The 144,179-nt window shown below is 46.1% G+C and overlaps 1 protein-coding gene across 3 annotated transcripts; it reads right to left on the bottom strand.

Moving 5' to 3' along the window:
* Positions 1-49,837: 49,837 nt before the first annotated feature.
* LOC145363006 (sodium- and chloride-dependent taurine transporter-like) lies at positions 49,838-123,930 on the bottom strand. Of its 3 annotated transcripts, none has more exons than XM_080218625.1 (15): positions 123,720-123,929; positions 123,086-123,152; positions 122,095-122,322; positions 83,597-83,731; positions 81,594-81,828; positions 76,596-76,728; positions 73,685-73,819; positions 71,886-71,989; positions 71,619-71,743; positions 66,547-66,659; positions 62,263-62,400; positions 60,613-60,715; positions 57,071-57,171; positions 55,528-55,698; positions 49,838-54,794 (listed from the first exon to the last, which is right to left on the bottom strand). In XM_080218625.1, the coding sequence occupies exons 3-15, from the start codon at positions 122,318-122,320 to the stop codon at positions 54,642-54,644; spliced, it is 1,872 nt and encodes a 623-aa protein (XP_080074751.1). In that variant the 5' UTR covers positions 122,321-122,322; positions 123,086-123,152; positions 123,720-123,929; the 3' UTR covers positions 49,838-54,641. The 3 variants fall into 3 exon arrangements, with proteins under 3 accessions (XP_080074751.1, XP_080074752.1, XP_080074753.1); XM_080218626.1 differs by having other exon boundaries at positions 123,086-123,149; XM_080218627.1 differs by lacking the exon at positions 123,086-123,152 and having other exon boundaries at positions 123,720-123,930.
* Between the last annotated feature and the right edge of the window lie 20,249 nt (positions 123,931-144,179).

The following is a 144,179-nucleotide window of genomic DNA, read 5'->3' as shown; positions in this document are numbered from 1 at the left end:
CCCCCTTCCACTTTCCCCCTTCCACTTTCCCCCCTTCCACTTTCCCCCCTTCCACTTTCCCCCCTTCCACTTTCCCCTCTTTTTCCTTTCCTCCTCTTTCCCCCACTTCCCCTCTTTCCCCCTCACCCTTTTACCCATTCCCGCTTCCCTTTTCTCCTCTCCATTCCCCACCCCTTCACGTTTTGCTGGACTTTGGGGAAAAATAGATTATCTGGGTCATTATCCTATTGATGTTTGTGGAATCTTTCTGTGCACAATTTGGCTTTTGTGTTTCCTACATCACAACAGTGACTATGCTTTAATTGTTTGGCAAACACATTGGGTCATACCAAGGCCAAGACCTTCAGACCTGCAAATTCTTTATTTTCTTCCTTAACGTATTGGGGGAATCCTGTTAGAATACGGGGAAGGCCACTTTTGCAGATATGCTATTAAGAACAAGAAGCAGTCACACCCCAGCTCTCTAGGAGAGAGCTCACCCAGTAACTGCCCTAGGCTGTGTATTGGATTTGTATCAAAAAGCATTTCCGAATAAGAGGAAGTTTTAAGGTGAGATTGGGATGTGTGGTGGAAAATGAGTGCAGTATTAATAGCTTAAACCATTCTGTAATGTTATCTCAAATGTTGAGAAATTAAAATGTGAAAATGTTGTGGAACTGATTAAGGTCAGTGTATTACAGCAACAACTTGAATTTGTATAGCACCCTTAACATAGTAGAATATCCCAAGGCACTTCCCAGTTGTGTTATCAAACGTGATAGGGCAGCATGGTGGCACAGTGGTTAACCAGGGGATAAATAGGGGGTGGCACAGTGGTTAGCACTGCTGCCTCACAGGGCCAGGACCTGGGTTCGATTCCCAGCTTGGTTTGCTGTCAGTGTGGAGTCTGCACGTTCTCCCCATGTCTGCATAGGTTTCCTCCAGGTTCTCCGGTTTCCCTCCACAGTCCGAAAGACGTGCTCGTTAGGTATATTGGCCACGCTAAATTCTCCCTCAGTGTACCCGAACAGGCACTGGACTGTGGTGACTTGGGAATTTTTACAGTAACTTCATTGAAATATTACTACTCGTCAGACTAATAAATAAATGATTGAGTGCTGAGTTGCATATGATGCAAGGAGAAACAAAAACTCGCAGAAAGGTGGGTTTTAAGGAGTCTATTATGTGAAGATACTGTGCCTTTAAGAAATTATTTTAATTTTTTTTGCACATTTTTTCAAGCAGCTCCTGGCGTTTTGTTTTTGGCACCATTTTGTCTGCAGCCAGCATCCTCTAATTGTTACTGAAGCAATATAATGGACATCATGTTTATTTTTAATCTGGGCTAATGTAGTGCCCTGGGGTTTTATGATACTTTTGGAATTGTTGGCTGGAGCATGATTGACAGGTCAGGTGCTGCTTGGGGACTTTTTTTTCAACAGGAAAGTCCGAAGTTTTGGATTTATTTTTCTCAGTTTTTTCTGTGAGAGAGGTGTTAAAAAGCTGTTAAATCCAGCATCTTGTGAGGCCTTTTGTGCCATCCTATAAAAAGCGTGTGTGTTTGTGAGTGTTGTTAACTTGGAACATCATAGATAGCTGGTTAAAGTTTATAAGATATCATGTTTAATTAGGATTGGTTGTCAAATAGGAGGCAGAGAGTGGGGGTTAATGGGTGCTATTCGGATTGGCGGTTGGTAACTAGTGGAGTGCCCCAGGGGTCGGTGCTGGGGCCTCAGCTATTTACCATTTATATAGATGATCTGGAGGAGGGAACCGAGTGTATGGTGTCGAAATTTGCTGATGACACCAAGATTGGTGGAACGGCAAATTGCGCGGAGGGTGTGGAGAGTCTGCAGAAGGATCGAGATAGGCTGGGCGAATGGGCCAGGAAATGGCAAATGGAATTTAACGTTGGCAAGTGCGAGGTGGTCCACTTTGGTAGGAATAATGGTAGGAAGGACTATTACTTACATGGTGAAAAACTGCAGCATGCGACGGTGCAGAGGGACCTTGGGGTCCTTGTGCATGAGTCGCAAAAACCCAGCCTGCAGGTGCAGCAGGTGGTCAGGAAGGCGAATGGGATGCTGGCCTTCATAGCGAGGGGGATTGAATATAAAAGTAGGGAGGTCTTGCTGCGGCTGTATAGGGCATTGGTGAGGCGGCAGCTGGAGTACTGTGTGCAGTTTTGGTCGCCGTACTTACGCAAGGATATTTTGGCCTTGGAGGGAGTGCAGAGGAGGCTTACTAGGCTGATACCGGAGTTGAGGGGGTTGAGCTATGAGGAGAGACTGAATAAACTAGGCTTGTACTCGTTAGAGTTTAGAAGAATGAGGGGAGATCTCATTGAGATGTATAAGATGATGAATGGGATGGATAGGATAGAGGTGGAGAGGCTCTTCCCGCTCAGAAAAGACAGTAGGACTAGGGGGCACAGCCTCAAGATAAAGGGGGGGCGGTTTAGAACGGAGTTGAGGAGGAACTTCTTCACGCAAAGGGTGGTGAATCTCTGGAATTCTCTGCCCGTTGAGGTGGTGGAGGCTGCCTCGTTCAATATTTTTAAGACGCGGGTTGATGGGTTTTTGATAAGTGAGGGGATTAAGGGTTATGGGGAGAGGGCGGGAATGTGGAACTGAGCCACGACAGATCAGCCATGATCTTATTGAATGGCGGGGCAGGCTCGAAGGGCTAGCTGGCCTACTCCTGCTCCTATTTCTTATGTTCTTATGTTAATTGGTAAAAGTGATGCTAATTTTCTTAGTATATTTTAACTGTGTCCTTAAATAAACTTTGGTTGATTAAAGCTTCCTATTGGGTCATGTGGATTATACTTGGAGTGAAACACCTAATGCCAAATTCAAGTGTAAAAATTAGGGCCTAGAATCATAGAAACCGTACAGTGCAGAAAGAGGCCACCTGGCCCATCGAGTCTGCACCGACCACAACCCCACCCAGCTCTACCCCCATATATTTACCTGCTAATCCCTCTAAACTATGCATCTCAGGACACTAAGGGACAATTTTAGCACGGCCTGTTGACCTAACCCACACATCTTTGGACTGTGGGAAGAAACCAGAGCACCTGGAGGAAACCCATGCAGACATGAGAAGAATGAGCAAACTCCACACAGACAGTGACCCAAACCACGAATCGAACCAGGTCCCTCGGAGCTGTGAAGCAGCGGCGCTAACCACTCTGCTACCGTGTCATCCAGACTATCTTCATTTAACAGAGTCAAGTTTCTGGTTTGGATTGTAACACTTAAAGGAGGAGGGAGTGATAGAATAGTATAGAGGTAGTTTTAATGTGGATTGAGTACACACCGTCGACAGGGTGATGTAAGAGAGTATGTCTAACACGTAGGAATTACTGTAGTGTTTGACAGAGCTGTGTGTCAAAGCGAGCACCGAGAGAGCCCCTATCGGTACTCTACCTATGTGTATAGTTTCTACTCAGTAAATACTTTTGAACTCCCTAAGACTTTGAATACCTTAATAAGACTGATCAAACTATACCCAATACCTTTCAACATAGAGATTTATGGAGAAAATTTCAGAATTTAGGGCCCAGGCAGTTGAAGGCCTAGCCAATTCAACTTGGCGATGCCCATCATTTGGAAGCACACAGTATCTTACAGGTTGTGTTTTGAAATGGAGAGGGATATATTCTTGTTGTATATTTAGGTGCATGATTACTTTAAAAGTCAGTCACAGGATGTCATTGAGGTGTTTCACAGACTCTTGTTTAGTCTCATTTCTACTCTGTACAGGCAACAGCTTCTCAATAAACTTCTTGCTGTTATTTTGAATCCACGTGTGCAAACCACATCTTTTTCTTTTTGTTTAAAGCCCACAATCCCCAACACAAGTAGGACATTACAGAAACAAAATTGGCGATGTGTTGGGATTATGTTTCATCCAGAACATCAAGAAATAATCCTAAATTTGAAACAACCAGCATCGTGGCTCCTCGCACTTTGAATATCAGAAGGCTGGGGAAAACTAACAACAGGATTAAAGATTGAAGTGAAGGAAGACCAGGTAAGAAATAAATAGTGTTTCTTACGGGAAAAAAGTTCCAGGATCTGTGCTTGTGTTGTAGTGTGTAGTGGCAGAGCGGGAGACTAACTACAAAGTTGAAACAGAATGAACCTCGCTACGTGGTTTCAAAAGATGGGGTTTGTCCGAAGAGAAGGGTAAGATTCCAGGCAGTATCTGGCATATTTGAAAAGAAGGGATGCTTTGCTGTATGGCAGGGACCTTTTGAAAAAAAAAACATCAATCAATGGTCTTTAGTTTAAAAAGGGAAGTGCTGGGAAGGCAGTAAAAATATATGCTAAGCAGTCTCAATTCACTAGTGCCTGCAAGAGAAATGGAGGGTGAATTAAGTGCCATGAGTTCTTTCAATAAAGAAAATGAATCATGAACTTCCTGTGTTGAGTGTTTTCAGTACTTTGTACAAGTGTATAAAATTTGCAAACAAGTTGCTTGCACTGGCTTTTCTCAGTACAATAGGAAGTAAAACCTTTAATTTGCTCCAAAGCTTGGTTCATCCAGCAAAGCCAGGAGTCAAAACATACAATAGCTTGACAAAGATCCTTGAAGAGCGTCACCTTCCAAAATCCACTGATCACCATGGAACAGTTCAGGTTCCACTGAAGGAATCGAGGGGAAGTGAAAGCATTGCTTTGTTTGTGGCAACCTTAAAAAGACTGGCACAACATTGAGAGTTTGGTAGGTCATTTGGAAGATACTCTTTGAGATTGTCTAGTTTGTGGTCTCAAAAATGAAGTTATCCAAAGAAGATTGCTTACTGAACATGCTTTGACTTTCAAGACAGCGGTAGAAATCGCAGTGTGGATGGAACTGGCTGCTAAAGAGGCTTCACAATTTGGTGCAGGAATGAAGATCCACATGTTGGAGTTGGAAACTCCACATTAAAAGTCAAAACCGCAATAAGCACGTTACAGCTGTGCCAAAATGAGCCGTCCAGTGAGTGAATGCTGGAGGAAGGATAATCAATGGAAAAATTGTAGCAAAATGGGTCACATTGTTGGGCTAGACCAGCTTGCCTGAGAAAAATATTGAGAAGAAGAATCTGCGCATCTTCAAGAAAATGACCAGGTTGCATTCTACAAAAATAATTTACAACATGGAAGACAATAATTATGCTTGTGAGGAAGAGAATGTCCAGATGTATGATGAAGAGCTCCAGCTGAACACCTTATCCATATAGCGTCAATCATAGATTTGGAGTGATTCCAAAGCTCAGTGGACAACCTGTTAGGATGAAGGTTGATGCTGGTTTTGCTATATCTTTAATTCCTCAGACAACATACCAACAAAAGCTGAAGCATCTTTTTTAAGATGTGATTTTAAGGAAGAGATTATGCTGTTAAAAGGTTACATCATGGTATATGTAGAGTTGAGTGGACAAACAGCAGAGTTGCTTCTCAATGGGCTCCATTGTAATTTTCCAGGTCTATTTGGAAGATCGTATTTGGAGAAGATAAAGCTTAACTGGAGTGCGATCAATAGATTGGTCAATGTCAAAACAGACCTACAGAACCTTCTGGATAAATACGAGAGTGTATTTGAAGAGATATTTGGCTCAATGAAGTGAATTCATGTAAAACTCAAGATAAAGCTGAATATTTAGAGCAAAATGTCTCCAAGCAAGAGCAGAGCTATATGCAATTTGTTCTAAAATCGAAGAAGAATTAGTATGACTTATTAACAATCGTGTGTTAGAGCCAGTTATAATGAACGAATGGGCTACTCCCATCATATTTGTCATGAAATCAGGTGGTTCAGTTCGTATTTGTGGTGTTGTGCGCCACTCAATATCCATTTCCTTTAATTGAGGTGGGCAAAAAATTCAGCTAGAATGATCTTTCACAAGCATATTTATAGATGAATGTAGCTGCTGAGATTGATCATCCACTCGGCGCTTCTGGCTGAAGGTTATTGTGAATGCTTTAGCCTTGTCTTTTGCATTGGTGTGCTGGGCTGCTCCATCATTGAGGATGGGGATATTTGTGAAGCCTCCTCCTCCGGTGACTTGTTTAACTTAATTGGTCCACCTATTCATGATTGGATGTTGCAGGACTGCACAGCTTAGATCTGATCCATGGAACTGCTTAGATCTGTCTTTCATTTGCTGCTTATACCGTTTATAGTTTAAAATAATTTTTTAAAAAATAGCTTCACCAGGTTAGAAGCTCATTTTTAGGAATGCCTGCTGCTGCTCCTTGCATGACCTTCTCCGTGCTGCATTGAATCAGGATTGCTCCCCTGGATTCGTGGTAATGATAGAGTGGGGGATTTGCCAGGCTATGAGATTACAGATTGTGGTTGAGTATAATTCAGCTGCTGTTGATGCCCAGTCTTGAGTTGCTAGATGTGTTTGAAGTCTGTTCCATTTAGCATGGTGGTAGTACCACACAACACATTGGAGAGCATCCTCAATGTGAAGACAGACCTTTGTCTCCACAAGGACTTTAGGTGGTCACTCCTATCGATACTGTCGTGGAAGACAAGTTGGTGAGGATGAGGTCACGTATGCTTTTGCCTTTTATTGATTCCTTCACCACCTGTTGCAGTCCCAGTATAGCAGCTATGTCCTTTCAGACCCAGCCAGCTCGGATGTGAGATGGTGCTACCAAGCCACTCTTGGCGATGGACATTGAGATCCCCCATCCAGAGCACATTCTGCACCCATGCCACCCTCAGTGCTTCCTAAAAGTGGAGTCAACATAGAGGAATACTGATTCATCAGCTGGGGAACTAGGCAATATGTGGTAATCAGCAGGAGGTTTCCTTTCCCATGTTTGACCTGGTGCCATGAGATTTAATGGGATCCAGAATCAATGATGAGGACTTCCAGAGCAACTCCCTCCCGACTGTTTACCACTGTGCTGCCACCTCTGCTGGGTCTGGCCTGGCAATGAGACAGGACATATCCAAGAATGGTGATGGTGATACCTGGGAGATTATCTGCAAGATATGGTTCTGTCTATATGAATATATCAGCTGCTGCTTGACTAGTCTGTGAGAGAGTCACCCATGCTTCAATGGGTAGCTCTCTTTCCCTCACCACTGAGTCAGACATTTGTCTGTTTGAGCCCCACTCCAGAAACGTGAGCACATTCTGAATGCAGTACTCAGGGAGTGTTGCATTGTGGAGGTTCTGTTTTCTGGATGAGAAGTTAAACCACCTGCTCTTCTGGATGGATATAAAAAACACCTCCAAGATACTTCATTGTCCGCAAAGCATTCTGTGAGTCCCTAAGGCTGTGAAAGTTGCTGTAGAAATGGAAGGTTTTCTGTACACTGTGCTTGCATATGAAATTGGTTTCGGTGCGGTCCTCACCTAATATATTGGATACAACCACCTCCTCTTCCCCAATGACCTTTACTGCCCAGAAGGACAAGAGCCCTATCTCCAAGATCCTTTCTGACTGGGACATGCATCACAATGCCTTCATCATCACTGGGCTGATATCTGATGTTTATTTATTAGTCACAAGTAGGCTTATGTTAACATTGCAATGAAGTTCCTATGAAAACCCCCTAGTCGCCACACTCCGATGCCTGTTCGGGTAACTGAGGGAGAATCTAGCATAGACAATCCACCTAATCAGCATGTCTTTGGAATGTGGGAGGAAACTGGATTCCCAGAGGAAACCCACACAGGCACGGGCAGAATATGCAAACTCCGCACTGAAGTGACCTAGTCCTGGAATAGAACCCCGGTCCCTGGCGCTGTAAGGCAGCAGTGCTAACCACTGTGCCGTCCCACTTGAACCACTGTAGTTCTTGACTTCAATGAAAGGGAATCTCATTGGCTGTGAAATTCTTTGCAATATCCCAAAGTTGTAAAAGTGATACATAAATATAAATCTTTCTTTATGTAGCAATTTCCAAGCTATAGGTCCATGGATGATGAAGGAATGGTCAATATATACCAAGTCAAGTTGATTTTGTGTGACTTGAAGGTGAACTGCAATGCGATGCCGTTTCTTTTAATTTTAGAAGGTAATCCTTTTAAAACCATGTCAGTGGATTTATAGCATTTAAATTGTTCAATACTAAAAAATGTGATGAGTATGAGGAACTGTGTGGCTCCTTCCCCTTTGCCCATTCTGTAACTGTAAGGAAGTTCCTCAAGTGAATCAATCTCATTGCTGGAAATCGGAAATAAAAACAGCAGATGCTGGAAACACTTAGCACATCAGCAGAGTCTGCGGAGAGAGAGCAAGAGAGTGAACCCGTCATCAGAACTTCCATATTGTTGTACATTTGCAGCTGGACGTTAAGAGGCAGAGTAAGATTGAGTGAATGGACTAAACTGTAGCTGATGGAGTTCAGTTGCGGAAGTGTGAGGTCATTCACTGTGGATGTAAGAAAGACACAGGAGAAGGTGCTCCTTGTGGTGAGAGACTGGGAGCTGTGGAGGAACGAAGAGATTTGAGTATCTGTGTATGCAAATCACCAAAAACCTGTGGACAGATCTAGAAAATAATCAAAGAGTCCAATGGGGTGTTGGGCTTTACCTCAGTGGGATTCAAATGGGAAATGAAGCGATGATTCAGTTGTACAGAGACTTAGTCAGAGTCCACCTGGAGTAACTGCGTTCAGTTCTGGGCCCCACACCACAGGAAGGAGAGCCTGATCTTGGATGAACAGTTGCCAAAATCTTAATGAGGCTGAAAGGGTTAAATTTGTGAGGACAGGATGCATAGGCCATGTTATAACGGATAATCTGATTTAAAAGTTTAAAATGATCACAAGATTCAATAAAATAGATAGAAAGAAACAGTTCCCTGTCTTAGGCAAGAATGTAAAAATGAGAGTGAAGCTGTTCAGGGGTGATGTCAGGAAACACATCTTTGGGAGAGTGTGTTTCTTCAGAAGGAATTCTTCAAAATCAGCTAATGAAAATATAACAAAACTTACTCCAACTTATAAATCAAAGAAAGGGTTTAATAAAGAAACATCATTACTCCAAACTTGGGGTCTCGCCCTTGGCCACTTTGTGAATCAGCTGGTCAGTTAACTATTACATCACTCTGTAATTGGTTCCATGGCTTATTGGGTCAGCTGACCCTTATATCTTGTTCCCATTGGTCACGTTCCATCCAATACAAATTTGTCACCGGTTGCATTCTAACAGAGTGGAACGCTATGTCCAAAATTGAGAATTTAAAATCTGAGATTTACTTGGTAAGAGGTTACAGAAACAAGGTGGGTAAATGGAGTTTCGTTACATTAAATGGTGGAACAGCTTGATGGCCTGAAGGGCCTCCTGCTGTTCCTCTTTATTTCAGGGGGTCAGATGGTGTCATGGGTCACAACTAACCTTTCACCTCCAGGAAAAATCATCAAACTGGTCACAAAGTTGAGTAAATATATTTCCATATTTCCACAGCTGCTGCCACCATCTGTCCATCCAAACACGGCATTGTGGATAAAATACTGGAATTGTTGGCACTCACAGGTAGCAATCAGATCCTGCTACACCCAGGAGCTTCAGATCTAGTCCTGATTAATTTGATGGCTCAACCCCCATCCCCCCCAACTCTGATGCAATAACAGCTTACATTTATTGAACACAAGGCCTCAAAATAGACAAGAGTTAACTGGTAAATTAACTTACTGATGCCGTATTTCGGCTGTGACTGTTTGTCCCTCATTTTCCCTGAAGACTGTATGTTATGTAATGGTGTAATCTATGTCAAAACCACAGGGAATCTTCCGGAACTTTCCACTGTTAGGATAGTTGCTCAGCTGTTAGTAGTTTTGATGGATGGATCCATTTGGGACACTGGTAACATCCCCATAGGCCACACCACATTTCAAACCACAGCCTGGGTAACACACTGCAGCTGCATCCACTTTCTTACTTGCTGTTTGCAATATAGCAACAAGAGGAGGCCATTCAGCTCTTCAAAACTGTTCTGGCTTTTTAAAGATCTGTCCAATTTAATCCCTCATAGAATCTCTACAGTGCAAAATGAGGCCATTCAGCCCATTGAAACTGAAATGACCACAATCCCACCCAGGCCCTATCCCTGTAACTCCACATATTTATCCTGCTAAACCCCTGACACCCTAGTCAATTTAGTATGGCCAATCAACCGATCCTGCATATCCTTGGAGGAAACTGGAGCACCTGGAGGAAACTCAAGCAGGCATGGAGAGAACGTATAAACTCCACACAAACAGTGACCCAAGGCTGGAATTGAATACTGTGAGGCAGCAGTGCTAACCACTGTGCAACCCTGATTCAGATCAATGTTTTTTTCCTTCTGGTTCACCCCTTAGAGTCATAGTCATAGAGGTTTACAGCATGGAAACAGGCCCTTTGGCCCGACTTGTCCATGTCGCCCTTTTTTAAAACCCCTAAGATAATCCCTAATCCCAATTGCCCGCATTTGGCCCATGTCCCTCCATACCCATTGTACCCATGTAACTATCTAAATGCTTTTTAAAAGACAAAATTGTACCTGCCTCTACTATTACCTCTGGCCGTTTGTTCCAGGCACTCACCACCCTCTATTTGAAAAAGTTTCTCCCCTGGATACTTCCGTATCTCTCCCCTCTCACCTTAAACCTATGCCCTCAAGTTTTAGACTCCACTATCTTTGGGAAAAGATAATGATTATCTGTCTGATCTATGCCCCTCATTATTTTGTAGATCTCTATAAGACCACTTCTCAGCCTCCCACACTCCAGAGAAAAAGGTCCCAATCTATCCGACCTCTCTTTATAACTCAATCCATCAAATCCTGGTAGCATCCTAGTAAATCTTATCTGAACTCTTTCTAGTTTAATAATATCCTTTCTATAATAGGGTGACCAGAATTGCACACAGTATTCCAAGTGCAGACTTACCAATGTCTTGTACAACTTCAATAAGACATTCCAATTCCTGTATTCAGTATTCTGACAGATGAAACCAAGCATGTCGAATGCCTTCTTCACCACTCTGTCCACCTGTGACTCCACTTTTAAGGAGCTATGTACCCCTAGATCTCTTTGTTCTATAATTCTCGCCAATGCCCTATCATTAACTGAGTAATCTTCAAACCTCATGGAATATTAACTCCCCTCCCCCAGCCTTCTCCCCATAGTCATGTAGGTTTTTCTCTTTACGTGTTTCTCCAATTCCTTTTTGAAAGTCATTATTAAATCTGCTTCTACCGCCCTTTCAGGCAGTGTCTTTCAAATCACAAGTCCCAGCAGGGAGAGTGGGATTAATTGGATAGCTCTTTCAAAGAACCAGCACAGGCAGAATAGGCTTTAGCATTTTTTTTTTGAGAGGGCAGAATCTTAAACCCAGAGCCAGGAATTTGCGAGGTCGGGGGGGATGGATGTTGGGAGTGGAAATCTGGAACATTCTCCCAAGGAAATGGGTGTCAATTGCAAATTTTAAAACTAATGGCGTTAATGAGGGTAACCTGATCATTTTGGTGATATTGACTGAGGGATAAATATTGGCTGGAGCATCATAGAGAAACCCCCTGTTCTTTTGTGAAATAATGTCATTTGAAAATGTGAGTGAATTTGAGTGCTTTTACTCAGACCTGGTACATTGGGGTTGGGGAATACCAAAACTTTGATTTCTCCCAGGAGGCCTTGGTTTGTCCCAATGCAGACAACCTTCTCCTCCTCCACGGGGCTGCCTGCCTTGCTTTGCTTTCACCAAGTACTGAGCTTTGCCCTCTATTAACACAATCTGCTATCTTGCCTTTATGCCACTATCAGTACCTTCTTTAGTCCTTAACGCGACTGTTAACATTCCCTTTGCTTTGTTTTGTGTTCTTGACATCATTGTCAATCTCTCTTTAGCTCCAAACTATCCTTGGTCTTCTAATCTATCACATTTTTCCCTCTCTTTAACTCTGAAGAAGAGTCATACAAACTCTTTCTCTCTCTCTCCACAGATACTGCCAGACCTGCTGAGTTTATGTAGCATTTACTGTTACTATACAGGAATGATGTCAGGAAGCACTTCTTCACACAAAGGGGAGTGGAAATCAATGGGATAGGGGTGGGTGGGGGTGCAATTGGGAATTTTAAAACAAAGCTCGATAGATTTTTGTTGGGACAGGTATTATGGAATGTAGAACCAAGGAACTGGAGGGAGTCAAAATACTGATCAGCATCATCTAATTGAATGGTGGAATGGCTTCAAGGGACTGAATGGGGAGGTGCTGGCCGAGTAGTATTATTGCTAGACAATTAATCCAGAAATGTTCTGGGGACCTGGGTTCGAATCCCACCAAGGCAGATGGTGGAATTTGAATTCACTAAAATATATCTGGAATTAAGAATCTACTGATGACCATGAAACCATTGTTGATTGTCGGAAAAACCCATCTGTTCATTAATGTCCTTTAGGGAAGGAAATCTGCTATCCTTACCTGGTCTGACCTACGTGTGACTCCAGAGCCTCAGCAATGTGGTTGACTCTCAACTAGGGATGGGCAATAAATGCTGGCCAGCCAAGTCCCACGAATGAATAAAAAAAAAGGTCTCCTCCTGTTAGAATAGAATCACTGCAGTGCAGAAGGAGGCTATTTGGCTCATCAAGCCTGCACCAACAACCAAGCCCTATCTCCGTAATGCCACATATTTACTCTGCCAATACCCCTGACATTAAGAGGCAATTTAGCTTGGCCAATCAACCTAACCTGCACATTTTTATATTGTGGGAGGAAATTGGAGCACCTGAGGAAACTCATGCAGATGTGGGGAGAAAGTGCAGACTCCACACTGACAGTGACCCAAGGCCTGAATTGAACCCGGGTCCCTGGTGCGGTGAGGCAGCAGTGCTAACCACTGCCACCATGTTGCCTGTTGCTATATTGAAAGTAGCAAAGAAGAAACTGGATGCTGCTGTGATATGTTACTGATATCATGTGCTTTGAAATGTGCTTTGACATGTGGGAGTGTTCGCACTTTCTCAAATGCTTGCACCCCTCAAGACTACAAACATCTGAGCAACTGTCCCAATAGTGGAAAATATTCTGGAAGAGTCTGTGAATTTGTGCCAAACAGTTATAGCTGAAATGTGGCACCAGTAAATTAATTAATGAGTTAATTGTGTCCTTTCTTCCTCCATTTTTCAGGCAGCACATTCCAGATCATAACTCGCTGTGTAAGAAGTGTCATCTGGCCCCTGGTTCTTTTGCTAATTAACTTAAATCAATATCCTTGCATTGTTGATGTTTTTACCAACTCTGGAGTTCCCCCAGTGAATCGATATCCCCTCCAAGGTCACTGAAACCTTCCTGACGTGTGGTGGATTGGTTAAGAGGTGGCAAACAACATGCCACAAAACACCAAGACCTCTAACTTTGATCTCTTGGGGGATTCAAAGTTTTAGCATTCTACAATCCCAATGTGTTGGGGCTGGGTAACGGCACTGAAATTCACCTAAATTTTCAAATGACATTACTTTGAAGAAGAGCGGAGGAGTCACAGTATCATACAGCACAGAGACAGGCCCTTCAACCCACCATGTCTTTGCTGACCATCATATACCAATCTATACTAATCTCATTTACCATCCCTTGGACCACAGCCTGCTATGCCTTGGCAATTTAAATGTTCATCCAGATGCTTCTTAAATGTTGCAGGAGAACCTGCTTCCACTACTCTCACAGGCAGCGTGTTCCATATTTCCACCACCCTCTTGATGAAAAATCTTTTCCTCAGATCCCCTCTAAACCACTTACTTCTCACCTTAAACCTTTGCCCGCTGGTCTTTTACACCTCTGCCAGTGGGAAAAGATCCTTACGATCTACCCCTTGTAAGGTAGTAGGGGTCTCACTACCCCTATGCCTCTCATAATTTTGTATACCTCTATCAGATTCCCCCCTCCCCCAGTCTCCCTTCCTTCTGACAGTGTGGCGACCAGAACTGTACACAATACTCCCATCTGTGGCCTACCTAATGTTTTATAAAATTGTACCAAGACCTCCCTGCTCCTATATTCTGTGCCGCGGCTAATGAAGGCAAACATTCCGTATGCCTTCTTCTCCACATTATCTACTTGTGCTGCCACCTTCAGGGATTTATGACTTGTACACCAGGGTCCCTTTGTTCCTTAATACTCCCAAGGGACCTACTGTTGGATGGGCTTGAACCTTTTGAAACAGCCTTCCATGTGGGACCTTGTCAGAGGCCTTATTGAAGTCCATGTAAACCACATCAATTGTGCCACCCTTATCAATGTATATAGTTACCTTTCCAAGAAACTCAGTTAAATTAGAATCTCCCACCAACAAATAGATTAGCTATCTGCCAGTCATCTGTAGCCAGCGAAGATTTAAGTAGCTCTGTCATATCCTTTCCAATCTCCTCCCTTGTCCCCCATCTGGGATAATCTCATCAGGCCCTGGGGATTTATGGACCTTTAATTCCACACTAAAACATCTATCACCTCTACCCTATTAATCTTAATGTGCTTTTGAACTTCATAGTCCCAATTGAAATCTCCAGCTGCAATGTCTTTCTCCTGAATGCAGACAAAAGATATTCATTGTAAGACCTCATCCAAGTCCTCTGGCTCCTTGTACAAATTGCCGTTTTGGACTCTAAAAGGCCTCACTCTTTCCCTGGTCATCCTCTAGCTCTTAATATACTTATAACATGCCTTGGAGTTTTCCTTAATCTTATCTGCCAGTGCTATTGTATGACTCCTCTTTGCTCTCCTAATTTTTTAAGCATCCCTAACACACTCTATATTCTTGAAGGACCTCCCCCATTTTCAGTACTCTATATCTACCATGGGCTTCCTTTATTTTCCTCTATCAAACCCTTGATATCCTTGACATCCAGTGTTCCCTGGACTTGCTGCCCTTGCCCTTCATTCTTAGAGGAACACATTGGTCCTGAATTCTAACTATTTCACTTTTAAAAGACTCCCACTTTCCAAATGTAGATTTTCCTGCAAGTAGCTGCTCCCAGTCTACATTCGCCAGATGCTGTCTAATGATGTTGAAATCGACCTTCTCCCAATTCAGACACTTGCTTTTTGGTCTATCTTTATCCCTTTGCTTAATGACTTTGAAATTTACAGAGTTACGGTCAACACCCAAAGTGCTCGCCCACTGACACTTTGACCGCTTGCCTGGCTTCATTCCCTAGGATTAGGACTAGCACTGCCCCATCCCGAGTGGGACTTTTCTACGTACTAGCACAAAAGGCTCTCCTGGGTTCACTTTAAAAATTCCACCCCATCTAATTCTTCCACGCTAAAGTGATACCAGTTCATATTGGCAAAGTTGAAATCCAAAGTTAAAGTTTATTTATTAGTCACAAGTAAGGCTTACATTAACACTGCTGAGAAGTTACTGTGAAAATCCCCTAGTTGCCGCAATCTAGCACCTGTTCAGGTCAATGCACCTAACCAGCACGTCTTTCAGAATGTGGGAGGAAACTGGAGCACCTGGAGGAAACCCACGCAGACACGGGCGGAATGTGTAAACTCTACACAGACATTGACCCCAGCCGGGAAGCAAACCCAGGTTCCTGGCGCTGTAAGGCCTTACAATCCTATTCCTCTCACACGTCTTTCATTTGCGTACATTTCTTCTCCTCTATCTCCCTCTAACTGTTGGGAGGTCAATGTGGAGGCTTTTCCGTGAGGATAAGCTGGTGCTGCCAATTGCCTTGGCCAGGGTACAGAGATGGGCCTTGCTGCTTGTAGCGTACCTTTCATCATAGACCAGGAACACAGATCTCAAATGTGGATGCATTGAGCCACTTCCCACTGCCACAGACCATACTGTCACCGCCTGTTCCGCAGGAAATATTGCCAGCTTCTGAATTTGAGATTTCGATGACCAGGGGTGGTCTCTGGCTTCTTTGGCTGAAACACAGTAAAAAGTCTGACAACACCAGGTTTTAGTCCAACCGATTTATTTGATAATACTCACAAGCTTTCGAGGGGACTGCCTCTTCGTCAGGTGAATGGAGAGTTCTGGCCTCAGACAGAGCATATAAAGCACAGACAGTTTAGAGATTACTGATTAAAATGCGAATCCTTGCACCTAACCTGCTGTTCAAGACCTGAAGTGGCTGACAATGTGAGTGGAAGGAGCACTGATCACAGGTTACAGAGATGTGTATTGTCTCCAGACAGTACAGTAAGTGAGGTTTTGCAAACCCAGGCAAGTCACAGGGGTTACAGATAGTGCGACATGAACCCAAGATCCCTGTTGAGACCGTCCTCATGTGTGCGGAACTTGGCTATCAGTCTCTGTTCAGCGACTCTGCGCTGTCGTGTGTCGTGAAGGCCGCCTTGGAGAATGCTTACCCGAAGGTCAGAGGCTGAATGCCCGTGACCACTGAAGTGTTCGCCTGACTGTTCCCTTCCTGTTGGCGAACACTTCAGTGGTCACGGGCATTCAGCCTCTGACCTTCGGGTAAGCATTCTCCAAGGCGGCCTTCACGACACACGACAGCGCAGAGTCGCTGAACAGAGACTGATAGCCAAGTTCCGCACACATGAGGACGGTCTCAACAGGGATCTTGGGTTCATGTCGCACTATCTGTAACCCCCGTGACTTGCCTGGGTTTGCAAAACCTCACTTACTGTATTGTCTGGAGACAATACACATCTCTGTAACCTGTGATCAGTGCTCCTTCCACTCACATTGTCAGCCACTTCAGGTCTTGAACAGCAGGTTAGGTGTAAGGATTCGCATTCTAATCAGTAATCTCTAAACTGTCTGTGCTTTATATGCTCTGTCTGAGGCCAGAACTCTCCATTCACCTGACAAAGAGGCAGTCCCCTCGAAAGCTTGTGAGTATTATCAAATAAATCAGTTGGACTAAAACCTGGTGTTGTCAGACTTTTTACTGTGTTTACGCCAGTCCAACGCCGGAATTCCCACATCATGACTTCTTTGGCTGAGGCAGAAGACAGGACCAGCATCAGTTTAACCAGAGTGAGCTAATCCTGAATAAACTAGGCTTGTACTCGTTAGAGTTTAGAAGAATGAGGGGAGATCTCATTGAGACATATAAGATGATGAATGGGATGGATAGGATAGAGGTGGAGAGGCTCTTCCCGCTCAGAAAGGACAGTAGGACTAGAGGGCACAGCCTCAAGATAAAGGGGGGTGCGGTTTAGAACAGAGTTGAGGAGGAACTTCTTCACTCAAAGGGTGGTGAATCTCTGGAATTCTCTGCCCGTTGAAGTGGTGGAGGCTACCTCGCTAAATATTTTTAAGACGCGGGTTGATGGGTTTTTGATAAGAGAGGGGATTAAGGGTTATGGGGAGAGGGCGGGAATGTGGAACTGAGACACGACAGATCAGCCATGATCTCATTGAATGGTGGGGCAGGCTCGAGGGGCTAGATGGCCGACTGCTGCTCCTATTTCTTATGCTCTTATGTTCTTATAATCCATCTGCTCTTTCTGCGGATCCCGTGTCTTTGACTGCTGAGGGGCTGTAGCAGAATTGTAGTTTTCTGACAGGTCCAGAAGTCTCTGGACAGACTGACATGAACTAGTTCCAACCGAGCCACCCCCGCCCATCTTAGTGCACCCATTGTAATACCAATATGTATAACTGTTCTTCACTTCTGTTTTGTCATCAGTATAGCTCAGGAAATTGGGGGGATGTTGGAGGGGAAAGAATATGTGATCCTCTGCAGACCTGTAATCAGATGACTGTCTGGAACTAATGGTGCGAGAGCACATGAATCTCAGCCAGTCGGGAGCATGGCTGAGAATCCCTGGGCTGGGAGAGAGCAGAGCGAGCTGGGGGTTGCTGGGAGCAGAGCTGTGTTGTTGTATTGCAAACCATTCAGTTGTAAATAGTTCCTTTGGTTGAATAAACTCCCTGTTTTATATTTGCCACATTGAGTCACCTTGAGTTATCGCAAGATGATTATCAGAAGATCCTAAACTGACACTGGGGAGTCAGTAAGTGGGTGAAGGACAGGCATCCCACTCCTGCTCTCTGCCACCCCCTGCCCTCTGTCACCCCCTGCCCTCTGTCACCCCCTGCCCTCTGCCACTCCCTGCCCTCCACCACCCCCCTACCCTCCGCCACCCCATGCTTTCTCCCACTCCCTGCCCTCTCCCACTCCCTGCCCTTCTCCACTCCCTGCCCTTCCCCACTCTCAGCCGTCCACCACTCCCTGCCTTCTGCCACCCCCTGCCTTCCCCCACTCCCTGCCCTTTCCCACTCCCTGCCTTCCGCCACCTCCTGCCTTCCCCCACTCCCTGCCCCCTCTACCCCCACTATCGCAAGGCTGCGATTAGCTGGACTAAAGATAGAATTTTTGTGTAATGCTTGAGTTGCCCAATGTTGCAGGGAATAGTCACCCCTTGGCTGAACCATGAGGGGGAGCTCAAGAATTACCAATAAAACCTTTCGTTTTATTATTCTGGGATTTTTCACTTTGTCTTTATTTTTAATTAGAACCCGTCATTCCAGTATCATCGGGGAGTTCTCATACTGCCTCGTGACTGATATGAAGATGACAGCTTGTTTATTGAACACCGGACGCGATCTAAAGGCCTTATTCTTTTCTTTTCACCTTAACCAACCTCATGATCCGCCCAGTGGCTCATGAGCTGATTAAACATCAGGGACAATTGCTAACCCAGACATCAGGAAAAACAACACACCTAGCAGCCTTTCAAAAAGATAGGAATCACCGATTCACTATACTGTTTAACAAGAAATATAGAAAATAGGAGCATGAGGAGGCCATTTGGCCCTTTGAGTCTGCTCATAAGATATAGGAGCAGAATTAGGCCATTTAACCCATGGAGTCCGCTCCGCCATTCGATCATGGCTGATATGATCCTCATCCCCATTTTCCTCCTTCTCCCCATAACCGTTCATCCCATTAACAATTAAAAATCTGCCTAACCTCTCCTTAAATTTACTCACTGTTCCAGCATCCACTGCACTTTGGGGTAGTGAATTCCACAGATTCACAACCCTTTGGGAGAAGTAGTTTCTCCTCAACTCTGTTTTAAATTTGCGGCCCCTTATCCTAACAGTATGACCTCTTGTCCGAGGATGTGCCACAAGAGGAAGCATCCGCTCCACGTCTTCTTTATCCATATCCTTCCTCATCATTTTATGCCACAATTTGATCTCCGTCATTCTTCTAAATTCTTGAGAGTATCGGCCTAAACTGTTAATCTCTCTTCATAAGACAAACCTCTCATCTCTGGAATCAATCTAATGAGCCTCCTCTGAATTGCCTCCAATGCCACTACATCTTTCCTCAAATAAGGGAACCAAAAGTGCACAGTACACCAGGTGCAGCCTCACCAAAGCCTTGTATAGTTGCAACAATACTTCCCTTTATATTCTATTTTTCTAGCTGTAAATGCCAACATTCCATTTGCTTTCATTAATATCTGCTGTACCTACTTGCTAGTTTTCTGTGACTCATGAATGCAGACACTCAGATCCCTCTGCATCAGAGCACCCTGAAATCTCTCCCCGTTTAGTCAATAAGTTGCCTTTCATAATAATACCATTCATTATGATCATGGCTGATAATCCACATCAAGTTGTCTGATCCTACCTTTCACCCATACCCTTTGATCCCCTTCACCCCAAGAGTGATATCTAACTCCTTGAAAACATATAATGTTTTTGCCTCAACTGCTCTCTGGTAGCGAATTCCACAGGCTCATCAATGTTGGTGATGAAATTTCTCTGCATCTCAGTCCTAAAAGGTCTACCGTCTCTTATCTTCAGACTGTGACCTCTGGTTATGAACTCCTCCACCACTGAGAACATTCTTCTTCATCTACTCTGTCTAGTCCTGTTAGAATTTTACAGGTTTTCATGAGATCTTTTCAACATGAGTGAATATAATCCTAACCAACTCAAACTCCTCATATGCCACTCCAGTCATCTCAGGAAAGCCATCTTTGCACTCTGTCTAGAACAAGAACATCCTTCCTCAAATAAAGAGAGCAAAACTGCAAACATTCCAGGTGCGGCCTCACCAAGGTCCTGTATAATTGCAGCAAAACACTCCTGCTCCTGTACTCAAATCCTCTTGCTATGAAGACCAACATATCATTTGTCTTTACTGCCTGCTGCATCTGCATGCTTACCTTCAGTGACTGGTGTATGAGGACATCTGGGTCTCACTGTGCATTGCCCTCTCTCAATCTATAGCCATTCAGATAATGATCTGCTTTCCTGTTTTTGCTACCAAAGTTGATAATTTCACATTTATCCACATTGAATTGCATCTACCATGCTCAACTTGTCCAAATCACACTGAAGCAACTCTGCACCCTCCTCACGGCTCTCCCTTTGATGCAGCTTCATGCCATCTGCAAATTTGGAGATATTACATTTAGTTCCATCATCTAAATCATTGTAAGGGTAGTGAATATTGCCAATCAGTATTTTATCCATTTCAATATGCTAATCCCAACCCCATTTGCTTTAATCTCTTCTGTGAGACTTTGCCAAAAACCTTCTGAATGTCCAAACAAATAACATCCACTGGCTCCTCCTCATCAACTCTGCTAGTTACATCCTTAAAGAATTCCAGTAGATTTGTTAAGCATGATTTCCCTTTCATAAATCCATGCTGACTAGTCCAATCCTGCCACTGTTGTCCAAGTTTTGCTATTAAATGTTCGATAATGGATTTTAGAATTTTCCCCACAGCTGCATCAGGCTGACTGGACTATAATTCTCTGTTTTCTCTTGATCTCCTGTTTTAAGTATTGGGGTTACATTAGCTACCCTCCAGATAGCAAGAACTGTTTCAGAGTCAATAGAAGATGAGCTCAATGTATCCACTATTTTTAGGGTCACTTTCTTGCCTACTCTGGGATGTAGATTATCAGGTCCTGGGGATTTATAAGCCTTCAATCAAATCAATTACCCCAACACCATTTCTCTACTAATAATGATATCCTTTAGTTCCTCCCTCTCACTAAACCCTGTGTTCTCTGACATTTGTGTTGTCTTATTTGTGTCCTCCTTTGTGAAGACAGAACTAAAATATGTGTTCAGTTGGTCAGCCATTTCTTTGTTCCCCATTATAAAAACCTGCTTCTGACTGTAAGGAGCCTACATTTGTCTTCACCAATCTTTTTCTCTTCACATATCTATGGGAAATTTTACAGTCTGTTTTTATGGTCCTCGCAAGCTCACTCTCATATTCTATTTTCCAAACTTAATCAATCCCTTGGCTCTGCTTTGCTGAATTCTAAATCCTCAGATCTTTTTTTTTGGCCAATTTGTATGCCTCTAACTTGGATCTAACACTATCTCTAATTTTCCTTGTAGGCCATGGTTTGGCCACCTTTTCCATTTTACTCTTGTGTCAGACAGGAATAAACAATTCCTGCAGTTCCCCCACACGCTTCTTGAATATTTGCCGTTATCAATCCACTGTCATCCCTTTAAGTAACGTTTCTCAGTCCGTCATAGCCATCTCGCACCTCATACCATTGTCATTTCCTTCATTGAGATTCAGGACACAAGTCTCACAATCAGCTACGTCACTCTATCTAGATGAAGAATTCTATCATGTTATGGGTGCATAATGTGAATGACTTTACAGCATGGAGACAGGACATCCTATTAATCCCGTCTGGGATGACAGTTACCTCTGCGCTAACAGTTCTGGCCACATTTACCTGTATTCAAATATCAAACTGTTTTCCTTCATTCCAGCTCTGAATTTTGGTGAGTTCTGCTTCAAACACTACAGCTACATTTACATATCACATTTAAATATCACTTCACCGGAGTGTAATCAGCACTGAGATATAATGAGGGGATTTTTGGCTTGATTTTATGCAGTGTCTACCACAAGGAAGTGTGAGGGATGGAGAAGTTTTGGGAGTGAATTCCAGGGCGTTGGGCTGAAGGCACAGCTGGAAGTAGTAGACCGACTCAAACCAGTCTGCTCCAGAGACAGCAGTCAGAGCTAGATGTAGGGCTGGACTGTGTTACAGACTGGGAGAGGAGAGACCATGCAGGGATTGAACACCAGGATGAGAATTTTTAAATGGAAGCATTGCATTGACTGGGAGCCAATTAAATGTAAACACAGGAGCAATGGGTGAATGGGATTTGCAGTCACTTAGGATACAGGCAGCCAATTTCTGGATAGCCCTGTGGAGTCTGGAGAATGGGAAGCTGGCCTGGTGAGCTTTGGAATAGTCATATCTGCTGCCGTGAGCAATTGGGAGTGAATCCCAGAGGCTCACAACTCACTGCGTGAAGAAATTCCTCCTGCCCTCAGTTCAAATTCTTTCACATTTAATCTTCTAACTATGGCCCCTCACTCCTGACCCCTTGACTACTGCAAAAAAAACTGCATTTATCAATTACATCTTGGCCTTAAACAAAATTCCACTATGTATTGTGCTGTAATCTGAAATAAAAACAGAAAATGCAGGAAACATTCTGCAGGTCTGTTGGGCAGCGGGGGGGAGAAACAGTTAATGTTTCAGGTCTGTGACCTCTTGTCAGAAAATGTTGACGTTTTGAAAGGTTTTCAGCAAGCCCAGGATCAGAGAAAGTGGGGGAGGGGAAGAAAAACAGAGAGAATGTCTGTGATAGGGCAGAAAGCAGATCGAGATTAAATGATGAAAGGGATGGTGGTGTGAGGCTAAAGGGAGTGATAATGGGACAAGTTCCCCAGTATTTTGCTTTTGTCACATAATCAATGGTTTGAACAAAAATAAATTTTTCTTCATTGCTTTTTTTAATTCTTTCAGCAGTCCAAAGATGTGCAGGTTAGGGGGATTATCCATGGGAAATGTGTGGGATTATGGGGATAGTGCAGGGGAGGGAGCCTGGGTAAAATGGTCTGTCAGCGAGTCAGCGTAGATTCAATGGGCTGAAGAGCTTCTTCTGCACTGTAGGGATTCTATGATTCTATGATGCGGGTGTCACTGGTGAGATCAACATTTGTGGCCCACCACCTCTTGAACCAAGTATCTTGCTGGGCCATTTCAGAGGACAGTTAAGACTTAATTTAAGGGCCCATCCCTCAGTGCCCTCCATTTCAGAGGGCAGTTGAGAGTCAACCACATTGCTGTGGCTCTGGAATCACACGTAGGCCAGACCAGGTAAGGACGGCAGATTTCCTTACCCAAAGGACCTAAGTGAACCAGATGGGTTTTAAAAAAAAAATCAGTGATCGTTTCATGGTCATCATTCTTGAGACTTTCAATTGCAGATTTAATCATTTAATTTAAATTCTACCAGCTGCTGTGGTGGGATTTGAATGCGTGTCTCCAGGGGGTCTCAATAGCCTGGGTCTCAGAATTACTAACCCAGCGACATTTATGTCTTGTATTTCCTCTCTGTCATCAGCAATCTGGGGAACCTGCATTGTTCCCCATATCCTTCCAACTGTGTGGAACTCAATAGTGCACATGATTCTCCAACTGGATTTATATTTGTGTAATAAGTCCTCAGAGGTGAAAGTCCCTTCTGCATACTTCCTTTATCTACAAGATCCTACCATGCTGTACAGAGTGCTCTCAGTAGGCAGTCTACATCAACCCAACAAAGGAACAGACTCACCTGTTTAAGTATGAGCCTGGAGCTCCCTGATTGGATCATCAATTAGGCAGTTCATATTCAAGCAGGCCAACCTCAATTGCCTGGTTAAAGTCATTATAATTTGCTCATTATTATTTTTCGCTTTTATATTTCACCCCCTCTGAGATCAAACTTGGGATTCTATTAGTTTTATGAAGCTAAGCTGCTACTTTGAATGTTCAGTGAGTGTGTCTCGCTGTCTCTCTCTCTCTCTGCTCTTTCACAACACCTTGCCCGCTTTCAGTGTCAGTGCCGTTGTGAAGTATTTATCAAAATGTGTCACCTTACACTTCCTGACATCAAATTCCATCTGTCTCTTTTGCACACATTACTCCATCTTGAATCTTACTCTGCACTAATTGGCTGCCCTGTTTCTTTCAGTGATGACATGAAGTACTTCACTGGCTGTAAAGCACTTTGAGATGCATGAAAGATGCCATAGGAAGGCAAATCTTGGTTTTCCTGTAATTTGTCCCTACCTCACATCGTGTTCGTACAACAAGTCTTTCACAGTCTCAAGGTGTTGCAAGGCATTTCAGAACTTTTGAAGACTTTTGCTAATGGCAGCAAAGTTCAGCTCCAGTTTGTTGTTGCAAGGTCCCACAATCAAAAATGGGAGGCAATGGATCAATCGTATTATCGCTGGACAGTTAGTCCAGGAACTCAGCTCGTGTTCTGGGCCTCAGGTTTGAATCCCACTACAGCAAATGCTGGAACTTGAAATCAGTAAATAATATCTGCAATTAAGAATCAACTGCTGACCATGAAACCATTGTCAGTCATCAGAAAAATCCATCTGGTTCACTGATGTCCTTTAGGGATGGAAATCTGTCATCTTCACCTGGTCTGACCTACATGTGACTCCAGAGCCACAGCATTGTTGTTGACCCACAACTCCCCTCTAAGGGCAACTAGGGGATTGGCAATAAATGTTGGCCACCCAGCAACACCCACATCTCATGAAAGAATGAGAAAAAAATGGTCAGTCAGCCTGTACTGCTTCACTAATCTTCTCCCGCTGCCCTATTTCACCTGGCCAAACATGTTTGGGTTAAAATCCTGGAAATGCTTAATCAGCACTCTGGGTGTATCTATATCTATATCTGCTGCCCTTGTCTGCCTCGACAGGTTTGGAAGAACTGTAGCAGTTCAAGAAGGCAGCTACCACCTTCCCCAGAGTAATTATAGATGGACAATAAATGTTGGCGGTGCCCATGTCCCATAAAGAAATAAATAAGGAGAATCAACTTCTCCCATGTCCACAGTTCCCAACATAAAGTTTAAAGTTTACTTATTAGTCATAAGTAAGGTTTACATTAACAATGCAATGAAGATACTGTGAAATTCCCCAAATCGCCACACTCCAGTGCCTGTTCGGGTCAATGCACCTAACCAGCACATCAACATTCTGGAAATCTGGTGGGATTGCTGACATTCCATTGCAACATTTTAACGGTTGAGATTCATTCAAAAGCTGCTTGTCCTTATGGAGTGGGAAGAGAGTTGCTGGTGCAGCAATACATATCCAAACAAGGAAACGCACAGCTTATGACAACTGAAAGATTTGCACTTCGATAGGACCTATCACAAGATCAGCATGTCACAAAGCATGTTACAGCAAATTAAGTAATTTCTTGCATAATCATGGTTGTAATGTAGGAAACATGGCACACAGCAAGATTCCTCAGCTGAAATACAGTTCATCACAAACACTGTATATATAGCCTGCATTGCACCTGCCCTAGGAGTGTTTGATGGGTGACAGTGTACAAAGAATGAAGAAAATTAGAGAGAGCTTCACTCTGCATCTAACCCTGTGCTGTACCTGTCCTGGGGGTGTTTGTTGGGGACAGTGTAGAGGGAGCTTTACTCTGTATCTAACCCTGTGCTGTACCTGTCCTGGGAGTGTTTGATGTGGGACAGTGTACAGGGAACTTTACTCTGTATCTAACCCCTTACGGTACCTGTTCTGGGAGTGTTTGATGGGGGACAGTGTAGAGGGAGCTTTACTCTGTATCTAATCCCGTGCTGTACCTGTCCTGGGAGTGTGATGTGAGACAGTGTAGAGGGAGCTTTACTCTGTATTTAACTCCGTGCTGTAGCTGTCCTGGGAGTGTTTGATGTGGGACAGTGTAGAGGGAGTTTTATTCTGTATTTAACCCTGTGCTGTACCTGCCCTGGGAGTGTTTGATGGGGACAGTGTGGAGGGAGCTTTACTCTGTATCAAACCCCATGCTTACCTAGATTCCTCAACCATTGGGAATAATTTCTCCATCTCTACCCTAACTTTCCCATTCATACCTTGAAAACTTCAGTCAAATCACCCCACACCTTTGCAATTGCTGATAGTACAATTTGAGTTTGTATAATGTCTCCTCAAAATGTTATCCTTGGACTTGAGGAATCATTCCCGATAAACCTACAAAACACCCCCTGCATAGGCTTCCTAAGGTGTGGTGCCCAGAATTCCTCCCAATTTTTCCTTGTGTGGTCGAATCAGGGCTTTGTACAGCTGTGGTAGGACTTCTACCCCCTTGTATTCTAGCCCTCGAAATACTTATAAAAACCAGCATTCCATTTGCTTTTCTGGTTCTTCGTCCTGATATGTTAGTAGTATTTGTACCTGGTCCCCTCTGCACTGCTTCTCATTTTTCACCATTTCGAAAGTCCTTTGTTTGAGATTTCTGGACACTAAGTGGATGAGCTCAAATTTGCCTACATTCAAATCTATTTGGCACAGCTTTTCCTTACACTTAATCTATTAATATTTCTTTGCAATATTAAGATTCCATTCACATGGTGCACAGTGCTATCTTTATATTATCAGAACATTTGGATTTGTGGCTTCCTATCCCATCATACAACCTGTTAACAAGTAAGATAAATAGTTGTGGGCTTCACACACATCCCGCGGGACACTACAATCCACATTCTGGAAGTTAAGTATCTACGCATTATACCTTCTCTCTGTTTCTTGCCATTTAACCCAATGCCAACCTGGTCAGTAATTCTCCCTCAATTCCATGGGATTTAACTTTCGTTAACAATCTCTTCTGAGGGACTTTATTAAATGCCTTTTGGAACCTAATACAAATAACGTTTTGGCTACATGACCAGATCGGTTTAGTTGTAACTGTCTCTGTGATCTGGATGATTATCATCCCAACTCTGGAGAGATCCTCAGTGTCTGGGATTTTTATTCTGCTACTTGATCATCTGACGCCTCTGAAGGAGCTCCACCCGGACACTGGAACACAGACCGAGGCCGTAACTTTCCAGCAGGGCAGAGATCTACCCCTGTCACGGGTTTCCTGGTGTTGAGGGGTGCATTCAATGAGAAACTCCCTTGACCATGCGGGAGATACCACTGTCAGCCAATAGTGGGCTGCCTCTGCCCCTAATGACACAGGAGGCGGCGGACTGCAGAAAATCTGGCCCCAAATCTCACTTCTGGAGCAGAGTGGACAGTGGTCTCAGTCTGACAGGCAGATTTACTCCTTTTACTCCCAGATTGATATTCGAAGTCTGCCAAATCCTACACTTGCTTTGGCAATTCCTGTCATCGATACAGAGAGCTTGTGAGAGAGGGAGAGTGTTGCCAAGATAAATTAACTTATTCACTGACACCAACAGCAACTTTGGGCTTGAGTTAAATCATAGAATCATACAATTCCTACAGTGCAGAAGGAAGCCATTCAGCCCATTGAGTCTGCACCAACCACATCCCACCCAGGCCCTATTCCTGTAACCCCACATATTTAACCTTCTAATCCCCCAACACTACGGTCAACTTACATGGCCAATCCAACTAACCCGCACATCTTTGGACTGTGGGAGGAAACTGGAGCACTTGGAGAAAACCCAGATGTGGGGAGAATGTGCAAACTCCGCACAGACAGTGACCCGAGGCTAGAATTGAACCCGGATCCCTGGCACTGTGAGGCAGCAACGCTAACCACTGTGCCACCGTGCCGCTCAAGGTTCAGGTTCCCTGAAGCTTCTGAAGATCAGGACATGGCTATTTTTGCCTCCATCAAAGGATGAAAAAGAAAGGGTAAGGAACATCCACAGACATTCTTCAGTCTTTTAAATTGAATCACCTGTGTAAGAAAATGCAATTGCTTTAGATAGGTCTAAGCTACCCTTCAAAATTTCGACTTGACTCTCTCATTGTTTTTGTGATGATCCGTCGCTCTAACATTAATTCTAGACTAATAATTTCCTGACAACAGATGTTAGGTCAGTGGTCTAAAATGTTATATCTAAGACCTAGCATGTTGGGTAAAATCTTACCAAAAATGGCAGAGTGTTGGTCTGGCACAAAAAACAGTGATTCCCGCCAACAGCACAGGCATGTTTTCGGGATGAATCTTTTGCCTTTTTAGCGATAATTTTATGCCCACCAATTTCACGGCGCTCCAGCAATATATTCTCTCTGACTTCCTCGCCCTGCAAGCACTGGGGAGCTCCATGTAAACGGCTCCCCAGCACTTGTTCCATAACAGTTGCAGGGGATGGCAGGCAAGAAGGTAGCACCGTCCTTTTCAGAGGGGACCCTCACCTGCGATGCTGGATGCAAAGTTGGGACACACTCTACTCTCGCTCCAGGAGACAACCTTACAGCAGGATTATCAGCCCCGCCTGGGACGCAGTGACTTGGTCAGTGCAAGTGCAGAGGACGGTGCAGCAGTGTTGGAAGAAGATGAATGAGCTTCCTTGCTCAGCCAAGTTAATTAAACCACCCCCAGTCTCCCACTGGATCCCTTTGCTCACCAATCGCACCCCCAACCCTTCCTTTCACTCAACCAGCTTGATCCTTGTCAACGCCAGGCACCAGGTTCCCCCTTCCATCCCACAATCACCATGTTTCTCCAGTAGTTGCTATGCTCCTTGCACTCTAGCTCCCATCCAAGTCCCACGCCCACCACACCTCAACATCATTTTAAACGTGAACGCCTCCACGCTCACTCTTCCTCTCTGTGTCATTGCAGGAGAAATTCAATCACAACAGGTGCCAGTGGACACAGCCAGCTGGAGTCATGTCTGAGCTGAGAACCTTTATGCATATTGAGGAGTGAGCCCTCGAGCTGGCAGGGACGGAGGAAGAGCATGCCTGCGCTGCTGGTAAAGCTGTGGCAGCCGAGAAACATTAGAATCCTCAACACATATGCTGTCATTCCTCAAGATTTAAATGAGTGATCAATGTTCCCTCCATATCCTTTGTAATGCATTGATGTCATCTCCCTTGTAGGCTGACCACTGGTACGGGCCGGACCATCCTCATGGCCCCTGAACCAGATTCCAGCAGCGCAGAGGGGTACTTGTCCAATCCCACCATTGAAGAGGTGTCACAGCTGCCACTCGTACCCGGCACAGACACAGTTACTCACACATTGGTGGGTTCATGAAGTAGACAGCTTTTGGGTCACTCGCTGGTGAGCACTTCATGGCTGAGGATCCACAGCAGGCAGAGGCAGGGATGTCCCGGGGAACCAGCACTTGGAGGGAAGGCAGAGCCCAGGACTCCGCTGAGCCCCTTGCCGATGATGTGCCCCTGGACCCCATCATCCCACATCTGATGGAGCTGCAAAGGCAGAATCGTGAGAACCAGGAAGGGATGACAGCAGCCCTCCTCGGAGTACCAGGCCGATTAGTGGAGTGCCATTGCCTTCTGTCTGAGGAGATGGTGACGTCACTGCAGCACACCAAGGCCAACACTGCAAGAGTGGCGTTGGCAGTGGTGACCTTGGCACAGGACTTACGCTGCAGGGTTTCAGCTGCATGGTGTAAGTTTGGTGGGAATCTCACTGCGGGTGTCACTGCCAGAGCATGACGAGGCTTCTGGATTTCACTCCAGCTGCCCCTCCATCCCATGGAGGAGCACAGGGTCCTCTGGGAACCCAAAGGGGAGAGATCAGCAGGAGTACAGCCTAGAGCTCTCCAGCCAGGGGACCCTGGGTTTCACTAGCCTATCTGACACCCTCCCTCCCTGTGTGTGACACACATTCAGCCCATGACACCGAGGAGGGAAGCAGGCAAACATCCATGCTGCCCGAAAGCAGGCCTGGACTCTCAAAGACCCGGCCCCCAGGTGACGCCCAGTATCTCAGGAAAAAGGGGGTGGAAGTCAGCAGGCTGCCTCAACCTTAGCTGTGGATCCTGGAGATACATCTAAGTAGGAGGGATGAGGAAAATTAAGAAATCATAGGCAGTTCGTGGACACAGGTGAATATAGGCATTAGTGTGGATAGGTCACCATTTTGTTTTGAACATTTGGCAATAAATTTCACTTTGATCACCCACAGAGCTCCCTTCATGTCTATTCATGCCACCAAGCTTGGGGGTACCCTGCACTCACCTGATGCCTCATCCTTGTGGAGTATGAGAATAGCAGTGCTTTAACCCTCCCATCCTCTTGCCAGCTCCACTAAGGAAGGGCACTCACTCAGCTGCCATATGGACAGGGTGACATAGGAAGCACTGCCTGCATACCAGCCTTCACAACCCCTTTAAAGCAAAGGGCGGCCCCAAATGAAGGGTATGTAAGCCTGTAAGTGACCCCTGCTGACCCCTCTTACTCAAAATGGCGATTCTGTGACCCCCATTCCTCGCCCCAAGTTAAACTTATTTGTGTCCCCTGAATTCTGTCTGGTGCCTCCTGAGCAGTGTGCATACCATGGAGAGTGCAGGCTGCCTGAGTGCTCACCTCCAAAATCCTCTCAGAGGTGCAGGTGCCATGTTCACACTTATGTAGAGCTGTTGTTAATGGTGCTGGCATTATTGTTTCTTGCGTGCTGTACAGACAATGCATACCATTCATGGAGTACATAGGGGAGAAGGAAATGAGAGAGTGCAGAATGTAGTGTTACAGCCATAACTAGGGTATAGAGAAAGATCAACTTAATTCGAAAGTTTAACAGCAGCAGGGAAGAAGCTGTTTTTGAGTCATTTGGTACACAATCTCAGACTTTTGTATCTTTTTCCCAGTGGAAGAAGGTGGAAGAGAGAATGTCCGGGTGCATGGGATCCTTGATTATGCTGGCTGCTTTCCTGAGGCAGCGGGAAGTGTAGACATTGGCAATGGATAGGAGGTTGATGGACTGGGCTATGTTCATGATCCTTTGTAGTTTCTTGCAGTCTTGGGCAGAGCAGGAGCCATACCAAGCTATGATACAGTCAAAAAGAAGCTTTTCTATGGTGCATCTGTAAATGTTGGTGAGAGTTGTCATGCTGAATTTCCTTTGCCTCCTGAGAAAGAGACAAAATTGGTTATTATAATATTCAATATCTAATATCCAATATCCAGTATCAAATTTCAATTATCCACATCCAATTTCTAAAAAATAATGTTGAATATTTAATATCCAATTTCTAATATTCAATATCTAATACCTAATATCCTTTAACTAATAGCTAATATCCAACGTCCAATATATAAATATGAAATATCCAATATCTAATATCCAACAACTAATAGCCAATATCTGATGTCCAATATCTAATATCCAATATCAAATATCCAATGTCCAATTTCTAATATCCATTAGGCCAATGCCTTCATATCCCTTGATTTTCCCCTCAATTTCCTTACCTTGTGGAGCAATATTTATAATTTTACAATCTGAGCAAACAGCTTCTGAATCAAGAAAACCTTTGGAAGATGATTTGTTGCTTTTAGGATGAACAGATTTGCACACTTTACTGTGGATATTTTCTATTTCATCCTGTTGAAATCCACCTTCATCTGTAGCATCATCTTTTCAAAACAAGGTAGTTAGTGCCAAACTAGAGGAAGTTGCAATGGGATAGGGAAAGAAAGAATCAGCATGTCTGGAGGACATGTGAATGGCAGAATCAGGAAGAACACGTTCTCATGCACTTCTTATTTCTCTCTCCTAGTTTGATTACATTGTTTAGTTTCCCTTTCCTTGTGGTACTTCAAGCACAATTTCTGACTGTTACCCTCTTCCCTTTTATTTATTTTGGTATTAGTATTTATTCAGCTGCTTTCACCTGAACCCAAATAGTCCCAATAATTTATGCATCAGGGTTATTCTATTGAATAGCTAGATATAAAAATAACTGTTGGCAGATTGACTCCTAAATCTGATTTGTGATAAGTTTAATTGCATTGAACAGTTGGGACCCAACTGAGTGACTGTTTTCCAGTCCCTAAACATATAGATTGATGTTTCTATTTCAATGTCACTACTCAAGCAATTATGAAGCTCCCTGGAGTTGTGCAAGTTAATTTCTTGAGACTCTAATGAGTCCAATTAATTATTTCAGTCTGTTAATCAGATCTGTCCTATTCTTCTCCTGGTTGTTTTAGTATTATCATAGAGTATCATTCAATAGATGTCACTTAAATTGGAGAGACTGGCAGAGCTGGGAATGTTCTCCTTAGAACGGAGAAGGTGGAGAGGAGATTTGATAGTGGTGCTGAGGGGTTTTGATGGAATAAATAAAGAGAAACCTGACAGAATTTTCCCTGAATTTTCCAAAGTCCGGCAGCCGGCACCAAAATTGGTGTTTGAGCCATTGACAGCTTTGGAGGTTTTTCCCACCATATCTGTGCTCCTGATTTAGTTAATTATTCATTCATGGGTTTCACACTCTCTTGCTCACACAGTAGTCTCTGACTCGCCAACTCCACTGTGACCTCAGAGCATCTCTGCTCCAACTGCTGTACTTAAAGGATGCCTCTGCACAGTGCTCGCACTCTCTCAGCTCTCAAAGGGAGGAAAAAGGCTGCACCCTCCTTCAAATTTAGTGATGCTTCCTGGAGACACCCAAGATGGATTGGAAAACTACCATAGTCTCCTATGCTCCTGCTCTCCAAACCACCTAACTCACCAATCCAGTATGGGAGGCAGTGGCAGTCCTGGTGAGTACCATGTCCTCTAAAGGAGGACAGCCGCCAAATGGCACAGAGGGTGAATGACTTCTCCTGTTATGCTATTCTCAACTCATCACACATCCACAGGATTCACTCTCATTGCTAGCTCAAGGGACATCACCACTCACTCCCTCATTCACTATGTCCTCACGCCCTCCGTGGCAGCACCTGCACTCCACCCATGCAAGATTTCCTTGCTTGGCTGGCACATTGCGAACATTCTCTCCATCTGTCTCCATGCAAGTTAAGTTATCTCACAGCAAGAGGGAGGCACCACAGACTTGGGGAAGCTTGGCCGAGCTGAAAGTCTTCATGGATTTTGAAAATTGAGCCACCCAGCTGACCGGTGATGATGTGGACCGTTCTTGTGCAGACTGTGTGATCAGTAGTGCTCACCGAGCGAGGATTCTGACCTGCGACATCCATCAGACAGCTATGCTGTGAGCACTGTCTCCTATTTCCTGCCATCCACTAATTATGTTCGTTTTCCCTCTTGGGCACCTCCGGGAAGCAGTTGAGTGGATGTCCATGAGCCAGGTCACCGACTCCAGCTCTGTGGATACCTCGGAAACGGAATCTGCGGACACCAGGATTGAAACTCTGTCACAGTGCTCACCCAGTCCTTTCACCAGTGCAGAAACGCACATCTCAGTGGGACCTAGTTCTAGCTCAGTGTCAGGGTCAAAACCTGGTGAGTGCAGCGCACTGCCTGATTCATGGCGGGGTAGGGGGGGAGTGGCTGCAGGGATGTCTTTGGGTGTCGCTGTGCCAGCACTCAGAGATTTGCCAGAGGCAAGGAACCTGCTGAGATATAGGAGCAGAAGTAGGCCATTTGGCCCATCAAGTCTAATACATCAGTTGAGGCCTAACTAGTGTTTTACAAAGTTTTAACAGAACTTCCTTGATATTTCAGTCAATGTTCAATTTTGTTGTGATTGTTATTATTACAATGTTCCATATAGGCAGACGGTTGTTTCAATTCACTTTACAAATCATTGGTTGCTGATCAGGGAGGGGGGATGTTGAAGGGATGGAAATTGAACCCATGTCTCCAGAGCATTAACCGGGCCTCTGGATTGCTAGTCCATTGACATTACTATTCACTCTCAGAGGGACAGTACTGAGAGGATGCTGCACTGTTGGAGGTGCCATCTTTCAGATGACTTTAAACAGAGTCCCATTCTGCCCTCTTGGGTAGATGTAAAGATTCAACAGCCACTGTTTGAATGAAAAGAGGATTTTCCTCCCAGTATTTTGAACCCATATTTATCCTACAACCAACACCTAAAAACAGATTATCTGATCATTATCACTTTGCCATTTGTGGGATCTTGCTCTGTACAGATTAGCTGCCCTGTTTCCTACATTACAACAGTGACTATGTTTTGAATGTACATCATTAGCTGTAAAATGCGTTGAGATATGCTGCGGTTGTGAAATGTGCGATAGAAATGTTCCATGTTCCTTTCCAATCCAACTTGACACCATTGTTTCTCAACCCCTCAAGGGGCATCTATAGGCTGGCAACAAATGCAGCCTTGTGAGCAGTGCCACATAATAATAATCTTTTAATAAAAAAATGAAATGTAATTCTGCGACATCCAGTTTGTTCAGAACAATAGGCTCGTTCCAGAAAGGTTAAATTTCCCTCTGCTCCCAATATCTGCCCTAATGACTAGTGACTGCAATCCTTTAGAAATACTTTCATCATCTTCAAAACTATGGCAGAATTTTATTCTGTGTTTATTGGACAGGGATTTATGGAATTCAGTTTCCTTTTTGGGCTCATCCTTTTGGTGATGTTGTGACAGTCTTGAATGTGAAATAACTGTAATTGGAATGAAGGGGCTGGGTGTTTCTCATGTAATGCAAACTATATAAATTCCTTTGGCACCAGTCGGTCGATGGTGGCAGTTAGTATGAGGCACTGTGGCCCTGAATGTCTTCAAAGCATTTCTGGAACTCAGTGAACTTTAGGTGGCATCTACAGAAAGTAAACAGTTGCCTGTAACAAGTCATTGTGCGTGCTGATGAGATTAGGGTAAATAATTTACCACAACAGGGATCTGGAGCCAATAACTCCAATCAGGTTGAGGTTTTTTGATGACATGGTGCGGCAGATACAAATATCAAAGATTCAGAATAGAAAGTTAAATTATCACCTTGCTATTTGGTCTAGGTACTCAAAGCAGATAATGGGGTCATTAAGACAGAGTCTATGGACTTTATCTTCACGGATTTCCAGAAGCTATTTGATACAAGATTATTACCAAACGTTCGAGATTAAGGCTAATGTTTGGCATCTCTCGAGCTTATCCCACCATTTGAACATTGTTCTTGTGTAGTAGTGTCCCTATCTCTGGACCAGATAACACTAAGTTTAAGTCTAACACCCGGACCTATGGTCTTGTCTGCCTCCCATAACTATTGACGCCTTGTCTGTCAAAACTCTATTCCACCATTTGACTAGATCATGACCAACCTGCACATCTGCCCCGTTACCAGCCTCTGCCATGTTCTTGCTCAATTCCTCAACCTGTCTATATCCAATTGCATCCTCTTTGCAGTCTCCTTTCCTAACTTTGTAACAGCAGCGGATCTGATTACATTTCTTAATTCTTTCATCAAAGTCACTGATAGAGGTTGTAAATGCACATTGTCCTTGAGGTGACTGGTGGGGAAGAGACTGTTCTCCACTTACTTTTGGCATAGGCCTTTGTAAAGAAGGCATGGAGAGAGATGCACTGGTATTTGTTGAGGTTCATCCTGAGCAGTTCTATGATACAGGAGTCTATGCTCTGCGGGCTATTCCCAGGAACGCACACATCAACTGCTACTGGAGGATTGTCAACTTGGTGAAAGGTGCTCTCCTGAAACTTGTTGGTCTTCTAGGGCAAAGAATTGTCCGCGAATGAGCGTTGCAGACTAGAACATTCCAAAGCCCAGGACTACATGCTAAAGGATTGACTAAAGCTTGGGGCCGACGCTGCCAAGGCACAATGGGGGAAGGTCACTGTGTAAGACCTTTCAGCTGTAGCAGACCAAGGGGATGGGGAATCGTATAGAATCCGCTCTGACTATATGAGTTACTTTGAATGTACACGGTGAATATTACATTATCACAATTGTACTGAAGCACCTCAGACTGCAAAATGATCAATGCCAACAACTTAAATATCTTTGCACCATTTGTAATGACCGGTCTGAGATCTATTATTTCTTTAACTGTATTGCAGCATCTTAGAATGCAACTTGATTTCTGTGCAAAACTTTAATATTATTACACTCTGTACGATGGCTATTTTGAAATGTTTGCAATGTTCTTCCAGATATTTTAGGAATAAAGTATATTTTTGCAAAAAAGTGAAGCTGAGACTCAAGAACATGCTGGTTAGGTTTATTGGTGACGCTAAATTCTCCCTCAGTGTGCCCGAACAGGCTCCAGAGTGTGGTAACTAGGGGATTTTCACAGTAACTTCATTGCAGTGTTAATGTAAACCTACTTGTGACTAATAAATAAACTTAAACTTAACTAATCTTTGCAACCTTCCACCAAACACAGGCCGGTAACATGGAAATGAACTATTTATGCTTACTGTAGGTTTTTTCATCTATTACCTAATCCTTAATCCAGTGCTCACTCCAATTCCACGGAGCCTAACCTTGTGAAATAATTCCTGGTGTGGCATCTTACTGAGTGTTTCTTGATATTCCAAATACACATCTCTCTCCAGCCAGTTATATCATCAAAAAATTCGAACAGATTAATCAACCAGGACTTTCCTTTCTGAAATCCATGTTGATCTGCCCAAGCATATTCTGATTTTCTAAGTGTCCTTGTTACCACCTTCCGAATAATAAATTTCAACGTTTCCTTAATGGCTGGGGTCAGGCTAACTGGCCTGTAGCTTCTTGTTTTCTCTCTCATGCCTCTCTTCAATGTTGGAGTTACATTTGCTCCTTCCCAATTCATGGGAACTGTTTCAGATTGGGGGAAATTCTAGAAGATTGAAAACAACGTACCCGCCATTGCTGCAGTACCCAGTCTTCTCTGCCACTTTCAAACATCGAGGATGTCAATCGTCTGCTCCTGGGGATATTATAAATTTAGCTCCATAAATTTTTCCAGTGTGTTTTGTTTTTGCTAATGCTGATTTCTTTATGCTCCTCATTCATCCCTGGTTCTCTGTGTTTTTGGATTTTTTAATTTGTGAGGACAGATGGAGTCGTTTGTTTAACTTCCCTGCCATTTCTTTATCTGCATTATAAATTTCTGCTGTTTCTCCCTCTGAGGAAGCCAGGATTATTTACATTATTCTCTCAGCCATCCACATCCTTCCTGAGGTGTGGCATGTCAAACTGAATGCTGTCCTCCAGATGACCTCAGGGCTCAGTTCCAACTTCTTCATTCTGTATTCTGGATCATTTGAGGTGAAGAGCAACTTTCTATCTCCTCTCGTTTTCACACCCATCGCATTATGATGAACAGCTGAGGTGCCAGGACAAATCACTGGGGAACATTAGTCATCAAATCCCACAGAGAATATTCCCTACTCTCAGTCTCCTACCCTCGCAAACAAAGTCTGACATTTATCACCAGGTTACTTCCAATGCCACAATTACTTCCAATTACTCTTGCTAATATTTGCCCCTCGACTGAGTGTACATGGGCAAAATTTCTAAAGCTGCAGACAGTATAAAACCCAGGAATGTAGCAAACAGTTAGGAGAGTAGAAACAGACTTCAGGAGAGACTGTGAAAACGGATGGACATGTGGCAGCTTAAGCTAAACACCGAGATGTGCGAAGTGCATTTCAGAAGGAGGAACAAAGAGGCAATATGAGCCAAATGTTGCAATCTTAAAGCAAGTGCAGGAACATTGAAGCAGGGGAGTGTAAAATGTTTGCAGAGGAGAGGGCAGGTATAAGAGCACACACAGGCCGCAATTCTCTGGTCTCACATACCTGCTGCCAGTGAGAACAGAGAATTTGGTGCTCAGCTAAATCTCCACTCACAGCAGAGGGATTGGAAAATTCAAGCCATATGGTGGGGATTTTCCTGCTTTTCACGCCAGCAGGATTTTCTGGTCCCACAAAAGATCAGCCCCTCCACCAACCCCCCTCCCCACCACTCCCCCCTCAGCCCCCAACGCAAAGTAGCAAAGACATCAGTGTGAGCAAAAGCTCCTGTCACTGGCCATTGGTGAGCTGCAGTGGGAAACAGGGTGGGAAATCCTGCCGATAGTCTCCTTAGCTTTATAAAAAGGGACTGAGTGAACAAAAGGAAGTCAGTTATACTAAGCCTTTGTAAATCACTGACTTGACGTTGGTGTTCAATCCTGGCCATTGCACTGCAGAAAGCAGTGGAGAGGCTGCAGGGGAGAGCTACTGATAATGGTAACATGGATGGGAAATTTCAGTTCGATGGAAGGGCATGAGAAACTGGAACTGGTGAACAGAGAAGATTAAGGGGGTTCAATTTGATGGAGGGTTTCAAAATCATGGCAGGTTGGGTGGTAACCAGAGGGGATACAGGAAAACTTGGTAAAAGAACCAGCGGCGAGATGAGAATTTTTTAAACACAGCAAGTTGTTGTGATCTGGAAGGTGCTGCCTGAAGGGCGCTGGAAGCAGGTTCAATAGGAACGTTCAGAAAGGGAATTGGAGAAATACTTGAAAAGGAATGTATTGTAGGATTAAGGAGAAAGAGTCAGGGTGAGGGGGGGGTGGGGGGCACTGGGACTAATTGAATAGATCTCTCAAATTTTACCCATAGTTAGAACATAGAACATAGAACGTTACAGCGCAGAACAGGCCCTTCGGCCCACGATGTTGCGCCGACCAGCTTTTAAAAAAAAACACTAACCCACTAATCTAAACCAATCCCATTTCGTCCATAGTTCTTCACCCTATTTGCTAAATCATTGCCCTGACTGGATTTTCGAATTCCATTTGGGAAGATCCTTTTGCGTGGAAAATTCTGCTCCAATTTACGCCACATTGGGACCTTGGCTCCTCTAAGTATTTTGTTCATTTTTGGGATATGGGCATCACTGATTAGGCCCAGCATTTGTCGCCCATCCCTAAATACCCTTCAGAAGGTGGTGGTAAGCTGCCTTCTTGAAATGCTGCAGTCCCTTGGGTGTAGGTATACCCACAGTGCTATTAGGGAGGGGGTTCCAGGATCTTGACTCAGCGACAGGGAAGGAATGGCGATGTATTTCCAAGTCAGGATGGTGAGTGAGTTGGAGGGGAACCTCCAGATAGTGGTGTTTCCAGGTATCCACTGCTCTTGTCCTCCTAGATGGTTGTGGGTTTGGAAGGTGCTGTCTAAGAAAATCCTTGCTCTATAAGCTGTATTTGTGTATTTTAAAACATTTATTTTTTACCCATTTGTACCCAGAACTCTTATTTTGGCAACTCTCTCCACCCGAGCCTGTACATATTAGTATTCGTTATTTTTCATATTTTTGACCTATCATACATTTAGTCACTGATGTTGGGTGAACTGTTGCACTGGTGACAACATGTTATAAATTTTAACACTCCTACTTTATAAATGACACCTTTATTATTTCTTGTTGCAATCGATTGCTGTTGTATTTATATTACCTTTATCTGTTCTGTACTTTAACCGTTGTTCTGACCTCTTTCCCTTATCTTTAAGTTATTTTTATGTTCATTTGGAACCTCCCCTCTCTTTATTGGTTTAACATCATCTCCACAGCCCTATTTGTCCTTTCTGCCAGGACCTTGGTCTCAGCCTGGTTCAAATGCAGGCCATCCAAGCGGAACAACCCCCTCTTGTTCCTGTACTCTTGCCAGGATTCTCTGCTGCCCTCATTTTCCCGCCAGCGTTTCAGCCACACGTTCATTTTCCTGATCAGATAGTCCTTATGCCAAGTTGCACATGGTTTTGGTTATCTTTGCCTGGTTTTTAATTTAGCTCCAATATTCCCATAATGTAATCTCCTCACTCTCCTTTCTGATGTCCTTGGTTCTGAGACACCAACAGGACAACAGGGAAGTGTTGGCACAGTGATATTGTCGCTGGACTAGTAACCAGAGACCTAGGGTAATGAATAGAACATAGAAAAACTACAGCACAAACAGGCCCTTCGGCCCACAAGTTGCACTGATGATATCCATACCTACTAGGCTTACCTATAACCCTCAATTCTATTAAGTTCCATGTACTCATCAAAAAGTCTCTTGAAAGACCCTATCGAATTTGCCTCCACCACCACCGATGGCGGCCGATTCCACTCACCTACCGCCCTCTGGGTGAAAAATTTACCCCTGATATCTCCTCTGCACCTAGTCCCCAGCACCTTAAACCTGTGTCCTCTCGTAGCAACCATTCCAGCCCTTGGAAAAAGTCTCTGAGAATCCACCCGATCTATACCTCTCAACATCTTATACACTTCTATCAGGTCACCTTTCATCCTTCGTCTCTCTAAGGAGAAAAGACCGAGCTCCGTCAACCTGTCCTCGTAAGACATGCCACCCAATCCAGGTAACATCCTTCTAAATCTCCTCTGCACCCTTTCAATAGCTTCCACATCCTTCCTGTAATGAGGCGACCAGAACTGAGCACAGTACTCCAAGTGGGGTCTGACTAGGGTCTTATAAAGCTGCAACATTACCTCCTGACTCCTAAACTCAATCCCTGGATTGAGAATGCTCTGGGGACTTGCGTTCAAATCCCATCACAGCAGATGGTGGAATTAAAGTCTAATGATAACCATGAAACTGTTGTCAACTGTCATAAAACCCAATTGGTTCACTAATGCCCTCCAGGGAAGGAAATTTGCTGACCTGGTCTCCATGGGACTCCTGACTCATAGAAATGTGGTTTGACTCTTAACTGCCCTCTGAAATGGACTAGCAAACTACTCAATTCGAGGGCAATAAGAATAGGCAACAAATATTGGTCCTGCCAGTGATAGCCACATCCCATGAAAGAATTTTTAAAACTGGATCTTGTCCCCGTAGCTCTCTGGCTGCTTTGACAGCAGAAATGTCGATGAATCTTCTTTGTATAGACTTCAGGAAGGCATTTGTTAAAGCTCCTGTGAAGTGACTGTTTCAAACCCCTGGAATTGAATGCAAATTATTGACCTTCTTAGGAAACTGGAGGAACTGGGCAGCTGGATGTGACTACTAGAGTAGAAATTTTCTTTTGTGGTTGGGATGCTGATGTTGGGACCATTTCCAGGTCTAAACCCTGCATTATTCTGGCACTCTTGAAATGATTTTTGAAAGTTGGCCGAATAGTGGCCAGGCTGGAGGCTCACTGTCCAATTAAAGACATTGGGTGGTCTCCTGAGACCAGAAGGTTAATTGAAAGCCTCCCCAGCCCCAAGAGACTGGCAAACTGTCCTTCAGAGATGGGAGCTGGTGATGTAGGTAAGAGAGAGAGAGAGAGAGAGAGAGAATTGGATAGAGAGAGGGAGAGAGAGGAGAGAAAGGAAGGTGGTGAGAAATACAGTTAGAAAGAGGGGGAGAGAGAGCAAGAGAGAAAGGGAGAGAAGAGACAGAGACAGGACTCCATAGGTAGGGGGACAGATAGATTCTGTGGGAACGAGAGAGACTTGCGGTTGGTATGTTGCCTCCTAGGTGCCAGGTCCATGATGTCTTGGATCGCGTTTTCACAATCCTCAAGGGGGAGAGGGATCAGCCCGAAGTCGTGGTCCACATAGGCACCAATGACATAAGTAGGAAAAGGGATGGGGATGTAAGGCAGAAATTCAGGGAGTTAGGGTGGAAGCTTAGAGCTCAGACAAACAGAGTTGTTACCTCTGGTGGAATGAGAGAGAGTTGCAGTTGGTGTGTTACCTCCTAGGTGCCAGGTCCGTGATGTTTCGGATTGTGTTTTCACAATCCTTAAGGGGGATGGGGACCAGCCCCAAGTTGTGGTCCACATAGGCACCAATGACATAGGTAGGAAAAGGGATGGGGATGTAAGGCAGAAATTCAGGGAGTTAGGGTGGAAGCTTAGAGCTCAAACAAACAGAGTTGTTACCTCTGGTTTGTTACCCATGCCACGTGCGAGTGAGGCGAGGAATAGGGAGAGAGAGCAGTTGAATGCGTGGCTACAGGGATGGTGCAGGAGGGAGGGATTCAGATACCTGGATAATTTGGGCTCATTCTGGTATTCTACAAATGGGATGGTCTACACCTGAACTGGAGGGGTACCAAAATCCTGGGGGGGAGATTTGCTAATGCCCTTCAGGAGGTTTAAACTAATTCAGCAGGGGGATGGGAACCTGAATTATAGCTCCAGTATACAGGAGGTTGAGAGTAGTGAGATCAGAAAGGTTTCAAGGTCGCAGGAGTGTACCGGCAGGCAGGAAAATGGTTTGAAGTGTGTCTACTTTATGCCAGGAGCATCCGAAGTAAGGTGGGTGAACTTGCAGCATGGGTTGATACCTGGGACTTTGATGTTGTGCCATTTCGGAGACATGGATAGAGCAGGGACAGGAACGATTGTTGCAGGTTCCAGGGTTTAGATGTTTCAGTAAGATCGGGGGAGGTGTGGCATTGTTAGTCAAGGACAGTATTACGGTGGCGGAAAGGACGTTTGATGAGGACTTGTCTACTGAGATAGTATGGGCTGAGGTCAGAAACAGGACAGGAGTTCTCTATAGGCCTCCAAAAAGTTCCAGAGATCTAGAGGAAAGGATTGCAAAGATGGTTCTGGATAGGGGAGAAAGTAACAGGGTAGTTGTTATGGGGGATTTTAACTTTACAAATATTGACTGGAAATGCTATAGTTCGAGTACTTTAGATGGGTCAGTTTCTATTCAATGTGTGCATGAGGGTTTCCTGACACAGTATGCAGATAGGCCAACAAGAGGCGAGGTCACATTGGATTTGGTACTGGGTAATGAACCAGGCCAGGTGTTAAATTTGGAGTAGGTGACTCTTTGGTGATAGTGACCACAATTCAGTTGCGTTTACTTTAGCGATGGAAAGGAATAGGTATATACCGCAGGACAAGAGTTATAGCTGGGGGAAAGGAAATTATGATGTGATTAGGTGAGATTTAGACGCATAGGATGTGGAAGGAAACTGCAGGGGATGGGCACAATTGAAATGTGGAGCTTGTTCAAGGAGCAGCTACTGCGTGTCCTTGATAAGTATGTACCAGTCAGGTAGGGAGGAAATGGTCAACCGAGGGAACTGTGGTTTTCTAAAGAAGTTGAATCTCTTGTGAAAAGGAAGAAGGAGATTTATGTAAAAATGAGACGTGAAGGTTCACTTAGGGCGCTTGAGAGTTACAAGTTAGCCAGTAAGGACCTAAAGAGCGAACTAAGAAGAGCCAGGAGAGGACATGAGAAGTTTTTGGCAGGTAGGATCAAGGAAAACCCAAAGCTTTCTATCAGTGTGTCAGGAAGAAAAGAATGACTAGGGTAAGATTAAGGCCAGTCAAGGACAGTAGTGTGCAGTTTTGGTCCCCGCATTTGAGAAAGGATATATTGGCCTTGGAGGGAGTACAGAGAAGGTTCACCAGGCTGATACCGGAGGTGAGGGGGTTAGCTTATGAAGAGAGATTGAATAGACTGGGTCTGTACTCATTAGAGTTTAGAAGGTTGAGGGGGGGATCTTATAGAGACTTACGAGATAATGAAAGGGCTAGATATGGTAAAGGTAGAGAGATTCTTCCGGCTTAGAATGGATAGCAGAACTAGAGGGCACAGCCTCAAAATAAGTGGGGGGGGGCAGTTTAGAACGGAGTTGAGGAGGAACTTCTTCACTCAAAGGGTGGTGAATCTCTGGAATTCTCTGCCCATTGAAGTGGTGGAGGCTACCTTGCTGAATATATTTAAGTCATGGGTAGATAGATTTCTGATAGACAAGGGAATTAAGGGTTATGAGGAGAAAGCAGGAAAGTGGAACTCATCCACTTCAGATCAGCCATGATCTTATTAAATAGCGGGGCAGGCTCAAAGGGCTAGATGGCCTACTCCTGCTCCTTTTTCTTATGTTCTTATAGTAGTGGGAAGTTGTGCGTGGAGTCCGAAGAGATAGGAGAAGCACTAAATGAATATTTTTCGTCAGTATTCACACAGGAAAAAGACAATGTTGTTGAGGAGAATACTGAGATGCAGGCAATTAAACTAGATGAGATTGAGGTTCATAAATGTTAACAATTCTGCAAAGTGTGAAAATAGATAAGTCCCCTGGGCCGGATGGGATTTATCCTAGGATTCTAGAAAGCTTGGCAGGATATTGCAGAGCCTTTGGCTTTGATCTTTTTGTCGTCATTGTCTACAGGAATAGTGCCAGAAGACTGGAGGATAGCAAATGTTGTCTCCTTGTTCAAGAAAGGGAGTAGTGACAACCCAGGTAATTATAGACCAGTGAACCTTACTTCTGTTGTGGGCAAAGTTTTGGCAAGAATTATAAGATTTATAATCATCCAAAAAGGAATAATTTGATTAGGGATAGTCAACATGGTTTTGTGAAGGGTAGGTTGTGCCTCACAAACCTTATTGAGTTCTTTGTGAAGGTGACCAAAGAGGTGGATGAGGGTAAAGCAGTTCATGTGGTGTACATGGATTTCAGTAAAGCGTTTGATAAGGTTCCCCACGGTAAACTATTGCAGAAAATATGGAGGCATGGAATTGAGGATGATTTAGTGGTTTGGATCAGAAATTGGCTAGCTGTAAGAAGACAAAGGGTGGTGGTGGTTGATGGGAAATGTTCATCCTGGAGTTCAGTTACTAGTGGTGTACTGCAAGGATCTGTTTTGGGGCCACTGCTGTTTGTCATTTTTATAAGTGACCTGGATGAGGACGTAGAAGGATGGATTAATAAATTTGCAGATGATTCTGAAGTCGGTGGAGTGCGGAAGGATGTTGCAGGTTACAGAGGGACATAGATAAGCTGCAGAGCTGGGCCGAGAGGTGGCAAATGGAGTTCAATGTGGAAAAGTGTGAGGTGATTCACTTTGGAAGGAGTAACAGGAATACAGAATACTGGGCTAATGGTAAGATACTGGATAGTGTGGATGAGCAGAGAGATCTCGGTGTCCATGTGCATAGATCCCTGAAAGTTGACACCCAGGTTGATAGGGTTGTTAAGAAGGTGTACAGAGTGTTAGCTTTTATTGGTAGAGGGATTGCGTTTCGGAGCCATGAGGTCATGTTGCAGCTGTACAAAACTCTGGTGCGGTCGTACTTTGAGTGTTGCATACAGTTCTGGTCGCCGCACTATAGGAAGGATGTGGAAGCATTGGAAAGGATGCAGCAGAGATTTACCAGGATGTTGCCAGGTCTGGTGGGAAGGTCTCGTGAGGAAAGACTGAGGGACTTGAGGCTGTTTTCGTTAGAGAGAAGAAGGTTAAGAGGTGATTGTATCACAATTTGGTATGGCTCCTGCTCTGTCCAAGACGGCAAGGAACTACAAAAAGTTGTGATCGAAGCCCAATCCATCATGCAAATCAGCCTCCCATTCATTGTCTACATTTCCTGCTGCCTCGGCAAAGCAGCCAGCATAATTAGGGACCCACGCACCCCGGACATTCTCTCTTCCACCTTCTTCAATCAGGAAAAAGATACCTGAGGTCTGAGGTCACATACCATCCGACTCAAGAACAGCTTCTTCCCTACTCCCGTCAGACTTTTGAATGGACCTATGTCGCATTAAATTGATTTTTCTTTACACCCTAGCTAAGACTGTAACTGTCTTGTTTCCTTCTCTATGAATGGTATGCTTTGACTGTATAGCGCGCAAGAAACAATACTTTTCACTGTATGTTAATACATGTGACAATAATAAATCAAATCAAATCAAAAAAAAGATTGGATCAGTCAAGTCACAGGTGACAAATGGTTTGTGACTGTTACTGTGAGGAACACAGAGGGAGTGTGTCAGATAAGCAAGACATGTCAGATAGACACTGATGTGTTATGCAACATAATAACCTTCATTGATCTGCGTAACGTGGCTTAGCTTGCCGACCCAAAAATAAATCCCTCCAGAGTAACATTGAGGCTGTATGAGGCACAAATCTCATACCCGGAGGACAAGTTATCTGACAGCCCCAGTGCAAAGGCAAGAAGGATAATCTGTAATTGCAGGTCATGGCTAGGACACAACTGCCACTTCTTAGAACAGAGAAGGCTGGGGGAGACCTCACTGAGGTGTGCAAAATTATGAGGCATGTTGATGGGTTAGACAGGAATAAAGTACCCTTAGTAGAAGTGTCAATATCCAGGGCATTCATCATAAGAGGCAGGAGAATTAGAGGAGATTTGATGAAAAATTTTTAACCCAAAGAGGGGTGAGAATTTGGAAGTCAGTACCTGAAAAGGTGATGGAAGCAGGAACCCTCACAACACTTAAGAGGCATTTAGATGAGCACTTGAAACACTATAGAATACACAACTACAGATCAAGTGCTGGAAAATAGGATTAGTAATAGTGCTTGATGGCTGGCACAGGTGCAATTTTATGGTGGGATGGGCAGGGTCTTGTCTGGAATACTCCCCATGCTCCTATAGAGGCCCTTAAGTGCCTTTTCCCACATGGCCTCGGCATGGAATTGGGGCACCGTCCTCTCAGGGACCAGGGAGACCTGGGTCTCCCGCCCCCCCCTCCAACTGGGCAACCTCTACCCTCCTGGCTTTGGGACACCTGGTCCATCCCTGAAGTGTGGTCCCAGGACTAAGGCACTGCAGTACCTCTCCTGACTACTAAAGCGATGTGCTTCGAGGGGCTGGACAGTGGTCAATCTGATTAGCTGAATCTCCCCAAGGTGGGAATTCCATCAAAGAAGGACATAATTCCCACAATGGGTCAGTCATCCCCCCACCTCTCAGGACCTTTTGCCCCTGGATTTCTTTTATGAAATTGTTATTTAATGGTTTGTTCTAATGAGAGCGGAGATAAACTCCCATGCTGATACCATTTCATCTCATGGTGCCAGGTCAGGTATAGCTATCTGAATCTCACCCAAAAGAGATGTCTCTATAGTGACTTTCCCAACATCAAGATGTCCCAAAGTGCTTCAGAGACAATTCATTATTTTTGAACTGTTCTAATGCAGAAACATTGAATCCAACTTACACACAGCAAGATCCCACATGATAAATGTTTTATGTGATATTGGTTGAATTACCAGGGAATTACCATTTGTTTTCAAACGGTACTGACAATGCAGCACTTCCTCAGTATTACCTCTGACAGTGCAGCACTCCCTCAGTACTGACCCTCTGACAGTGCAGCACTCCCTCGGTACTGACCCTCTGACAGTGCGGCACTCCCTCAGCACTGACCCTCTGACAGTGCGGCACTCCCTCAGCACTGACCCTCTGACAGTGCAGCGCTCCCTCAGTACTGACCCTCTGACAGTGCAGCACTCCCTCGGTACTGACCCTCTGACAGTGCAGCGCTCCCTCAGTACTGACCCTCTGACAGTGCAGCACTCCCTCAGCACTGACCCTCTGACAGTGCAGCACTCCCTCGGTACTGACCCTCTGACAGTGCGGCACTCCCTCAGCACTGACCCTCTGACAGTGCGGCACTCCCTCGGTACTGACCCTCTGACAGTGCGGCACTCCCTCAGCACTGACCCTCTGACAGTGCAGCGCTCCCTCAGTACTGACCCTCTGACAGTGCGGCACTCCCTCGGTACTGACCCTCTGACAGTGCGGCACTCTGTCAGTACTGATGCTCTGACAGTGCAGCACTCCCTCAGTATTGACCCTGTGACAGTGCAGCACTCCCTCAGTATTGACTCTCTAATAGTGCAGCACTCGCTCAGTACTGACCCTCTGACAGTGCGGCACACCCTCAGTACTGACCCTCTGACAGTGCAGCACTCCGTCAGTACTGACCCTCTGATAGTGCGGCACTCCCTCAGCACTGACCCTCTGACAGTGCGGCATACCCTCAGTACTGACCCTCTGACAGTGCGGCACTCCCTCAGCACTGATCCTCTGACAGTGCGGCACTCCCTCAGCACTGACCCTCTGACAATGCAGCACTCCCTCAGCACTGACCCTCTGACAGTGCGGCACTCCCTCAGTACTGACCCTCTGACAGTGCGGCACTCCGTCAGTACTGACCCTCTGATAGTGCGGCACTCCCTCAGTACTGACCCTCTGACAGTGTGGCACTCCCTCAGTAGTGACCCTCTGACAGTGCGGCACTCCCTCAGTACTGACGCTCTGACAGTGCGGCACTCCCTCAGTACTGACCCTCTGACAGTGCAGCACTCCCTCAGCACTGACCCTCTGACAGTGTGGCACTCCCTCAGTACTGAGGCCCTGTTCATCGTGGTCAAGATCTTCAATCAGGCCAAGCTCAAGGGTGTCCTATCAAGATAATGCCAACATGCCTCTTGTTACACCAGAGGCCCAAACAGCCTAGACCACTGCTACACAAATACCAAAAGTTCTTATGCCTGCCTGCATTTTGGTAAATCAGACTACAAGGTTGTTCTCCTACAAAACTCAGCACCAAGCTCCTAGGTCTGGAGCTCGGCTCCTCCCTCTGCATCTGGAACCTGAACTTCCTTACCCACAGACCGCAATCAATAAAGATAGGCAACAACACTTCATTCATGATCATCCTCAACATCATTGCTCCACAAGGCTGTGTCCTCAACACCTTATACACGTATGACTGTGTGGACAAATTCCCTGCCAATTTGATTTTCAAGTTTGCTGACGACACCACCGTAGTGGGTCGGATCTCAAACAATGATGAGACAGAGTGTTGGAAAGAGATAGAAAATCTGGTGAACTGGTGTGACAACAATAATCTCTCCCTCAATGTAAACAAAACGAAGGAAATTTTTAAAAATTCATTCATGGGACATGAGTGTCGCTGGCTGGTCAGCATTTATTGCCCATTTCTTGTTGTCCCAGGACAGCTGAGAGTCAACCACAGTGCTGCAGCTCGAGTCACATGTAGGCCAGACCAGGTAAGGGCAGCAGATTTCCTTCCCTGAAGGACATTAGTGAACCAGATGGGTTTTTCCGACAATTGACAATGGTTTCATGGTCATCAGTAGATTCTTAATTCCAGAGATTTTTTATTGAATTCAGATTCCACCATCTCCAATAGCGGGATTCGAGCCTGTGTTCCCAAAACATTAGCTGAGTTTCTAAATTAATAGTCTAGCAATAATACCAGTAGGCCATCACCTCATTGACATCAGGAAGTGTAGTGGACATGCTCCTGTCTACGTTGATGAGGACGAAGTAGAAATTGTTGAGAACTTCATGTTTTTAGGTATCCAGATCATCAACAACCTGTCCTGGTTCCCCCATGCCGACATGATAGTTATGAAAGCCACCAACCCTCTACTTTCTCAAAGAAAATTTGCCATGTCCACTATGACTCTCACCAACTCTTGCAAATGTGTCACAGAAAGCATTGTTTCTGGTTGTATCACAGATTGGTATGGCTCCTGCTCTGTCCAAGACCATTAGAAACTCCAAAGGGTCATAAACGAAGCCCAGTCCATCATTCAAGCCAGCCTCCCATCCATTTACTTTGCCTAAACTTCTTGGAAGAGCAGCCAGCATAATTAAGGACCCCACACACCCTTCCATCTTCATCCGTCAGAAAAAAAAAGCAAAAGTCTGAGGTCACTTACCAACCAGCTCAAGAACAGCTTCAGCCCTGCTGCCATCAGACTTTTGAATGGACCTACCTCGCATTAAGTTGATCTTTCTCTGCACCCTGGCTATAACTGTAACACTCTGTACTCCTTTCCTTCTCTATATACGGTATGCTTTGCCTGTATGGTACGCCAGAAACAATACTTTTCACTATATACTAATATATGTGACAATAATAAATCAATTCAAATCAAAAAATACTGACTCTGACAGTGCAGCACTCCCTCAGTACTGACTCTCTGATAGTGCGGCACTCCCTCAGTACTACCCCTCTGATAATGCAGCCCTCCCTCAGCACTGACCCTCTGATAGTGCGGCACTCCCTCAGTACTGACCCTCTGACAGTGTGGCACTTCCTCAGTACTGACCCTCTGACAATACAGCACTCCCTCAGCACTGGCCCTGTGACAGTGTGGCACTTCCTCAGTACTGACCCTCTGACAGTACAGCACTCTCTCAGTACTGACCCTCTGACAGTGCGGCACTCCCTCAGTACTGACCCTCTGACATTACAGCACTGACCCTCTGATAGTGTAGCACTCCCTCAGTACTGACCCTCTGACAGTGCGTGGCACTCCCACAGTACTGCACTGAGAGCGTGAGCATGGATTTTGTGCTGATTTTTATAGGTGGGTTGTGAACCCATTTTTGAAGGGAAAGTGAAACTGTACCTCCCTCACTTAAGGCTGAACAAACCTCATAAATTAAAAAAAAACAAATTAAGAATGAAACTTCCACTGAAAACTGTAAACAATTATTCATTTTTTTAAACTTGTTTTATTTTTCCACACGGGTACAAGATCAAAATTTCTAATACAAGTCTCGAACCATCACCTAAGAAAGCACAGGACACTTGGATATACGGTATAATATAAATACATATCTTTATATCTTCTCTTTTCTTCTAAAAAAATGCAAACGGCTAAAAATGGAACGTCTAATTCTGTTCCACAAGAGCACAAATGTTCAAGAGAGGAATGGACAGGAGTCACTCATCCTTGACCTATTAACAGCAAGTGGGGAAAACCAAACAGTGCTTCCCTCTCCCTCCCCAAATTCACCCACCTGAAACCCTTCTTCCACTTTCAGAAGTGGGAGAGAAAGAGTGAGAGAGACAAAAAAGAGAAACAAATGGAGTGGGGAGAGAGAGGAACAGAGGCGAGAGTTAGGGGAGGAAGAGAATGGGAGGAAAGTTAAGAGAAAGGAGTGGGGGAAGGAGAAAAGTGAGAGAAATGTGTTGAGAAAGAGAGAAGGGGTGAGCAGGGGAGAGTGAAAAAGGAACATTCTTTCAGGTCGGGAAGAATGAATTTCAAATGCCTGGGGCCGAGTGGGTGGGTGGAGAGATCAGGCGAAGGCTCCCCTTCCCCCTGCTGTTAGTTAAAGCCTAACGACTGGGAGGTCAGAGGTGAAAGTTCCTGCCAACTAAATCAAAATGAATCTACAAAAAAATTAGAGAATTACCAGCTTGTACATGTTGAATAAGGAGACACAGTCCTTCTCAAAAGTTTTAAAAATAAAAAAAATACACATTGTTTTTTTTAAAAGCTTATTCACTATTAAAAGTGTAGTTTAATATCTATCATCATGATGCGTAGTTTTGACACAAAAAAGCCAGAGTAATGATGAAATGTGACTGTGAGGTTCTGGGCTGGTTAATATTTACAGATGGAGGAATAAAGTCAACAGTTTCTGGGGATTTTCTTTCTGTTTGTCAGATTCACATTGCCAACTTTAGTCAGGATATTCGAGCCAATGAACCAAAATGTGAAACACTGCAGCACCACAACGTGATGAAGCTTCTGTTAATACACTAGTTACCTTAAACATTAATCAAAGCAGCCAATTTTTTTATAACACTGTGAGGTTCAGTGTGGTGCCTCCTGTACCAGGGTCACACACTGCCCGAGTTCGCCATAGGGCTGAAGCCAGTGCAGATTGCATGGCATTCAATGACTTCTGTCTCTCTCTCTCTGTGTGTGTGTGTGTGTGTCTGTGTCTGTGTGTGTTGAAGTGAGCACCCAATCCTCCCAAAAAAACAGCGCTTATTTTAATCTACATTGGCTTTTCATCTATTGGTTCACTGCATCCCAACTGCAGACCCTGAACCCAATCCTGAGCTCATTCAAGGCTGGCCAAGCAACGGAAAACATGTCCAGCCCATGAACTGCTCTGTGCCTCATGCCAATGGTTGGGGATGGGTAGTGGAAATTTCAGTGACAGGTCTCCTGACCATTCTGTTGTCAAGCCCTATATTTGGTTTTGTAATGTATATTTCTCCCTCTGAAAATAACATATTCACACTGATCAAACTTTAAAAAAACCCAAGTCAAAAACAGTTTTTAACATGACTTCTTCATTGAGAAGCAATACCTTATTCTGAGAACAGTTCACAAATTGGGGAACAGCTGCTCTGTGTTTGAAGGTAGATGTGGAGATGCCAGCATTGGGCTGGGGTAAACACAGTAAGAAGTCTCACAACATCAGGTTAAAGTCCAACAGGTTTATTTGGTAGCAAATGCCACTAGCTTTCGGGGCTCTCCCTCTTCGTTTGTTCCCAAATAATTTAACCTGGTGTTGTGAGACTTCTTACTTCGAAGGTAGAAGTCATGGGTTTTGTTGGATTATTAAATGTTACCCCCATTAAAAGACAGGGTTGGAGTTGGAGCAAGTCCAGGATATGTGAGGCTGTGGGACTCAACCTAGGAATGGGAAACTGGCCATCCAACATCCTGTGACCCCAGGGAGTGATCAGGATAGAGATTGGGTCCCTCACCCTGCCCCTGCCAGGCTCACTGAGGTCACCAACTCTGATTGGGCCTTCTGGAGGTTAGGCTGCATGAGCTTGTGACCCATTGAGCAAACTATCTGCTCCCTCACCACTCCCCCGCTCCTATGCCTCCATCTTTGACACCCTTACATTTATAAACAAAAGTGTCAAAATAAAATGAAGACACACATCATTTTATTGTGAAATTTGTCTTTGCTTTGCCAACTGATCTGTCCATGAGTGTGGAATCCTGTCAGTTTAATCACATTGGTTTGGTACAGTCAATATAAAGTCAAGAGCTTAGAGGCACTCATTCTCTGTGATCTCACTGTTCCAACTGCCTACACTGACTGACCTACAACAGAAGTGGCTACTGCACCACACGCTGCTTTGACTCATCTGTCCAGGAACCTGGGCTGAATATAAATTGTGGCGGTGTGAAATATTTATGCTCTGTGCATCAGGACTGAAAATGACATCAACATCAATCTGATGTTCACCTCCTCCAATCTCCAGATAAAAGCACTACAGCAAAGCTGTCATAAATACTCCTTTCCCACATTCATTTATGGGAGGTGGGTATTCAATGCCCATCCCTATGTGCCCTGATAGCCAAGTGTCTTTTTGGGCCATTTGAGAGGACAGTTAAATATTAGGCATAGTGGTGTGTAGACTGCAGTCATGTTTTAGTTCAGATTGTATAAGGAGGGCAGTTTTCAATTCATTCAACTCATGGGATGGAATGGAGTTCAGTGATTCAAGGGACCAGGAAGGGAAGGAGCATAAACCATCTTCAGCCAATGGAACAGACAGTCAGACTGTTGCATTAACAAGATAACTCATGCATTGGCACCGTGCTCTAGCTGGAATGTGGGGGTTGGCCTCTTTGATGGTTGAGTGTGGACGTGAAGATGGATGAAAGATTTGGGAGTTTGGAAGAATTCTCTTTAGGACAATTTGTGCCTGTTTAGCAATGAACTTCCCTCTGGGGGGATCAATTTGTTCAAAGCATGCTCTCAGGGTGTGGTAGCAATGACGTGGCATTCCATGCTTGTCCCAAGCTACTCCTCAAGAAAATGGGAGTGGGTCTACTCTCCCTGCATCCCATCGTGGGAGTGTGGAAGGGGAAGAATTGATGGGTCCAATTACTGATAAACTTCAGTCTGAAAGTTAAAATCACTCTACCACTCTCAACAGACCTCCCTTACATTAAACCTCTAACGCCAGTCCCTACATTTGGATCAGGTGTGAGATGAGGCATGAAGGTTGGGACCATAGTTTACTTGATTAATTCCTAACCCAAGGTTAGCATTGTCCCTACTCTCATACATCCTTACATTCTGCACTCACAGGCAACTTAAAACAAAAATAAAATCTATTTTATTTTTTGCAAATGGTTTACAAACAGTTCAATGGTTCGAAAGGAATGGGATCAAGTATCAGATCTGCTAAATCACTGTTCCCACAAATGCAATGTGTGATAGAGAGAGAGACAGAGTGAGATTGAGAGTGTCTCTACACTCTCCTGACTTGTTTACACATCCAGTGATACAGACTAGAATCAATGAGTTGCTGGAATATATGCAACCACATTGTAACAGAACCATAAAGCCTAGAACAAGGGGATTACAGATTGATAAATAGGCTTCATTGAAAATAAACAAGGGTGAGAAAATCTTCATTGGACTCCCTACAACATTGAACTGAAATCATCAGTATTGTTATATACACAATGATTGTAGTTTAAAAAAAAGCCACAGGTACAATGTCATAATCTTTTACCACACACACACGCGCACACAAAAAAACTTAAAACATTGTGCAACATTTTTTTAAGCCTTTTGTAAATCTATCAACTGCAAATTATTCACAAAATAGCTCCTGCTGCTAATACCCCAGTCCACTGTGGTTTGGTCCAGTGCCTTGTGGGATAAAGCCTCTCACCTTCACCGCAGGGAGAGGGAAGAGGGGGAAGGTAGGTGGAGGAGGGGAATGGTAAGTGGAGAGGGGGAAGTTAGGTGGAGAGGGGAGGGTAAATGGAGGAGGGAAAGGTAGGAGGAGGAGGGAAAGGTAGGAGGAGAAGGGGAGGGTAGGTGGCACGGGGGAGGAGAAGGGTAATTGGAGGTTGGGGAGGGGGATAGTGGGTGGAGAGGGGGGGAGCAGACTCCTACAATGCAACAGTGTTTTTAACCGAATTCCTGTTTCTTGAATATTTCACCTAAAACATAAAAAACAATGGGGGCAGGGGTTGGTGGTGGGCGGGAGATAGTCGGGAGAAGGGGGAAAGGATAAGGAAGAAATTGGAATTCCAATGGTTCTGCTCCAAGCTTCATCTCCTGATCACGTCACCAAAGCATCACGGGAGCCTCTCAGACCCGCCTGCAATTCTTGCGGTCTGTCTATCAGAACATTACGGTGAAGTTCATGACAGGGAGGTGGGGGTGAAGGAGGGAACTGAGCAAAAATAGAGAATAATCTCCAGAGGTTCACCTTAATGTTGGAAAGATAGTCAGTCTACCCACAAGGATTAGGAAGCAGGACCTAGCCTTCTGATTGGAGTGAACTGTGTTCAAAATGCTTGCTAGTGATTACTAGAACAAGATACGTAAGTTAGTTGCTTCCATTGTTTTATTTAATGTGACCTCTGGGGGATTAACCATCGAGTTCAGACCTAGGTCTAGGGTGGGCGTTGCTTTAGGGAATGGGGAAATCTGGTCCTAGAAAGGCTAGAGTTTATGTCAAAAAAAAGCACAATTTTAGTCTCTCATAGAGAGCTTACATCGCAGTCTCTATTATTATCTGTGTGGGCTTTCCTACATCATTTCCTGCAGTCCCATTGGGACTGAGTGGAACTATGGCCTCAGCATCCAACGCCAGGTCTTTTGGTTTCCTTCCTTCTCCTTTGGGTGCTGTGAGCATCTTTATCCGCTGGAGGGGGAGATCAGAGAGACGAAGAGGATTAGAACTGATAACAATGAAATACAGACACATTGGCATGGGAGGACGCCACTGAGCCCACTCCAACCCATTCCATACTCAATTACATTGTGTCTGAATTGTATCTTAACTCTGCCTGGCCACCATAATCCAATTATCCTTAGCCCACTTGTCAAGGAAGAAATATCTTAATCTCAATTTTGACATTTACAAAGCCTCAACAGCCTTTTTTTGTAGGAGAGAGTTCCAGATTCCCACTCCTCTTTGTTTGAGGAAGTACTTGCTGACAGCCGGATTCCAATTTTTAGTTTCTGCCCCCTCCTTGTTCTGGACTCTCTCCACCAGAGGAAATAGTTTCTGTCTATTTATTCTACCACATACCCTTTGTATATGTGGAATATGTCTGCAAGCTGTGAAAAGTGTTAAACAAACACAACTTCTTTCTTTCATGAAGATGATGCAGAGATTCAAAATGGGGTCTAAATAGAGCTTTAAATAACAGTAACATAACTACCACATTAACAAGGAACCGGAGGAGGCTTGTAAGGAGCCTAAACACCACCATAGAGCAGTTAGGCCGAAGGCGTAATTAGACTGGAGATTCTAGCCAAATCTAAAAGCCTGATAAATATTCCATTTGGATTCCATTCTGTCATCAGATGGCAGCTTAGTTCTCAGGGTTTAAGTGCCAGGTCTGAACATCTAGGGTCCATTAAAGTCTTACCTCAATTATTGGCCCATCTGACTGAATAATCTTGACAACCACCACCAGTGGGATGCATATCATGGAGGACAGAGCCAACAACCAACCCAAACCCTCGGCCCAGTGAGGGTACTTGTAGATTTTGTTGTAGGTCAACGGCGTGTACTTGGCAAGAGAGAAGATGAAACAGGCCTACACAAGCAAGAGAAAACACAGTCACATTGAAAAATCTCCCTCTACACTGTCCCCATCAAACACTCCCAGGACAGGTACAACACAGGGTTAGATACAGAGTAAAGCTCCGTCTACACTGTCCCCCATCAAACACTCCCAGGACAGGTACAGCATAGGGTTAGATACAGAGTAAAGCTCCCTCTACATTGTCCCCATCAATCACTCCCAGGACAGGTACAGTACGGGGTTAGATACAGAGTAAAGCTCCCTCTACATTGTCCCCATCAATCACTCCCAGGACAGGTACAGCATGGGGTTAGATACAGAGTAAAGCTCCCTCTACACCGTCCCCATCAAACACTCCCCAGGACAGGGACAGCACAAGGTTAGATACAGAGTGAAGCTCCCTTTATTTCAACTCCTGTGTCTCAGTCTAGAGAGGTTTCTCTGCTGCTCAATGTGAACTGTTTCCAGCGTTGAGGTCGTTTCTGGGCAAAACTGAGTCATTTTTTGTTGTGGAGCCAAGATTTAGTCATAACTGGATTGAGATGGATCCACATTCATTTCTTGTGGGAGGCTAAAGCCCAGAGAGAACAGGCTCTCATCTCAGCCGTCTGGTCTGAGTGAACATCCAGAGCTAAGGCTTGAGCAGATTTGGTGTTTGACTCATACGGTAGCCATGGCAACACTGCGAAGGGGGTGGGCTGCTCCTTCAACATTACTAAACAACATTTTCTGAGTGCCACACAGTCACAGCTGAATTAGTGCAGAAGGAATGTCGACTTCTTGCCCTCTCCCATTCTCTTCTTAGCATGGGAGTGAAAATTTTGCTTATCTGCTCACCTTCCTTCCTACAATGTGCTGTACTAGCTTTGATCAGCTCACTCACTTTGGACGTAAGGCCTCAGTAGTGTCTGTTATGCCTCAGTGGGTAACCTCATTGTCAGAAACATGAGGGTTTGTGTCATATTCCAGAATTCTCATCAAATCCATTCCAACATCCCAGTGCAGTGCTGGGTGAGTGCTGCACTGTCAGAGGTGAGATGTTAAAACTAAGGTCCCATTTGTTCTTTCAAGTAGGTGTAAAAGATCCTATGGTCCTGGAAGAAGAGCAGGGAAGGTCTCCCTGGCGTCTGGGGGCAATCTGGTCATTATTGCAATTCATTGGAATCTTGCTGTGCACAAATTGGCTGCTACATTTCCTACATTACAACAACAGTGCTTCAAAAGTACTTCACTGCCTGTCAAATTCACTGGAACATCTTGAGGATGGGAAGGCATGATAGAAATGCAAGTTCTGTCTTTCTTCCTGGCAACAGTTTGTGGGGGGGTGGGGAGGGGGGTGGTGGTGGTGGGGTTGCGCTGCAGTGGATGGAGATTGTGAACTCACCATGCACAACGTTGGAGTGATCACAGTCCAACTCCACTTCATCCAGACCCCAGGCCTGTAGCCAATCATGTCTTCAATTGCATCATAGAAATTATCAGCTCCTGTCGTGGTTTGAAAGAGAGAGATTGTTAATTTACGGGACACACACAGACATATACATACACCATCCCCTGCACACGCACACACAGCACCCCCTGTTACCTAGGCAGCAGTATCTACTCACCAACACCAACAGACTGAGTAGCTCAGCCACCTCAATCAACAATAAGTTACACTGATATTCCTGTTGTCAGTTTCTTCTCGTTTCTGCGGCTGATTTTGGTTTTAATATCTTCCTTTTGCTGTTCATTATTTTGCCATTTATACCTCCTCTAGTGCTTTCTTTGTCCTGTTACCACACCATTTAGATCATCAAACCATCAGTAATTTAATCTCTCAGGCCACATTTCTAACTGGTCCTCACTCTGATGACAGGCTGATGCAAAATGTTGGTCTTCCTGTGGGGTTTGAGGTCCCGTGTTTGGACCAGATAATATCCTGAACTTGTGCCCCATGTTACAATAAAACATCACTGGGAGTTTCACAGAAGAGTTAGCAAGCTAAATTTCACACTCAGCTATATAACGAGATATTAGGATACGTGACCAAAAAGAAACCAAAAACAAAACGTTTTAAGGAACTTCAAGGTTGGGAGAAAGGTTGGGAGGGAGGTAGAGATATGAAGAGGGGAGAGGAGAGGATTGAAGAGCAGAGATCTGATATTGAGCTATCCAAAAGCCTTTACTCCATCTGATTTTTTCTCTCTCGTGAAGCTGAGGACCCAAATCAAATAAAAGAGATTATCTGAACATCGCTGTTCATGGGATTTTGCTTTGCACAAATTGGCTGAAATGTTTTCCACACTACAACAGTTCGAAAATATTTCGTTTGAGTCACACAAATTCAAGTAGGAGGAACAGATTAAGTGGTTGCAGGTTGGGCTGTTAAACTCAAACTAACAAAGCACTCAAAGCATTCTAGAGGGACTGGATTGAAAATTAGAGCATAGGGTACAGCTCAGCTCCTAGAACTGAGAGGTTATAGCTATCAGGAAAGAGAGAACATTCTGGAAAAGAATAGCTGAGAAATGATCCGATAGAGGCATTTAAAGTGATGAAATTGTTTGATAGGAGGATTAATGTACCAGGTACTAACCGACTCAAGAACAGCGTCTTTCCTGCTGCCATCAGACTTTTGAATGAACACACCTTATATTAAGTTGACCTTTCTCTATACACTGCAACACTACATTCTGCACCCTCTCCTTCTCTATGACTGGTATGCTTTGTCTGTATAGTGCGCAAGAAACAATGCTTTTCAGTGTATCCCAATACATGTGACAAAAACAAATCAAATCAATGTGGAGAAGATGTTTCCACTTGTGTGGGATAGTCTAAAACTAGGGACTATCAGTATAATTTAGGCACTAATCTATTCAAACAGAAATTTGGAGAAACTTCTTTACCTGGTGGGGAGAATGTGGGATTCTATCCCACAGAGAGTGGACAGAATATAGAACTCACTCCCATAGAGAATGGGGGAGAATGTGGGACTCACGCCCAGAGGGAGCGGGGAGAATGTGGAACATGTTGCCACAGGGAGTGGGGACAATGTGGGACTCGCTGCCACAGGGAGTGGGGTGAATGTGGGACTCGCTCCCACAGGGAGTGGAAGAGGCGAACACTATCAATACATTGGGGGAAAGTAGATAAATGCATGAGAGAGAAAGGAATAGAAGGAGTTGGGGATAGTGTGAGATGAAGAGGGGATGGAAGGAAGCTCGTTGGAGCATACTCTCGCTGCTGTAAACTCTATTTCTTTTGAATTCTACTGAAAGTTTTCACTTGCTAGCTTTACTGAGACCCATATGTATGTCAGCACTGCTGTGTGCCTATTTCTGGGACTGTGACTCCTGTGGCTCCATTTCCGCATTAGCCTCCAGTGGTGGAGCAGCGTTTATAGTGCTGGTGACCAGGTGGCACTCCTCCCTGTGTGGCATGGTGGCAGAGGGCAGTGCTGCGGAAAGCAGCTCCCATCTCTCTTTCCGTTGAAGGAAAAATAGCCTTGCATGACAGCTCGGTTAGAAATGGAAAATTCTGGAAGTTCTCAGCTGGCCAGGCAGTCCTGTGTGGAGAGTTAATGTTTAGGGTCGGTGGCCAATCGACCTGAACTGTTAATTCTGTTTCTCTTCACAGAGGTTGCCAGACCGGCTGGGTTTATCCAGCATTTCCCTTTTTATTCCAGATATTTGGATTTGGCCCAATTTGGATTTTCTCTTAGGGTGACAGTTGCTTCACGAGAGCTGTTTCTTATAAGAGGGACTCCATCCTGACAAATCCCCATCTCATCAGTTTCATTCACTGTCTGAACCAGCTTATTCTGTTTCTAATTTTACATTAACACTATTCCAGCTGCTTATTCTGTAATGTATGATAGGCAGGGTTTAGCTGAATGCGTTTGAAATCTTTTTATCACAGACTTGCAGCTGTTCCCCAGCCCATTTCGAGAAGTTACAACATTCTACAGGTTTCCCGCGCCCATTTAAAGATGAATACAGTGATGGAAAACTAGATGGAGTGGGAATATCTGTCACTGTATAACACTGGGGTACAGTACTGGTGGGGTTGGGTCTGTCACTGTATAACACTGGGGTACAGCACTGATGGGGACGAGTCTGTCACTGTATAACACTGGGTACAGTACTGGTGGGGATGGGTCTGTCATTGTATAACACTGGGGTTCAGTACTGGTGGGGACGGGCCTGTCACTGTATAACACTGGGGTACAGTATTGGTGGGGATGGGTCTGTCACTGTAAAACACTGGTTTACAGTGGGGACAAGTCTGTCACTGTGTAACACTGGGATACAGTACTGGTGGGGTCGGGTCTGTCACTGACATTAGGGTACAGTACTGGTGGGGATGGGTCTGTCACTGTATAACACTGGGGTACAGTTCTGGTGGGGTCGGGTCGGTCACTGTATAACACTGGGGTACAGTACTAGTGGGATGGGTCTGTCACTGTATAACACTGGGGTACAGTACTGGTGGGGACGGGTCTGTTCCTGTATAACACTGGGGTACAGTTCTGGTGGGGTCGGGTCGGTCACTGTATAACACTGGGGTACAGTACTAGTGGGATGGGTCTGTCACTGTATAACACTGGGGTACAGTACTGGTGGGGTCGGGTCGGTCACTGTATAACACTGGGGTACAGTACTGGTGGGGACGGGGTCTGTCACTGTATAACACTGGGGTACAGTACTGGTGGGGATGGGTCAGTCACTGTATAACACTGGGGTACAGTACTGGTGGGGATGGGTCTGTCACTGTATAACACTGGGGTACAGTACTGGTGGGGACGGGGTCTGTCAGTATATAACACTGGAGTGCAGTACTGGAGGGCAGATATGTCACTGTATAACAATAGGGTAACATTAACTATGAGTTCAATTTTGGTTTTGTGAATTGTTCTTTTTGGGTTAGAGGTGAATGATCACTTACCATACACCCAAGCTATTGCAATACATTCAAAGAATGCCACCCAGAGAAGGCACATGCCGCTGGCTGCATAGTAGTCAAACAGCTGGAACACATACACCCCACCCTGGAAAGAAGCAGAAAATACATCACTTAGAGTAAAGAGAATAGATTTCTTATTTTCGACCCCCCCCAACCGCCCCTCTGCACTCCCTCCATCTCCACCCTCCCTCCACTTCCCCTCTCTTCCTGCTTCTGCCATCCCTCCATCTGCATCCTCCCACCATCGCCCAACTCCCTCCACCTCTCCCCTTCATCTGCCTCCTTAAAATGAAAGCCAGGCAATTCAGGAGGGATGTCAGGATGTATTTCCTCACACAAAGGGAGTGGAAATCTAAAACCCTCTCCCCCAGAAAGCTGTCAAGCCTGGGAGTTTGGTGGGTTTGGGAGTGTTCGGTGGGGTAAAGTGTTCAAATGGGATTATGATACAGAACATGGTGGTCCATGTTCAAAGGCTAGAATGTGACCTGTTTGTGTTCCTTATCTCATTGCACTCTGTGGGATCTTGCTATGCACAGATAATCTATTGTGTTTTCAAGTATTACAATAGTGACTGCAGACGGTGAAGCACTTCAGGACATCCCAAGGTGATGGAAGGTGCTGTAGAAATGCAAGTTCTTTGTCCCTCTTTGGGGATACCTCTGGTTATTCACAGCAGCGGGATGTGAGTGAGGGGATGGAGATTTGTGATGTTAACTTGCAGCTGGGCTACTGCAACTTCATGAACTGTGATAGCCTCTGGCAACAGAGAAAATAATCTCCATTTGTCCAATCAGATCCACTCTCAGAGGGCAAATCCCTGGAACCAGCTCCCTTGAGCCAACTGCTCTGGCAACACTGAGACCCCAGAAGTTGCTGCAAGCTTTGCCACCCCCTCCAGGATTGCCCTGAAGTCTCCAGGAATGGGAATGTTTTTGGCTGGGAGAGTGACTGCACGCTAAGGGGGCAGGGGGAGGGGCAGAGACGATGGTGTGATCTCTACCACCTTGTCCGCCATGGAACCGGAGTGGGTGATGTTCGTAGAAGGGAAATCTACATTGGCCTCGGGCAGGATTTTACTATCTCTCCCAAGCAAGGTGGTAAGATCCTGGCCAGAGGCTCCATTTGATCGACAGTAAATAATCATCCAATCAGATAGCAAGCACAGTGTGCTTTCTACCCAATGGGGTTGTGAAGGCAATGGGAAACCAGTGATCAGTGAGTGAGGCAGGGGGAGTGGGAGACGGGGGGGTGGGGTGGGGGGAGGAGGAGGGTGTGGTGCGGGGGTCCTCCGAGGATGGAAATGCAACATGTGACCAATGGCAAAGTGCGGGGGAGTGTAGTCAGAGGTGGGAGGTCACGTGTTGGAACCTCCAGGATTGTCCAACCAGAGTTGGCAACCCTGAAACCTGGTTCAGAAAGTGCTGTGGTGTTTTTAGCGTGGCTTCCCGCTAACACTCACCAGCAAACAGGGTGGAGCACGCTGTGTGGGGAAAAGTTGAATTTTATTGCACTTCCTGTAATTTTAAAGTCAAAATGCTTTGTAAAGTACTTTTACAGATTTTATAAAGTAGACTTTTAGAAAAGAAACATCAAAGCTATGATGAACAGCTTTGTATTGTATCCAATACTTACTTCAGTCACCATAGCCAGCCCCAGCAGGTAGCTGAGTGAGCATGTTATAGCTATGAAGATTTCCCGTCTGTAACCCTTCCTTAGGAAGGATGGGTAAAGATCAACGAGGGAAGTAATCTGCCCTTCAACTTCCACAAACTGTCAGAAAACAAGCCAAAGACAAAACAATACAGGTTAGATATCACCATCAGTCACATTCCCGCAATTCACATCTTCCCAAGCTTGTCCTGTGTCAATCTAATCATGTCTGTCACTCCGTCAGGATGACACAGATTTCATCCTCCCTGAGTGAACAGCAAACTCTAATCATTTAGAATCCCTAAACCTGGATGTACAATCTGACGTTCTGCAACAAATCCCTCTCAGTCTGTCTCCCTCACACTGTGGACTAAAATATTCCTCAACAAGCAGTCATTCCAGCCACCACCCTCTCTCCTCCCACCCCTCACATCTCTCCCATCCCCCACACCTCACCCTGCCCCCCACTTGCCTCCTACCCCCACACCTCCCCCAACCACCCCCTCACTACCCCACTCTGCACCACCGCCCTCCCCCACCCCCCAAAACACTGAGAATCAGTGCCATTATCAAACATCGCAAGCAATCAGAGTCAAACCCAGTCCAATGGACACCTCATGTTCACAGGCTGCAGGAACCAAAGAATGGAACCCCATTCATTAGCAAGTAAGGCAGAGAGAGAGAGAGAGTGAGACAGAGAGAGATAAAGAGAGAGAAAGGAGAGAAAGGAGGAGAGAGATGGTGAAGTATGGAGGAGGGGAGGGGAGAATGAGGAGCGATGATTAAGGAAGAGAGAGACAGGGGTGGAGGGGCTGAGGAAGAGTCTGGGGAGGGGTGTGGGTAAAATTAGGGAGGGTGATCTCTCTCATGTCCAGTGAGGAACTCTCAGGAACTGGACTCCATTCAGGTGGAGCAAGAGTAACTAAATCCTAAATTGGAGGATTTAACATTAACAAACCTGCAAATTCAGTGGAATTACAAAACAGTCAGTTAAATTTCAGTTCATTAACATCTGTTTCAGTTCATCTCCATCGTCAACATGATGTACGTTATTGCCAGGAATGGCTGCATCATGGGGTTCGATACACAGTAAAGCTCCTGCTACACTGTCCCCCATCAAACACTCCCAGAACAGGTACAGCACGGGGTTGGATACAGAGTAAAGCTCCCTCTACACTGTCCCCCATCAAACACTCCCAGAACAGGTACAGCACGGGGTTGGATACAGAGTAAAGCTCCCTCTACACTGTCCCCATCAAACACTCCCAGGACGGGTACAGTACGGGGGTTATATACAGTGTAAAGCTCTCTTTACACTATTCCCCATCAAACACTCCCAGGACAGGTACAGCACGGGGTTAGATACAGAGTAACGCTCCCTCTACACTGTCCCCCATCAAACACTCCCAGGACAGATACAGCACAGGGTTAGATACAGAGTAAAGCTCCCTCTACACTGTTTCCATCAAACACTCCCAGGACAGGTACAGTACGGGGTTAGATACAGAGTAAAGCTCCCTCTGCACTGTCCCCATCGAACACTCTTGGGACAGGTACAGCACCGGGTTAGATACAGAGTAAAGCTCCTTCTACACTGTCCCCATCAAACACTCCTGGGACAGGTACAGCATGGGGTTAGATACAGAGTAAAGCTCCCTCTACACTGTCCCCATCAAACACTCCCAGGACAGGTACAGCACGGGGTTAGATACAGAGTAAAGCTCCCTCTACACTGTACCAATCTCCTGAGTCCGTACTCAGTATGGACTCTGACATCTGGCAGGATTGAATGCAAGACAAAGTGTCAAAAGTTAATGGTTAAGAGTTGGAATTAAGAATTGGAATTAACATTATCCTGCTTTCTGTGAATGCTCACTGAGCTCAGTATTAAAATACAACAGGTATTTCTGACTGATTTGTGTGTTATCAAAGTTACATCTTCAAGTAAACATAATTTACAGCAGGTGATTTCATATCATTTACTTCTCTGATCTTTGATATAGTTAGGGAAGAGGTGGTATAAAGTCTGAATCCTAATCCTACCTGGATAAACACTGAGGTGAATAGTATCTGGAGCTCTCTAGCCAGCACCTGTTCTGGGTATACATCAGGAGAAGATTACCATACCTAAATATGAGTCTAGGTAAATACTGCAAATTTAGCTATTGTTTGCAGCTGGGTCAGGGGTTTAATCATCTCCCTTTTGCCCCTTCATTTGGGTTAACGGGTACCATGAGGTTTTGGTAGCCTCTCCAATACATTGCCCAAATATTCCCCTGTTTGGGTGAGGCAGAACAACCATGGAGGAAGGGTGCAGGATGCAATATTCAGCTCTTAAGGCCCTTTCACCCTGGACACACTCTAATCCATGCTCCCTGCTGCATGAGTGAGTAAAGGCAGATTAAAAATAGCTCCAGGTACAAACACCACTCAAACCAGTCGAACACAACCAGCTCCACCCTCAAAATACAAAGAACAAAGCAGTTAACAATCACTTACCTGTCCACACATATTAAACAGGATGTGATGTACAATAATTAACTCACATGCCAACTTTCTCGGTCAATTGCCAGGAGCCTCTTTGCAAAAACCTTCAGACCTCCCAGATTGGCAAACAGTACACAGAGCTTTCATTGTATTTTTAATTAACGCTGGTGTACATCCAGTTAACAACCCATCTCTCCTAGCCCTCCTAGCAGCTGAGATAAGGCATTCTTTCAGGCTAAGCCACTAAAATGCTCACTCACTCCCTGTTCCCTCAACAAAAACAGAATTAGTTTAGCCTTCACAAATCTCCTCACAAGGTTGCAGAGGTGGGAGAGGAGTTCTGATCTGATCTGGTCTTTAGTTCTTTATTTGCCATTGGCGTGTTGAAAAGAATTAAAACAAAAAGCTCACAATGGAGACAGCGAACAAGAGGGGCTTGAAGCCATATGTGATTTAACTGACCAAGCCATGTATGTTTGATGTTTGTGAGCAGAGGTGGTCTTGTGTGGAGGTGTGTTACACCTATTTCACATTAACGGGATCAGAAGCACACATGTGCAGTGCTACCCACATACAATCACATACCCATGCGTGTCCAAATGTACATGCATGCACATATGAACCTATGAAGGACATCCAAGAGTACCTGGACAGGTGTATGTGTGTGTGTGTTTATGTGTGTATGTATGTGTGATGTGCATGTGCACGTGTGGGCACATGATGGCCCAGAGATGTGTGTGGGCACACGCCAAACCAGACACGCGTGTGGGAACACACACGACCCAGAGAAACGCGGGAGAGCACACGTTGACTCAGAGACATGTACGTGGGCACACAGCGACCCAGAGAAATGGGCACACGCCAAACCAGACACGTGTGTGGGAACACACACGATCCAGAGAAACGCGCGAGAGCACACGCTGACTCAGAGACATGCGCTTGGGCACATGAAGACCCAGAGATGTGCGTGTGAGCACACGCCAAACCAGAAACATGTGTGGGAACACACATGACCTAGAGAAACGCGGGAAAGCACACGCAAACCCAGAGACACGCGTGTAGGAACACACAGATGCAAAGACGCGCATGTGGGCGCCAGCAAACCAGACGTGTGTGCAGGAACACACACGACCTAGAGAAACACGTGTGAGCCAGAGAAAAACGTGTGATGGACACGGTGCATCCCCAATCTGTCGGTCTAATTGCGACAATCAGAGGGACAAGATTTATCACCAGCTCTCCCACAACTGGTGGATGGTAAGCAGTCCCCAATGCATTGGCAGCAGTTGGCACAGTCTGGCGATGCTGGTGGGGGACAGGGATGGTGCCAGGGGGAAGGGGATGGTTGTTGCAACATCCCTGAGTGAGCTGATGGGCTGGGGGCAGAATCGCAGGCTTCACACTGCAAACGCAAGCACCAGGTATCCTACCGGCTTGGCTCAATGGCAAAATGAGGGGTATGAAACACCAGGACAGACTCTCCAGCCCCGGTAAGGAAAAAAGTGCCGAGGAAAGTTACACGGCATAAAAAAATTCCACAGTGAGGACGTGGCTGGAGGTAGAGTGTGGGGTGGGGAGGGGAGGGTGAAGTGCAAACACTCTCAAAACCAGATCGAAATTCTCTCTCTCACCATTTTTCTGATGAGACGGAGAGAGTAAAGAGAGGGAGAGAAGCTCAGCCCTCTCCCACCAAAACCCTGCCACCTCCCCAGCTAACCGCGGAGAGCCGGTTACTGTTCATGACCTTAGATACATGACCCTCTACGTGTTGAAACTGACCTGACTGTCCAATCCGAGGAGCAGCATCATTACGAAAAACAAGACAGCCCAGAATGTAGGCCATGGCATCATGCTCACTGCCTTAGGGTAAGCGATGAATGCCAAACCGGGACCTAGAAGGAGGCAAATGCAGAAAGATGGGGGGGTGGGGAGTGGGGGTTTTGGGGTGGGAGAAATAAGGGGGGAGGTGAGGAAAGCAGGGAGTTACAAGAGGCACTAAATGATCATGTAATTTCATATCACAAAAATACACAGGTACTTTAAATCACAGAGAAACTCTTAAACACAGCTAGCATGCGTATCAACCTTTCAAACTCCCTTTTTTAAATTTGCACTGGGAAAATGGTTAAACCAGGGATAAATATCTCACCACCTACACCCTGTTATCTAATCAGGCTCTTGTGGAGCAGGAACACCAGTATGGACCAGATGGGTTGAACGGTCTTTCATTCCAGGGTCTGATTGGAGGTTCACCGCACATGCACAGTAATGAGAGTTTAACCTTTATTTCTTTTAACAAAACTACGATTAGAAATCTTGGTTTCCTGGCCTGTAACAGGGAAGAACATATCTCATTGTCTCCTTTTTAGTTTTGGACCGCATGAGAGGTTATTTGCATTTCTGCTGGGGAGTTCAGCTTCCCGGGTCAGAAATATTCCCAAAACTCGCAAGGGATGCGGGTTTGAAAAGAAGTCCAGCGCAGAAAGCTCGGAGCCCAGATAATAAGTATGGAGAATGATTAATGGGGTTTCTCGCGTTCTCTCTGATGTGGCATTTACTGAAATAAAAGTTTGATAGAACTCACAGTTCACGCTCAAACTTTCCAAATCGACCGTTAAAGATATTGAATTTAATGGTGTGTGTTATTAAATTGTGAAGCCAGTTAGCACGGGGTGATTGCTGCGGTGAGCTGGTAGTTGAAGGTTTGAGTGTGATTCCGTCATGGAAACTGAGTGTTTAGAATCTTTTCACTGGGATCAAAGAGCCTCTCTGGGATGGGGAATGCGTGGGGATGGAGTAAGAGGGTAGATGGGGAGCTAGGAATGGAGGGATGGGATGCGGGGGATGGGGGGGGAAAATACAGAGAGGGCTGATGGGGATGAGTGAATGTTGAGGGGATTGGATTGAGGATGAAGGTGGGAGGCCAATTTATAAACCCAGCACCTTCAGGGCTCCCCGTTAACTCAGGTGACAACAGTTGAAGTTCGTGTCCTGAGACGAATATCAAGCCATTATCCAGATCTGCAGAGTCTGGGCTGGAAGTGCTAGAACCTTCCGTACAATTCATACTCCTGTCAATGGCTCAGAATGTGGTTTCAGCCCAGAACTGAATTAATCTCACAGCTACAACACACATTTCACCGTGTGTGTTAATGGTTATTGAGGTCAAATCTGCCCAAAGGGACATGAATTTACAGTGCGTGTGAGAAGAATCAGAGATGGAGATGGCGAAACATTTTTTACTCAGCACGCTGCCAGGAAGCAGATTTTATAAGAACTCCCAAAGGCAATTAGATAAATATTTGAAGGGGAAGAAGCAGAGGGAGTGAGTCATATTGGATAGCTCCTTCAAAGACTTAGCAGAGGCACGTTGTATCGAGTGGCCTGTACTGGGTGATTGTGCGAAAACATGCTCCCCCATGAGGCAATTTCTGTCAAGCGACTTGAGTCTATTTGTGTGTGTGTGTGTGTCTGAGCATGTGAGAGTGAGTGAGTGTGTGTGTGTATCCCTAAGTGTGTATTTCTTAGTGTGTGGTGATGGTGGAGGAGTACAGAGTGGTGATGGGGGAAGGATACAGGATGGTGATGGGGAAGGAGGTATAGATCTATGTTGGGGAGGGGATGGTGATGGGGGAGGGGTATGGAATGGTGATGGGGAGAGGATATGGGTCTATGATGGGGAAGGGATTGGTGACTTTAACTCTGTGCAGATTGCCTTTTAGAGAGGAAAGGGTTATTGAGATGGTAACCAGGAAGACAGTGAGGGCAGGACTGAACTCAGGGAGATGGCTAACAGCCTCTGAATGACTCAGATCCTCCTCCTCTATGGATCATGTGGGACACATCCCGAGGTATCGATGTGGAGCTTTTGTGATTCAGGCAGAGGGTGGAGGAAGGGAAGCAGAGGGAATGGTTGTATGTTGGGAATGGAATGGTTGAATGGAGGAACTGTGAGATCGAATAAACATTCTGGGGGAAGGTTGGGGAGGTAGTATTTACAGAGAAATGCCCCCATACAATGTGAAATAAGCAGTGTTGGAGTAATTAGTAAAAACCTGGTGAATCTAAGAGTTGAATTGTTGCTGGACTGATGCTGGATTGGCTCCATGTCGTCAGTCCAATAAACTGGGAGGAAATTTAATTTCCTCATAACGGCAGCAAAAATTCCAATTTTTCCAACTCAAGATGCAGCTGGAGAGCACTAACACTGATCTTGATTCAGAATTCTGCACATCACAAGAACTGTTAAAAATTAGGGCGGCAAATTTTAGGGACTGGTCGGCAATAGGGTCCTGCATTGCTACAAATCACTAACTGATTTCAAGTAAACAAATTGGAGCTTCCACTATTGGTTAAGAATCAGACTTTATATTTTAATGTACACTACTTTTTTTGAAAGAAATCCATTTTAAATATCTCACCAACAACATGCGTTTGGCTGCTATGTGAGATATTAGCCAGTCACAAGACGTATAATCATAATGATTAAATTCTACAATGTTTCTGTTGGCAATCACTCAATCCCTGCTTTATTCTTTATTGTTAATTTGATCTCAGGGAGATTGCAGCATTCTGAGTCCAGGCCACATTTCATTTCAGCTTGAGATCTGAAGCAGCCTTTGGCCAAAGACTCCTATCGCTGGTGACTGCCAAAGGACTATGCTCCACACACAAGAGTTTTCAACTCATGTCTGACCCTGAAACTGTCCCCTCTCCTTCCCCCAGCATTTACTGCAACTTTGCAAAACCCAATCCCTGGACAACAGAGAGCTTTCATCACAAGAGTGAACTGGACAGCCAAGAAATCTTGGGGAGGGTAAAAAACTGGGAAAACATTTCATGCTTCAGGGTGGTGAATAGTTTGGGTGAGATTTATTAGTGATCTCAGTGATGGAACACCAGTATCAGAATCAAACACTCCCAGGACGGTACAGCACGGGGTTAGATACAGAGTAAAGCTCCCTCTACACTGTCCCCCATCAAACACTCCCAGGACAGGTACAGCACGGGGTTAGATACAGAGTAAAGCTCCCTCTACACTGTCCCCATCAAACACTCCCAGGACAGGTACAGCACAGGGTTAGATACAGAGTAAAGCTCCCTCTACACTGTCCCCCATCAAACACTCCCAGGACAGGTACAGCACGGGGTTAGATACAGAGTAATGCTCCCTCTACACTGACCCCCATCAAACACTCCCAGGACAGGTACAGCATGGGGTTAGATACAGAGTAAAGCTCCCTCTACGCTGTCCCCAACAAACACTCCCAGGACAGGTACAGCACGGGGTTAGGTACAGAGTAAAGCTCCCTCTACAGTGTTTCCATCAAACACTCCCAGGACAGGTACAGCACGGGATGAGATACAGAATAAAGCTCCCTCGACACTGTTCCATCAAACACACCCAGGACAGGTACAGCGTGGGGTTAGATACAGAATAAAGCTCCCTTTATACTGTCCCCATCAAACGCTCCCAGGACAGGTACAGCACGGGGTTAGATACAGAGTAAAGCTCCCTCTACACTGTCCCTCATCAAACACTCCCAGGACAGGTACAGCACAGGGTTAGTTACAGAGTAAAGCTCCCTCTACATTATCCTCATGAATGTACCTTAGCATTAATCTCATAAATGTAACCCATGATTGCACCAGTTGTCCTTACAGACTGAGTGTGCCTCTCAGCATTGAACCTCTCTGCTGGGAGGAAGTTGTTGCTATGATCCTTGCCCATTGAGAACATATATGAGAAGGTGGTGGGGACTCAGTCATGTACCAGTGTGGTAGACTGAAACCCAATGACAAAGACATAGAGAAGTAGTGAGACCATCACTCCTGTCTCGCATTGGCCCGTCTGCTGCCCCCAGGACTGGTGATCAAAGCTCCACTGGGCTTGTTCAGGTTCTCACTCTGTTGCCTAACCCTGCAACATGCCATTAATTGAGATTGATGGACACATGGGACTACATGGAAAAAAGTGGTTCAAAAGTGTGCAGTTGTTTTGGTAACCAGTCACAATTGATCAATAATGTGTTCACGGCTGGAGACAGGGACTCCGCTGAAAGTACTGACTCCAGAGTGCCCCCACCAAAGGCAGCAACAAACAGACAACTGGACTGATCCCCAACAAAGGCATCACAAGCAGCTGGCTTCTAGCCAGCAGTGAGGAGATGGGCTGAGGGGCGGTAAGGGTGGAGTGTGGGTGTCTGGGGATGGTGGCAATGTTGTTTACCCTCCACCCCTCTCTCATCAGCTCTAGAGAGAGGAATGGAGGGAAAAGCAGCACCCCCACCATTCCACGCCACCCCCCCCACCACCACCACAGCTGGCAATGGAGTAAGTGGGGACATGGAATAGTCCAGAACACCTAGAATACCTTCCCAGCATACCAACATGACACAGTCACACTGCCAAGCACAACCAATCACAAGTTACTTAAAAGTTTGCCAGCAACTGACAATCGAGAGGGAGATGCCAACTGTTGGCCACTCGGTGAAGTGTTATTTAACACTGGCATCACAGCCTGTCCACTGGTCACTAGAGGAGATCACCACCCCCCTCACCCCACCCCCCGCCCAACTGCAACTGACTAAACGAGGGAAAGGGAGCCGATATACAGCACGTCAGGAAGGTGGGGAGGGGGGAGTGGGATCGGGGCGCAAACAGCCCCTTGATTAGTTGTTTGTCTGAAAAGCTGGGCAGGAATATTTGCCAGTTAAAATCAGACAGAGGATCAACTCGTACAGCACAAAGCTAGGATTACGCATGCTACAAAGATAATGATTAAAGACTGATCAAATGTCTAAGTTGCGCAGATTCATTACGTTGTCGGTTGTACTGGGTGCTGCTCGTACCTGACTCCGCTACATCCGCTATGTCCACCCCTTGTTCTTGAGCCATGAAGCCAAGGATGGAAAATATGGCGAAGCCCGATACAAAACTGGTGCCGCTGTTGAGACATCCCAGGAGCATACAGTCCCTATTTGTACATATGTCATAATTGATGTATCAAGTTAATAAGGTGCCGAACAGGACCTGTGTCAACAGACCCACTTTTCTTCCCAATCACCCGCCACCCTCCCCTCCCCATCTGATAAACTCCCCCCCAACTCGGCACGTACCGGTAACAGTTATACTTGTATTTGTTGTAACTTCCCAGTGATGTCATCGCTCCCAAACAGATTGCATAAGAGAAGAAGATCTGAGTCCCAGCATCAATCCATACCTAGAGAGAACAAGAGAGAGGGAGGAGAGAGAGAGAGGAGAGCGAGAAAATGAGAGGGTAGAGAGAGGGAGAAAGGGGAGAAAGAGAGAATGATTGAGGGGCAGGGAGATGGGGAAAGAGAGAGGGCGGGGGAGAGAGAGAAGTGGTGAGAGAATGAGAGAACGAGGGGGGAGGAGAGAAAGAGAACAAGGGAGGAGGGAAAAAGAAAGGGAGGAAGAGAGAAAGAAAGAGAGAAAACATAAGAGAAAGAATGGGAATGAGGTTTCAAGGAAGAGAAAAAGTGCAACAGGGGAAAAGAGGGAGAGAAAGAGAAAGAAGGGGGAGAAAGAAGGAGACAGTTGATTAGCCAAGGGGGACAAACACAGTGCAATACAGAATTGTATTATTGAGTGTTTCATTTTTCCAGCCTGTGTTGGGGTTCAGCCCCCTCATGTAGAGCCCTCAGCCCCTGCCTTGTACAAGCAGCCATTCTCCTCCAGGAGTGTGGTTGGCTGTTTGAGCATAGTGGGCCTCACACTGTATGGGAATCCCCTCCCGGCTTGATGCTCATTCACATCGGCACTCCCCATTACCAGCTAGTGATCAGAGTGCTGAGACCAATCAGTAGAAATCCTTACTCTGCCCGAGATCAGTCTGGGGTTTAACGTTGGGACCATCACCATCTTGAAGGGTGGAAGGTTAATAAGCAGCACTGTCAGGCACTGAGGTGTGAGAACCAGTTCTGTCAACAGGTCTCAGGTAGATTGAGATCATTTTCCAACTGTTTATCAGCTTGTATTCTGAAGCACTGATCATCAGAGAATATTACAACAAACTGTTTTGCTCCTGTGTGATTTGCTGAATAGATTGAAGATGAGGAAGTGCATAAAAATAGCTTGTTTCAAATTCTTTAATAGGATGCAGTTGCTTGCCCTTGAGATGGTGGTGGTGGTGAGCTCCCTTCTTGAATCATTGCAGTCCTTGTGTAGGTATATCCACAATGGTGTTAGGAAGGCAGTTGTAGGATTTTGACCCAGTGATAGTGAAAATGATCATGTTTTTACAGTACAGTGTGTTTATTAAAACTGCAGATGCAATCAGAATCTATCATCTCTGAAATTGGCCATGTTCATTGTGGGCAAGAGGTGAGATTCAGAGGGCTGGGTTTAACTCAGTCAATGCCCCGGGAGGCTGTGTTTAACCCTGTCATTACCCATCAGGCTGGATTTAACCCTGACAATGCCCCGGGAGGCTGGGTTTAACCCTGTCATTACCCGGCAAGCTGGGTTTAACCCTGTCATTGCCCGGGAGGCTGGGTTTAACCCTGTCAATGCCCTGGGAGGCTGGGTTTAACCCTGTCATTGCCCGGTAGGCTGGGTTTAACCCTGTCATTGCCCGGCAAGCTGTGTTTAACCCTGTCATTATCTGGCAGGTTGGATTTAACCCTGACAATGCCCTGGCAGCCTGGGTTTAACCCTGAAATTACCCGGTAGGCTGGATTTAACCCTGACAATGCCCCGGCAGCCTGTGTTTAACCCTGTCATTACCCCGCAAGCTGTGTTTAACCCTGTCATTATCTGGCAGGCTGGATTTAACCCTGACAATGCCCCGGCAGCCTGGGTTTAACCCTGTCATTACCCGGCAGGCTGGGTTTAACCCTGACAGTGCCCCGGCAGCCTGGGTTTAACCCTGTCATTACCGCAGCAACACACTTACTTGTGGATCACCAAGGCGTGTTATATCAGGATACAGATAAAACTTGATTCCCTGAGCTGCGCCTGGCAGAGTCACTCCACGTATCAACAACACCAATAGCATCAAGAAGGGAAAGGTCGCAGTGATATAAACAACCTGTTTAGCAGACAAGAATATTGATTAATCACATCAGCAAAAGCCCCCTGAACCCTTGGGCCTGTGAAAAACACAAAGCTCGATGGAGAAGTGATTGGAAGAGCAGAGAGATTTGAGTGTGTGTACACAAATCACCAAAAACCATGGACAGGTTTTGAAGATAATCAAAGAGTCCAATGGATGTTGGCCTTTACCTCAATGGGATTGGAATTCAATGGGGAATGAAGCGATGATTCAGTTGTACAGAGACTTGGTCAGAGTCCACCTGGAGTAACTGGGTTCAGTTCTGGGCCCCACACCACAGAAAAGAGAGTCTGACCTTGGAGGGCATCAGGAATAGATGCCCCCAGGGTTGAAAGGATTAAATTGCGAGGATAGGGTCTGTAACTAGATTTGTATTCCCGAGTGTAGAAGGTTAAGGAGTGATCTTATCAGGTGTCTAAAACAATTGAACAGATTTAACAGAGTCAGTGCAGAGAAACCATTTCCTCTTGATGGGGTTGGGTGAGGTTGGAGGAGGAAGGTGGGGGGAAGAGTTTGGAACAAAATGGGCAGAAACTTAAAATGAGAACCAGGCTTTTCAGGGGTGATGTCAAGAAGCACTTCCTCACACAAAAGGGAGTGGGAATCTAGAACTCTCTCCCCTTAAAATTGCCAGACATTTGTTGTGCGAGGGGATTTTTTATTCTTTCAAACTGTGTGTGGGAGTTACTGGCTAGGCCAGCATTTATTGCCCAAACCAAAATGCCCTTAGGCAGGTGGTGGTGAGCTGCCTCCCTGACAATCAACTTGTTTGCTCAGCCATTCAGAGGACATTTAAGAGCCGACCACATTGCTGTGGCTCTGGACTCATGTGGGCCAGGCCTGGTAAGGACGGCAGATTTCCTTCCCTAAAGGACATTAGTGAACCAGGTGGGTTTCCGGGTGATGCAGCAGTTTCTCAAGCATCATTATTGTGACTAACATTTTAAAATCCAGAGTAATTTGGGTGACGCTGCCATCGTGCTAATGTCTTTTGATTTGATGTAATATTGTCACATGTATTGATATATGATGAAAAGTATTATTTCTTGCATGCCAAACAAAGCATACCGTACATAGGATACATTGGGAAGAAGAAAAGGAGGGTGCAGAATGTACTGTTGCATCATAGCTAGAGTGTAGAGAAAGATCAACTTAATGCGAGGTAGGTCCATTTAAAAGTCTAACAGGCGCAGGGAAGAAGCTGTTCTCGAGTCAGTTGGTACGTGACCTCAGACTTTTATATCTTTTTCTTGATGGAAGAAGGCAGAAGAGAGAATATCCGGGGTGCATGGGTCCTTAATTATGCTGGCTGCTTTTTCGAGGCAGCAAAAAGTGTAGCCAGAGTCAATGGATGGGAGGCTGGTTTGAGTGATGGACTGGGTTGCATTCACAACCCTTTGCAGTTTATTGTGGTGTTGGGCCAAGCAAGAGCCATACCAAGCTGTGATACATCGGGAAAGAATGCTTTCTATGGTGCATCTGTAAAAATTGGTGCGTTGTAGCAGACATGCCAAATTTTGTTAGCCTCCTGAGAAAGTAGAGGCGTTGGTGGGCTTTTTTAACTATAGTGTCAGCATGGAGGGACAAGGACCAGATGTTGGTGGTCTGAACAGCTAAAAACTTGAAGTTCTCGACCATTTCCACTGGACTAAGGCTGATGTTCCGGGGACACGGGTTCAAATTCCAACAGGAATTTAAATTCAATTAATAAAAGGTAGTCTCGTGTTGACCATACAAACCCATTTCTCTCCTCAGATGCTGCCAGACCTGCTGCATGTTTCCAGCATTTTCTGTCTTTATTTTTGGTTCACTAATTTCCTTTACGGAAGGAAATCTGCCGTCCTTACCCAGACTGGCCTATGTGTGTCTCCAGAGCCACCGCAATGTGGTTGGCTCTTAACTGCCACCTGAAATGACCTGGCAAGCCACTCCATTGTCAGGGACCTTCTCGAGGGATGGGCGTCAGCCTTACCAGCGATGCTCCCATCCCACAAAAGAATTTAAATTCTACTGCTGGTGGGATTTGAACTCTGGATGCAGGGTCATTAGTCCAGGCCTCTGTGTGATGAGCTCAGTGAGGTGAATCTTTGGAGTTGCATGCACAGTGAGAGCATTTTATTTGGTTTAAGTGACAAGAGATCACCCAGGGCCACTGCAAGAACTCATAGTGGGTCAGCAAGTGTAAATATTGGCTTGACACCATTCTGATCAGAGTTCATTAAATGTCTGTACTAAATGCAGGAAAATACAGCAGGCCAGCGCAAACTGACACAAAGAGACTGAACTCAATTCTTCATCACTCTTACACAGGGGGAGGAGAATTAATCACTTTGATGCCATTTGTGGTCAAAAAGTAGGAGTTGGAGTGAGCCAATTTCTGAGCTTCGCGTGGGAGGAGGAGGGTAGAGAGGTTTTGGGAGGGATTTCCACAGCTTGGGTACCCAGATACTGAAGGCCCGTCTGCCAGTGGTGGATTGACTAAAATCAGGGGGTGTGCAGAGGCCAGAATTAGAGGAGTGCAGTGATTGTGGAGTGTTGTAGGGCTCAAGGAGGTTAAAGAGATAGTGAGGAGCCATATATAGTGCCTCCAATGACCTCAGCATTCCAGTGTAGTCATATTGTCTAATGAACACAGATAAGGGCAGAGGTTAACTGATTGGATGGGGGGGAGGTGGGGGAAGCGCACACGGTAAGACTGTGAAAAGTAAAAGACCTCTGTGTGAACCATTAATCAAAATATCTTCAGCCTCACCTTTCCCGTTGATCGGACACCTTTCCAAATGCAGAAGAAACAGACAACCCAAGCGGCCAGGAGACAGAGAGCTAGTTCCCACCTCAGAGAACCTGCGTGGTCAATTCCGCTAGACAGGCCTAACACCTTCCGCCTGGGAAAGTGAGGGGGAGAGAGACAGGGAGAGGGCACGAGAGTTAAAGAGAGAAGAGACAGAGGTGAAGAGGGAGAGAGAGTGAGTTATGGAGGGAAGTGAGATTAGAGAGACAGAAACAGAATGGAAGAGAATGAAAGGGAGAAGGGAAATGAAAGGGAGGGAAGAAGAGAGAGAGGGGGAGAGATTAGACAGAAAGAGACACAAAGAGGGGAAGAGAAAAAGAGAAACGGAAAAGGAAAGAATAAGAATAAAGGGGAGTGGAAGAGGAAGGGAGAGGAAGAGGTGAAAAGAGAAATAGAGAGCCGGAGACAGAAACAAAGAGGGAACGAGGGGAACAAATAGATAGAGAGTGAGCAGGAGGGAGAGAGGAGGGAGACAGTATCAGAGGGAGAAGAGAGAAAGAAGAAAAAGCAGAGCGGGAGAGGAATGGAGAGAGGGAGAGAGAGAAAAAAGCAATATTATTCGAAGGGCAAAAACAAACAGAGAAGCAAAGAAGTGAAATGAAGGCACGTGCCACGGTCCCATTCGGACAGTGCTGCTGTTAACATGCTCACTGAAAGCAGGCGAGCATGCCCCGGGGTCCTCGGAGGGGTGAAAGCTGGCATGCAAAATAAATGTCTTTGGTAAAGATTAAAAAACAAAATAGCCAAGGGCTACCTTTGAATTAAAACAACTTCCAATTGACTCTGTTTGTGACCTCGACATCACAATAAGGAACCCTGGCATGGTCTCGCAAATTCAAGGATAAAGGATTATTAAGGATTCCCAATGAATGGAGTGACATTGATCCTGTCCCATTCATCTACGCGGTTTAGTGTTCTGGACCGCTGAGTGGGCAGCTCGGGCACCCCTCTGCCCACAGTACAAGACACCGCCATGTGTTTACAAGTGGCACAGAGGCAGTAAAACTGTAAGATAACAGCGAAAACACAAATAGTTGTACAAACTGATCTCAAAACATCCGTGCTTATATTTGAAAAACATCCCCTCTTAGCTTATACAGCAACTTATCAAACTATAAATAAATATATATAGTATATATCTATTCAAAAGCATTTAATTTCAATGACTTAGGGAGTCATTATGGGGATAATATCTCAGACACACAGTGATAGCATCAAACACTCACAAGGGTGAGAGCAGCACAGGTTTAGATACAGAGTAAAGCTCCCTCTACACTGTCCCCATCAGACACTCCCAGGACAGGTACAGCACAGGTTTAGATACAGAGTAAAGCTCCCTCTACACTGTCCCCCCATCAAACACTCCCAGGACAGGTACAGCACGGGGTTAGATACAGAGTAAAGCTCCCTCTACACTGTCCCCCCATCAAACACTCCCAGGACAGGTACAGCACAGGTTTAGATACAGAGTAAAGCTCCCTCTACACTGTCCCCATCAAACACTCCCAGGACAGGTAAAGCACAGATTTAGATACAGAGTAAAGCTCCCTCTATACTGTCCCCAACAAACACTCCCAGGACAACTACAGCACGGGGTTTAGATACAGAGTAAAGCTCCCTCAATACTGTCCCCATCAAACACTCCTAGAATTAGGAGAGCACAGGTTTAGATACAGAGTAAAGCTCCCTCTACACTGTCCCCATCAAACACTCCCAGGACAGGTACAGCATGGGGTTAGATAGAGAGTAAAGCTCCCTCTACACTGTCCCCCATCAAACACTCCCAGGACAGGTACAGCACGGGGTTAGATACAGAGTAAAGCTCCCTCTACACTGTCCCCCCATCACACACTCCCAGGACAGGTACAGCAGGGATTAGATTCAGAGTAAAGCTCCCTCTTACTCTGCCTCAACCCCTTCCCCACTGTGTGTGGATTTCATGGCCAGACTTCTATTGCCTCATCCGCCCCAGAATCGGGGCAGGAGAGGCTTGCAGAATGGAATTCTCCATTGGCCTCGGGCGGGATTTTACAAGCCTCGCCCAAGCGAGGTGATAAAATCCTACCCTATGTTGTTTCTTTAGGAACATTTCTGTTTCACTCCCCATTCTTGTTGGAGAAATGACAAAGTCTGAATTAAAAGCAGAAAATGTTGGAGACACAGGATTGGTTCCTCAAATCTGGAAAGAAAAAGGAGAGGTTAATGTGCTGGCTGCAGATCTTTGTTAACAGTCAGGAGAAGAACTGAAGAGGCTGTTTATATTACAGAGCAGAGTGAAGAAATATGTTTAAGTCCACCAGCCACAACATGCCGTGCTCACTGTAATAGGCTCGTGTTTCTGCTGTTGGGACAATGACTCAAAGTTTCATAAGCTTTAAAACAGAACAGAGTAAAACAGAATTTCTGAAAGCAGCAAGATGAAAGGATGATGGGTAAGTCTCCAGTTTGCTGGGAAACCCAACCTGTTTATTAATATCGTACTGCAAGGGAATGCTGCTGTTCCTGATTCACAACTGGCTACACTCTGCACCATTAGCAAGGCAATGGAATGACCGTCAGGCATGAGAAAAGGAAGACGTATTTGGCAGAGCTAATCACCGAGAGTGAGAGACATGACCCGGGGAGTAACACACGATCAGTGCTCAGGACAGGAGAGTTGTAGAACATCAAGCAGCAGACGAGACCTCAATTCCCAAGCTTTCATTCATCTGGGTTTGCTCTCAGTGTGCATGGCTGGAAGGGTGGATCAGGAAAGGGAGAGCCGCAGTAGAAATGTCAGTCCGCAGAGAGGACAGGATCAGACCTGAGGACACCGTGGAGATGTTTAATGAAACGATACAGAGAGTTTTACAACCATGGGACAACAATGTGCTTTACAGCCAATGACGTGCTTTTGAAGTGTAGTCACTGCCGAAATGTAGGAAGAGCAGCCAATTTGTGCACAGCAAGATCCCACAAATGACACTATGATACTGATCAAATGTTTTGGTGATGTTGGCTGAGGGATAAATATTGTCCAGGGCACTGGGGGGGACTACCCAATTCTTCCCCAAATAGTGGCTGCCGGATCTTCAACCATCCACCCGAGAGGGCAGATGAGGGTCTGGGTGAAATGTCTCATTTGAAAGACGGCATTTCTAACTATGCAGCAGTCCTTTAGCACGGGCACTGGGGTTTGCGTGCCCAAACTGAACACTCAGGGACCATCTGACTCCCTTGCCACCCTCTGAACCACATCTAGTATCAAATCGGTTGCTGCTTTCTCTAGTGTACCTGAGGTCCCACCATGAGGATGGACTTGAAAAGGAAATGGATGAAGTGGCTTCAAACAGAGGTTGGAAAGAGGTCTTGGGGCAGGTCTTGTACATTGGATGTGGCATGGGGAGGTGACTCAGGAAGGAAGATTCCTCTGTCAAGGAATATTCCTCTGTGGGATGGTGGAGGTGAAGATATCGTTGGTGATGGAATGATGTGCTGGATGGTGGAACTTTGAGCTGAATAACATGCTTGATAAGGGTTGGGTTGTAAGAGAAGGGATGGTCTTTGAATGTAGACATGTGTTCACCACTGACAATTGAGAGCTAGGACCGAGGAAGATGGTCGCCTGTCGAAAAACCTGGACACGTCATCATGGAGATGGGAGAAATGGAAAGTGTTGGGATCTTCGCAGGAAAGGAGTTGAAGAAGTTAATTCCAATTAACCTGAAAATCCTAAATTAATTGCAAAAATTAAAGCTTAAGATGGATAGTGGAGACCTGGCAGGAAAGGAGAGACACTGGTGTACAGGTGAGGGAGAGATTAGTGTAAGGAGCAGAGTCAACAACAACTTACATTCCTATAGCTCAGTTAACACAGTAGAAGTGTCCCAGTGTGCTTCACAGGAGAGTAGAATACAAATGGTCATTGAGACACAGAAGGAGACATTAGGTAACCAACAGTTTGGTAGGTTTTAGAACTGTTGTGCTTGGGGCCCAGGAAGCTAAAGGCATGGTCACCCATGGTGAAGTGAGAGAATCAGGGGATGCTGAAGAGGCGAAATTAGGAAATTGGAAGTGTGCAGAGATCTTGGTGGTTTGGATGAGATTACAAGAAAAGGCCATAGAAAAATTTAAAAACAAGGTTCGAAATGTTAGCATTGAACAATTGTTGGACTGGACTGGGAGCTAGAGTAGGCCAAAGCACATAGGCACTGTTGGGTGTACGGGGCTTGGTGCGAGTTCTGATACGGGGCAGTGACTGGCGCCCAATGAAAAATCTTCAAATTGGACAGAGAGCAGAAAGTGCCATCCACACAGCCAGTGTTACAAAGAGAAAGTGAGTTGGGTTCAGATGGAAGTAACTGAGATTGAGAGCAAGTTCGAGTCAAATGGAGGTGGTGAATATCCAGAGGGGACTGGCTGAGTCGGTGCTGAAAGGAAACAAGGTGGATTCAGAGATCATCTGAGTGACAAATCACAGAGCAGATTGTTCAATTGGACACTTAGAGTTAGAAACTTTCCAAATTGGGCAGAGGATCGGAGGGCTGATAGGTGGGTAGAAAGAAGAGGGATGAGGGATAGGAATCAATCAGGGGTCCTACATGTGACAGCAGCCTCCCTGGCCCTCTGCAACTGGGCCACTGACTTGACTTTATACCAGGTCTGTACAGTTTGCACAATCAGTGGCTGATACAGCTCAGAAAGAGGCCATTCAGCCCATTGTGCCCATGCTGGTTTTTTGAATGAGCAAGGATGGTTTTACCCACTATGCCCACACAGTGGTCTGCAGGCCTAGGGACAGTCATCATTACAATGGACAAGCCAGCTTTGTACCGTCCACACTGGGGTGGCATATTCAACAACCTGCAGCTGTCCACTTTCAGGAGAGAAGAGGTTATCGGCACAAAGTGTGCCGCCTGATCTTGGCAAAATGTGATTTATATAAAATGACACAAGAATGGAATTGCTGGCTTTCCTTACTCCCAAAATTCTGTCACGGGTGACGTGAGGTTGGTGCCATTGCAGGTCATGCAGACAGAGAGATTCCTCCTCAGTTTGTCCTCGATGCAGTGCGGAGTGTTCCATTTGTGGCCACATCTAGCCCAGGGCAGTTCACTCTGAAAGGTCTGGAAGAGGTAGTAGAGTCCCCAGGCCAGAATTACGATGTAGTAAACATTCAACAAGGAGACAATGACGACGGATGCACAGCCGATTCCTAGCCAACCAGAGACACAAGATAATCATTCTTTTTCACATGGAAGAAAGCAAACAGTTAACATTCCACCAGCCACCCACCCACTGATTCCTTCCCCCCTCACCGAACTCAGCCCTCCCCTCAGCCACTTTTCCCAATCTCCATGAACATTGGGCACCTCCCTAACCCTCACCTAGCCCCCATTCTGATCTCATTGGGTGTGACTCTCACAGTGATGTGGTTGACTCTGACCTGCCCTCTGAAATGGTTCATGAAGAAGTTTCAGCAGCATCTTCTCAGGGCAACCAATGGGAGGGCGGTGAGTGCTGGAGGGGAATTGAATATAAAAGTAGGGAGGTCTTGCTGCAGCTGTATAGGGCATTGGTGAGGCCGCAGCTGGAGTACTGTGTGCAGTTTTGGGCGCCGCACCTGCGCAAGGATATTTTGGCCTTGGAGGGAGTGCAGAGGAGGTTTACTAGGCTGATACCGGAGTTGAGGGGGTTGAGCTATGAGGAGAGGCTGAATAAACTAGGCTTGTACTCATTAGAGTTTAGAAGAATGAGGGGAGATCTCATTGAGACGTATAAGATGATGAATGGGATGGATAGGATAGAGGTGGAAAGACTCTTCCCGCTCAAAAAAGACAGTAGGACTAGGGGGCACAGCCTCAAGATAAAGGGGGGGCGGTTCAGAACGGAGTTGAGGAGGAACTTCTTCACTCAAAGGGTGGTGAATCTCTGGAATTCTCTGCCCGTTGAAGTGGTGGAGGCTGCCTCGCTAAATATTTTTAAGAAGCGGGTTGATGGGTTTTTGATAAGAGAGGGGATTAAGGGTTATGGGGAGAGGGCGGGAATGTGGAACTGAGCCACGACAGATCAGCCATGATCTTATTGAATGGCGGGGCAGGCTCGAAGGGCCAGATGGCCTACTCCTGCTCCTATTTCTTATGTTCTTATGTTCTTATGAAATGCCCACATCCTGAGAAAGATCGACATCGACACAAAGGGCCTCTTCCTATGCTGTAAATGGGCAGAATGGTGGCACAGTGGTTTGCACTGCTGCCTCACAGTGCCAGGGAGCCGGGTTCAATTCTGGCCTTGGGTCACTGTCTGTCTGGAGTTTGCACGTTCCTCTTGTGTCTGTGTGGGTTTCCTCCGGACGGTCCGGTTTCCTCCTACACTCCAAAGATGTGCGACTTAGGCAGATTAGCCATGCTGAATTGCCCCGTAGTGTCAGGGGGGCAGGGGGGTTAGCAGGGTAGGGGTTACAGAGATGGGACCTGGTGGGTTTGTGTTTGGTGTAGGCTCGAAGGACTGAATACCCTCCTGCACTATAGGATTCTAAGATTCTAAATTTGAAAAACTCAACTGATTTGGGGGTGGGATCAATTTGATTGGGTGGGGCAGTTATTTACTCTTTGTACTAATACTCTTCATTGTGTTCAATTCGAATGTTTACAGCAACTCAGGACCAGGTTTGTGAGCTTGAACCATTACTGCCTTAATCACATCTTGGCTACAATTTTCCTTCATTTCCCTCTTCATTTTCTCAATCATAGGAAGACAGGAAAAGGAGGCCCTTTAGCCCCTCAAGCCTGTCTGGGCATTTGATCAGATCATGACTGATCTACACCTTAATTCCAAGCCCCTTACTACCCTTGGCAAAGAAGCAAATCTATCCATCCGTTCTGAACATTTTCTTAGCTACGCTCCCTCTGCCTCCCTTTCGATTCTCTCCCTCAGCCCTGAAGGACATTAGCCTCGTGGTTACATTGAGTGTTGCCACTTACCAGAGAATATGGGACAGAGTTTCTCCCAACAGGTGATGCCCCCTTGGGAAGTGTACTGACCCAGTGCTACCTCCAGGAAGAACACAGGCAGACCTCCACCAATCAGGAAGATAAAATATGGGATAAGAAAAGCACCTGCATGGAGAAAAAACATTCAGACATATTAAGCAAGGGAACTGATATCCTCACAGAAAAAAAAACTTTGTTTTTTTAATGCTAAAATTGTGAAATCAGACTACCAAGTGCTGATTGGGTCTCAGGAAGAGAATCATGCTGATGTCAGGAGTGGTGCGGCCCCCAATCCTAAAGACGGTGCTGTGTGGCTGTCAGGATCTATACTGCTTCCAGTCCAACAGGCAGCACTGTGCATCAAGATCAGGAGCTATACTGCCTCCAATCCTACAGGGGACACTGTGCATGGAGGTCAGGGTCTATACTGCTTCCAGTCCTGCAGGGGGCACTGTGTTTGGAGGTCACGGTATATACTGTCTCCAGTCCTACAGGGAGCACTGTGTGTGGGTGCCAGGAGCGGGGTAGGGGGGGGGACACTGCTTCCAGTTCTACAGGGGGTGCTGTTTGTGGATTTCAGGAGCAGTGTTGTATCCAGTCCTACAGGGGGTGCTGTGTTTGGAAGTCACAATCACCCCTTGCCCTCTGTACCACACTAGTATGGCAGCTGGTCCAGGGATCAATAGGTCCTTTATTCTTGATTCTGACTAGAATGCTAACCTCACTGTTGAGCAGGGAGAGACTGAGCTGAGAACCAGCTGGCTCACAGCATCACTGACTGAAAAGAGACTAAGCCATTGTGCCACTGAAGACACTTGATCCCTGATCTGAGCCATTAAATGTTCTCTAGTTCCATTAGTGCTCAATCAGTGCTGCCTGGCCAAGGATTAGAGCCTTGGGGGGGAAGGGAGAGGAGCGGGGTGGGTGTGGAGGAGAAAGGGCTACAGCGGCTGGGATGTTGAGCAGCTGAACATCCCACTGACATCCAAGGGCCTGAGTTCATGACAGCCGCCTCCCCACCCCCACTCCTCCAACTCCAGGCTGCTTCAGATAAAGAGAGGAGACATTGGAGACTTTTTATTGTTTGTTTTTAAAACAGGGTTTGCTGTTGACGGCACAAGTTTGTGTTCTTCTTGATGGCTGGCGCCAAATTTTTTGCCTTAGCCATATCACTGATACCAACCAAGGGTTGCAAAAATGCCACACATGCTACCTGAACTGCATGACATTACCAGCATTAACATTTTTCCCTGAGATATATAAATAAACTATAATTTGTTTTCTGATAAATTTAACCTTGGGTTTATTAATGTAAAGGTTGAGTAAGTACTTTATATAAATACCGATGACTCAGTTTGCACCACCAGAGCTTTATAATCTAGCTATGAACCCAGGGTCATAACACTCCCAAGGAGCAGCCTCCAACAATTGTCTTCATTTCGACATTCATCATTTCCATTAGGAAAATTTTCTCAGAAGATGTATCACTTTTTTTTACAAAAATGAGATTTAATTCAGAAGAAACAGACAATGCATGGAATTTCTTTGTGAAAATTGGGGCTGTGTGTGAAGTGAAGGAGTGAAGTGGAGGGGGCAAGACTGGCAGCTCAATGTTCCAGGGTTCGAATGCTACAGGAAAGATAAAACAAGAGGTAAAAGAGAGGGAGTTGCATGAAACCAAAAAAGAAGCCTTGACAAAGGGTCATCTGGACTCGAAAAGTCAGCTTTTTCTCCTCACAGATGCTGTCAGACCTGCTGAGATTTTCCAGCATTTTCTCTTTTGGTTTCAGATTCCAGCATCCGCAGTAATTTGCTTTTATTTATTATCGGGGGAAGTTGCATTTTTGATTAGAGAGAATGTCACAGCAATACTGAGAGGGGATATATCCGAGGGTTCACCCACAAGTCTATATGGGTAGAACTGAGAAATAAGAAGGGAGGGATCACTTTGATAGGGTTGTACTACAGGTCCCCAAATAGGCAGCGGGAAATTGAGGAGCAAATATGTAAGGAGCTTACACATAGCTGCAAGAAAAATAGGGTGGTAATAGTAGGGGACTTTAACTTTACCAACATTGGCTGGGACAGCCATTGTATTAGGGGCTTGGATGGAGGAGCACAATCAAATCAGGGCGGACCTATTCAAGTTAATGATAGGGTATTGGGAGAGTTATAGAACAAGAAGATCCAGAAGTAGAGCTGTGAAAGTGGAGTCACTGGTGGGGAAGGCATTCATTCAGCATGCTTGGTTTCATTAGTCAGAACATTGAATACAGGAGTTGGGACATCTTGTTAAAGTTGTACAAGACATTAGTCAGGCCACACTTGGAATACTGTGTACAACTCTGGCCACCCTATTATAGAAAGGATATTATTAAACTACAAAGAGTGCAGAAAAGATTTACTAGGATGCTTTTGGGACTTGATGGTTTGAGTTATAAGGCGAGGCTGGATAGACTGGGAGCTTTTTCTCTGGAGTGTAGGAAGCTTAAGGGTGATCTTATAGAGGTCTATAAAATAATGAGGGGCATAGATCAGCTAGATGGTCAATATCATTTCCCAAAGGTACAGGAGTCTAAAACTAGAGGGCATAGGTTTAAGAAGGGAGAGATACAAAAGTGCTTGGGGGGGCGGGGGGGGAGCAATTTTTTCACTCAGAGGGTGGTAAGTGTCTGGAACGAGCTGCCAGAGGTATTAGTAGAGGCGGCTATAATTTTGTCTTTTAAAAAGCATTTAGATAGTTACATGGGTAAGATGGGTATAGACGGATGGGGCTAAATACGGACAATTGGGATTACCTTAGTGGTAAAAACTGGGCAGCATGGACAAGTAGTTGGGCTGAAGGGCCTGTTTCCATGCTGTAAACCTCTATGACTCTATGAAGGTATCTCTCCTCACATGCCTCCAGCTGCATTATTTCTAGGGTCTGCTGTAGGCAGTGGGCTTTTCCTGATTGTCTTACTCTCCCTGAAAGGCCATAGCTCAGGTACATGAAGGAGAAGAGGCCCTGACTAGGTGAGTGGCTGGTTATGGGAGTGAGATTCCTGTCGCTTATTCCCAGCCTGTGAAATCTCCAGCTTCTGTTGACAGGGAAGAGGCCAGGTCACTGCAGTAAATCAGGGATTGTCTTTATATCGTGCTGTTCGTCATCCAAGTTGCTTCACAAGATCATAAATCTGGCAGTGAATCACACAAGGGCAGGGGGACTGGCAGCTTGAAGTAGATTTTTTAAGGAGCGCCTTAAAAGAGTCATAGAGTTGGATTTCATGTCCTCGCTGAGGCTGAAATCATAAAATCCCACCCCAGGTCAGTGGACCTTGCCACTGTCCGCCCCTCACCCACTCTGATTCCCGTGGCAGACAGGACAGTAAAATTCTGGCCATAGAATCATACAGTGCAGAAAAGGCTCTTCAGTCCATCAAGTCTGCACCAAAAATAACTACCGCTAAAGTCACATTAATCCCATTATCCTGCACTTGTCCCAAATCCTGGAATGTTATGATATTTCAAGATCTCATCCAAATATTTTTTAAAGGTTGTAAGGTTTCCAGCCTCCCAGGCAGTGCATTCCAGATTCCTATCACCCTCTAAGTGAAAAGGGGGAAGCAGGACAGAGGGAGGCGGAGAGTTTTAGGCAAAGAATTCCAGAGCTGAGGGCCTCTAGACAGCTGAAGGCATGGCCACCACTGATGGAAGGATTAAACACAGTAAAAAGTCTAACAATACCAGGTTTAAGTCCAACCGATTTGTTTGATAGTGAGTGTACTATCAAATAAATCAGTTGGACTTAAACCTGGTGTTGTCAGACTTTTTACTGTGTTTACCCCAGTCCAACGCTGGCATATCCACATCATGGAAGGATTAAAATCAGGATGGTCAAGATGCTGGAATTGAAGAAGCACAGAAGATTGTGAGGCTGGAGGAGATTCCAGAGATAGGGCAGGAGAGGTGAGGCCATGAAAAGATTTGAAAACACGGATGAGAATTTTAAAATCGAGCTGTTATTGGGCTGGAAGGAAGTGTAGGTCAGCGAGCAGTAATTTGGGGGTGAGGGGGTAGGAATCTTGCCCGTTTTTATTTTCCCTAATCTAAGGGTTGAGTTAAAGCTGGTTTTGTGCTAACAGTCCACCCTGGATCTGCTCTGGATCTCCATGGCAAGGTGCCCCCATTATTCCCATTATTTTCACAAATCAGGGATTGACTATAAGAAATTTCCTTAATAATTTGGTGAAACTTTCCTCTCACCGCTAAGATATTCCATGTGAGGCTGTGGAGGATTTGTTTAGCTGCACAGAAGACGGGATTTCTGATGTTTGGGACTAAATCAGAATGGTCTCTGACATTGAGGTATATTTTATTTATTTGTCTTTTGAAGCTGGAACTTGTAACTGGAGAAGTCGACACAGAAGCTGAGAGTTCCTGTCATTGCCCCCAAGATTCTTTCCACACCGAAAGTGTGTTCCTCGAGGCACTGCCAATAATTTGAAGGAACCGAGTGCACATTCTGGTCAGTCAGAGCAAAATTCCTTCTCCGCTGCCATTCCTGTGCTTTGTCCAATAGGAATCAAGCTGTGATTTGTCCAATCAAAATCAGGCTGTGTTTTATCCAAAGAGAGTTACAACACTAGTTTTGGTCACCTAGTTACAGGAGGGATGTAAATAAGGTTGAAAGAGTGCAGACAAGGTTCAAGAGGATGTTGCCGGGACTTGAGAAGCTGAGTTACAGAGACAGATTAAATAGGTTAGGACTTTATTCCCTGGAGCGTAGAAGAATGAGGGGTGATTTGATAGAGGTGTATAAGATTTTGATGGCTATAGATAGAATGAATGCAAGCAGGCTTTTTTCCACTGAGGCTAGGGGAGAAAAAACCAGAGGGCATGGGTTAAGGGTGAAAGGAGAAAAGTTTAAAGGGAATATTAGGGGGGGCTTCTTCACGCAGAGAGTGGTGGGAGTGTGGAATGAGCTGCCAGATAAAGTGGTAAATGCAGGGTCACTTTTAACATGTAAGAAAAACTTGGACGGGTACATGGACGAGAGGGGTGTGGAAGGATATGGTTCAAGTGCAGGTCAGTGGGACTAGGCAAAAAATGGTTTGGCACCAGGTTAAAGGCCAACATGTTTATTTAAAATCACGAGCTTTCGGAGTGCTGCTCCTTCATCATTCACTCACCTGGGGAAGGTGCAGCACTCTGAAAGCCTTTGATTCCAAATAAATCTGTTGGCCTTTAACCTGGTGTTGTGAGACTTCTTACTGTGCCCACCCCAGTCCAACGCCGGCATCTCCACATCATGGCAATCAGAATCAAGCTGTGTTTTATCCAAAGGGAATCAGGGTGTGTTTTATCCGATGGGAATCAGGGTGTGTTTTGGTCAATCACAATCAGGCTGAAAATATCAAAGGTGTGAACCCAAAGAATACCAAAGCTGTGAAATCTCCAGCTTCTGCTGACAGGGAAGAGGCCAGGTCACTGCAGTAAATCAGGGATTGTCTTTATATCGTGCTGTTCGTCATCCAAGTTGCTTCACAAGATCATAAACCTGGCAGTGAATCACACAAGGGCAGGGGGACTGGCAGCTTGAAGTAGATTTTTAAAGGAGCGCCTTAAAAGAGTCATAGGGCAACCCACGGCCCAGGGGTCATACACGGTCCATCTAGGCTCTGAGTGAGGCCCACTGGACACTAGTCTAGGCTGTTCAGCATTGACTGAGAGCCTTTCACATGGTAAGAATGGCCCAAGGTGATTGGCAGGGGTGTTATCAAACAGAAAATTGACACAGTCACAGGACACGCAACCAAAAGCTTGCTCAGAGAGGAAGGTGTTAAGGAACATCTTAAAGGAAGGGAGAGTCAGAGAGCTTTGCAGAGGGAATTCCAGAATTGGGACACAGGCAGCTGAACATATGGCCGTCAATGGTTTAGCATTTAAAATCAGACGTAGAACCATAGAAAATTCACAGCTCAGAAACAGGCCTTTTGGCCCTTCTTGTCTCTGCCAAACCATTTTTTGCCTAGTCCCACTGACCTGCACTTGAACCATATCCCTCCACACCCCTCTCGTCCATGTACCCGTCCAAGTTTTTCTTACATGTTAAAAGTGACCCTGCATTTACCACTTTATCTGGCAGCTCATTCCACACTCCCACCACTCTCTGCGTGAAGAAGCCCCCCCTAATATTCCCTTTAAACTTTTCTCCTTTCACCCTTAACCCATGCCCTCTGGTTTTTTCTCCCCTAGCCTCAGTGGAAAAAAGCCTGCTTGCATTCACTCTATCTATAGCCATCAAAATCTTATACACCTCTATCAAATCACCCCTCATTCTTCTATGCTCCAGGGAATAAAGTCCTAACCTATTTAATCTGTCTCTGTAACTCAGCTTCTCAAGTCCCGGCAACATCCTCTTGAACCTTGTCTGCACTCTTTCAACCTTATTTACATCCTTCCTGTAACTAGGTGACTAAAACGGTACACAATACTCTAAATTCGGCCTCACCAATGCCTTATATAACCTTACCATGACACTCCAACTTTCATACTCGATACTCCTATTTATGAAGGCCAATGTACCAAAAGCACTCTTTACGACCCTATCCACCTGTGACGTCACTTTTAGGGAATTCTGTACCTGTATTCCCAGATCCCTCTGTTCATCTGCAGTCTTCAGAGTCCTACCATTTACCTTGTGCGTTCTACTTTGGTTTGTCCTTCCAAGTGCAATACCTCACATTTGTCTGCGTTAAATTCCATTTGCCATTTTTCAGCCCATTTTTCTAGTTGGTCCAAATCCCTCTGCAAGCTTTGAAAACCTTCCTCACTGTCCAGTACCCCTCCGATCTTTGTATCCTCAGCAAATTTGCTGATCCAATTTACCACATTATCATCCAGATCATTGTTGTAGATGGCAAACAACAATGGACCCAACACTGATCCCTGCGGCAGACCACTAGTCACAAGCCTCCACTCAGAGAAGCAATCCTCCACAACCACTCTCTGGCTTCTTCCATTCAGCCAGTGTCTAATCCAATTTACTACCTCCCTATGTATACCTAGCGACTGAACCTTCCTAACTGACCTCCCATGAGGGACCTTATCAAAGGCTTTGCTAAAATCCAGGTAGACAACATCCACCGCCTTTCTTTCATCCACTTTCCTGGTAACCTCCTCGAAAAACTCTAATAGATTGGTCAAACATGACCTACCACGCACAAAGCCGTGTTGACTCTCCCTAATAAGTAGATCCTATCCCTTATCACACCTTCCAATAACTTGCCCACCACCGACGTCAAACTTACTGGCCTGTAATTTCCTGGATTTCTTTTGGAACCTTTTTTGAACAACGGAACAACATGAGCCACCCTCCAATCATCTGGCACCTCCCCCGTGCATACTGACATTTTAAATATGTCTGCCAGGGCCCCTGCAAGTTCACTACCAGCCTTCCTCAAGATCTGTGGGAATACCCTGTCTGGACCTGGGGATTTATCCACTCTGATTTGCCTCAAGACAGCCAGCACCTCCTCCTCTTTAATCTGTAAAGGTTCCATGACCTCCCTACTTGTTTGCCCTATTTCCATAGACTCCATGCCCGTTTCCTCAGTAAATACGGATGCAAAAAACCCATTTAGTATCTCCCCCATCTCTTTTGGTTCCATACACAGTCTACCACTCTTGTCTTCAAGAGGACCAATTTTATCCCTCACTATCCTTTTGCTCCTAACATACCTATAGAAGCTCTTTGGATTTTCCTTCACTCTGTCTGCCAAAGCAACCTCATGTCTTCTTTTAGCCCTCCTGATTTCCCTCTTAAGTAGCTTCTTGCACTTTTTATACTCCTCGAGCATCTGATCTGTTCCTTGCTGCTTGTACCTTTCACACAACTCTCTCTTCCTCTTAACCAGTGTTACAATCTCCCTCGAGAACCAAGGTTCCTTATTCCTATTTACTTTGCCTTTAATCCTGACAGGAACATACAAACTCTGTACTCTCAAAATTTCTTCTCTGAAGGCCTCCCACTTTCCATTTACATCCTTACCAGAGAACAGCCTGTGCCAATCCACACTCCCCAGATCCCTTCTCATTTCATCAAATTTGGCCTTTTTCCAGTTCAGAACTTCAACCCGAGGACCAGATCTATCCTTAACCATGATCAGGTTGAAACTAATGGCATTATGATCACTGGATCCAAAGTGTTCCCTCACACTCACAGCCACCACCTGTCCTAACTCATTTCCCAATCGGAGGTCCAATATCCCAACCTCTCTAGTTGGCACCTCTAGATACTGATGTAGAAAATTCTCTTGAACACATTTTACAAACTCTACCCTGTCTAAACCTTTAACAGTATTTGAGTCCCAATCTATATGTGGAAAAATAAAATCCCCTACCAACACAACTTTGTGTTTCTTGCAGGTGTCAGCTATCTCCCTGCTGATTTGCTCCTCCAATTCCCTCTGACTATTTGGTGGTCTATAATACAACTCCATTAATGTGGTCATACCTTTCCTGTTTCTCAGCTCCACCCATAGGGCCTCTGTAGACAAGCTCCCTAAACTATCCTGCCTGAGTACCACTGTAACATTTTCCCTGACCAACAACGCCACCCCCCCCCAGCGTTTTATCCCTCTGCCTCTATCAGTCCTGAAACATTGGAACCCTGGAACATTGAGCTGCCAGTCCTGCCCCTCCTGTAGCCAAGTTTCATTAATGGCTATAATGTCATATTTCCACGTGTCAATCCACGTCTTCAGCTCATCTGCCTTCCCCACAATACTCCTGGCATTGAAACAGACACACCTCAAAAGATTGTTTCCACTACACTCAAACCTTCCATTTGTGATTTTGCATGAACTAACCTGTCTTTTTATCCCCACTCCACTATCTGCTCTAGCACTCCAGCTCCCACCCCCCTGCAAATGTAGTTTAAACCCTCCCCAATAACACTAGCAAACCTCTGCAAGTATCTTGGTCCCCTTGTAGTTTAGGAGTAACCCGTCTCTCTTGTACAGCTCCCACCTACCCCAGAAGAGGTCCCAATGGTCCAAGAATCGGAAACGCTGTCCCGTACACCAGCTCCTCAGCCACGTGTTTAAGAGACTAGAATTAGAGGAGTGCAGAGATCTCAAAAGAGTTGTGGCCGGGGGTGTTGGGGGGTGGGGGGAGGAGCGTGGAGGGAAGCCTTTGGATGGGAAGTTTAAAATGGTGGTTTTGGTGGATTGGGAGTCACTGGAGATCAGGGAGTACAGGAGAGTGATGGGTGTTTGCACTTTAATAGGCAAAATATATTTTCAATCTTACGTACCCCCAGGATCTGGAAAAGGACTGCTTGATTAAACTACATATTGTTAACAGTTGTTGGAGAGAGAGGGAGACTTCTGCAAATCCACCTAGCTTATTGCAGGGTCCAGGGAGACTGACAGTGATTCAACAGTCAGTTATGTGTGGAGATAAAAGCGACCAACACAAAGTTATACAGCGGGAGCACAGTTCCCAGCCACTGGTATGTCCCAGTACATTTTGCAGCCGCTTAACTACTTTGGAAGAATTTGCACTGTTGCAATGGAGCAAATATAACAGTATTGTGCACACAGCAAGATCTCACAAACAGCTGTACAATGAATATGCCAAGAATTTGATTTTGTTATATTGGTAAAGAGGTAAATATTGTCCAGGATGTCAGGGAGGGTGGGAGTAGAGAGTGATGAAGGGAAGGGGAGCACCTCCCATACCCTACTTCAGAGAGTGGCCTCAGGGATCTTTCACATCCATCGGGGAGGGCAGATGGGGGCCTCGGTTTAATGTCTTTTCTGGAAAGCAGCATCTCTAACAGCACAATGTTCCCTCTCTAACTGCACCGGAATTATGCCTGGATTATAGACCTCATATCTGTGGAGATGTCCCTTCTCGTGCGGGTGTGAAAGATCCCATGGTACCACTTCAAAGAACAGGGAAGTTTTCCCTGGTGTCCTGGATACACTTATCCCTCAATCAACATCACAAAAACAAATTAGCTTGTTGTTTATCTGATTTTCTATGTAACTGATTGTTATAAACAGTAAACTGATTGTCAAGTTTAACGAGAATGTCCAGAAGACATGAAAAATTTGATAAAATGATGTCCTTTATTCTTCCATTCATGAAAGAAGCTCAGTGTAATATAAATTCAGCAGCTACTTTCATTTATACAGCACCTACATTAACACCCCTGGGAGTTCCGCGAGTCCAAAACTAGGGCTCATAGTTTGAGAATAAGGGGCAAACCTTTTAGAACTGAGGTGAAGGGAAATTTCTTCACCCAGGGGATGCTGAATGTATGGAATTAGCTACCACAGAATGTAGTTGAGGCCAAAACATTGTCTGATTTCAAGAAGAAATTAGATTTAGTTCTTGGGGCTAAAGGGATCAAGGGATATGGGGAGAGGAAGGGAGGGATCGTGACACTGAATTTATTGGCCAGCCATGATCAAGGTGAAAGGCAGAGCAGGCTTGAAGGGCCGAATGGCCTACTCCTGCTTCTAGTTTCTATTCCAAGGTGCTTCACTGAAGCACCATCAGATTAACAATAGTACCTGTCCAAAGAACATTCAAACAGGTGCGTGGAAAATTAGGAGTAGGTAGGAGTACAGGCTGGTGATGGGTCTGAATGTCAACAGAAAGCAACAGGGAGTGACAGATCATATGAAAGTCATATTGCACCAAGCACTTATACAAGAGGAAGAAATTAGGTTAAAAAAAACAAATATAAAGGGGTTGTATTTGAATACACAAAGCATTTGGAAATAAATAAATGAATTAACTGTGCAAATAGAGACAAATGGGTGACAATTACTGAGATGTGGTTACAAGGAGACCAGGTTTGGGAGTTGAATATCCAAGGGTATTCAGTATTTCAGAAGGATAGAGAGAAAGGAAAAGGAGGTGATTTAATTTTGCTGGTGAATGAAAGGACCAGTGCTGTAGCAAGAAATGACTTAAGCACTGGAGATCAAGATGTGGAATCAGTCTGGATAAAAATAAAAATAGAAAAGGAAAGAAGTTCCTGGTGGGAGTTATCTATAGGTCCTCAATCCCATATTTCTGCAGTGGAACACTATAAACCAATAAACACTGAGGGCCCCACCTATTTACAGTCTATATTAATGACTTGGATTCAGGGATAGAATGTACAATAGTCAAATTTACAGCTGATATGAAAATAGGTGGGAAAATAAGTTGTGATAATGAAATACAAAACTTACAAATGATATGGATAGGTTAAGTGAATAGAGCAAAATGTGCCAGATGGAGTTAACATGGATAAGTGTGAAGTTATCCATTTTGGTAGGGAAAGTACAAAGGCAAATTACTATCCAAATGGGGAGAAACTTCAGAGTGCTTTGGTGCAGAGAGATCTGGGTGTCCTTGTGCAGTAATCGCAGAAGACTGGTAAGCAGGTGCAGCAGGTAATAAATAAAGCAAATGCAATTTTGGCATTTACTGAGAAAGGAATAGAGTATAAAAGTAGGGAAGTGTTACTGCTCCTGTACAAAGAATTAGTGAGACGGTACTCAATATTGTGCACATTTTTGGTCCCTTCACTTGAGGAGGGCTGTAGTTGCATTGGAGGCGGTTCAGAGGAGGTTCACTAGATTGATTCCAGGGATGAGGAGTTTGCCTTAGGAAGCGAGATTGGGCAGTTTAGGCCGATACTCTCTGGAGGTTAGAAGAACGAGAGGAGATCTAATTGAGGTCTATAAGATGCTGAAGGGAATTGACAGAGTAGACGTGGAGAGGATGTTTCCTCTTGTGGGGCAATCTAGAACAAGAAGTATAGTTTTAGAATAAGGGACGGCAGATTTAAAACAGAGATTGGGAGAAATTATTTCATCCACAAGGTCATGAATCTGTGGAATTCATTACCCAGAGCTGGGACTTTGAATAAATTTTAAAAAGAGGTGGACAGATCTTTAATGAGTAATGGGTTTGGAGGGCTATGGTGAACAGGCAGGAAAATGGAGCTGAGGCTGAGATGAGATCAGCCCTGATCTTATTGGATGGTGGAGCAGGCTCGAGGGGCTGAATGGCCTCCTCCTGCTTCTAGTTCTTATGTTTTAGCTGTTTTAGGTGAACAAACACTTACCCAAAGAGGTAACTAATAAGAAGAACCTTCAGAGGAAAGAGAGGCAGACAGGATCCTCACAAGGCAAGAGCAATCTGGGAACATGTTGCATTATTGGCCTTCAATTGGATCGACACATTGGGTGGATCTGTTATCCATTAGACGATGAGCAGCATCAGAAAATAGTTGCAACATACTAGATCTGTCACAGATAACAGCCCAGATTGAAGCTTCAGGTGTTTGATATGTGAGTGTGTGTGTATATGGGTGCGTGTATGAATGAACATATGTGAGTGTGAGCATGTGTGTGTTTGAGTGTGGCTGAGCATTTGTGAGTGTGGGAATATGTGTGAGTGAGTGTATGAGCGAGTGTGTGTGTGAGCATGTGTGTGTGTGAGCATGTGTGTGTGTGAGCATGTGTGTGTGTATGTGTTTGAGCAAGAGTGTGTGAGCATGTGTGTGCATGTATGTGTTTGAGTGTGTGAGTGTGTATGTGCGTGTGTCTGTGAGCGTGTATGTATGTGTGAGCATGTGTGTATGTGAGCGTGTATGTGTGTGTGTATGAGTGTGTGTGTGAGCGTGCATGTGTGGGTGTGTGAGCATGTGTGTGTGAGCATGTATGTGTATGTGAGCATGTGTGTGTGAGCGTGTATGTGTGTGTGTATGAGAGTGTGTGTCTGTGTGTGTGTGAGCGTGTATGAGAGTGTGTGTGTGTGAGCGTGCATGTGTGGGTGTGTGAGCGTGTGTGTGAGAGCATGTATGTGTATGTGAGCATGTGTGTGTGTGTGTGTCTGTGAGTGTGTGTGTGCATGGTGTAAATATGAGCAAGTGTGAGTGAATGCATGTTTGAGTGTGAGTGAGCATTTGAGAATGTGTGTGCATAAGTGCGTGAGCTGCTGGGTGAAAGGATAGGGCTATATATGGGCATCTTTTAGATAAACATTTTGTTGTTGAATTGAGCGGATATAATATCATCAGTCATTCGTCAGAAAACAATCAGTGGAACAACAGCAACAACAAATGAGGCTGTATTTTTCTGGGATGGGGCTGATGCTATAACACAAGCTGCTCGATTGGAACATCAGTGAAAGCATCAACAAGCTCCGCTCAGCTCCCTCGATGGATTTTATTACTGAGGCTGATGGCTACGTGCTGTCCTATATTTAGAACATTTACCCTTGCCATATCAGTGTGAAGGACTGTACAGTGAATTACAATGACAGGCAGCGGGAGGGAGCAGGCAGAGAGGTGGAAAGTACGTCAGAGCAACATGACAGGCTGTTCCCAGGGTTAATTTACACGTTTGCGCTGAGGTAGTGTGGAGGTGGCAGTGGGTGTAAAGTTTTACAGATAGAATTGGAGACAGAATAAAGTATGCCAAGCCAACACTGGTCGCAATTCCCAAATTATCCTCGTCGCTAAACCTGAACTGCTGCAGCAAATTTCTCAAAGGATGGAATTTATTTCTTTTGGACGTTGGTTGGGTGGAGTAAACAGATGAGGTAGAAGCTGTTCATGGGATATAAACAGGGTGAAAATATAATCGCAATGATTGTCACTGCGCCACCATGACTCATTCTCATCATGGCAAAGACACGGTCTCGCATTTACATTTTTCCGATTCCTAGAAATCTCAATGCATCAGGAACAGCCTACCATTCAGCCCCTCAAGACAATTCAACCATGGCTGATCTGCATATTAACTCCATTTTGGGGGTGTCACAGACTGAGGAACTGTCCGTGCCAGGGCTCATGTCAATTCTCATTTTGCACAATCGGTTTCCACTCTCAGATTTTTCACTTCAGCAGCAGTGGCCGACCTTGAATCTTTCCCCATGTCCCCAATCCCTTGTCAATCTGCAGTCCTTCATTAATCCAGGTGTCTAGCTAATTCCTAATCCCTTGTCTATCTCCAGTGCCTCGCTAATTCCCAATACCTCATCAATCCTAATTTCTCTTTAGTCTGCACTCCCTTGTCAATTTGGGTTCCTTGCTAATCCCTAATCCCTTCCGAATCCCCAATCCCTCATCAATCCCAATCCCTCATTAAACCCAATTCCTTGTCAATCCTCACTGATCCAGAATCCCTCGCTAATCCCTTGCTAATCCATTGTCACTTGTTAATTCGTCATTAAGCCCTTGTTAATCCGTGGTCCACCAAGGGCCTTTCTGCAATCAGATATTTGTTTTTGGTTTTTCTGTCTTATTTTGATCATTTTTGACAGTCTTGCTCCTGTGATCTTGTGGGTTGGAGTTTCCAGCCTGAAGGGTTCCCTCGCCATGAACATTGAGTTCCTGACAGCTCCAGAGCAGATATGGTTCCAAGCATAGTCACTGCAACAAGGCAGGACTAATTGCTTCAGTTTGAGTCAGGAGCCAGAATTCTCTTCCCTCACATCTCCGCTGCCGCTGACAGCGAGATCGGAGAATTTGGCGCTCAGTCACTGGTGAATTCCAGCTAAGGGCGAGCTCGGAGAATTCCAGCTATGGGCGAGGTCAGAGAGTTCCAGCTACGGGCGAGGTCAGAGAATTCCAGCTACGGGCGAGGTCAGAGAATTCCAGCTGCAGGCGAGGTCAGAGAATTCCAGCTACGTGCGAGGTTGGAGAATTCCAGCTACGGGTGAGGTTGGAGAATTCCAGCTACATGCGAGGTTGGAGAATTCCAGCCAGTGTGAGAACAAGGTAAGAGTCACAATATCAACGTAAAATCTTCTCTACCAATGACCCCTGAATTAAGATAGATTGGAACTTCAGGAGGACCAGTGGAAGATTCATTCACACTATAATCAAGAATCTTCACAACCTCCCATTAGAGCACAGAGTAAATTAGTGGAATGATTCACAGCCTGATTAACTGCCTAATTGCAACCCTCTGTGAGCCAAATTATCTTCATCCCAAGTAGATAAGAGGTGGGGTTGCAGGTCAACCATCTCAGCTCCAGGATATCATTGCAGAAGTTCCTCAGGATTTGTGTCCAAGGCCTAACCATCTTCAGCTGCTTCATCATAACGTCAGAAATGGGGATGTTCGCCGATGATTGCACAATGTTCAGAATCATTCCCAACTCCTCAGATACTGAAGGAATCCATGTCCAAATGCAGCAAGAACTGGACAATATCCAGGCTTGGGCTGACAAGTGGCAATTAACATTCATACCACAACAAGTAGTAGGCAATGACCATCGTCACCTAGAGGGAACCTAACCATCTCCCCTTGATATCCAATGGCATTACCATCGCTGAATCCCCCACTATCAACATCCTGGAGGTTACGATTGACTGAACTGGATGAACCAGTGGCTACCAGAAGATGAAGACCATCCAGAACAATGCAGCCCATTTGTTTGGCACTCCATCTGCAAGTGTCCTCCACCACTGATGCACAGTGGCAGCCTTGTGTACCATCTACAAGATGCACTGCAGCAACTCAAAGGTCCTTCCATGACACTTTCCAAACCTGCAATCTCTGTTACCTCAAAAGACAAGAACAAAGAACAACACAGCACGGGAAACAGGCCCTTCGGCCCAACAAGGGCAACAGATACCTGGGGAACAGCACCACTTGCAAGTTCCCCTCCAACTCACTCACTATCCTGACTTGGAACCATATCTCCGTCCCTTCACCATCACTGGGTCAAAATCCAGAACTTCCCTCCCTAACAGCACTGTGGGTGTACCTACAACTGCATGTCTTGTGTTTTTCACTGTGGAGATATGTAGTGATGTCACCAGTTTTTATGTCTAAATAGTAGTTTTATTCACAATGCTTTCTCGCATGTCTGCAGCCTCAAGTTTCTGGTTTATTTTTAGTTTCTCTTTCTCTCTGTAACTTCACCCAGACTTGGCTCATAGTTCATGACACAGTCAACAGGCACACATAATCAAACACCAAATAACTGAACAATTGAATACAACATGGATAGATGACTTAGATCAAGCTGAACCCAAGAGCTAGAGTGAAAGAAGCGCAAGACAACCCAGTCACCCCAACCACCCAGGCACTCTGCCCACCCGGGTACCTTGCTGGATCATTAGAAATATTTAAAGTGGAGGTGGATACATGTCTGATCGATTGAGGAATAGAGGGCTATGAAATGGCACAGGAAAGGAGCTGAGGCTGGCATAAATCAGCCATGATTTTACTGAATGGTGGAGCAAGCTCAAAGGGGTTGGCCAACTCCTGCTCCTATTTCTTGTGTTTCTGTGTTTTGTGTAAGATGTGAACTCAGCACACACTTCACCAGTTTCAGTGATAATCCAGAGAAACCTCACTGTAAATCCAGGAGCCAGCTCCTTCAGAATGTCGTGAAGGCAGTTTGTTAATGTAAGGCTGTAAACATCAAGATCCAGAGAACAACCTCACTCATAAATATTCCAGAACACACACAATGACCCATTAATTCCATTTGATGAGACTGTGGGCATCAACATTACTGCAGCAGCTCCTGGAAAGACTCACACCATCAGTGACACATCTGGTGAAACAGCTCAGAGGCTGAAAGGGATTACGGTGCTAGGGAGAAGGTAGGCCATGGAGGGATTTAAAAGCAGGGATGAGAATTTTATAATTGAAGTGCAGCTTAACCAGTGGCCTATGTAGACCAGCAAATGGGAGAGATGATAACTGAGCAGTTACAGTGCAGCATGCAGGGACCCGATCAGTGGGGTGACTCCATTTCCTGCCTGATAGGAAATCAACCTATCAGCAACATTGGGCTCTGATTGGTGGAGACCCTGAGGGGTCTAAGGAGGCCACAGCAGCTTGAACCAGCAATGAGCTCCTTCGGATGCAAGGGCCAAGAAGGAGCCAGCAGTCATTCAGGGGAGCAACAGGACAACTTCACAAGTGTAGCAGGGCTGAGTGGGCTGGTGGGCAATGAACTGAAGGTCAGGCAACCAGTGAATGAGTGAGCACATTTCCTGAGGTCTTTGTTGAGCAGAGGTGAGGTGTGAGAGCTGAGGAGGCACCAGCGGTTGTTGAGGAGAACAGCGGGGCGACTCCACCAGGCCAGCAGCAAGGCCAGTGGGCAATGAGCCGAGGGCAAGGTAAGGAGGCCAGGCAGCCAGTGAGCCAGAGATTGTTGAATGAGCAGGGACAGCATGAACCCAGCAAAGGCTGAGGAGGACTGGGAAACAAAGGACAAGACCGAGGCCATATTCTGTGCAAGCCTGTGTGGCACTATGCATCCCATGTTTCAGTTACTTCTTGAATTTAATCTGCAATGCTGCAGCTGAATCCCGTGGGAGAGCTGTACATTTCTATGACTTTGTTCAAAATCTCTATGCTTTTTTCTTTGGTTTCCTAACTTTGATGAATATGCTACAATCATGCTTGGAGCAGATGCATGGAAAACATTTTGATGGTCAAAAGAATTTGAGATACCAGGTGGTCCACTCACGCAGATGTTGTTTTGGTTTTGAAACTGAACTGTCAATATAAAGAAATGCTTATCAGACATAGCTGCATCAAATTCAGAAAAACCGTGTGTGAAAGCTGAAGCAAAATCCTTAGCAGAGAAGATCGAAAAGTATGATATTGCTATTTTTACTATTTTGTGGAACTGTTTAATTCAAAGAATCAATGCCATCAGCAAATCACTGCAAAATTTTGATACAACTTCAGTAAGTTCTCCACAATTAGCCTTAGCTGGAAGTTTTGTCATGGAAATTCTAAATGACTACATCTCAGTGGAAGCAGAGACCCTAACCAACAAAAAATACAGGTCCCTCTGATGAAAAGTGCACAAATCGCAGGGAGTTTGTTTTGATGAAACTAGAGACAATAAAATCATTTTAGAAGAGAAAGAGAAGATCATCATTGCTGCTGCCAATGTTATTTGTGACTCAATAATGGTGTAACTGCAGAGTAGAAGTGAATCTCTGAAGAAAATTGTTGATTTATTTTGTATCTTTTCAACAAGAGTTTGAATGAGAATGCTAAAACCAATTACAGTAAAAAAAATTAAGTGAATTCTGTGGGGCAGATATAGACACATCTTCTTTGATGCTGAAATGAGACCATTCATTTAATCGACAATAATGAGCTCTGTCCTTTGAGATCACCAGCTGATTTGTACAAACTTGTACCCAATGGTTTGCAGGCAACCTTGCCAAATGTGGAAAATATTCTGAAAATAACAATACCTGTCATAACTGCTTCCAGTGAATGTTCTTTATGATGATGTTGTTGATAATTTTGTGAAGATAAAATGTCAAAAAAAGCTTTCTAAACTGACATGAATTGCAAACAACTGATGAAGGAAGAAAATGTTAATATGTTCCTCTTCCATATTGGCTTCTTTAAATGGGGCCACTATTTGCTGGTCTGATATCCTGGCAGTCACTTGTGGACAGTTATAACGAGTGAGTTACTGCCAGCCTCCATCGCTCTCAATACTGGCCTTCAGAAAGTCTCTTCTGGACAAAGAAAGGAATCCTGTCAGACAGATGCCAGCAAAGCTACTGATATTGGACTTGGACTCACTGTACTATTGGGGTTCTTGCTCCTGCACTGGACTTTTTCAATCTGTCCCGCACTAGTCTGAGCTATGCTGCAGTCACATCATCAGCTGAGCTTTCCATCTCGTTGCTCATCAACCAGTTCCATGTTTGCTTGATTCAAGATACAGAGATTGCAATATTGACCATCCCTACTGTCATGCTGACAACAGGCAGGCTTGGATTTGAATTCATCGATCACAGGCTTGTTTTCATGTTACAAAGCAGCTAGTGATGATTTGTGAACTTTTCTGTATTTTTGTGGCTTGAATTGTGTGAGCAGAGGGTGGGCAAGGTCAGGAGAACAATTATGTCTTTTGGGGCGGGGCTTGATGTTATTTGAGGCGGAGCTTGGTATCACTGGTGGGCAGGACTTGATTGCCACATCAGGGTTGGGATGTGATGCCAAGGCGGGGGGGGGGGGGGGGGGGCGGGGGGGTGCGGGGAGTGTGTCCAGCATGAAGGTAGATTGTTGGGCCCCCCAAAAGGTGTAAGTCCACCTCTGATTAGGACACAGTCAGGAGAGTTTTGGCTGACCTGATGGGTAGGAGTTGGGCCAGGTGTGTGTTGAAATTGCCACATCCAATGGAACCAATGGTATGGGTGAGGATTTCAGGAGCAGAAAAGCTGAGGCAGGAAGGAATCAGGTGACATTGGAAATGGAAATAGCTCATTCATGGCAATGGTAAGGATGTGAGGTCAGAAGCTCACCTCAGGGTCAAAGGTGACACCAAGGTTCTGAATGATCTGCTTTAGCCTGAGGCCTGTTGGCAGGGAGGGGAGTAGAATTGGAATTTGTGATGGGGCCTGAACACATTGGCATAATTCTCTGCTCATCTGGATGTGGAATGAGCGGTCTGATTATTCTGAGCCTTGACGTGGAGATGCCGGTGTTGGACTGGGGTAAACACAGTAACGAAGTCTCACAACACCAGGTTAAAGTCCAACAGGTTTATTTGGTAGCAAAAGCTAGTAACTTTCGGAGCACTGCCCCTTCGTCAGCTGAGTGGGAGCGGTCACAGGCATTCAGCCTCTGATCTTCGGATAAGTGTCCTCCAAGGTGGTCTTCACGACACAGAACAGCGCAGAGTCGCTGAGCAGAGACCGATAGCCAAGTTCTGCACACATGAGGATGGCCTCAACCGGGATTTTGGATTCATGTCACACTATCTGTAACCCCCACGACCTGCCTGGACTTGCAATATCTCACTGACTGTCCTGACTGGAGACAATACACACCTCTTTAATTTGTGCTTAGTGCTCCCTCCACTCACATTGTCTGTACCTTTAAGACTTGATTACCTGTAAAGACTTGCATTCCAATCATTATTTTGTAAATTGGGTTTGTGTCTTTATATGTCCTGTTTGTGACTTGAACTTCCATGCACCTCAGTAAGGGGCAGCGCTCCGAAAGCTTGTGGCTTTTGCTACCAAATAAACCTGTTGGATTTTAACCTGGTGTTGTGAAACTTCTTTCTGTAATCTGAGCTTGACAGAGGTGGCATTGAGGGAGAACTGGGTGTCACCACTGTGCCTTTGGGTGGTGTTGCTGAGGGCAGCATGTAGTTGGGAAATAGCAGCGATGAAGCTTAGACTGTTGGGGGCCCCAGTGGGAACAGGGCTGAAGCAGGAAGAGATGCTTTAGCACATCCATCTTGAGCTTGTTTTTTTTTGTGACTGAGATTCGATCTTTCAGCAAAGTGTGTTTCAAACAGTTTGCATTCCATTTTACAGGCTCATGCTATCAGTTAAGCTGATATTTGAGCGAGTGCCAGTCCAACAAGTTATCTCACTGTGAAGCCACTTCCTCCTGCCATCCTCACGTCAGTACACAATCCCAAATGGTTTCAAATGAAAAGCGCCAGACTTCATCAGTGACTTTAACAGTTCTGGCTGGAGACACACACACACCAGGGTGTCTCCAAGTTCTTCCTTTTCCACCTAGACTACCAGCTCCCAGTGGCAGAGCAATTTTTCAAGCAAAGCAGTCAAAAATTGTTCAGATTTGTTGTCTCCCTTCTTCCAAAACACTTACAGCTAGCAATGTGACCATTTTGGTAACAACACCCATCCAAAGCAAGCCCAGGCAGTGAGCACTGCCTGACTATTCAACTGTGTGGTGCATCACTGTTACATTTTAAAGATCCTCTCACAGCAGCCATGCCCACACTTCCTAGCAGCTCTCACTGAATTGTGATTGGCTGCTGGAACTCTGGAGGAAGTTTCCTCTCACAGCTTGACATCCCCTCTCTCAGCACACCCATTCTGTATCACGCTGTTACCCCGTTCTGTATCACGCTGTCACCCCGTTCTGTGTCACCCTGTTACCTCATTCTGTATCACGCTGCTACCTCATTCTGTGTCACGCTGCTACCCCATTCTGTGTCACGCTGCTACCTCATTCTGTGTCACGCTGCTACCCCATTCTGTATCACGCTGTTACCCCATTCTATATTACCCTGTTACAATGTGGAGGTGCAGGCGTTGGACTGGGGTAAACACAGTAAGAAGTCTCACAACACCAGCTTAAAGTCCAACAGGTTCATTTAATAGCAAACACCACTAGCTTTCGGGGCTCTGCCCCTTCATCAGGTGAGTGGGGAGTTTTGATCACAAACAGGGCATATAAAGGCACACACTCAGTTTACAGAATACTGATTAGAATGTGATTCTTGACAGCTAATCAAGTCTTAAAGGTGGAGACAATATGAGTGGAGATAGCATTAAGCATAGGTTAAAGAGATGTGTATTGTCTCCAGACAGGACAGTACGTGAGATGTTGCAAGCCCGGGCAAGTCATAGGGGTTACAGATCGTGTCACATAAACCCAAGATCCTGGTAGAGGCCGTCCTCACGTGTGCAGAACTTGGCTATCAGTTTCTGCTCAGCGACTCTGCGCTGTTGTGTACCATGAAGGCCGCGTTGGAGAACGCTTACCCAAAGATCAGAGACCGAATGTCCGTGCCTATTTGTAACCCCCATGACTTGCCTGGGCTTGCAACATCTCACTTACTGTCCTGTCTGGAGACAATACACATCTCTTTAACCTATGCTTAATGCTGTCTCCGCTCACATTGTCTGCACCTTTAAGACTTGATTAGCTGTAAAGACTCGCATTCTAATTAGTATTCTTTAAATTGAGTTTGTGTCTTTATATGCCCTGATTGTGATCAGAACGCCCCACTCACCTGATGAAGGGGCAAGCCCCGAAAGCTAGTGGCTACCAAATAAACCTGTTGGACTTTAACCTGGTGTTATGAGATTCTTACTGTGTTTACCCTGATACCCCATTCTGCATCACTGTGTTACTCTCATTCTGTATCACCCTCTTACCCCAATCTGTATCACCCTGTCACCTCATTTTTTAATCACCCTGTTACCCCTAATCCGTATCACCCTGCTACCCCCAATCCATAATCACCCTGCTACCCCCAATCCGTATCACCCTGCTACCCCCAATCCGTATCACCGTGTTACCCCCAATCTGTATCACCCTGTTACCCCCAATCTGTATCACCCTGCTACCCCCAATCCGTATCACCCTGTTACCCCCAATCCGTATCACCCTGTTACCCCCATTCCGTATCACCCTGCTACCCCCATTCCGTATCACCCTGCTACCCCCATTCCGTATCACCCTGTTACCCCCATTCCGTATCACCCTGTTACCCCCATTCCATTTCACCCTGTTACCCCCATTCCATATCACCCTATTACTGCCATTCTGTATCACCCTGTTATCCTCTCATGCTTTCCCTTTGCTCGAATATTCCAAAATGGCCCAGCAAAAACTTGCAAAAATGGGTGAGAGTTTCCACATTTCTCTGGACAAAGCTAAAAGTGATTTTGTGTATTGTGTTTTTCTTGTATTAACCTGCAGTAGAATCCCACCATCCCGGTGGAATCCCACCTGTCTTATTATTTCACTGCCCCTTCAGCTGCCCTGGTTCTGGGTGGAGAGATTGTTAATCAGCTGAACGAGCATTCACACACACACACAGACATATACACAGTCACACACACAGGGTAACACATACACACAGACATATACACGGTCACACACGGTCTCTCACACACACACACACACACACACACACACACAGACATTCGCATGGCCACACACACACAGATACACAGTAAAACACACACGGTCACACACACAATCTCTCACACACATACACATGGTCAGGAGGTCAGGGTTGCAGTGACCAATAACTTGTTGCTTTAACTCTCATTCAGTCCAAAACTGATGAGAGTATCCAGTTGCTGACTTGGCAGTGGCTAGGCACAGGCTCCCTCCCCATCTAGAGAATGACCCGTCACTCAAGCCTCCAGTTAGCAATCAGGGATTGTTACTTATAGCGCCTAAGCCTGTTGTGTCAGTCACGTTTGAGTGAAGGTAGCAGACATCACTGGAACCCAGTGTCACTGAACCTAGAATCAGGGAAGAGAGAGAGAGCCGGGGGTAGGGGGAGTGGCCTTGTTTGAATCCCCCTGGCAGTGGAATTGAGCAGCACTCAAAGGACTAGCATTAGATGGATTGAATAGCCTCATTCTGCGGGGTTTAATTTCATCCACTCCCACCTTTCTGATATCTCACTATTTGTTTCCCTGAGCCAGCTTTCCAATGAACAGGACAATGAAGGCATGTAAACAGTGCTGAGTTCTTTTTGGAAAATATTTAGAAGAAGTTTTATGTGGGTGGGTAGGAGATTAGAATAAGTATGCTCGCAGCTCGCCACTTACTGGAAACATTACACTCCCAGAGTTTTCCATTCAGCCGTGCCTGTGGCTATCAAAGACCCCTTGTCCGACTGACTGCAAACAGAGAGCACCGACACCCAGCTGTGTCACACAGACCATGAGGGACTCGAGTGTCCTCTAACGCGACTCCTCCTCCTGCACACTGGACCCTTTGCAGAGTGGCCTTGTTAAATATTGACTCAATCTTGGCTCTGCGATGTGGGTGTGTGGAGGTGGGACCAGACCAGCTGAGCCTTTTTTTTTAAATCACCTCCCAAGAGATGACCAATTATTTATTTACAAGACAACGCTGGCAGGCTGAACAGGAAAAAATTCACAAAATGGCTGCTCCCTTCTAACCAGTAAGAATTGGAAACACAGTCTGCCAGAATATTGCCAAGAGCAACAATAAAAACATCTCATATTACAATATTTATAGCTACGTGACAACACAGGTTATCTGTTAAAATCCTGCAGCATTACTGCTTATTTAACAGTTTTTAAAGCTATTTTTAAGACCTTGAATTCGGTTTTTGATTCGTCAGCATATGACTTTTCAACAAATCTATTTTTCCCAGGCCCACTCCAGCAATGAGGAACTTGCATTTTTGTAGCGCCTGTCACCACTTCATAGATATGCCAAATTACTTAACAGCTGGTAAAGTATTTCTGAAGTGTTAATGACTGCTGTCGTGTAAGAATCATTGCAACCAACTAACGCACTGCAAGCTCCCACAAATAGCAGTGTGATCATTCAGAGAGAATCTCGGACTTTGTGCTGTTGAGGAAGAAATATTAGCCGGGACTCCCCTGCTCTTCTTCAAAGAAAGCGTCCAAGGATCTGTCCGAGAGGGCAGATGGAACTTCTGTTTGAAAGATTGTGCTGACCTCGGTTATTGCCTCAGTCCAAACATTCAAAGGATGATATTTCTTACTCACACCCTCACTGAAAGGCCAATATGTTCATTGTCCAAACAGATTGATATGGGCAACTGCTCTTCACAGTAAATAAAGGCAAAGTCCCCATTGTCCCAGATGACCAGAAGCTGTTCTCCCCTGTGAGGGCGAGAGACTGATTGGTGATGATTTAACCTGAAGATCACCATACCTCAGGCAAGGCAGGGCCTTGAGGTACCACAGCCAGTATGGCAATTGAACCTGTGCTGTTGGCATTGCTCCTAATTACAAACCAGCCATCCAGCCAACTGAGCCAAACCAAACCTGCAACTTACCCCATCTTCGCACTCCACTGGAACAACCAGCTTATTGGCAGTGCACCAATGTGTGGGCTGAAATTTTCCAGGTATTTACACCCCGCGGTTGCTGTAAGCGAGGACTGAGAATTTGGCACTCAGCCAAATCTCTGTTCACTGCAGCGGGACTGGAGAATCCTCCTGGCATGAATGTCTGGAAAATTCCAACCGTTTTCTCTGGGTTCTGAGAGATTGATCAAAATATTTTTCTGATGGTTAGAGAGACTGGAGGCTTTGGAGGAACAAGGAAGGAAATTAAGAATATAAGAGAAAGGTAGCTCGACATAGCTTAGCAATGAATTGGCAGATGGAATACAACATGGGAAAGTGTGAAGTTATGCACTTTGGTAGGAAGAATAGAGGCATAGACTATTTTCTAAATGGGAAGAGTATTCAGAAATCAGAAGCATAAAGGGACTTGGGAGTCCTGGTTCAGGATTTTCTTTCGACTAACTTGCAGGTTGAGTCGGTATTTAGGAAGGCAAATGCAATGTTAGCGTTCATTTCAAAAGGACTAGAATACAAAAGTAGGGATGCACTGCTGAGGCTTTATAAGGCTCTGGTCAGACCACATTCAGAATACTGCAAGCAATTTTGGGCCTTGTATCGAAGGAAGAATGTGCTGGCCTTGGAGAAGGTTTAAAGGAGGTTCACGAGAATGTTCCCCGAAATGAACAGCTTCATGTATGAGGAGCATCTGAGGACACTGGGTTTGCACTTGATGGAGCTCCGAAGGATGAGGGGGAATCTCATTGAAACTTGCAGAATAATGAAAGGCCTGGATATAATGGACGTAGGGAAAATATTTCCATTATTAGGAGAGACTCGGATCCGAGGGCACAGCCTCAGATTAAAGGGATGACCCTTTAGAACCAAAACGAAGAGGAATTACTTCAACCGGAGGGTGATGAATCTGTGGAATTCATTACCACAGAAGGCTGTGGAGGCCAGATCATTGAGTGTATTTAAGAGAGAGATGGATAGGTTCTTGATTGGTAAGGGGTTCAAAGGTTATGGAGAAAATGTGGGAGAAAAGGGTTGAGAAACTTGTCAGCCATGAGTGAATGGTGGAGAAGACTTAACGGGCTGAATGGCCTTACATAAATGGGCGGCATGGTGGCAAGTGGTTAGCACTGTTGTCTCACAGTGCCAGGGACCCCAGTTCAATTCCGGCTTTGGATAACTGTGGAGTTTGCAAGTTCTGTATGTGTCCGCGTGGGTTTCCTCGGATGCTCTGTTTTCCTCCTACACACCAATGATATGTAGGTTAGGTGTATTGCCCATGCTAAAAATTGTCCCTTAGTGTCAGGAGAGTTTGGAGGGTAGATATGTGGGTTACAGGTATAGAGCCTGAGTGGGACTGTTGACGGTGCGAGCTCGATGGGCCTAATGGCCTTCTTCTGCATTGTAGAGATTCTATAACTCTATAAAAAAACAGATAGGAAGACTTTCTACGAGTATTTGCAAGGGAAAAAAGTTACTAAAGCCAGTATTGAACAGGTCACTTGTGTGTCTTCACTGTAGAAGATATAGAAAACTTCCCCGAAAAATTGAAAAATCAAGAAGTACGTAAAACAATGGCCATTATCAGGGAAAAGGTACTGGGAAATGCCCTGCACCTAAAGGCTGACAAGTGCCTAGGTCCTGGTGGCCTTAAAATAATGATTGCAGTGATAGGGCACTGGTTATAATCTTCTGTGTTTTCTTAATTCTGGAAGGGGCCCAGTGGATTGTAAAATAGCAGATCTTTATTCAAGGAAGTGGGGAAGACAGAAAGCAGGAAATTATAAGACAGTTAGCCTAACATCTGCCATGGGGAAATTTCTACAATGGAGATGATAGCAGAATGCTTAGTAAATCACAAATATGGTCAGGCAGTGTCAACACCGATTAGTGAAAGGGAAATTATGTTTCACTAATTTATTAGAGTTTTTTGAGGAAGTATCAAGTAGGATGGATAAAGGGGAACCTGTAGATATGGTGTACTTGGATTTCTAAAAGACATCTGATAAGGTGCTACATATCACATCAAAGGTTCCTGCACAATATAAGGGCTCATGGTGTAGGGGGTAGTATGTTAATATAGACAGACGATTGGTTAGCTGACAGGACAGGAAACAGAGAGGAGGGCTAAATGACTTTTTTTGAGTTGATAAGCTGTATCAAGTGGAGTTCCACAAGGATCAGTGCTGGTGCCTCAACAATTTACAATCTACATCAATGATTTGAATGTAGATGTCCAAAGATGTGTGGGTTAGGTTGATTGGGTATGTTAAATTGTCCCTTAGTGGCACGGGAATTAGCAGTGTAAATTTGTGGGTTATGGGAGATAGGGCCTGGGTGGGGGTGGCGGAATTGTTGTCAGTGCAGGCTTGATAGGCCAAATGGCTTGCTTTTGCACTGTAGTGATTCTATAATTTTATGAAAGGACTGAAAGAATGCCAACTAAATTCGCCATGGCACCAAGTAGGAGTGTAAGTTGTCAAGAGGACATAGAGAGTCTGCAAAGGGATCTAGACAGGTTAAGTGAGTGGGCAGAAAATTGGCAGATGGCGTATACTATGGGGAAAATGTGAACTTGCCCACATTGGCAGGATGAATAGAGAAGCAGTGTACTGTTTAAATTAAAAGCAATTGCAGAACCAAGGTACAGAGGGATCTGGGTGTCCAGGTACATGAATCGTATGCAGGTACAGCAAGTGGTCAGGAAGATTCTGTAACACAGCAGATTCTATAACCGTGTTCGAGAGGCATCTGGATAGGTATATGAATAGGCTGGGAATAGAGGGAAATGGACCATGTAGAAGCAAGAAAATATTAGTGGGGCGCCTGTGTCAGCACAGTGCGGCACTCCCTCAGCACTGACTCTGTGACAGTGCGGCACTCCCTCAGTGCTGACCCTGACAGTGCGGCACTCCCTCAGCATTGACCCTCTGACAGTGCAGCATTTCCTCAGCACTGACCCTCTGACAGTGCGGCACTCCCTCAGCACTGACCCTCTGACAGTGCGGCACTCCCTCAGCACTGACCCTCTGACAGTGCGGCACTCCCTCAGCACTGACCCTCTGACAGTGCGGCGCTCCCTCAGTACTGACCCTCTGACAGTGCGGCACTCCCTCAGTACTGACCCTCTGACAGTGCGGCACTCCCTCAGTATTGACCCTCTGACAGTGCGGCGCTCCCTCAGTACTGACCCTCTGACAGTGCAGCACTCCCTCAGGACCTGCATTGTACTCAGGTCCATGGAGTGAGACTGGAAACCACAACTGTTTGACTGAGGGGTCAAAGGGAGCTACCCATTGTGCAGTGGTGTTCCCAGCAAACAAGACTGGTGAGGGATGTGAAATGTTTGATTTGCAAACAATCAATGTCACATCATTGTACAAAGTCAGGATCTACCTTCAGATTTATTCATAATGTATTTATGAAGGAATGATGTTGGAAACAGAAATCTATTCTGTTCTTTTACAGTGAGGATAATCCTCAAGTGTTATATAATCCCTGACATCACGCACATCTGTTCACCAACTGTCCTGTTTAATGCATACTCCTATACACACGTGCCCGTACACACACACATGTTCTCACAAACATGCACATGTGCACAGACAGGCACCCATACATGCTCACACACTCGCGTGCATAGACAAACACAGGCATGCTCATACACAGTCACACAGGCAGGCACACACATGCATGCTCACATACACACATTCTCACAAACATGCACATGCTCACATGTGCACAGACAGGCGCACACACACACACACACATGCTCACAGCAAACTGCTTGATGAGTTCTGAGTGTAGAGATAGCCTCTGAAGTGGCTTTTTCATTGAGAGATGCTATGATACATCTGTAAGTGTCACTTTCACTTGTCTAAATGTGCCATCCCCAGATCACATGGTTATTTCACCTCTAACTGGTCAAGTAAAAGGACTCAGTTAGTGTTACTCAGCCAATCATCCTTGAGAAATGTCATTAACCCTGCCTATGGCAACTCTGCCCACTTAGCTGCGACCAGGTGGGGTTTTTCCAACATCATCATCATCAGACATTTTAAACAAATTTTAAATGGGTCATGGTGCGATGTTAATTCACATTTCCTGGATTAGACTGGGTCTTTGAATTATTGGCCCAGTAACACCACCCTGACCTGCACACCACCACCCTGACTTAGACACCACCACCCTGACTTGGACACCACTACCCTGACCTGCACACCACCACCGTGACTTAGACACCACTACCCTGACCTGCGCACCACCACCCTGACCTGCACACCACCACCCTGACTTAGACACCACTACCCTGACTTAGACACCACTACCCTGACCTGCACACCACCACCCTGACTTGGACACCACTACCCTGACCTGCACACCACCACCCTGACCTGCACACCACCACCCTGACCTGCGCACCACCACCCTGACCTGCGCACCACCACCCTGACCTGCACACCACCACCCTGACTTAGACACCACTACCCTGACCTGCACACCACCACCCTGACCTGCATACCACCACCCTGACTTATACACCACTACCCTGACCTACACACTGTCACCCTGACTCCTGCACTGAATCATTCCATCTGTCATCCCTGTTTATGTGGCCATGTGACAATCTCTTGGTCAGCCATGGTTTAGTGGGTGGACCCTAATCTCTGAACCTTAACATTGCAGAAACAAAACTGAAATGTTAAGGGAATGTAGCAATGTAGAGATGCCATCTTTCAGCTGAGAAGGTGATGTGGACGTCACTGGCAATGCCCATAATTACTGTCCATCTCTATTTGCCCTTGAGAAAAAGATGATGCGTTTCCTTCTTAAACCTGCAAAACAAATTAAAAAATACAAGCAGGAATACACCTTCCAGTCCCTCAAGCTGCCTCTGCCTTCAATACAATTATGGCTGATCTTTTGCATCAATTCATTATCCCACCTGACATAGGGTGGCACAGTGGTTAGCACTGCTGCCTCAAAACATCAGGGACCCGGGTTCAATTCCGGCATCGAGTGACTGTGTCGAGTTTACATGTTCTCCCCATGTCTGCGTGGGTTTCCTCCGGGTACTCCGGTTTCCTCCCACACTCCAAAACTTGCGGGTTAGATGGATTGGCCATTGATGTACAGATGAGGGCGATTAGTGAGATTATTGGGATAGGGACTTAGTAAGATGCTCTTTTGGAGAGTCAGTGCAGGCTCAATAGGTCAATTGGCCACCTTCTGCACTGTAGGGATTCGAAGAATTCCCTTTGTACCTGGAATCTATTCATTTCACCTGTGCTGATACACTGAGGTCTCATCTTCTCTCTCACAGAGGGCAAGAGCTGTTTGTCCACGGTGTCCTGAGCCAATCCCTCAAACAGCATTGCTCAGGTAGATTGTCTGTGCTTTGTCACACTGCTGTTTGTGGGATCTTGCTGTGCACCAACTAGCTATCGCGTTTCCTATAGTATACCATTGACTTCACTTTGAGAGGTATTTCAAACCGGCATCATCAGCACGAGTCACAAATATTTAACTAACTACTTCTGATCTTTGGCGTGTGATGAGTCTGTCAAAGTTACAACATTTAACCAAATTCTAACAACGGAAATAACACCGGATTTCCGTAAAACAAAAACCAAGACCGACCTGAATGGGTTGAAATAAACCCATGAGGGATGGACATTGAATGCTGGACTTGGCACTCACACTGCAATCCCATGAATGAACACAGCAACTGAATAAAAGTCAAGGTGAATTTGATTCCAACCTGTGTGCTGTCACTGGAGTTAGCGTGTCATTGTTCTAGCTGAGAGGGATTTTCAGACTGCTGCTGGTTTTGAGGCAGTTAGCAGGGACTTTAGGGCATTAATAGTTCTGTAATTGTGCGTTTCTAGATGTGAGCTTTCGTGATCCGAATGCGGAGAGGCCAGTTCCACGCCAACCCTGAGAACTCTCTTAAACGTTGATCCATGATTTCTGGATTGGGTCCAGGGAGTGTATTAAACAAAGGCGAAATAATGCTGGGCCATGTATAACACTGGTGTACAGTACTGGTGGGGACAGGTCTGTCACTGTATAACACTGGCGTACAGTACTGGTGGGGACAGGGCTGTCACATAAGAACATAAGAAATAGGAGCAGGAGTAGGCCATCTAGCCCTTCGAGCCTGCCCCGCCATTCAATAAGATCATGGCTGATCTGTCGCGGCTCAGTTCCACTTTCCCGCCCTCTCCCCCTAACCCTTAATCCCCTCTCTTATCAAAAACCCATCAACCCGCGTCTTAAAAATATTTAGCGAGGCAGCCTCCACCACTTCAACGGGCAGAGAATTCCAGAGATTCACCACCCTTTGAGTGAAGAAGTTCCTCCTCAACTCCGTTCTAAACCGCCCCCCCCTTTATCTTGAGGCTATGCCCCCTAGTCCTACTGTCTTTTTTGAGCGGGAAGAGTCTCTCCACCTCTATCCTATCCATTCCATTCATCATCTTATACGTCTCAATGAGATCTCCCCTCATTCTTCTAAACTCTAACGAGTACAAGCCTAGTTTATTCAGCCTCTCCTCATAGCTCAACCCCCTCAACTCCGGTATCAGCCTAGTAAACCTCCTCTGCACTCCCTCCAAGGCCAAAATATCTTTGCGCAGGTGCGGCGCCCAAAACTGCACACAGTACTCCAGCTGCGGCCTCACCAATGCCCTATACAGCTGCAGCAAGACCTCCCTACTTTTATATTCAATCCCCCTCGCTATGAAGGCCAGCATCCCATTTGCCTTCCTGACCACCTGCTGCACCTGCAAGCTGGGTTTTTGCGACTCATGCACAAGGACCCCGAGGTCCCTCTGCACCGTCGCCTGCTGCAGTTTTTCGCCCCGTAAGTTATAGTCCTTCCTACCATTCTTCCTACCAGAGTGGACCACCTCACACTTGCCAACATTAAATTCCATTTGCCATTTCCTGGCCCATTCGCCCAGCCTATCTAGATCCTTCTGCAGACTCTCCACACCCTCCGCACAATTTGCTGTTCCCCCAATCTTGGTGTCATCAGCAAATTTCGACACCCTACACTCGGTTCCCTCCTCCAGATCATCTATATAAATGGTAAAAAGCTGAGGCCCCAGCACCGACCCCTGGGGCACTCCACTAGTCACCATCCGCCAATCCGAATAGCACCCGTTGACCCCCACTCTCTGCCTCCTATTTGACAACCAATCCTCTATCCATGCTAACACCCTACCCCCAACTCCATGTCCCTCGACACTGTATAACACTGGGGTACAGTACTGGTGGGGACAGGGCTGTCACTGTATAACACTGGGGTACAGTACTGGTGGAGATGGGTCTGTCACTGTATAACACTGGCGTACAGTACTGGTGGGGACAGGTCTGTCACTGTATAACACTGGGGTACAGTACTGGTGGGGACAGGTCTGTCACTGTATAACACTGGCGTACAGTACTGGTGGGGACAGGGCTGTCACTATTACACTGGGGCACAGTACTGGTGGGGATGGGTCTGTCACTGAATAACACTGGCGTACAGTACTGCTGGGGACAGGGCTATCACCGTATTATACTGGGCTACAGTACTGGTGGGAACGGTCTGTCACTGTATAACACTGGGGTACAGTACTGGTGGGAACGGTCTGTCACTGTATAACACTGGGGTACAGTACTGGTGGGGATGGGTCTGTCACTGTATAACACTGGGGTACAGTACCGGTGGGTACACGGCTGTCACTGTGTAACACTGGGGTACAGTACTGGTGGGGACGGATCTGTCGTTGTATAACACTGGGGTTCAGTACTGGTGAGGAAGGGTCTGTTACTGTATAACACTGGGGTACAGTACTGGTGGGTACACGGCTGTCACTGTATAACACTGGGGTACAGTACTGGTGGGGACGGGTCTGTCGTTGTATAACACTGGGGTACAGTACTGGTGGGGAAGGGTCTGTCACTGTATAACACTGGAACACTGGGATCCAGTACTGGTGGGGACGGGTCTGTCACCGTACAACACTGGGGTACAGTATAGGTGTGGACGGGTCTGTCACTGTATAAAACTGGGGACAGTACTGGTGGGGACGGGTCTGTCACTGTATAACACTGGGGTACAGTACTGGTGGGGACGGGTCTGTCACTGTGTAACACTGGGGTACAGTACTGGTGGGGACGGGTCTGTCATTGTATAACACTGGGGTACAGTACTGGTGGGGACGGGTCTGTCATTGTATAACACTGGGGTACAGTACTGGCGGGGACAGGTCTGTCATTGTATAACACTGGGGTACAGTACTGGTGGGGACGGGTCTGTCATTGTATAACACTGGGGTACAGTACTGGTGGGGACGGGTCTGTCATTGTATAACACTGCGGTACAGTACTGCTGAGGACGAGTCTGTCGCTGTATACACTGGGGTATAGTACTGGTGGGGACAGTTCTGTCACTGTATACACTGGGGTGTAGTAGTCATTATGGAAACCTTACCTCTGAGGAGCAGGTTGTGTTGCTACCGCTTGTTTTCTCTGCTCCTGAAAGTACTCAGTTGGTCTGTCCTGTGCCTCCATCACCTCTGCCCTCCTCCAATTCTGGCAGCTTGCACATGCCTAATTTAACTGTTCCACCATTGGTGGCTGTACGTTCAGTTATCTAGGTCCCAAGCTCTGGAATTCCCTCCCTAAACCTCTCCATCTGTCCCTCTTTCTTCAAGAAGCTTCTTTTAACTTTGACCCAGCTTTGGATTGGCTGTGAATTTTTTGTTGTGGCCCGATGCATGTGTTGGAACGAAGTTACTGCAATGTCCAATTCTTGTCCTGCTTCCCGTGAAGATTTTTGCTTTGTGTTCCAAGATTAAAAGTGTTATATAACTGGCACTCTGTATTGTTTGTGTAATATTGGCTGGCATACAATTTAACTCCCTTAAAAATCAATTTCAAACCTTTGCACAAAATACCATTTATAGTCTTGTCACATTCGATCCACTGCTGATAGGATTTTCAAACATTTTGGGATATCACTGTAACCCAACCAGTAAGTCAGTATTGCCAAGGCTTATGTCAATGTTACTCATTTATAACATCACAGAAAGTTATACTGGATTCTATGTTGTAAATTCAATCAGGCCATTTGGTCCATCTGGCTCATGCTGGTGTTTATGTGCACAGTTGACTCCTCCCACTTCCTCTTCATCTCACTGTTTCTTCCTCATGTGTTTATCCAAATTCCCCTAAAATGTATCGATACTATTCACATTACCCACTTCCTGTGGGAGTGATTCCCACATTCTCTCCACTCCCTACGGGAACGAGTCCCACATTCTCTCCACTCGCTATGGGAACGAGTCCCACATTCTCCCTAGTCCCACATTCTCCCTAGTCCCTGTGGGAGTGAGTCCTACATTCTCCCCACTCCCTGTGGGAGCAAGTCCCACATTCTCCCCACTCCCTACGGGAACGAGTCCCACATTCTCTCCACTCGCTAAGGGAACGAGTCCCACATTCTCCCCACTCCCTGGGTAAAGACGTTTCTCTTGAATTCCCCATTGGACTTATTAGTGATTATATATGCTCCTTATATTGGATAATTGGAAACATCCACTGTACGTTTCGCTTATCAAAAGCCCCTTCATTTTTTTAAAAAACTGCATGACGATTGGATTTTTTTTTAGCAATCTCTAGGTTGCAAATGTCTTTTTTGGAATATCAGTCCTCTGTTGCAATATTCTCTGTGTCAGTTTTCCACTAACAGCATCTGTCCAACCACAAGCTATCTGTCCAAACTTGTTATGAGGTGCATCATGTTAAGTGCACAGTAGCTCCAGTCAGCCCCACCTAATGATGCCAAGGGGAGGGGTCTGCGGGTGGGAAATATTTCTTTTAGAATCTACACGAGATACACACAGGCCTCGTTAAATAACTGTTTCTGCTAAACCCTATTATTTTATTCAAGCAAATTGCAGCCACTCTGCTTGTGTGATCACTTCTAAATATACAGAAAACTGATTACAGGCCAGAGGCAGCACAACAAAATATCTTGCAGCAAAAAGGAAACGCTTACAAGTTTCAGCAACCAGAAATGTACAGGAAATGCCTTCTGAGGTTCAACGCAGCTACAAAAACAGAAGAGAACCAACGGCTGTGAGCGAAGGGAAGTTTGTGGGGCTGTGAGCGAGTGGGGGATTGACGTCCAGAGGGATTAGTGCTGGCACCACTGCACTTCACCAAATACAGAAATAAACTAGACTCAGCAATCACACAAACCATGTCGACATTTGCAGATGATTGCAAGCTGGAACAAAAGTTCCTGCATTTCTTCCGTGCCTTTCAATATGTCCCAAAATACTGTCAGTCAATGAACTACTTTTCTGAAGTGGAGTCACTGTTGTGATGTAGGCATGGCTGCTAATTTACACACAGTATATTCCCACAAACAACAGCGTGACAATGGCCAGAGCATCCGCAGTGTCTACTCGTGGAAAATATTTCATCATCTGTAATGCACTTTGGGAGGTATTGTGGCTTGGAAAGGCATTATGGATAGACAAGTATTTCTTGTTTTACTCAATTTGGAGTTATCTGCAAATGATCAGCTAACCTGTTTTGGCAATGTTGTTCAAAAGATAAATATGGATCAGGAGATTGGGCAGAACACCCCTGTTCTTGAGAAGGCAGCCTGGGCTTTGCATCCCACAGGATTGCATCTTCAACAGTGCAGCACTCCCTCAGTACTGCATCAGCCTTGGATCTGTCATACTCAAGTCTCTGTAGAGTGGGGTTTAAACTCACAATCTTGACTCAAACAACAGTGATATCCACTGGGGCACCAGTCAGAGATTGGGGTGCTGCAGGATGTTGGTATTGGCATACTGTTAGTAATATGGAGGACTGTACCAAAGTACACAGACTGGCAGAATGTGAGTGACTGAAATAAAATACCAGGTGAAGTTCAATATAGTGATGTCATATGATGCAATTCAGCAGCAGGAATAAGAAGGAAACACTCCGAAGAAAATTACAAAAATAATGAATGTAGAGGAGCAAAGAAATCTGGGAATAGAGGCACGAAATAATGCGAAGTAACCATGTTGGTTGATAATGGGTGTAAACTTTTGGGAGAGGGGTTCACATCAAGAGAAACAAGGCACTGTTTCAATTTATCTCAATAGTTTCTTTGACAGACTGCTTTCAGAGTACACTTCTACACATTATTGTAAAATGGATGCTGCAATATTGAAGAAGTGCATAAAAGATTTAATAAATGATACCAGAATTGAGAAGTTGCAACTGTTGGGAAAAACTGAACAGGTTTGGGGCTGCTTACAACATTAAAGACCAGACAGTGCCCTGAGTTCTTTACTCATTCCAAGAAGTTTGCCCATTCCCAAATGTCCCTTGAGAAGGTGGTGGTGAGCTACCTCTTTGGACACTGCAATTTCTGTGGTGTAGCCACAATGGTTAGGGAGGGAATTCCAGGATTTTGACCCAGTGACAGTGAAGGAAAGGTGATATATTTCCAAATCAGAATGGTGAGTGACTGGAGTGGGGAAATGTACAGGTGCTAGTGTCCCCATGCATCTGCTGCCCTTGTCCTTCTGGCTGGTGGACGTCATGGATTTGGAAGGTGCTATCGAAGGAGCCTTGCTGAGTTGTTGGAGTGCATCTTGTAGAATTCTGATCAAACGCCATTGACCTGAAACAGGTCTCTCTAAAAAAGGCAGCTCACAAGCACCTTCTCATGGGCAATGAGGGATAGGTAGTAAACATTGGCTTAGCCAGTGATGTCACACCCTGTAAAATAAATTGAACAAACACTAACGCTGTTTCTCTCTTCGCAGAGAAGTCTGCCTGATTTACTTTGTATTTCCAGTATTTTCTATTTTTATTTCAGAACTCCAGCATCTGCATCATTTTGCTTTTATATCACTATGTGAGGAATTGCTAATGGAACTGAACACTGTTCAATCACATGCTCCTCTGTGATGCATGAAAAGTCATGGATGAAACACCTTCCCCGAGAAACTCCTGCAGTGATGTCCTGTGATTGAGCTGATTGACCTCCAACCACCACAACCCTCTTCCTTTGTACCAGGTATGACTCCAACTAGGGAAGAGTTTTCCCCAGATTCCCACTGATTCCAGTTTTGCTAAGGCTTCTCAATGCCACACTTGGTCAAACGCTGCCTTGATGTGAAGGGCAGTCACTCTCACCTCACCTCCGGCATTCAGATCTTTTATCCATGTTTGAACTAAGGCTATAATGAGGTCAGGAGTTGAGTGACCCTGGCAGAACCAAAACTGAGCGTCCATGAGCAGGTTATTGCTGCGTAAATTCCTCTTGGTAACACTGTTAATGACCCTTTCCATCAATTTGCTTATGAGTATACTAATGGGGTAGTACTTGTCAGGATTGGATTAGTCCCATTTCTTGTGTACAGGACATTTTTCACATTGCTAGATCAGCAGTGTTGTAGCTATACTGGAACAGCTTGGCTAGGGGCCTGCTAAGTTCTGAAGCACACACCTTCACTACTATTGCTGGAATATTGTCAGGGCCCATAACCTTTGCAGTATCTAGTGCCTTCAATCGTTTTTGATATTTTGTGGATTGAATTGAATTGAATTGGCTGAAGATTGATATATGTGATGCTGGGGAACTCCAGAGGAGGCCGAGATGGATCATCCCCTCAGCTCTTCTGGCTAAAGATTGCTGCGAATGCTTCAGTCTTATGTTTTGCACTGATGTGCTGGGCTCCTCCATCATTGAGGATGGGGATATTTGTAGAGCCTCGTCCTCCAGTTAACCATTCATGGCTGGATGTGGCAGGACTGCAGAGCTTAGATTTGATCCATTGCATGTGTAATCCCTCAGCTCTATTACTTGCTGCTTATGTTGTTTGGCATGCAAGTATTCCTGTGTTGTAGCTTCACCAGACTAACACCTCATTTTTAGGTACGCCTGGTGCTGCTCCTGATACGTCTGCTGCACTCTCCATTGAACCAGGCATGATCGCCTGGCTTGGTTGTAATGGTAGAGTGGGGGATATGCCGGGCTGTGACGTTACAGATTGTGCTTGTGTGTTTGGGGTGTATGTCAAGGAAAGAGGGGGTAGAGAGTTAATTAGAGGGAAGGAGATTTTCCCTGGAGTATAAATACTGGCAAGGAGCAGATAGTTTTAACTCTGGCTTCTCCAACACTGGTTTTGCCCCTTGCAGCATTAGCATCGCTATTGCAAGGCTGTAATCCCATCTGGTAATTAAAATCATCTGCATTTCAGTGGAGGAAAGATAATTTGTTTTTTTATTTCTGTGTGAGTGCACAAGGTGATAACCTACACGATAATAAAGCCGCCTTTACAGATCAGCATTGTCCAGTGGAAACTGCTGACCCCATTTTAACCTCAGGCATTTGTTTTCATGGACACCTTGCAAATAATAGACAGCACAGGAGGCCACTCTGCCCATTGACTGAATGCCAGTTGGAGATTTGCTTAAGAAAACACCTGCCACATTCAGTGAGGAAGAGTGCAAAGCAACCACAGTTATCATTATCTCCCCAAACACACACACACAGCCACTTCCACCATTTTATCAGTAAGTGCATATGCGGGTCACATTTAACTTGGTGTAGAGATATTGAGATGACACGTACAGCCTGTCGCCAACGTTTAAATTTACTGAGCAGGATTCTAACATTCCCAGTTGTCCAAATGTAGTAGATTTCCTTCCCAGACAAACACACTAACATTTCACCTTTGACAGCAGCAAGGTACCCTGCCTGCCTTTCACTTTCAGATATCAGAACACATCCCCTCCCCACAGAGGGTGACAGTATTCCCATCCCTTCCCCCCTCACCGGGAAGAGGTAAAAAACCTGAAAGCAGAGCTGGTATTCCGCAGACGCTTACCTCCACCATTCTTGTAGGAGAGATAGGGAAACCTCCAGACGTTGCCGAGTCCGATGAACCCCCCAGCCACAGATAGGATGAAATCAAGCTTGTTGGCCCATTTTTCTCGCTGCATCTTGCCGTCCGCTTCATCCTCAGGTCGTGTGCCTGGACTCTTTCCGGGAGAGGGTTTCAGGATGTCTTTGTGAAAATCTTTTAAGCAATGCATTTTTTCACCCCGGGCCATTCCTGGTCTCGCATGCACACACACACACACACACACACACAAGAGGGGGAGAAAGACAGAGGACTCAAATCAATATCCCCGGTGGAACATGCACAAGAGCAAGTCACAAATCATCTGAGCATAGCCCTTAATCAAAACCAACTACACAGCCCTTTACACTAATCGATTTGTCTCAAATAATTATCCCTCAACCATCTTTTATTAATCTGCCTCTCCCCCACGCCAGCTCATTCCATAAAGAGATTCCTCTTGACCCAATCTCCATTTTGCCTCTTTTTTTGCTAAAATATATATACAGAAACCTCGCCTTCTTGTTACCCGCCCCCTCTCCCCCGCCCCCTTCCCTCCCCATGGCCAAATTTCAATTCGCCCCTGTCCTCCAGTGGCTTCACACCCTGTCCCATGGATTAATATATATAAAAAAGATTGTTGTCCAATCTCACTTTAACCCCAGAATCTGGCCCCATTTCCGCTAGCTGCATCTCCCCCGCTCTGTACGCAGTTCATTTCATTTCCCCACGTTTCTTCCTCCATATCTCAAACCTCCCCCACCGCCCCAAATGTGATCTGTTTCCCTTTTTAAAAAAAGAAACGATTATCTGTAGTTCCCTGGTTAATTTTCCTGGTTAAAAAGCAACGCTAGTGTCTACTTCCTTTTTTAAAAGAATCATGTTTTTCGTGTCTTTTGTCTTGTGTGTGTGGTTTTTTTTTTACAAAAAAAACAAATAATGTAAGTCAGTAATTCGCTACATCAACAATACATACAACAAAAGCAGTACTGTACTCCGGGAATAACGCCCTTATTCTCCGTCCAGTACACTTGTCCAGCCTTCTGTTTGAGAGAATAAAGAAAAAAAAACAGAAAAGAACAAAAAAACGAGAGAGAGAGAATACAATGCCGGGAAAAGGATCTATAGTACAATTCGCAAACAAACACGGAAAACACATCAGCTACATTTTTCCCCACTGTAAAAATCCTTTTAACCTAAAATATACCAGCTTCCGATTATCAAATGAGCTGAGCGATATTTAACATCGCTCGAGATATCTTTCAATGATTTTTAGCTGAGTATTTCTGATGGTTTCTTTGTTTCATTCTCTGGGAAACATCAAGCGGTTCCGCCTGTTCAACCACACCAGCGCAGAATGATTCCTCTGAATTAATTCTTTAATATCATGTATTATGTATTTAAATTCAGAGTTCTCTCCGTGAGGTTGGGTTTTATAAAGAAATTTGTCCCTGAAAAATAATTCCCAACCTACACACACAAAGCCCCAGGAATCATTTTTACACCCTGCAAGTTAACAATGCTTACAATTCATCATTATCGGTTCATGTTTAAAAATATCGAATGTATCTTTCGCTCAAAAAGAATGTCCCTGAAATATTCTTGATTACCTGTGTCTGGGATCCCAGGAGCCGGAGGATCCCTGAGCTGGCCACAGATCTCTCGGTTAGTTTTACTGCAACTGGATCGGTGACTGAAGAAGGAGTCAATTTCATTTATAGGGGCCTGTTCTTAAGCAGCCCTCCTTCAGCACTAACCTCATGCATGAGTGGAAAAACCCAGAGCAGAGCTGCCTCTGTGCGTCACGACGTAAAATTGGCACACTGCAGAGAGAGGGAGAGAGAGAGAAAGCAGCCTTGGGACTTGAACAGAAGGGGGAGATGGTACTCTTGGTGTATAGACTGATACACACACACAGCAGACACATTGGCATAGACACATGCACACTGACACAAACACACACACAGACATGCATACATCAGACATGCACACACACTGACAGACACACACGCACAGACATTCATACATCGGACACATTGGCACAGACATATCAGAAGTACACACACTGACACAAACACATAGGCACGCATACAACAGACATGCACACACACATTAACAGACACACTGACACAGGAACACACACACGGTGACACTGACACAGGCACACACACATTGACACAGACACACACTGACACAGGCACACACATTGATACAAACACACACATCAGACATGCACACACACACACACACACACACACACAGTAACACAAACACATCAGATACACTTTCATAGGCACACACTTACATAGTCACAATCTGTGTACACACGCCCAGAAAAAGAGCTGCAATGAAAGTATTTCTATCAGAACCACGCAGAGCTCACCATCCCTTCACATCCGTCTTGCCTATATTATCGAACAACCCCCAAGGTGTGGCCTCAGACCCAGGGAGAATGACTATTTTCATCTCTTGCTTCTTGTCACATGGGCTGTATCTGCAGCCTGGGACTCAGAGTGGAGATCGTTAGGAATCGATCACCTTTCCACATCCCCCACCTTTACCCTGCCAGTCCGGTTCACCATGCACCACCCCCCCTCCCCTCGACCTCTATTTAATTGTACTCTTTGCAGTTACTGCCCTCTCATTGTTTGTGGGGCTGGGGAGAAGATCTAGCTTAATCCTCTCCCTGGAGCCTGCAGTCATGTCCTCATTCATTCCTTGCTGGCAGTGCACTAGTTAACCCCTCGGTCAGTGAACTAGGGGTTTAATACGATTGTTAACAGGTTTATTTTAATGCCCAGTGTTAGAATAGCAGACACAGGAGTTTTTGTCTGTGAGCACTGTAAACAGGAAATCCTGCTGTGTGATCTAGAGCACCCATTTTGTCTCACCAGAGCACCCATTTTATCTCACTCCTACCACAGCCCTGTGAGTTTCAGCAGCTTCCTGATTGATTCTAATCTTCTTCTTCAGAACAATGACAATAGCTTGCATTTATATAGCATCTTTAACATCCCAAAACACTACACAAGAACATAAATTATTAAATTTGACACCGAGCTACACAAAGATTAAGATTGTGACCAAAAGCTGAACCGCAGAAGGAGATAATGAGTGTCGGAGAGAGAGGTGCTGGAGAGAGGTTTAGGGAGGGTATTCCTGAGTTTGGGGCCCCAGCAGCTGAAGGCATGGCTACCAGTGATGGAGTGACGGTAATTGGGTTGCTGAAGAGGCAGGAATAGATGAACACAGATATCATGGAGAGGTTTGGGACTGAAGGAAGCAGAGGGATAAGACAGTGGAGGGATTTGAAAACATGGATGAGAACTTTAACCTCCAGGTGCTATTTAACGGGGAGTCAGTGTCGGTCAGTGAGCACAATGGTGAAAGCAGAACAGCACCTACAATGTGTTAGGATATAGGCAACAGAGACTGTAAGACCACAAGACATAGGAGCAGAAGTAGGCCTTTCAGCCCATCGAGTCTGCTCTGCCAGTCAATGAGATGATGACAGATCTGATATGATAATCCTCAACTCCACTTTCCCACCTTGTCCCCATAACCCTTGATTCCCTTACTGATTAAAAATCTATTTCAGCCTTGAACATACTTAATGACCCAACCTCTAGAGCGCTCCGCAGTAGAGAATTCCATAGATTCACTGCCCTCTGAGAGAAGAAATTCCTCCTCATCTCTGTGGTAGATGGGTGACTCCCATCCTGTGAGATTTGAATGGGCTGAAGTTTATATAGGCTGGGGGGAGTGGGGTAGGGGAACATTAGAACAGTCAAATTTGGCAGTGACAAAGGGATGGATGAGGATTTCAGCAAAAGATGAGCTGAGGCAGTGGTGAAGTCAGGCATTTCCAAGGGTACAAACAAATCTACTGCTCTGCCTTTTCTCCTTCCTATTTGTCCAGCTTTATAAAATCTATTTGTGGGATGTGGGTGTCACTGGCTAGGCCAGCATTTATTGCCCATTCCTAATTGCCCCTTGAGAAAATGGTGGTGAGCCACCTTCTTGGATCGCTGCAGTCCATGTGGTATAGGTACACCCATAGTTCTCTTAGGGAGTTCCAGAATTTTGACCTACTAACAGTGAAGGAATGGTCAGGATGGTGAGTGGGTTGGAGGGGAACTTGCAGGTGATGGTGTGCCCATGTATTTGCTGACCATGTCCTTCTAGGTGGTAGAGGTGGCGGATTTGGAAGGTACTGTCTAAGAAGTCTTGGTGAGTTGCTGCAGTGTGCCTTGTAGATGGTGCACTTGGCTGTTACTGTGTGTCAGTGGTGGGTGGGAAAGCAACCAAGCGGGCTGCTTTGTCCTGGGTGGTGCGGCACTTTATGAGTGTTATTGGAGCTGCACTCATCCAGGCAGGTGGGGAGTATTCCATCACACTCCTGACTTGTGCCTTTTAAATGGTGGATAGGCCCTGGGGACTCAGATTAATAATCAGGATAAAGTGCAAACACACATAGACCTGCATTTCTGTAGCACTTTTTACAACCTCAGGATGTCCCAGAAGTGCTTCCCAGCCTGTGGAATGCTATTTGAGGTGCAGCCACTATTGTAAGGCAATGACAAACAAATGCACAGCAAGATCCCACAAACAGCTAGGAGATAAATGACCAGGCCTATCTTTTTTTCAGTGAGTACTGTGGGTGCTGTTGTATTTCAAGCGAAATATTAAACCAAGGCCTCACCTGTCTGCTCAGGTGGATATACGAGCTCCCACAGCGATCTCTATTTTGACGAAGAGCTGGGATTTCTCATGGGTCAATATTTATTCTCCTTACAACATCGCTAGTGTGTTTATCTGGTCATTATCACATTGCTACTTAGAGGATTTTGCTTAGTTTAAGTTTATTTATTAGTGTCACAAGTAGGCCTACATTAATGCTGCAATGAAGTTTCTGTGAAAATCTCCTCCGCCACAGTCTGGTGCCTGTTCAGGTACACTGAAGGAGAATTTAGCACGGCAAATGCACCTAACCAGCATGTTGTTCAGACTGTGGAAGGTAACCGGAGCACCCGGAGGAAACCCAAGCAGACACGGGGAGAATGTGCAGACAGTGACCCAAGCTGGGAATCGAACCCGAGTCCTTGGCACTGTGAGGCAGCAGTGCTAACCACTGTGCCACAGTGCTGCTGGGAATTGAACCTGTGTCCCTAGCACTGTGAGGCAGCAGTGCTAACCACTGTGCCACCGTGCTGCTGGGAATCAAACCAGGGTCCCTGGCACTGTGAGGCAGCAGTGCTAACCACTGTGCCACTGTGCTGCTGGGAATCGAACCCGGGGCCCTAGCACTGTGAGGCAGCAGTGCTAACCACTGTGCCACTGTGCTGCCGGGAATCGAACCTGGGTCCCTGGTACTGTGAGGCAGCAATGCTAACCACTGTGTCACCATGCTGCCGGGAATCGAACCTGGGTCCCTGGCACTGCGAGGCAGCAGTGCTAACCACTGTGCCAGCGTTTTAATTTTAGCTTAAGTTGGCTACTGTATCCTGCATTACAGCAGTGAGTGACGAGATGAGTTACTCATCACAGAATTCCTAGCCTCTGACCCCATAGTATTTATATCAGTTTCTGGTCGATTACAATCCCCAGGATATTGATAGTGGAGGATTCAACAATGGTAATATTATCAAATGTCAAAAGTGATTCTCTCTTGTTGGAGATGGTCATTACCTGGCACTTGTGTGGCATATATGTTACTCGCCATTTGTCAGAGCAAGTTTCGATATTGTTCAGGTCTTGCTGCTGTAATCAGGTCAAAATTTGGGTGGCCATCCTGAACCGAACTTAGTGTCAGTGAGCTAGTTATTGCTGAGTAGGCACTGTTTGACAGCACTGTCGATGACTCCTTCCATCACTTTACTGATTGAGAGTAAACTGATGGTGTGGAATTGACTGGGTTGGATTTGTCCCGCTTTTGTGGACAGGGCAAAATTGGGTAACTTTATACTTTGCTGGTAACATACCACAAATATAAAAGATAACATTCTATTCGCTTTCCTAATTACTTGCTGTACCTGCAAATTAGCCTTTTGTGATTTAAGCAATAGGACACCCACATCCCTCTGCACCTCAGAGCTCTTCAAACTCTCACCATTTAGATAATAAACTTCTTTTTTATTCTTCCTGCCAAAATGGACAATTTCACATTTACCCACATTATATTCCATTTGCCAGATCTTTGCCCACTCACTTAACGTACGCTAGCCTGTTTGTAACCTTGTATACTTTTTCAAAGTATTCCAATAAATTGGTTAAACATGATTTCCTTTCACAAAACCATGTTGACGCTACCCTGAACTTTCTCTAAGTGTCCTGCTTTAATATTTTTAATAATAGCTTCTAACATTTTCCCAATAACAGTTGCCAGGCTAACTGGTCTGTAATTTCCTGTTTTCAGTCTCCCTCCCTTTTTGAATAAAGAAGTTATAGTTGCTAATTTCTAATCTAATGGAACCTTCTCTGAATCCAGAAAAATTTAATTAACTATATCACTAGCCGTTTCTTTTAAGACAGTTGCACAAAGGAAGATAGTAAGAAGTCTCACAACACCAGGTTAAAATCAACAGGTTTATTTGGAATCACGAACTTTCAGAGATGAGCCTGATGAAGGGGCAGCACTCCAAAAGCTCATGATTCCAAATAAACCTGTCAGACTTTAACCTGGTGTTGTGAGACTTCTTACTGTATTTGCAATGCTGGCATGTCTACACAAAGGAAGATGGTAGTGGTGATTGGAGGTCAATCACCTCAGTTGTGAGGCTTCACTGCAGGAGTTTCTCAGGGTAATGTCCAAGGCTCAACTATCTTCAGCTGCTTCATCAATGACCTTCCCTCCATCATAAGGTCAGAATGGGGATGTCCGCTGATGATTGCAAAATGTTCAGCACCATTCATGACTCCTCAGATATTGAAGCAGTCCATGTTCAAATGCAGCAAGACGTGCACAATGTCCAGACTTGGGTTGACAAGTGGCAAATAACATTCATGTTATGCAAGCGCTAGGAAATAACCATCTCCAACAAAAGAGAATTTAACCATTGCCTCTTGACATTCAATGACGTTACCATCACTAAATCAACCACACTATGAACAGCCTGGGAGTTACCATTGACCAGAAACTGAACTGGACTAGCCGTAAAGATTCTTTGGCTACAAGAGCAGGTCAGAGGCTAGGAATCCTGTGGTGAGTAACTCTTGACTTCCCAAAGTCTGTCCAGCACCTACAAGGCACAAGTCAGGAGTGTGATGGAATGTTCTCCACATGTCTGGATAAGGGCAGCTCCAACAACACTCAAGAAGCTTGACACCATCCAGGACAAAGCAATCTGTTTGATTGCTACCCCTTCCACAAACATTCACTCCCTCCACCACTATGCACAGTGGCAACCATGTATACCATCTACAAGATACAATGCTAAGGCTCATTAGATAGCACCGCCCAAACATATGACCGCTACCATCTAGAAGGATAAGGGCAGCAGATGCATGGTAACAAACATCACCACCTGGATGTCCCTCCCACTCCCAAAGCCACTCACCATCCTGACTTGGAAATATATCACAGTTCCTTCACTGTCAGTGAGTCAAAATCCTGGACCTCCCTTCCTAACAGCACTGTGGGTGTACCTACACGATATGGACTGCAGCAGTTCAAGATGGCAGCTCACCACTGCCTTCTTAAGGTGCAATTAGGGTTGGGAAATAAATACTGGCCTAGACAGTGTCACCCACAGTCTACACCCAGGCCCTATCCCTGTAACCCACGTATTTATCCTGCTAATCCCCCGACACTAAGGGACAACTTAGCATGGCCAATCCACCTAACCTGCACATTTTTGGAGAGTGGGAGGAAACCTGAGCACCCAGAGAAAACCCATACAGACACGATGAGAATATGCAAACTCCACACAGATAGTGACCTGAGGCTGGAATTGAACACGGGTCTTTGCATTGTGAGGCAGCAGTGCTAACCACTGTGCCGCCCCTAAATTGCTTCCCTGAACACAAACCCACCCCTAAAAGGCAATCAGTGCAAATCTCCAGAATATGTCTTGAAGTTATGTTGAACATGTGTTGCAGCCTGATGAGGTTGCAACGAGAGCCCTGAGCACTCTAATCCATGCTATTAGAAAGAAACAGAAGAACTGGGAAAAGTGCAAAAAGTATTTCAGTGATGTGACCAGAACAGGGAGATTGTTGCTATTGAGAGAGATTGAATTGGTTGGGATTTTTGCTTTTGGAAAATGACTTGCAGGAGATCTCAAGGGTAAGTAGGGATAGGCAATATACCCTGGCCTATGAACGAATATTAAAAAAAGAGGAATTTAAAATGATGAATGCATTGAAGAGTGGAGGGGCTGTTATCCCCTGTGGGAGAAGGGGCCATAAATAACAGATAATTATTAATAAGTCCAGTAGGAAATAAGGAGACCTTCCTTTACTCACGCAGTGGTTAGACTGTGAAACTTGCTACCACAGAGAGTGGGTGAGGCAAATAGATCAGATATTGGAAATGAGATGAGTAGACGAGAGAATAAGAGAAAGATTTGTTAAAGGCTGAGATGAAGTCGATACAATGCACGGAGACCCATTGCGAATATGAAGCCGAGACAGATCTGTTTCTTTGCCGTACTATGAAGCAATGTGATATTTATCCATACTTGTATCTTGTCAAGTCAACTTTCACCCAATGGCTCCCCCACCCACAACAGAATCCATTCTTGCCATCATGGAGAATTTAACCATCCCACTTCTGATAATTGTCCCAATAACACAATCCTTCTCCATTTCTGCTCATTCTGAATCACAACTCCTTCAGCTCCTATCTGAAGGGATCATGCTCTCAGTCTGATTTGGGTCTGAAACAGAATTTCTCCACTTGAAGCCTGTTCATTTGAGTTAAAATGGAGGTCGTGAGCAGGCATTGTGCTGTCAGAGTTTACCAACATTCCGGTTCCCATACCAACCATCAGACTTACTGACTGGCAAGACTGAGAGAAAATAACATATTTCGAGAACGGAATTTAAATCAATAACCTTCCAGTCGAGGCAAAGCATCCTCACACATCTGGAGGGCTGGGGGAACACCTCACCAGCCTCCCAAAACAATGGCAGAATCAATTAGGCAGCACAAGGAGGTCATTCAGCCCATTGTGGCTGTGCTGGCTTTTTGAAAATCTTATCCAATTAGTCCCACTCTTCCCCAACTCTTCCCCTACTCTTCCCCTATAGTCCTGCAGACCTTGTGCCATCAAATATATATTCAGTTGCTTAAAGGTTATTAAATTTGCATCAAGCAACACATTCCAGATCACACAACTTGCTGCATAACAACTTTCTGCCCACAATGCCTCCCCCACTCCAGCGGATATTTGTTTTGCTGGTTATCATGTGTCCACTGTTTACTGACTTTCCTACTGGTGAATTCGGTTTCTCTGTCATTACTTTATGGAAAACCTATAATCATTTTGAATATCTTTATGAAGTCTCCTCTTAGCCTTCTGAAGACAACAGTACCAGTCTCTCCATGTATCCACAGTTGCTCATCTCTGCTATAGTTCCACTAAATCTCCTCTGCAGCCTCTCCAAGGCCTTAATATCCTCCCTGAAGTGCTGTGCCCAGAACTGGACACAATTCTCCAGCCAAGGCCAAAGCAGGGTTTTAGAATCATAGAATCATAGAATCCCTACTGTGCAGAAGGAGGCTATTCAGCCAATTGAACCCTCACCAACAACAATCCTATCCAGGCTGTATCCCTGTAACCCCATGTATTTACCCTGCTAGTCCCCCTGACACTATGGGACAAAAAGGGACAAATTAGCATGACCCCCCCGCCAGTCAACCTATCCTGCACATCTTAAAAATTAAAGCAAAGTTTATTTGTCACAAGTAGGCTTACATTAACACTGCAATGAAGTTACTGCGAAAATCCCCTAGTCGGCACACTCCAGCACCTGTTTGGGTAGTGAGGGGGAATTTAGCATAGCCAATGAATATAACCAGCGCATCTTTTGGATATTCTTTGAACTAAAGGGTTTAAGTAGTATTTCATTTCAGAATCATATTTTATGAAATGTGTGGCTGGGTAAAGGAAGATTGCAAAGTAATCAGGAGAAATAGAAGTTGTCCAAAGGATAACATTTGTTGATGCACCCAGAGAGATGGAGACACTTCCTAACTATCACCCTTTTGTGACATCACAATGAAAGTGTTTAAACCGCGTTTCTCCAGCTTTGATCAATCCGGTAATGGAATCTCAGAATTGTTACTGCACAGGAGGCCACTTAGCCCATTTTGTCTAGGCCACATCTCTGAATGAGGAATCCACCTAGTATCATTCCCCCAACTTCTCCCCATAACATAGCTCATTTAGTAAGGCCTATTGGAACAAACTCAGAAATACCTGTTTTTGAAGTGGCATTTGACCCTGAGTGGCGTGACGATGGCATTACTCATATTAGTGGCATCTGGCCCAGGGCGTTGCTGGGAGAGTGTGGAGACAGGATTCCTTTATAAGAATAATCATCATTATCTCAATCTGATCTCCTCAATGACACAACCAATGCAAGCAGTGTCCTGGTGCTTGATTGGCTGTTGAATCAATCTTTGGATCCAGCCCTTGACCAATTGGATGGCATGTTTCAAAGATGTAGGAATGTAGGTAATGCTGGTGAATGTTCTATTCTACAAGTGACATGAACGTGGGGAAACTCTAAAAGGGCAGAAAAAAAGTGGAAAATAGAAGGCTTAGATAGGTTTGAAGTGGATACAATGCAAAGAGCCCACCCCCCAGCCTCCTCAAGCCATTCACCATCCTGACTTAGAAATATATCACTGTTCCTTCACTGCCACTGGATCAAAGTCCTGGAACACACTCCCTAAAAGCACCGTGGGTGTCCCAAACCAGATGAACTATAGCAGTTCAAGAAGGCACCACCTTCTCAAGTGGCAATTAGGAATGGAAAATAAGTGATAACCTAGTCAGTTGTGCCCACATAGAATCAAAGAATCCTACAGTGCAGAAGGAGGTCATCTGGCCCATTGAGTCTGCACTGACCACAATTCCACCCAATCCCTATTCTCATAACCCCATGCATTTACCATAGCTAGTCCCCCTGACACTAAGGGGCAATTTAGCATGGTCAATCCACCCAACAAGAAAGTAAAGAAAAATAAAGAATATTATCATCAAGGATGTCATGGCATTATTTGGAAGGAAATGTTCTTATTCAATACCTAGTGTTGTAAAAATACTACCCTGCTGAACTCCTGCCAATCCCATTGCACTGTTCAAATAAGAGTATGGGAAGTTTTCCTGCCAATATTTATCCCGCAACCACTCACAAAAAAATAAATTCTCTGGTCATTATCTAGCCTTTGATTTGATTTATTATTGCCACATGTATTAACATACAGTGAAAAGTGGGATCTTATTATCCAAAATTTGGCTGCTACATTTCCGGCCTTACCACAGTGACTGCGTTTCAAAATAAGCATTACCTTGGCTGTAAAGTGCTGTAAGGTGGCCTGAAGATATGTAAACTCTTCAAAAAATGCAAAACTAGAAGTGGCACTTGACCCTGAGTGGCATGATGATGGCAGAACTCATGTAAGTGGCATCTGGCCCTGTGTGATTCTGGGGGGTGTGGATGCACCCCCTATGCACCTCCACCACATGGACCACATCTGTCCAAGACCCACCACGATCTTCTGAAGGGGCAATTAGAGTTGGCACAATTAAATGCCAACCTTGCTGGCAATGCCAAGGATTAAATTTTTAAAATATCATCAGAGGAGTTTGCCAGAATAACAAGTCTAACTCACACAGTCCAATATTTAATCCAAATTGCTGTTCTTTGCTATGCCGTGAAAGGCAGCCAGGCTCCGGGGCAATGCTAATGTGTTTTGATTTTACCTTGAGGGAGTCCTTCAGGCCTGTTTTTTATACTTCCGTCTTGTTGAAAACAATTAGTCGATTTCTAACATGTCAAAGCTCATTAATCTACTTGTAAAAGAAATTGGCAACACTTATAATATTAAATAGCCCTGGTGACACCCAGCATGCCTGCTTTAATCATTCAGTGACCTGCATTGTAGGTCAATCTTTCTTTTCCTGTTTCCTGCATCGCAGGCTAGCTTGTGTTTCCAGGCGCTTTTACCCAAGTTTTTTTTTGTTATGTAAGTTTTATATTAAATATTCATTCTAGTGACGTGTAGGAATCACAGTAAAGGTGCATGTACTGCCCATCCCCAGGTTGACCTTGTAGCATTTTCTTGTCCTCACCTGGAACGTTGGCCATCTGAGAGTTGGGAAAACAGTTTGGCCTGGATGTTTGTGGAACTGACTTTGAGAAGGATGCTAGTATTTAATACCTTACTTAAGAGTACCCCTTCCTCGTGTGTGGGCCCAGACTCTGAGTATTAACAGATTATTTGATTATAGTGATTTAGTATAGTGGGTCAGTTCCTGGATTTAATTAGTTCATCAATTCCTGTGTGTGGGGCCCAGAACTGAACCCAGTTACTCCAGGTGGACTCTGACCAAGTCTCTGTACAACTGAATCATCGCTTCAGTCCCCATTGAATTCCAATCCCATTGAGGTAAAGGCCAACATCCCATTGGACTCTTTATCTTCTAGACCTGTCCATGGGTTTTTGGTGATTTGTATACACAGACACTCAAAATTCTCTGCTCCTCCACGGCTCCCAGTCTCTCACCATGAGGAGCACCTTCTCTACTGTCTTTCTCACGCTCACAGTGAATGACCTCACACTGACCCACATTGAACTCCATCAGCTACATTTTGGTCCGTTCACTGAGTCAATCAGTGTCCCTTTGTAACTTCCTGCTCCCATCCACATCACTTCCCACCCATCTAAAATACAGCCCCCGATTCCTTTATTCAGGTCATTGGTTATTGTGGGTGAAAGTTATTGTCCTCAAACAGATTCCTGAGAACATTGCACATGGCATTCAACCAATCAGAGAACAACCCCTCTATCCCAATTCTCTGCTTCCCAGCAGCACAGGATTACCTCTGTTTTCACAATCGCACATCATTTCCTGGTTGGAACCTTCTCAAGTACCTACAATTTTTAAAATCCAAACTGACTTCTCTAACGAAGGGTCATCCAGACTCAAAACGTTGACTCTTTTCTCTCTCCACAGATGCTGTTGGACCTGCTGGGTGGAATTTTACCAGCATGTTCACCCAAGGTTTGTATTATCCCGCCCTGAAGCCAACAGAGAATACTGTTCTGTGAGCCTTGCTTGCCCCTGGAATTGGGGCGGACGTGCCGGCAAAATTCCAGCCGCTGTGCTTTTCCAGCATTTTCTATTTTTGTTCCAGATTCCAGCATCCGCAGTATTTTGGCTTTATCTGAGCAAATCAGGCAAGAACAAAGAAAATTATAACACAGGAACAGGCCCTTCGGCACTCCAAGCCTGCACCGACCATGCTGCCTGACTTAACTAAAACCCCCTACCCTTCCAAGGACCATATCCCTCTGTTCCCAACCTATTAATGTACTTGTCAAGACACCCCTTAAAAGTCACTACCGTATCCTTTCCACGACCTCCCCTGGCACCGAGTTCCAGGCACCCACTATCTGCCTCGTACATCTCCTTTAAACCTTGCCTCTCGCACCTTAAACCTGTGCCCCCTAGTAATTGACTCTTCCACCCTGGGAAAAAGCTTCTAACTATCCACTCTGTCCATGCCTCTCGTAATCTTGTAGACTTCAGGTCTCCCCTCAACCTCTGTCGTTCCAGTGAGAACAAACCAAGTTTCTCCAATCTCTCCTCATAGCTAATGCCCTCCATACCAGGCAAAATCCTGGTAAATCTTTTCTGTACCCTCTCCAAAGCCTCCACATCCTTTTGGTAGTGTGGTGATCAGAATTGAACACTGTATTCCAAGTGTGGCCTAACTAAGGTTCTATAAAGCTGCAACATGACTTGCCAGTTTTTAAACTCAGTGCCCCGGCTGATGAAGGCAAGCATGCCATATGCCTTCTTGACTACCTTCTCCACCTGCATTGCCACATTCAGTGACCTATGTACCTGTACACCCAGATCCCTTTGCCTATCAAAACTCTCAAGGGTTCTGCCATTTACAGTATATTTCCTAACTGTATTTATCCTTACAAAATGCATTACCTCACATTTGTCTGGATTAAACTCCATCTGCCATCTCTCCGTCCAAGTGTCCAACTGATCTATTTCCTGCTGTATCCTCTGATGGTCCTCATCGCTATCCGCAAATCCAACAACCTTTGTTTCAAGTGCCAGACAATGATCACCTCCAACAAAGGAGAACATCAGCCTTGACATTCAATGACATTGCCATCGCTGAATCCCCCAATATCATCATCCTGCGGGTTACCATTGACCAGAAACTGAACTGAACTAGCCATAGAAATACTGTGACAACAAGACCAGGGAATCCTGTGGAGAGTAGAATTAAATGGAAGGGTTTCATGGATTCTAATTTAGATAAGAGTCCAGCACGTTGGTGTGGGTCTGGAGTTACATTGAACCTGAGACCAGTAAGGATGCCAGATTTCCACATCAGCAAATGGGTTGGGTCTCTGTGACAATCTGACAGCTTCATTGTCACTTTTACCCAGCTTTTTCCTTCCAATTTTCTTTTAAACAGCATTAAATTTTTTTGAAATTCTCTCTCTTCTTTCTGACATAAAAGGCTAATAGAAAGGATAACTCAATGTAATCCAAACAGTGAATTATAGACCTTCTTAAAATAGGCCTAATTAATGGAAGTACAGGGACTGAGGGATTACAGGAGAAGAATTTTGCTTAATTCTGTACCCTTTGACCTGTGAAACCAAATTAGGACAATATAAGATATTGAAACAGAATTTTGAGCATTTACATTTGTTCTCCAATCAGTTATTTTGGGAACAAAGGGGATAATTCTGAAATTGTGAGCCCGGGTGAAATGGGCAATAGTGAATTGACAGTTTGACAACTTAGCCCAGTGATATTTCAGTTGATAATGTCCCTTCACAGTGTGGGGATATCACAGTCCTGTCAGTATATGGGGGTATCACAAACCCAGTCCCGTCACCATGTGAGGGAATCACAGACCCAGTCCCTTCACAGTGTGGGGGTATCACAGACGCAGTCCTGTCACCATGTGGGAGTATCACAAACCCAGTCCCGTCACCATGTGAGGTTATCACAGACGCAGTCCTGTCACCATGTGGGAGTATCACAAACCCAGTCCCGTCACCATGTGAGGTTATCACAGACCCAGTCCTGTCACCATGTGGGGGTATCGTGCTTCTATCACCGTGTGGGGGCAGAATTTAATCCAAGTAATGGCATCTCACTTTTGGTGGAGAATTGGCAAGAAACTCTTTCAGGAGAGCCACTGATACTGAGTGCACTCAGGCACTGAAATAGCCAGTTGTGGGCCTTGCCTAGGACCAACAACCTTCGGGAGGGAAATCCCTCATCCCAAGAACTGCAGGCCTATCAGAAGCCTCACTGGCATGAGCAACACTTGGAAGGAGCGAGACTGTCAGCAAGCACCGACAGGACGCCCAGGACCAGTGAGGGAGCCAGGATCAGTGAGGGAGCCAGGGTCAATGAGGGAGCTGGGATCAGTGAGGGAGCCGGGATCAGTGAGGGAGCTGGGATCAGTGAGGGAGCCGGGATCAGTGAGGGAGCCGGAATCAGTGAGGGAACCGAGATCAGTGAGGGAGCCGGAATCAGTGAGGGAGCCGGGATCAGTGAGGGAGCTGGGATCAGTGAGGGAGCCGGGATCAGTGAGGGAGCCGGGATCAGTGAGGGAGCTGGGATCAGTGAGGGAGCCGGGATCAGTGAGGGAGCCGGAATCAGTGAGGGAACCGAGATCAGTGAGGGAGCCGGGACCAGTGAGGGAGCCGGGACCAGTGAGGGAGCCGGGATCAGTGAGGGAGCCGGGATCAGTGAGGGAGCCGGGATCAGTGAGGGAACCGAGATCAGTGAGGGAGCCGGGACCAGTGAGGGAGCCGGGACCAGTGAGGGAGCCGGGATCAGTGAGGGAGCCGGGATCAGTGAGGGAGCCGGGACCAGTGAGGGAGCCGGGATCAGTGAGGGAGCCGGGATCAGTGAGGGAGCCAGGGTCAATGAGGGAGCCGGGATCAGTGAGGGAGCCGGGATCAATGAGGGAGCCGGGACCAGTGAGGGAGCCGGGACCAGTGAGGGAGCCGGGACCAGGGAGGGAGACAGGATCAGTGAGGGAGCCGGAACAGTGAGGGAGCCAGGGTCAGGGAGGGAGCCGGGACCAGTGAGGGAGCCGGGATCAGTGAGGGAGCCGGGATCAGTGAGGGAGCCGGGATCAGTGAGGGAACCGGGATCAGTGAGGGAGCCGGGATCAGTGTGGGAGCTGGGATCAGTGAGGGAACCGGGATCAGTGAGGGAACTGAGATCAGTGAGGGAGCCGGGATCAGTGAGGGAACCGGGATCAGTGAGGGAACCGGGATCAGTGAGGGAACTGAGATCAGTGAGGGAGCCGGGATCAGTGAGGGAACTGAGATCAGTGAGGGAGCCGGGATCAGTGAGGGAACCGGGATCAGTGAGGGAACCGGGATCAGTGAGGGAACTGAGATCAGTGAGGGAGCCGGGATCAGTGAGGGAGCCGGGATCAGAGAGGGAGCCAGGGTCAGTGAGGGAGCCGGAACAGTGAGGGAGCCGGGATCAGTGAGGGAACCGGGATCAGTGAGGGAACCGGGATCAGGGAGGGAGCCGGGATCAGTGAGGGAGCCGGGATCAGAGAGGGAGCCAGGGTCAGTGAGGGAGCCGGAACAGTGAGGGAGCCGGGATCAGTGAGGGAACCGGGATCAGGGAGGGAGCCGGGATCAGTGAGGGAGCCGGGATCAGAGAGGGAGCCAGGGTCAGTGAGGGAGCCGGAACAGTGAGGGAGCCGGGATCAGTGAGGGAACCGGGATCAGTGAGGGAGCCGGAATCAGTGAGGGAACCGGGATCAGTGAGGGAACCGGGATCAGGGAGGGAGCCGGGATCAGTGAGGGAGCCGGGATCAGAGACGGAGCCAGGGTCAGTGAGGGAGCCGGAACAGTGAGGGAGCCGGGATCAGTGAGGGAACCGGGATCAGGGAGGGAGCCGGGATCAGTGAGGGAGCCGGGATCAGAGAGGGAGCCAGGGTCAGTGAGGGAGCCGGAACAGTGAGGGAGCCGGGATCAGTGAGGGAACCGGGATCAGTGAGGGAGCCGGGATCAGTGAGGGAACCGGGATCAGTGAGGGAACCGGGATCAGGGAGGGAGCCGGGATCAGTGAGGGAACCGGGATCAGTGAGGGAACCGAGATCAGTGAGGGAGCCGGGATCAGTGAGGGAACTGGGATCAGTGAGGGAGCCGGGATCAGTGAGGGAGCCGATATCAGTGAGGGAACTGGGATCAGTGAGGGAGCCGGGATCAGTGAGGGAACCGGGATCAGTGAGGGAGCCGGGATCAGTGTGGGAGCCGGGATCAGTGAGGGAACCGGGATCAGTAAGGAAACCGGGATCAGGGAGGGAGCCGGGATCAGAGAGGGAACCGGGATCAGTGAGGGAGCCGGGATCAGTGAGGGAACCGGGATCAATGAGGGAGCCGGGATCAGTGAGGGAGCCGGGACCAGTGAGGGAACCGGGATCAGTGAGGAAACCGGGATCAGTGAGGGAGCCGGGATCAGTGAGGGAACCGGGATCAGTGAGGGAGCCGGGATCAGTGTGGGAGCCGGGATCAGTGAGGGAACCGGGATCAGTAAGGAAACCGGGATCAGGGAGGGAGCCGGGATCAGTGAGGAAACCGGGATGAGTGAGGGAACCGATATCAGTGAGGGAACCGGGATCAGTGAGGGAACTGGGATCAGTGAGGGAACTGAGATCAGTGAGGGAGCCGGGATCAGTGAGGGAACCGGGATCAGGGAGGGAGCCGGGATCAGTGAGGGAGCCGGGATCAGAGAGGGAGCCAGGGTCAGTGAGGGAGCCGGAACAGTGAGGGAGCCGGGATCAGTGAGGGAACCGGGATCAGTGAGGGAGCTGGGATCAGTGAGGGAACCGGGATCAGTGAGGGAACCGGGATCAGGGAGGGAGCCGGGATCAGTGAGGGAACCGGGATCAGTGAGGGAACCGAGATCAGTGAGGGAGCCGGGATCAGTGAGGGAACTGGGATCAGTGAGGGAGCCGGGATCAGTGAGGGAGCCGATATCAGTGAGGGAGCCGGGATCAGTGAGGGAACCGGGATCAGTGAGGGAGCCGGGATCAGTGAGGGAACCGGGATCAGTGAGGAAACCGGGATCAGTGAGGGAACCGGGATCAGTGAGGGAACCGGGATCAGTGAGGGAACCGGGATCAGAGAGGGAACCGGGATCAGTGTGGGAGCCGGGATCAGTGAGGGAACCGGGATCAGTAAGGAAACCGGGATCAGGGAGGGAGCCGGGACCAGTGAGGGAGCCGGGATCAGTGAGGGAGCCGGGATCAGTGAGGGAGCCGGGACCAGTGAGGGAGCCGGGATCAGTGAGGGAGCCGGGATCAGTGAGGGAGCCGGAATCAGTGAGGGAACCGAGATCAGTGAGGGAGCCGGAATCAGTGAGGGAGCCGGGATCAGTGAGGGAGCTGGGATCAGTGAGGGAGCCGGGATCAGTGAGGGAGCCGGGATCAGTGAGGGAGCTGGGATCAGTGAGGGAGCCGGGATCAGTGAGGGAGCCGGAATCAGTGAGGGAACCGAGATCAGTGAGGGAGCCGGGACCAGTGAGGGAGCCGGGACCAGTGAGGGAGCCGGGATCAGTGAGGGAGCCGGGATCAGTGAGGGAGCCGGGATCAGTGAGGGAACCGAGATCAGTGAGGGAGCCGGGACCAGTGAGGGAGCCGGGACCAGTGAGGGAGCCGGGATCAGTGAGGGAGCCGGGATCAGTGAGGGAGCCGGGACCAGTGAGGGAGCCGGGATCAGTGAGGGAGCCGGGATCAGTGAGGGAGCCGGGGTCAATGAGGGAGCCGGGATCAGTGAGGGAGCCGGGATCAATGAGGGAGCCGGGACCAGTGAGGGAGCCGGGACCAGTGAGGGAGCCGGGACCAGGGAGGGAGACAGGATCAGTGAGGGAGCCGGAACAGTGAGGGAGCCAGGGTCAGGGAGGGAGCCGGGACCAGTGAGGGAGCCGGGATCAGTGAGGGAGCCGGGATCAGTGAGGGAGCCGGGATCAGTGAGGGAACCGGGATCAGTGAGGGAGCCGGGATCAGTGTGGGAGCTGGGATCAGTGAGGGAACCGGGATCAGTGAGGGAACTGAGATCAGTGAGGGAGCCGGGATCAGTGAGGGAACCGGGATCAGTGAGGGAACCGGGATCAGTGAGGGAACTGAGATCAGTGAGGGAGCCGGGATCAGTGAGGGAACTGAGATCAGTGAGGGAGCCGGGATCAGTGAGGGAACCGGGATCAGTGAGGGAACCGGGATCAGTGAGGGAACTGAGATCAGTGAGGGAGCCGGGATCAGTGAGGGAGCCGGGATCAGAGAGGGAGCCAGGGTCAGTGAGGGAGCCGGAACAGTGAGGGAGCCGGGATCAGTGAGGGAACCGGGATCAGTGAGGGAACCGGGATCAGGGAGGGAGCCGGGATCAGTGAGGGAGCCGGGATCAGAGAGGGAGCCAGGGTCAGTGAGGGAGCCGGAACAGTGAGGGAGCCGGGATCAGTGAGGGAACCGGGATCAGGGAGGGAGCCGGGATCAGTGAGGGAGCCGGGATCAGAGAGGGAGCCAGGGTCAGTGAGGGAGCCGGAACAGTGAGGGAGCCGGGATCAGTGAGGGAACCGGGATCAGTGAGGGAGCCGGAATCAGTGAGGGAACCGGGATCAGTGAGGGAACCGGGATCAGGGAGGGAGCCGGGATCAGTGAGGGAGCCGGGATCAGAGACGGAGCCAGGGTCAGTGAGGGAGCCGGAACAGTGAGGGAGCCGGGATCAGTGAGGGAACCGGGATCAGGGAGGGAGCCGGGATCAGTGAGGGAGCCGGGATCAGAGAGGGAGCCAGGGTCAGTGAGGGAGCCGGAACAGTGAGGGAGCCGGGATCAGTGAGGGAACCGGGATCAGTGAGGGAGCCGGGATCAGTGAGGGAACCGGGATCAGTGAGGGAACCGGGATCAGGGAGGGAGCCGGGATCAGTGAGGGAACCGGGATCAGTGAGGGAACCGAGATCAGTGAGGGAGCCGGGATCAGTGAGGGAACTGGGATCAGTGAGGGAGCCGGGATCAGTGAGGGAGCCGATATCAGTGAGGGAACTGGGATCAGTGAGGGAGCCGGGATCAGTGAGGGAACCGGGATCAGTGAGGGAGCCGGGATCAGTGTGGGAGCCGGGATCAGTGAGGGAACCGGGATCAGTAAGGAAACCGGGATCAGGGAGGGAGCCGGGATCAGAGAGGGAACCGGGATCAGTGAGGGAGCCGGGATCAGTGAGGGAACCGGGATCAATGAGGGAGCCGGGATCAGTGAGGGAGCCGGGACCAGTGAGGGAACCGGGATCAGTGAGGAAACCGGGATCAGTGAGGGAGCCGGGATCAGTGAGGGAACCGGGATCAGTGAGGGAGCCGGGATCAGTGTGGGAGCCGGGATCAGTGAGGGAACCGGGATCAGTAAGGAAACCGGGATCAGGGAGGGAGCCGGGATCAGTGAGGAAACCGGGATGAGTGAGGGAACCGATATCAGTGAGGGAACCGGGATCAGTGAGGGAACTGGGATCAGTGAGGGAACTGAGATCAGTGAGGGAGCCGGGATCAGTGAGGGAACCGGGATCAGGGAGGGAGCCGGGATCAGTGAGGGAGCCGGGATCAGAGAGGGAGCCAGGGTCAGTGAGGGAGCCGGAACAGTGAGGGAGCCGGGATCAGTGAGGGAACCGGGATCAGTGAGGGAGCTGGGATCAGTGAGGGAACCGGGATCAGTGAGGGAACCGGGATCAGGGAGGGAGCCGGGATCAGTGAGGGAACCGGGATCAGTGAGGGAACCGAGATCAGTGAGGGAGCCGGGATCAGTGAGGGAACTGGGATCAGTGAGGGAGCCGGGATCAGTGAGGGAGCCGATATCAGTGAGGGAGCCGGGATCAGTGAGGGAACCGGGATCAGTGAGGGAGCCGGGATCAGTGAGGGAACCGGGATCAGTGAGGAAACTGGGATCAGTGAGGGAACCGGGATCAGTGAGGGAACCGGGATCAGTGAGGGAACCGGGATCAGAGAGGGAACCGGGATCAGTGAGGGAACCGGGATCAGTGAGGGAGCCGGGATCAGTGAGGAAACCGGGATCAGTGAGGGAACCGGGATCAGTGAGGGAGCCGGGATCAGTGAGGGAACCGGGATCAGTGAGGGAGCCGGGATCAGTGAGGGAGCCGGGATCAGTGTGGGAGCCGGGATCAGTGAGGGAACCGGGATCAGTGAGGGAACCGGGATCAGTGAGGGAACCGGGATCAGTGAGGGAGCCGGGATCAGTGTGGGAGCCGGGATCAGTGAGGGAACCGGGATCAGTAAGGAAACCGGGATCAGGGAGGGAGCCGGGATCAGTGAGGAAACCGGGATGAGTGAGGGAACCAATATCAGTGAGGGAACTGGGATCAGTAAGGAAACCGGGATCAGGGAGGGAGCCGGGATCAGAGAGGGAACCGGGATCAGTGAGGGAGCCGGGATCAGTGAGGGAGCCGGGATCAGTGAGGGAACCGGGATCAATGAGGGAGCCGGGATCAGTGAGGGAGCCGGGATCAGTGAGGGAACTGGGATCAGTGAGGAAACCGGGATGAGTGAGGGAACCGAGATCAGTGAGGGAACCGGGATCAGTGAGGGAGCTGGGATCAGTGAGGGAACCGAGATCAGTGAGGGAGCCGGGATCAGTGAGGGAGCCGGGATCAATGAGGGAGCCGGGATCAGTGAGGGAGCCGGGATCAGTGAGGGAACCGGGATCAGTGAGGAAACCGGGATGAGTGAGGGAACCGAGATCAGTGAGGGAACCGGGATCAGTGAGGGAGCCGGGATCAGTGAGGGAACCGAGATCAGTGAGGGAACCGGGATCAGTGAGGAAGCCG

This window comes from Carcharhinus amblyrhynchos, chromosome 3, assembly GCF_965287045.1.
Source record: "Carcharhinus amblyrhynchos chromosome 3, sCarAmb.v2.hapA, whole genome shotgun sequence".
NCBI classification, from domain to species: domain Eukaryota; kingdom Metazoa; phylum Chordata; class Chondrichthyes; order Carcharhiniformes; family Carcharhinidae; genus Carcharhinus; species Carcharhinus amblyrhynchos.
Note: the sequence above shows the minus strand (reverse complement) of the source record. Positions and strands in the feature narration are given on the sequence as shown.

Excerpts from the sequence above, each read along its gene's own strand:
- LOC145363006 (XM_080218627.1), bottom strand. The coding sequence starts at position 122,320 with ATGGCCCGGGGTGAAAAAATGCATTGCTTAAAAGATTTTCACAAAGAC. Across the intron at positions 66,660-71,618 it reads AGCGGATGTAGCGGAGTCAG|GTCCCGGTTTGGCATTCATC; the intron begins GTACGAGCAGCA and ends GCCTCCTTCTAG. Across the intron at positions 60,716-62,262 it reads GGCTGGCTATGGTGACTGAA|GGTGGGGTGTATGTGTTCCA; the intron begins GTAAGTATTGGA and ends GCTTCTTTCCAG.